Below are 140,332 nucleotides of genomic sequence, written 5' to 3'. Positions count from 1 at the left end.
GGCTAACTGAGATGCTGACTCAAATCAAAAAATGTCTTTGTGGATTACTGAGCATAAAGCTGGATTAAGAAGATGTGGATTATTAGCCATTAGCTTCAAGCATACATGAGTTTAGAGCACTAATGAGCATCGGCACTGCTGTGGAGTTTTATGGGAAAAGAAAAACACACCAACAAGACAAAGAGGAGAGAGTAGCAAGAATGAGTCTGCTGACGTGACGGGAGGATGAGGCCAGGACGAGTTCTACCTGAGTTGTGGGGCACTGAAGGTTGATGAGAATAGCAGGGTTGGCACATTTCAAGATGTTGAAGTAGAACAGAACGGACTTCTTTCTGCAACAAGAGGACAACACACTGGTCACAAAATGTTTCAGATCCCAGACATATTCATCCAAAAGCAGTGAGGTTAGCTGGCAGCTAGTTAGCATGAATCATTAGCATACCTGTGTAGCATGTGGACCAAACTGAACCTGGAGCAGCAGATTTTCTCTTTAAACAACAGAATTCTGGTTTACAGTGTGGGTTCAACCTGCACCTCCACTGGGAAAGGCTCAAATGTGTGTCTGGTGTCATGTGACATCAGGTGGGCTTCTAGCTGGTCCTGATTGATAGGTGACCGTAGCAGTGTTTCCTGTGTGAGAGGGTTTACTGGCCTTCACCTACGGAGTGTGATTCTGACTCACGCATTCAAAGTCCCCTTCTGACCACAAAACTGCCCGTAACTGTCCATGGGGTGGAGCACCTTCCTGGGGTCACCATGTAACCAGGCTGGACAGACACAGAATATTTCAGCGTGAACAACACGTATGTTCCCAGCTCCCGTTTCACAAGCTCAGCTACAAGGTCCAAGACATATTTTATACACAACTAGGGTTTCTCTCTCAAGTTGTGATGATAAATTCGTTGACATCTCTGTTAGTGAGCCCTTCCTTTGCCAGGACAGGCCCCCACCTGACAGGCGTGGCCTATCAGCAGCCTTGGACTGGTCACATGCCCCTCAGACATGTGGTGTCATTGCACAGCATGGTGATGAAGAGGTCACGAGCTTGGAACGAGCGCACACTTGCTGCAGGAGCTGTTGCCCATCAATGGAATGATCGTTTCACAACCATCAACCATCTCTGACATCACAAAAATCTGGTGGTAAACCTGCCTGGCCTCACCCCTGCAGGTCACATGGACTACAGGGTCACGTGTCTCACCAGTATAGGCTAAGATGGCGCAGCTCACAAGTAACTGAGTCTCACTGGGGAAGAGAAGTCGTTGTTGTTGAACACCTAAGGTCTAGCTGTGTGTGTGTGTGTGTGTGTGTGTGTGTGTGTGTGTGTGTGTGCGCGAGCGCAGGTGCGTGGACTCACCCACTATCCCGAGGGTGATATACAAGAGGATGACAATGGTGAAGATCAAGCAGCATAAGACATCAGTGCAGCTTCTATAGAAAAGAAAATAATGGATATGACAAAAGTAAGTTTGACAGGAGCGCCAGCAAACGTGTAACGATGACGACTGTGGTCAACGTTGGGCTTCAGAGGTGAGCGACCTCGCCATAAAGACGTGATGAGGGAGGGGACGATGAAGGAGGAAGAGACGAATGCCAGCAGACCCTTTCACAGACCTGAACAACAGATCTGGACCAGAACCCAACATGGACCGACGACGGTTTGTAATGTGCTGTATTTATGAATGCAGCTGGTTGTGTAGCGTTCTGTGTGTTTGTGTTGTGGCTGTGCTGGACCGCGTTCCACTGCTTATGAATCGCCTCTGGTTCATTTATTCTCTCAAAAGTTGCGACATTTCCAGTTTCAGCGACTCACAACTGAAGGAGTGAGAGAGAAATGAGCTGTTAAAGCTGCTGGTTGAAACCACATCACGAGAGACGAGAAGCCGTGTTCTCCAGCAGCGTCTCCAGCCCACGTGCCTCCACATGCTGACCTGAGCTCAGTGGGAGACTGACAGTGTTCAGCCTACGCAGAGCTGGACCGAGCCAAACGGGCCGGTTCAGGTGCAGCCATGCAGAACCACACTTTAATCCTACACTTGTTAAATCAAAGATCTTCTTTTTCCAACCTCTTCTTCAACTGCAAACATTCAAGGTCCGACCATGATCGCATACTGAGTGGAGCCGAGCCGCCCTGCTGGGCCACGGTGCTCAGGCCGACGGGTCGCTGCTGCTAGGTGTGATTCTGGGACAGAATTCCGAAGGATCTGAGTCCCAGCACAACGTAATTTCACCCTCAAGAGGTCAGCGAGGTCACATTTCTCATGGTGGGTCCCACTGGACAGGTGCCAGCGAGAGCAGAGCTTCCTGTGTAGCAGAGCTGGAGGCAGTTACCTCCTGGGGACTGGACCTCTGAAGGAGGGATCGAACTGATGGGGATCTCCTGCAGGAGACAAAGACAAGAAAGACTCTGTTGATGCCATCAGAAACGGATCCAGCCAGCACCTGCAGGGAGGAGATCGCTGAGGAGGAGGTGAGGATGAGGAGGTGAGGATGAGGAGGTGGTTGAGCTGATGAGGAGGTGGTTGAGCTGATGAGGAGGTGGTTGAGCTGATGAGGAGGTGAGGATGAGGAGGTGGTTGAGCTGATGAGGAGGTGAGGATGAGGAGGTGAGGATGAGGAGGTGGTTGAGCTGATGAGGAGGTGAGGATGAGGAGGTGAGGATGAGGAGGTGGTTGAGCTGATGAGGAGGTGAGGATGAGGAGGTGGTTGAGCTGATGAGGAGGTGAGGATGAGGAGGTAAGGATGAGGAGGTGGTTGAGCTGATGAGGAGGTGAGGATGAGGAGGTGAGGATGATGAGGTGGTTGAGCTGATGAGGAGGTGAGGATGAGGAAGTGGTTGAGCTGATGAGGAGGTGAGGATGAGGAAGTGGTTGAGCTGATGAGGAGGTGAGGATGAGGAGGTGGGGATGAGGAGGTGAGGATGAGGAGGTGGTTGAGCTGATGAGGAGGTGAGGATGAGGAGGTGAGGATGAGGAGGTGGTTGAGCTGATGAGGAGGTGGGGATGAGGAGCTGAGGATGAGGAGGTGGTTGAGCTGATGAGGAGGTGAGGATGAGGAAGTGGTTGAGCTGATGAGGAGGTGAGGATGAGGAGGTGGGGATGAGGAGGTGAGGATGAGGAGGTGAAGATGAGGAGGTGGTTGAGCTGATGAGGAGGTGGGGATGAGGAGCTGAGGATGAGGAGGTGGTTGAGCTGATGAGGAGGTGAGGATGAGGAGCTGAGGATGAGGAGGTGAGGATGAGGAGCTGAGGATGAGGAGGTGGTTGAGCTGATGAGGAGGTGAGGATGAGGAGCTGAGGATGAGGAGCTGAGGATGAGGAGGTGAGGATGAGGAGGTGGGGATGAGGAGGTGGGGATTATTTCACATCTTAAACCCATCAAGAAAACTTGGAGCCACAGAGATGACAAGTGATGAAATGGATTTATATACATCCCTCCCTCCATCATCCCTCCCTCCCTCCATCATCTCTCCCTCCCTCCATCATCTCTCCCTCCCTGGTGCTAAGCGCTAACAGGGTCAGTGAGCAGTCGGGGGACACAGTGGGTCTCTGGAGGGCTGACAGTCACGTAGCAGTTTCTCCTGCAGGACTCTGGTTCTGTTACACTGGAATGAGTTCATGTATGTGTGTTAGTGTGTATGTGAACATACATGAACGATGGGGTATACGTTAGTAGGTGTACATATATGTATATACAGTGTATGTTGGTATATATTTATACAATAGATATATTTTTCCTAGCTGCTTCTCTCAGGAGCGAGTTTCCTTTTCATCACTCTCTTAATTTCTCTCTCTCTCTCTCTCTCTCTCTCACACACACACACACACACACACACAGTCACAGCTTGCATGCATGTGTTTGTGGTTGGTGACATCATTGATTTAAAACTGTTACTGCCTTGTCCTTCCATATTTTGTTCTTTACTCTGAGTTTTTCTCATCAGTGCAGCTTCCCAACGTCTAACTGAGTGATCAGGGTTTCTTTCCCTCCACTCTCTCATTCCGTTCGTCTTTTCCAACTGTGCTCCGACGCCACCTCAACAGGTCCTGTCCAACCTACTGCTGCAGTTCGAACCACAGTTTCACTGACAACATTCTTCTTCTACTCCCACAAGCGGAGGTCATCAGGAGGTTTTTCCTGCATCTTTTTAAAAAGATTGTGCAGATAAGTTGCAGCAGGGTCAAAGTTGGGAGCAGCATCCACTGTGGTTCTGGACTGCTGAGCTCTGAGAAACCACACGAGGTCATAACTGAAATATTAAGGACTGGTTGTGTAATCAGACCAGGAATGGAAGCTTGCGTTCTTCAGGTGGTTGGTTTGTTGGTTCCATCCAAGACAAGAAAGAAGCTTCAGGTGTCGCAGCAGATCAGCGATGAAGACAATAAACAGGACTCCTACTGACAAGAAGTCACGACGACAGCAAGAAGAAGAGACAAGCAAAGCACAGAACACACGTAGCCACTGGCCAACCAATAAATACTGTACAAGTACCTCAAGTAGGAGTACCTCCTGAAGCAGAATAAGGAGGGCGGGGCAGACCACTACCGTGTATTTGTGACTATAATTAACCGCGTTCCAGTGACCGGCAGCAGCCATCAAGTTGGCCGTGCTGGAATTTGTCTAGGGATGACGAAGTACCAGCAAGTACAACTGGACTTCAGATACAGTCAGTAGTACTGTGTTTGGGCTCTGGCCCATACGTGACACTGCCTCCCGTACAAGAACGTCCCAGGGAACATGACCACCCTGCTTCCTGGTCCACTGTCACTGAGGTGAAGCCCAGCCTGGGACCACATTCCAGATTCAGGGTTCCAGGCTCCAGGTTGTAGAAAGATTTCCAGACCGTCACAGCAGCAGAAACGCCACCCCCCCCCCCCCCCCCCCACCGTAGGGTGCAACTGATTGCTCCACTGTTTTTGTGAAAGCTCTGTCTGCTAAACTGGATTTTTTCATATTTTCAGATTTATTTTAGTAGAAGTTAGAAAACCTGCAACCTTTACCTCCCAGTAACAGTCATGACATCACAAAATCGCTTGTGATGACATCACAAAATCGCTTGTGATGACATCACAAAATCGCTTGTGATGACATCACAAAATCGCTTGTGATGACATCACCAAATCGCTTGTGATGACATCACAAAATCGCTTGTGATGTCATTTAATCTCCATTTATAGGAATGACAGGAAACCAGGACCAGTCGGACGTCTCATCTGCTGGGTCTTTCTGAATAAGAACAGATTAGACATCTGCTGAAGAGCTGCTCCCATCTGAGCAGCCTCTGTCTGGTTTGATTGCTAATGCCTGAATAGTTGAGCCACGCCCCCTCTTCTCCAGAGCTCCAATCAGGAGCCACTTCCTGGTGATATAATAAAATAATAAAATCAAGAATAAATAGAAGATGAATACTTACAACAGAAAATAGAAAGTATCAGAATAAATTTATATCACCAATTACATAAATCTAATTTAATGAACACATTACATTTGTTAAATAGAAAAATGTTGTTTATTGCTGGGTTTCTTAGTATATTCTTAAATTTACCTTCATTTTTTTGATAACTGATCTTTGATTATTTCATTTTTACTGAGTCATTAACTGTTTAACAAGGCCGTGGTAGACAAGCAACACACACACACACAAAAACACACACACACACAGACAGACTGGTATACTTTCCTCAGACCTGCTTCCTGTGGATGGTCATGTGACCCTGGTGGCTGCCTGAATGACCTCATCTAATAGCATTAGAGAGCAGTAAGACTCTCCTGAGATTATCTCCTCCTTCTGCTGCCTGAAATAGACTCCGTCTGTCCTGTACCAGCGCTAGCACCAGCGCCAGCACCAGCACCAGTACCAGTGCCAGTACCAGCACCAGTGCCAGTACCAGCACCAGCGCCAGTACCAGCACCAGCACCAGCACCAGTACCAGTACCAGCGCCAGTACCAGTCCCAGTACCAGTGCCAGTACCAGCACTAGCGCCAATACCAGTACCAGTACCAGTACCATTACCTGTACCAGGTACAGCACCAGTACCAGTACCAGTACCTGTACCAGGAACAGCAACAGTACCAGCACCGTCCTGGTTCCACTGGCTAAGCAACCACACTGCCTCCTCCTTCCTCTACCCGGACAGACTCCTCCCACACACTCAAACTCAATGGCGCAACATCACCAAGGATCACGGCGTCCCTTTGTATTTGTACCTCGTCTATCCAAGTACTCTGTTTAGAGGGTCTTCAAATCATCATGAGGAAGAATCAAATCTTCGTCCAGCCCTGAAGAGCTGTTGATACCTGGTCATATCGTCTGTTTCTGACTACACAACTTTCACGTCAGTGTCACAAACCAAGCACAGAACTCTGACCAGGCACTGGAATCGTGTGATTGACAGCCTGGTTATTGACCATGTGACTCCTAAACAGATGGAGAAGATGGACGTTTCAGCCTGTTTGACTTTGTGGTGAGGCGATGAAGAGAAGCAGGAAACACAACTGACTCCAACGTGTCAACACAATAAAAGGAGCCACCATCAGCACAACCACACCAGCCGCGGCGTCTGAACCCTCCAGTTCTGTCTTGGTCCTGAGTCCATACACATTCACATGCTGTACGTGGATGTACAAGCTGCGGTAACATTATGGGACAGATGAAGTACTTCTGCTGGTGAAAACACGTGAATTAGTTGCCAAACTATCATCTCCAGGGAAGTTTTACCTCCAGCACTGCTGATGTGAATGCTGGTCTGAGGCCAGTTTCAGGGAACCACGCTGATACTGAGCTGTCAGCGTCCTCAGCTATTAGACCTGCTGTAACTTTCACGTATACAAAGTATGAAGTACTTCATAATTAACGCGATATTGCTGTAATGTCACTACATTGCTACTCAATCACTTTTTTCACCACAAAGGTTTGTACTGTTACTAAAGCAGTTACTTGGATGTCCACAATCACTGCCAGTGAGAACTCTCCTCTCTCTCCATCCTGGTTGTTGGAGTTTTACTGTCGTAGTCCCAGTTCTGACCTGAGATCAGTGTCCTGCATCACTCATCCATTAGAGCTGTCACTCAGCTGCCAGTGTGTCAGGCACGTGTGTGATCATGTTTTCATGTGTTTGACCTCTTTGACTTAAATCTACCAAATCAGTTAAAGTCGAGGGGCTGAAGACCTCATGATATCATCATCATCATCATCCCCCCCACTGAGGATTTCACTAGTGACAAGTGACTGACTAGTTACATGTGACTAGTTACTGTGAGTAGTTACATGTGACTAGTTACTGTGACTACTTACATGTGACTAGTTACTGTGACAGGTTACTGTGACTACTTACATGTGACTACTTACTGTGACTAGTTACTGTGACTAATTACTGTGGCTAGTTACTGTGACGAATTACTGTTACAAGTTGCATGTGACTACTTACTGTGACTAGTTACATTCGACTAGTTACATGTGAGTAGTTACTGTGACTAGTTACATGTGAGTAGTTACTGTGACTAGATACATGTGACTAGTTACAAGTGAGTAGTTACTGTGAGTAGTTACTGTGAGTAGTTATATGTGAGTAGGTACTGTGACTAGTTACATGTGACTAGTTACTGTGACTAGATACATGTGAGTAGTTACATGTGACTAGTTATATGTGAGTAGTTTCTGTGAGTAGTTACATGTGAGTAGTTACTGTGAGTACTTACATGTGAGTAATTACTGGACAAGTTACTATGAGTAGTTACATGTGACAGGTTACTGTGACTAGATACATGTGACTAGTTACTGTGACTAGTTACATGTGACTAGTTGCATGTGAGTAGTTTCTGTGAGTAGTTACATGTGAGTAGTTACTGTGAGTAGTTACTCTGACTAGATACATGTGACTAGTTACAAGTGAGTGGTTACTGTGAGTAGTTACATGTGACAGGTTACTGTGACTAGTTACTGTGACTAGTTACATGTGAGTAGTTACTATGACAAGTTACTGAGTAGTTCCATGTGAACAAGTTACTGTGACTAGTTACATGTGACTAGTTACTGTGACTAGTTCAGGTGAACATCAGTCATCAAACCAGTGACAGCTCGTGTATCAGTTCTCTGATGCAGCAACACTCAAAGGTTCGTCCCCGCGGTGCAGGTCCGGGACCGGGTTCTAATCTTCTCTTGGTGACATCAGAATAAACATGAATGCGCCTTCTACACTGACAACTTCTGAAAACCTCAGCTGCTCTCAGCCGTTAACGGCCGGGTAACTCACCGTAGAAGCGACCAGGCGGCGCCGCCCCGACGGCGGGCTCGCTCCGAACGGCGGCCGAGCTGCTCGGGATGTACCGGTTGGGGGCCATGTGGCGCGTGCTGCTACAAACAGAGAGACACGGGTCTGAGGACACGATTCATAGCTCTCTCCCTCCCTCCCTCTCTCTCGCTCCCTCTACCCCCCCCCCCCCCCCCCCCACGTCAATACTCACAAAGACTCGTGCGCTCTAAACACACGTCACGCCAAACTGGAAACTGACCAAAACCAACTGGTGCTTTCCACCAAACAGCAACAAAATCCACCTTCAGTGGAGAAGTACAACCAAAATACTTGGAATGTGTTTATTTTTTAACAAGATATTAAGAACGTGTGGACTGATGTTCAAATGAAACCTCATAATCCACTACTCACATGTTGCAGTACAACCACAACTCTTAAGTACAACCTCTCCAACCTGCTACGTCACAGTACTTAGAATGAATATTAATCTGCCCATTTGTGAATATTCTTCAGTGACGTATACCTGCTAGTAGTACTGGTACCCCTCATATGTAGAATTGTACCAGCACTATGAGCAGGGTTAGGAGAGAACCAGTGCTACTAGCAGGAATAGAATGATACCAGTACTACGAGCAGGAATAGAATGATACCAGTGCTACTCGCAGGAATAGAAAGATACCAGTAGTACTAGCAGGAATAGGATGATACCAGTACTACTAGCAGGGTCAGAGGTAAGTAGAACTACTTCGGGGTCAACCCAGGATTTTCTGTACTCACTATCACAAGGAGACCTAACTCCAGGCAGGTCAAGAGCTGAATGGTCAAAACACATACAAGCACCATTCACCCCATTCAGCGTGAACCATGGGGTCTGTCAGGGATCTGAACCATCAACACTTCTCATCCGTTTCAACTGTAAATGCTTTGGCCCCAAACCAGCAGCAGAGGGCAGCAGCGGCCCAAAATAGGGTCTCTTCACACTGCAGTACACTGACAATGAGACGAGTACTCATGTTTAGCTCTTCGACGTCATATGTTTCTTAACATAAGGTTCACCTGCATTTGGTTTGACCAAGAAACGTCATTGGTAGTATTCAGCCAAATCAGCGTTTTCTCAGAGAAAAGGCCAAAGATGCAAGAAGAAGAAGAACATGTGGAACATATGAGGTCCGTACACAGCCAGTCAGTGTCAGGCACTGGTGGTTGGCAGGAACTTTGGAGGAAGCTTCCGGCAAAACCTGTTGCTCCCTCATAACTGATCAGGTCTCAGCCTCTGTCTGCCTGGCTGGGCTGCAGGTGACAGAGGGAAGGTGTGAGCCACAGGGCTGGGAGCTTTTCAGAGCGACAGTGTGCTGTGAGAGTGTTGAATGGCTGGAATCAATAGCTCCTGAGCACAGGGGGGCTGAGTGCACCATCAGTGGACGGTTCTGATGGTATCGAGGTAGCCGGGATGGTCTTCTTGATGTGGGTCATAACAATAATCTAGGCAGGTCACAGATATCTGGGAGGAGCAGCTGATGAAGACCTGCAAACACATCGGCCAGCTCCTCTCAGCGGGCCCTGAGAGCGGCCCAGTGCCAGGACCAGCTGCCTTCTGTGGGCTTGTTCCCCTCAGAGCTGCGCACACCTCCACCCCTGAGGCCTGTGTACCCTCTTGGGTCTAAATCCCTCTGGGGATTCGTAAGGGATGAGAACTTCGAGGCAAGTGTAGACCTGGTTGAGCTCATCTGGCTGGCTGACTCTGCCGATATTCCCTGACGAGATGCAGACCTGCAGTGCAGCGGTGTGATATCCCTTCAGGCACAGCCTGTCCTGCCTCTTGGCCTCTCCAACAAATGCCTTCAAGCAAACAGGTATACATGGACTGCACTTCACCGTTGATCCAGGGATTCAGGTTCTGAAAGGCCTCATTGGATTTCTTGGGAACAACGTGCTCAATGCAGGGGCTGATAGGCCTGTCATAGCTGGACATCCTCCTCTGAGTCTACGGCTGCAGTTTTACGCAGGTCCCAGTTTGGACTATCAAAATAGTTGCCCAGCACTGCCGCCACACTAAAGGGGTTTTCTCAGTGGAGGAGCTGAGATGATAATCAATAATGAAGAAAATAAAAAATGAAGTTTCCCCCAAAATATCCAAATGTGAAGTCGGAGCCAGACAAGTCCAGTCTGACGTCTGAACAGCATCTATCGAACCTGCTAAAGTACACGGTGAGAGAACTTGGTGTGTAGGAAATGTGGCGAGACCCCCTTGCTCCTGTTATGGTGAATTTACAAGGTCCAACGATGGTAGAGAACAATCAATGAGAACGTTAAACTCATGCTGAGCCAGGAGACGATGTGCTAGAGGACCTGGACCCCTTTAGGGTTGATTCCTAAACACCAGTCAAAGGGGATGAACCACTCTAAGGATCAATGAGTCCTACTGACTTGTACCTACTGACTCATATGTCACGCGGGTCAGTAAAGTCTGTGTCAGGTTCTGATGAGAAATAGGCTGCTAGAGATTAGATTCAACTTCATTATCATCACACAGGTACAAGGACAAGAAATGCAGGTTACATCGAACCAGAAGTGCATAAACTGCTACTGAAGAATAATGTATGATATACGAATCTACAGGAGTGCAGGGCATGGAACGATGAGTAGATGTGTGTGTGCATGAGTGTCTGTCGCTGCAGGTTGGACTACAGATTGCAGTATGAAGAACTACAGTCCTAGTCTGTACCCACAGTACCTGATCAACATGGAGACAGGCTAGAGCAGAGACTGTGCATACATATGCACCTCTTGTTTGTCTTGAAAAGAGTCCAGAACAGAGAGGAAACAAAAAAATGGAATAACCCAGTTCAGGTAAAGGGAGATGAAAGGTTAGTCTTGAGTTTGCTTCTAAAAGTTAGCATGCTGGCTGCTGCCCTCAGGTCTTCAGGCCCGTCGTTCCACAGACGTGGGCTGTAGTAGTGGAGAGATTCCCTACCGTGGTTTTTCACCTGCTGGTTCTGGAGTTAGCAAACTAGTTAAAGTGTTGGCAGAGGACACGACCAGCTGAGGCATTCTGTTCAACCAGCTAGCTCATTCATGTTAGCGAAGAATCGGATAGGTGCTAGTTATTCTGCTTTGATGACAGTTTTTGTGGCTGAATGATAATTCTGGATTAAGGAAACCTGGTTCCTACAACAAAAAAGGCCTGGAGAGTCTGTTAGAGGATGTTCCTGTTGACCGGTTTATTATAATGAAATCACCGCAGAATCCTAGTTGGAGGCCTCCCAACCCTCCTCAGTCTGCTGCTTGCCTCAGGGTTATGAATGCAGCTGATTTATTTGTTTGCTCTTCCTTCTTTTTTGATTTGAACTGTATAACTCACTTGTATCTACGAGGAGGCTCAATGCTGTGCAGTTTTTGTGGGTGTGTGTTGTGTTTTCAACAGTAGTTGTGCTTAGCAACAAGTATTATATATTGTAGAGCTTTCTCACAGGGGTGAAGTTGTTTCCTGCTCTGATGCTCCTGGACTGTCCTCTCCTCTTCCCAGTAACAAATGTTCATGGCTCCAGATCACTATGGGATGATTCAGCTCGGGAAATCAGGTTGTCTTTTATCGGGGTCATCGTGGGTGTGATGGTGTGATGGTGGGATGGTGTGATGGTGGGAAGGTGTGATGGTGGGACGGTGTGATGGTGGGAAGGTGTCATGGTGTGATGGTGGGAAGGTGTCATGGTGGGATGGTGTGATAGTGGGAAGGTGGGATGGGATGGTGTCATGTTGGGATGGTGTGATGGTGGGATTGTGGGAAGGTGTGATGGGATGATGGGAAGGTAGGATGGTGGGAAGGTAGGATGGTGGGAAGGTGTGATGGTGGGATGGTGGGAAGGTAGGATGGTAAATGGTAAATGGACTCAATTTTATATAGCGCTTTTCTACCTTAGCGGTACTCAAAGCGCTTTACAGTGTCATCTCATTCACCCGTTCACACACACATTCACACACTGATGGTGGAGGCTACCATGCAAGGTGCCAACCTACTCATCAGGAGCAATTATGGGTTCAGTATCTTGCTCAAGGACACTTTGACATGGTCACCGGGGTCGGGGATCGAACCAGCGACCCTTTGGTTGCTAGACGGCCACTCTACCCCTGAGCCATGCCGCCCACATGATGGTGGGATGGTGGGATGGTGGGAAGGTGTGATGGTGGGAAGGTGGGATGGTGGGATGGTGGGATGGTGGGAAGGTGTGATGGTGGGAAGGTGTGATGGTGGGATGGTGTGATGGTGGGAAGGTGTGATGGTGGGATGGTGTGATGTGGGAAGGTGTGATGGGGGATGGTGGGAAGGTGTGATGGTGGGAAGTTGTGATGGTGGGAAGGTGTGATGGTGGGATGGTGTCATGATGGGATGGTGGGAAGGTGTGATGGTGGGATGGTGTCATGGTGGGATGTTGGGATGTTGTCATGGTGGGATGGTGGGAAGGTGTGATGGTGGGAAGTTGTGATGGTGGGAAGGTGTGATGGTGGGAAGGTGTGATGGTGTCATGGTGGGATGGTGGGAAGTTGTGATGGTGGGAAGGTGTGATGGTGGGAAGGTGTCATGGTGGGATGGTGTCATGGTGGGATGGTGGGATGGTGTGATGGTGGGAAGGTGTGATGGTGGGATGTTGGGAAGGTGTCATGGTGGGATGGTGGGATGGTGGGAAGGAAGGAGTGTGGGAAGGTGTGATGGTGGGATGGTGTGATGGGATGGTGGAAAGGTGTGATGGTGTGATGGGAAGGTAGGACGGTGGGAAGGTGTGATGGTGGGAAGGTGTGATGATGTGATGGTGTGATGGTGGGATGATGGGATGGTGTGATGGTGGGATGGTGGGATGGTGGGAAGGTGTGATGGTGTGATGGTGGGAAGGTAGGATGGTGTGATGGTGGGAAGGTAGGATGGTGGGAAGGTGGGATGGTGGGAAGGTGGGAAGGTGTGATGGTGCGAAGGTGTGATGGTGGGATGGTGGGAAGGTGTGATGGTGGGAAGGTGTGATGGTGGGAAGGTGTGATGGTGGGATGGTGGGAAGGTGTGATGGTGGGAAGGTGGGACGGTGTGATGGTGGGAAGGTGTGATGGTGGGAAGGTGTGATGGTGGGATGGTGGGAAGGTTGGAAGGTGTGATGGTGGGATGGTGGGAAGGTTGGAAGGTGTGATGGTGGGATGGTGGGAAGGTTGGAAGGTGTGATGGTGGGAAGGTGTGATGGTGTGATGGTGGGAAGGTTGGAAGGTGTGATGGTGGGATGGTGGGAAGGTTGGAAGGTGTGATGGTGGGAAGGTGTGATGGTGGGATGGTGGGAAGGTTGGAAGGTGTGATGGTGGGAAGGTTGGAAGGTGTGATGGTGGCAGCCAAGCGCAGAAATGGAACCTCCCTCACGTCATGGATGCCCCCTGGCAAATGTGTGATTGAGGTTTCCACTTAAGTATATCAAAGTAAATTTGCTGTTTTTAATAAGTTTGGGACAAAAACCATAAACCTCTGATTTAGGACCTGTGGACACGTGCACAAACCAGAAAAGTTTTTTTGTAGGATTTTGAGAAATACAATAAACATTTTTCCAGGTTTCCAAATCATTTTTTAATCATTTTCTAAAAAAAAAAAAGAAAGTTTGTTTTCACTCAGGTTTGTGGCATAATTCGTCTGGTGGGGGCCAATGACCTGGGGGCACTCAGGTCTTCTGCCACATCAGCCTTCGCTCCTGGTCCCATGGTGTTGACAGGCTGTCAGCCAGAAATGATTCAATACATTGAGAGAAAACAGACAAGAAGAGGGAAACCTCAGCATCTGCGGAAAGAGGGTTGAAGAGGTGAAAGTCCTGGAAAAAAACACGTTGAGAAAAGAAACACTGATATTTACCTGGTGAACACGGGGGGGGGGGGGGGGGGGTGATCCCAATCCCCATTCTGGGAACCACTGAAACTCAAGACTACACAGCAGTGGGACTTTTAAAAGAGCAGAAACAGAAAATGTTTTTCCAGACATGGCTTGAATTAGCACAAATATGTGTTTTTTCAGCTTCCAGTTCCCGCCCAGACACATGTTCCTCCACATATAATTCATGTAAATTAAACAGCCTCTATTATATACTACCTGCCAACGCAGAGATACACACTTTCAATCACACTCACTAACATATGGTCTCATCCATATATGGGTCACAGGCAAGTACACACACACACACACACACACACACTCCTAGAATACAAATGTCCTGTCTATGATTAACAAAAGAAAAACACGGCATCTCCCCACGCAGAGAAGCTCCATGCATCAAAGCTTGTGCTTCCTCTTCATTTCAAAACATTCAGCTCAAGGCTATGTTTTTCTCTTTAGTCCATGAAAACCATCAGCACATTGTCCTCATACCCAAATAAACACAGCTGCCAAAAGCTCTTGGAGTGCCACAGAAGACACACACATCCCAGATAAAGAGAAAACACAAGAGAAACGCTCACATGCACAACAGACCGTCTATTATACTGGTAAAGCTACTGGATACTGGGGAGCCATTCGATCAGAGCTGATGGGGAACAGATTTGTCAGGCTGGAGCCTGAGAGGAGAGTGTGTGACTGGGTGACAGAGTGTTTATGAGCAGCAACGGCAAACTAATCTTGTGAACAAGACCTTAAAAGACTCACAGCAAATGTTCATTTACTTTCTCGGCTATGGTGAACTCTTCTGTCAGGAGGAGTCTGGTTGTTCATGTCATGACATCAGCGGAGGGGGGCCGGGCCAGGCCTCCTCTCCTCAAACAACGAGAGAAAGTCTCACCATCGGCCTCTTTCTCCCTGCGTATGGACCACCCTCCACTGTTCTCCTACCGACCGCTGCTTGCAATGCCACAGCTGTGCGCCGGCTTCCACTCTCCATGAGAGCACAGCCTGAGGGAGCCTGAGAGACGGAGGGACACAGGCCAGGAGAATGGAGAGCATGACACTGAGGACACACATCTGAGGATCTTCTGTACCTGCACCCCCTGGACCACACACCGACAAACTACAGGTAAGAAGAGGACTTCCCTTTTTTTGACAAGGAAACCAATGCTACACGTCATTCCCTCCAGTGCGTTAGTGTGGTAGTGTGTTTGCTAGACCTTCAGGCTCTTGGTAAATGGTTGTGGGGGAACAGTAACATGCTGGAATTAAAGCTTTCCTGCGTTTACTTCTGCGCTTCTGATGTGAACCTCCTGATCGTGCTGTCCCCTCGCGGACAGACCTAATCAGGGGCACCGTCAGGGGCCTAATCAGGGGCCCAGTTCTAAGAATCTGCTGGCCCCACAACAAAACCACAGCACAGTTTGAGGAGGGAAAATGGGTTCTTCTGATCGCCAGGATGTTTACGCTGCATGCTGAAGTAAAGTTGGAGTGAAATTGGGGGAATCATGTAGGGGAAAGTTGCCTGGGACTCCCAGGCGCTTTGAAAATGTTACAAAATCTAGCATTCAGACGCCAGAGCGCAACAATGTGTCAGTGTCTTCCAGCTCTTCCTGCAACCACCGCCAAGTTTGACCTGTCAGCGATGACTGCATTAATATAAATTAGCCGTCTGCATCCAGTCAGCAGAGAAGAAAATACCATTTTAATAAGTCAACAAAAAGAAGGCTGCTGTGGCTGATTTGATGAAAACCAGCAGGGTGTGAATGACAGCGAGTGAGTGCCGATGAGATCCGCAGCCGTGGCGAACGAGGCTCTGCGTAAACACTGTCATCCCTGTCAGGCCCGAGCCGGTGTGAGATTCATATTGTGGGTCTGGAGACGTGCGGACGAGCCAGCAGCCGAGGCCGTGGTATTGAGGGGAGGACCTGTGATTACAGAAACACAGGAAAAGTCTCTCTGGGTAATAACAACTGACTGACAGTGCCAAGGTGTTTCTGAGCTCTGACACATGACCCACTTTACTTGAAGGGTCTGTTCCTGGGGTTCTAATTCAGGACAGAACTGACGACTACAGCACCAGCCTCAGCGAGCCTGTAAGTCCGTGTTTAATCATTCTTAACCACTTTTTTTTCTGTTAATAAGCAATTGGCACTCAAGTTTTTCCTTCGACACTGAGAAAAGAGTATTATTATTCCGCCTTAGCAGCAGTCTGAGCTTAGGTAATGATTTGGGATCGGTCCCATGAAATGTGGTCAGGACTCCTCAGCGCTCGGGAAGAGACCACAGAAATGATTCTTCTGCTGTCTCTCCTCTGGACTCATTTATTTCTTCTTCTTGGCAACTACAAAAATCCTCCGTGGATTTGTTTCTGTGAGCGCCGTCATTAAATGTGTCATATTGTGTGCCTGTCAGATGAAGGTTACTTAACCTTCTTGGCCACATCCACCAGACTGCCTTCTGGCTGGATGCGGCCCTTCAGCCAAAATCAGCTCAAAGTTGGCTCCCCATTAGCCCAGTAGCAGAGCCAAGCCCCGGCTACTGGAGAAGGTGGGAGGCGGGATCTATCACTTAGCATGCATTTTTGAACGTCACACACTCCTGCGCCTTTCGATCTGCTGTCAAACCCGATACGAACACAACACGTACTGTCCTTCCAAAAACCAACTCCAGAAAACATAACTCATCCGTCAGGAATTCCTGCTCACCCCACCGCTGCTAGAACACATCAATTTCTTTTATTGCTCACCAAAATTCGGATTTAGCATTTTGTACCGGCCAAGCAGCTTTGACAGTGAGGCTCAGTGATTGCCACCTTCTGAATTTCTTACTACTGCACTATTCTGCATATCCTGTTAATGAAATACTGCATAGAGATTTTATGCCAGCACATTAGTTCCCATCACTGAGCAGCGCAGGTGCACTGGAAGGCTGTATGGGAGGTTCATGGAGGATCTGAACCAGGAGGTCTACAGGAAAACCAGGTCCCAGATATATTGAGTGTGTGAGACTGCAGCTGCTGGGTGGCACTGTTCTCTCCACCACACTTCACCAGGGGCATCTCTGTTTGGACAACTTGACATGTGGAACCAGCTTCCCTGGTCACGTCCCTCATGAAGCAGTCCAGACCTGGGGCCTGGTTCACTGGGCCAGAGGAGTGCCAGCAAAAATAGCCTTGAGCTCAAACTAAAAGATGAATCCAGAATTAGTCTGTATCTTTTGTGTTAAAAATCAGATTAGAAATGCACTGCTAAGTCCACCAGGGAGGATCCCTGGAGACAGAATATGAACACGTGTTCACACGTTATTTTCTCACCCATCAAAAATAGGCCTCGATCATCATCTGCAGGAGCCCAGTACTCACCCCTCGAATAAAATAACCAATGAATTCAATAAATATGCTCAGATTTCCATCAAAGTTGTGTATCTAGATGATCTTAACTTCGTTTTATCATTTCACACAGACTGAAGCAATTTGACTGAAATGTATCTAGGGAGGTCTGCAGGTTGGAAAAAGTGCTGTTTAGCACCCAGTATGCCAAACGCATGAGAGTAGCAGGGGATGCGGATTCAAAACCATCAGCTCCAGGGCTTCCAGTTCTGTGCCTGACAGTTAGTGCTAACATTAGCAGGACTAGCCTAGCCCCTGGTGGCGCCAGGGCCACCTGTGCAGGGAGAGGGGTTGCATAGCAGGAGCTGGAACCACTCTTCTAAATGTTTTTACTTTCTTTTCAACAGACCTCTTGAGTGTTTGGTGATAACTCAAAAAGGAACCATGGGACCTGGAATGTGGAGCCTGTTTACTTTGTTTGGTTTGTCCCTCTGGAGCAACAGTGACGCTATTACCAAGCACCCCATCCTGTCCCGGATACGAAGGGCACCAGAGGCCAATGGAGACAACAAGAAGTGCTCCTACACCTTCCTGGTCCCTGAGCAGAAGATCACTGGTCCAATTTGTGCAGCCCGAGGTCCTGCAACCGATAAAGATCGTGTGACACGCCTTGATGTGGCTGCGGTGCGTGACCTTCTGTCAAGGCAGCGCCGGGAGATGGAGACCCTGAAGCTGGTGGTGGACGTGGACGGTAACTTGGTGAACGAGATGAAGCTGTTAAGGAAGGAGAGCAGGAACATGAACTCCAGGGTGACCCAGCTCTACATGCAGCTGCTGCATGAAATCATCAGGAAGAGGGACAACTCGCTGGAGCTGGCGCAGCTGGAAACACGCATCCTTAATGCCACCACCGAGTCGCTGCGTCTGGCATCCCGGTACAGGGAGCTGGAGGCCAAGTATGCTGCCCTCTCAGCAATGGTGAACAATCAATCAGTGGTGATCGGGGCACTGGAAGAGCGCTGCATGCAGGTGTACGAGAACAGCAGGCACGAACAGCCACCTCCACTTGGCCCTCCTCTGGTGCAGGTGGTGCCTGAAAATATTCCTGTTAACGTGCCACGTATCACCAACGAGATCCAGAGGGACAATTCCAGATTTGCCCGGGAAAGAGGCTCTCGCTCTGGGCCGTCCCCTACAAGTGGCACCCTAGAAGTCCAGAAACCTCCACAGAGAAACTTCAGTGCCGAAGGTGGGTGCAGGAGTCATGACTGAGCTACACAAACACACCGATTACCAGGACCTAAACATTTTCATTACCTTATTCACTGATGCAGCAAAATCTGAAACCCAAAAATGTAGAGCAGTCACGACTTTGCAAGTCAACCATAACAAAATAATATGCCTGGACTTTGAGTGCAGCTGCAGGTGGGCCGTGGCCTCGTTTTCAAAGGTTAAAGATCTGCGCATTCAGCTGCAGCTCTGCTCTGGGCTCCACAGAGCAGCACACGCCAGTATGGAAATAAAAATGTTGTAATGTCTGAGCTGAGGCTGGGGATTTAAGACCAAGGAAGAAAAACCTGACCAGCATGATTTCGCTCATCAACAGAAATTCCTGACACATTTCGACTGCATTCACCCAAGAATAATAAAGTGTGTAGGATTTCAGTGGCACAGTATATGAACATGATCCTTTACACGACTGTTCCACTGCACTGCAGACAAAACCCAGGCTCGCATGATTGGCTGCTGCAAACCACAGAGTAGGGCCTCTTCTGGTATACTTAATAAAGTACTTAATAAAATACTGCATAAAGAGAATAATAGTACAAGCTGGCTGAAGGTTACTCTAACTGCTGCACACGTGCTTGTCATGAAAAATCCAACATGTCCTTTAATGAGAATTACCTTGATAAAAAGCAGACCTCAGATTCCTCAACAGTGGGATAACAAGATATCTATTTTGAATTTTGCCCTCAATGAAAGCCAGTAAATATTCAGTCGAGCTGATTGAAGCCATTCTCCTCTGCTGTGCTGGGTCACCATGTGGAGACGTAGATAAATGTGTTTCCTATTTCCCCGTTGGCTTGTGTGATCTTAATTTTCCTATTTCTGCCTCTGCCAGGCATTGACTCATCATGTAAACTCATGGCTCTCAGGTTGTCAGAGCCAACAGTGGCTTAACTGCCTCATCAGTCGTTCAATATTGTGTAATAATATCTAATCTGCTCTAAATGCCACCGTCAGGCCCCAAACTCCCTTTTCAATAACTGCATAGGTCCCTGTTAAGCCACCGAGATACCTCGGCTTTTGAGGAAGAGAATAAGGACATGTTAAATTGAGAGGAGCAACAGAACACTTGGTTCATACAAACCACGCCGGTTAGCCAGCAGTCCAGCTGGTTGAACCAAGCACTGGGCAGCCTGAGCTACAGCTAATTTGGCTTTTACTGGCCAAACTCTAACATCCATCCATCCACTGTCCTCCATTCCTACATTAAGGGTCGCGGGGGGGCTGGAAACTCTCACATTTGAAAAAAACACATTTTTTTCCAACATAAGTAACGTAAATATCATCTAACTTATCCAAACAGAGAGAAAAGTAATACGACATAAACATGTAGTGCTAAAAGCTAACTAGCCAACACTAGCCTGCACAGATTTGTACAACATACTTTAAAACTGTACCTCAAACTCTTTTTAGTTTCAGTGTTTGTGTTACTCGTGTCTGCCTTCAATGCACTCTACCAGGAGCGTGTGCAGCCCCTCTTAGACGTCTTCAGGCAAAGCAGTTTCTTTTCTGATGTCACTAAAGGACCAATGTGTAAGATTTAGTGGAGTTACAGACTGGGACCCCACATCTCCGCCCTCACTGGTAGAGCCAGCAGGTGGCCAGCAGGAGCATTCACGTACGACTTCACATTTGTCACCACTTGGCTGCTCACACTTCTCACAACACGACATTGTTACCCAGCAGGATATACCAGAGATATTTTACCCTCCATGTGGGGACGCAGCTAGAAACAGTAGTGCTTCTCCGGTGTCATGCGATTGATGTCATCAGGGCTCGAGCAGAAATGTTCTGGGCTGCACAGCCTGGAGTCCGGTGGCCCTGGTAAAGCCGGTAGAAGACGTAAACTACCACAACTCTGCGGATATGTAGCATGGATGTAGCGTTAGCCCTGCGGCTATCGGCTCAATCTCTGAGCTAGAGGAACATCTGTTAAAGTTGGTAAGCTCGTCGCAGCTTTTCTTTCCACTCCAGGATTTATTTCAATCCAACAGCTCTTGATGGTCGCAGGAGAATCTTCATGTAACCATGTGAAACACATGGACCCTTCACAGACGCGTCCATCACCCTCCAGCTCATGTTGCCCTCAATAATAGAACAGAGATGTGTTTCACCTCCTGTCCATCGCTCTCTCCTCCCTCGTCTGGACTCGTGTGGGGATGTTCACAGCTGTGGTCGCCATGGCGGCTGGCCTCAGTCAAACTACCTGGTGCATTTTTCTGTAATAGTTTGTTTAGAGAGCACTTAGCTATCGTATCGTGGCATGAATCTAGAAGTTTTCATTCTGTCACAGTATTTACATGACAGTTGACCAAATTCAATTAGTCTGTTACTTTGACTAAAACTGGATAGTATCTATACCAAATATATCTAAACTCCTGATTGCATCTGAAATCTGACTTTTTGCAGTTGAACTACAAAACAGAAATGATGTGTCTGGGAATTTAATTTCTCTGGCATTTATACTCTTCAACCTACTGCAAAGCCGCCACTTACATATTTAACCTGGAATTTGAACTGAAACTACAGTGAAAGCAACACCTATCTGGACAGACCAGGGGACAAACCGTCTCTGCTTCTCTCTCAAGAGGTCTGCCTGACAAGGACACGGGTTCAGTTGGTTGAGTTCTTAACTGCACTGAACAGTTGAACTGGACAGGGATCTAACCCTCCCACCGCTCAGGATGCGGAAAGTCTCCCATCACGAATGGTTCTGCTTCATTTATACTGGGACAACACAGCAGTGCAATTAAATGACGAGCTCCAACCAGCAGCTGGACTGCAACTGTGTGCTTGTGCTTTGAGCTACTGGTGTGAGGCTTTCACAAAGAGGATTCTCTTTAAATATAAACAGCCAATGAAAACACAGCTATTCTCACTCGTGGTGACACACTGATGACAACATGACTCTTCAGCTTGAAAGACCCAGCTGTAAATCACATTCTGCTTGAGTTGTCCAAATGTATTCAGGTGCAATTAGCTTGTAACTGAGACACTGAACATACCATTCAAGACGAAGACTGAGATAGTTAGGAACATTTTGAAAATGGTGACTGTCCAGGAGGAGCTCAGCATGGAGCTGCTGCTCCTTGGCGCTGGCTGGAGCGTCTTGAGGGTGTCATCCTCCTGCAGGAGGTATTCCGGGCACAACCAGCTGCTCAGAGGCCCTGTGGTAGACCCAGAACACACTAGAGGGATTATGGGAATGCCTCAGAGTCCTTTGGAGGAGCTGCCGGGCGGAAAAAGACGTCTGGCTTTCATTCCTCGGTCTACTGTCACCGCAACCCCGGTTGCGGATAAGCAGTGGAAAACTGATGGATGTATGGATGTTAATGTGGCAGCATATAAGCTTGTAATTGCCCGAATTTAAAAAACTTTTGTTTACACATTCTAAAAATCAGTTTCTGAATGCACAAATATCCGACGGGTGATTGCAGCTCAGGAATACTTTGAAATGCTCCATCATGACTGTAGCAGAATATTCAAATGTAATACTACTGCAAGGTCTCTGCTTCGTCCAGGTCCATTCAGAGACTGTCTGGAGGCTCAGGAGGCCGGACACAGCACCAGCGGCATGTACCTGATCAAACCTGATGAGATGGAGCGGCCGCTGCAGGTCTGGTGCGAGCAGGACATGGATAACGGGGGCTGGACTGTTATCCAGAGCCGGAAAGATGGATCAGTTAACTTCTTCAGGAACTGGGAGAACTACAAGGTAACGACAGTGCCACTTGCCCTTGACCCACTCTTGCAAAGCACTCATCCAGAGAACCGTCCACAGGAACCTCTGAGGTGTTTGGGGCTTTCCCGGGTCACAGTGCTTGTGTTTTTACTTACAGTCAAATTTAATGTCCTGTCAGCAGCATTATTCATCTGAGGTCATTTAGTTTGAGATTTCCAGAATGAAACATTAGACGGCCCACTGGAAAGGTATGTTCCACAGGGTTTCTTTCCCAAACTGCTGCGGTGCCTTTCTGGATGGATGGCTGGTCGGCTTACTGCGTAGCGCCATATGGGTCCTCTCATCAAAGCTGTGTGAGAAAAGTATATCACTGCTGGCAGACTTGGCCGTGCACGGTTCCATTCAGCCGGCCAGGCTTGTGCATGTTTAAGTGGAGGCTAAATTGCTCTCCTCAGCATTGATTTGCTTCTCCTGCTCTCCCACAAAGCCACCACATGTACACACACACACACACACACACACACACACACACACACACACACACAGCACCCGGGAGGACTGAAACCCTCCATCATTCATCATCTGCTGGCTCCCTCAGCTAATCCACAATCACAGACCTCAACCTTCTCCACCAGTGAGGGTTCTGGAGGCACATGGCCAGACGGAGATTGCTTGTGGTTCCTCGGCACAGATGCCCAGGCCGGTTCCACCATTAGCCATGATCGAAGGCTTCTCTGGGGTTTCAACACTGAGCCACGCTGATGATTATTTTCCAGTATGAGTTTTACATCACGTCTCTCCAGAGGAAGTTCAATGACAGGGTGGGATTCCTTCTCACCAGGGCTGTGGCCTTTTAGTTTGTCAGAACTACAGACCATGACATCAAAAACAATGTTCACGGGTTCTGCTCCAAGTAGGTTTGATGTTCTTAAACAATTCTCATGTTTCTAAACAAGCAGAGGGCATTACTGTCTATCATCTCTCTGTGACCTTCCCTCTAATCTTCCTGTGACTCAGAATGGATTCGGCAACATCGACGGCGAGTACTGGCTGGGCCTGGAGGGCATCTACAAGCTGGGGAGGCAGGCGGACTACAAGCTGCAGGTGGAGCTGGAGGACTGGATGGGCAAGAAGGTGTATGCTCAGTACAGCAGCTTCCACCTGGAGCCGGAGAGTGAAGGCTTCCGCCTGCGGTTGGGAACCTACCGGGGTAACGCCGGGGACTCGCTCAGCAGCCACAACGCCAAGCAGTTCACCACCCTAGATCGAGACAAGGATGCCTTCACCGGTACGTGGAGCCAGAGTTCTTGTCCTCTCCAGAGGGTCTCTAAGGATGTGTTGATACTCTCCATGCAGCAACTAGTTATTGATAGAATAGTGATCACCAACTATTGCTCTGCATGCTCTATTTACCTGGTTGAGTTTATAGAGCAAATGAATCACATGGTTCTATATGCTATTAAAGTGCTTTTGAGATATTGAGGTTCAAAACTCACATCGTGATCTCAAAAACTGCAATGCACTAAAAGTTAGGATTTATACTAACAGATCATAAAAAATACCATCAAACCTGAGAGGAGGAAGTCACAGAAACTGGTAGTGTGAATTTAATCAACCAGAACTTCAGATTCTGTAGCTCAGGCGGTTTTAAAACAGAGTCTTATCTTAGCTTGTCTTACCTGAGACTAACCCTTATTGAGATTTTGTCAACTAAAACAAGATTAAAGTCAACAATAATCAAATGACTAAAACAAGAAAGTAATTCTTCACCCAAAAAGTGTTTTGTTACCTTTCAAGTACTCAGTAATAGTAGTACTCAGCTCACTAAGAGGCTGTTCCCTCCTGCATCACTTCTTCGTGACTCCAGACAGCAGGAAGAAGCAGCCACGTAGATTTAGCTTGAAGCTAACGGAGACAGACAGCTAACAGCAGCTAGACTGTCCAGAAACGTCCGTTCACCACCTCTCCAGGGGGTCTGGTGTGGTCCAGAGGTGTGATCAGTGATCCACTGACACTTTGACTGGAGATAAAGACCTGCTAACTTTAACACGTCCGGTTTGGCACCTCAGTGAACCAGTCAGTGCAACCGGGAACTCTTTTCAGTCTCCATTAGCTTCAAGCTAGGTAAGTCAAGTTGAATTCATCAATGAGGCTTGTGTTTGATGTTGCAGCGTGTGGAGCCGCGCTGCGTTGTATGCAGTAGCTACAAGAACAATAAAGCTATCTATCTAAATGGATGTGGCTGGCTCTTTCTGCATTCTGGAGCCTCTGGGAAGTAACACAGGAGGGACAAACGTATTTGTGAGCTGAAGACTTCTGTTGGTGAGCACTCGACAGGTGAAATGCACTTTTAAGAGGAGTTTCACTGTAAGGCTCAACACAGACGTCAAGGCCAGTTTTTATCGACTAAAAGTAAAATAGTCCGTGGTTTCTGACTGAAACACTCAAATTTACTGGCAACTAAAAGTGGACTAAATAAAACAAGATTATAGGGTGATAAATATGATGAAAAGAACAAGGACTTTCAACACAGGAGGACGAGAACAACATTTAAAAATGCTGCTAAATTTGAGACTATATTGAACTGAGGGAAGAGGAAGAGGAGGGGCCATCTGTCACGGCGTTGAGGGTTATTAAGTCACGTTTGCGAAGGTCGATGAAGGACGGCTGATCAGACAGTCTTTGGATCTTGTGAGTATTTGCATCAGTGGTGCCTGGATCGTTTAGTTCTGTCTTTCCAGTGGAACACGGTGTCTTTGCCTCAGTTTAAATGAGCGTTCAGCGGACTGCGGGATGCTCTTACATACCTGAATCGTCACCTCCAAGGCAAACCACACACTTCTTGTACTGAAGTGAACTGAAGTTCATTGTTTGTTTTTAACCTCACAACAGGAAACTGTGCCCACTTCCACAAGGGAGGCTGGTGGTACAACGCTTGCGGCCAAGCCAATCTCAATGGCGTGTGGTACAATGGAGGCGTCTACCGAAGCAAATTCCAGGACGGGATCTTCTGGGCGGACTACGGTGGAGGCTTCTACTCCATGAAGTCGGTCCGCATGATGATCCGACCCATCGATGGCTGAGATCCTGGGAGCCTGGCTGGTGCGGGGGTGAAGCTGGTGGCCCACGGACTTTCATCTATGACTGGTTATGTCATCAGCAACTGGTTGAGCCTACAGAAAAGAACCACAACAATGGAGAGAACCAACTGTCAGTAGTGATATGAACTGCCTCCTGTAACAGACATGGACTGGGTTGCTCTTTTCATATATGTATATCACTATAGAGGCATACTAGAGGGACTTAGGACTATTCATAAGCCTTTAACCACCAAACATATAACACGGTGGAGGAAAACTGCCAGTGCAGTTTTTTGCAGCTACTAACTTCATGCTGCCCGCGTGATTCAGAAAGTGAGTGTTTTCCTCATTACTGGGTCTGCGTTGATTTCATTCATAAGCTTTAGCGTCACATGATCCAAACACAGCTCTTCCTACCTCGCCAAGTTAAACGTCTGAGGGAGACACCCGTACATGACTTGCGCTAAAGTTGCTGGAGCTGGAAAATACATTCTGTTCTACGTAGATTTATTTAGACTTTGTATTCACCTCTGGATCTCCTTACGTGTTCCATGTACATTTGATCACGCCAAATCAATGCTGATTTTTATTGTTTTTCTGTTAATTTAAACTTCTAATGACCTTTGTACTGTATTTCAAATGACTTTGACCGAGTGCAAATGACCAGAAACCCTAATTTATATGTACAATTAAGTTATCAGAGCCGTGGAGGGTCCGGGCGTGCTGGAGGACCCTACAGAGACCAGAGCTGATCCTCCTCTGAGTGTATGGCAGTCACTCTGAGTGTGCTTGCATGTATGGAAATTGACGTTTTATGTCTCTCTCATTTGGCTCTTGGTTAAATTTCAGTATGACTGTGTGAAAAACAAGCATTGTTAGGGGAAAAATGATGGAGTTATGTTTTGTTTTTTGAGTGGTTTTTCAAGCACAAAACAATATGCCGACCAAGCGTGTTAAGAGTTATAGGCGTTGAGACAGACAACGAGAAACACATTTCTTAGAAGCCAGACAGGATGGAGAAAGAAAACGAGCAGAGGGGAGGGGGGAGGGAGGGAGGAAGGGAGGAGGGGGAAGAACTGGGATGGAATCGCTCCAGATTTCCAAGTTATTTTTTCCCCCCTTCTTCCTTTTAAATACACAGATTTACATTCTTTCCACCTAAAACTGCTCGAACTGTATGTTTTCTTAAAAATATCTTTCATTGACTGAGTTATGGGGCCCTGCACTCTGTAATCACCGCTACGAAGGAGAGAGCATCCTCTCTGGGGGAACATCAGTGTGTGTGTGTGTGTGTGTGTGGGGGGGGCTGCTTTGAACAACAGCAGTGCATCCTAGCACACATGAAAGACCCAGAGCCTTTGGTGCCTGTGATCAAAATAGACCCTTTGCCCACAATGCCCCCCCCCCCCCCCCCAACACACCCAGCTCGAGGGAACTTTTATGAAGACAAACAGAGTGGAGACGTCTGGACATGCAAGCTGTTTATGGACCTGTGAAAGACCACATGGCACCAACGAGACATTTACTCAGCAAACAAGAGAGTCCCATTAGTGAGTCCCAGTGGTGAGTCCGAGCGGTGAGTCCCAGTAGTGAATCCTAGTGGTGAGTCCCAGTAGTGAATCCTAGTGGTTACTCCCAGCGGTGAGTCCCAGTGGTGAGTCCTAGTGGTGACTCCCAGCGGTGAGTCCCAGTAGTGAATCCTAGTGGTGAGTCCCAGGAGTGAGTCCCAGTAGTGAATCCTAGTGGTGACTCCCAGCAGTGAGTCCCAGTAGTGAATCCTAGTGGTGAGTCCCAGGAGTGAGTCCCAGTAGTGAATCCTAGTGGTGAGTTCCAGTGGTGAGTCCCAGTAGTGAATCCCAGTAGTGAATCCTAGTGGTGAGTCCCAGCAATGAGTCCCAGGAGTGAATCCTAGTGGTGAGTCCCAATGGTGAGGCCAGGGAGTGAATCCTTGTGGTGAGTCCCAGGAGTGAGTCCCAATGGTGAGTCCCAGTAGTGAGTCCTAGTGGTGAGTCCCAATGGTGAGTCCCAGTAGTGAGTCCTAGTGGTGAGTCCCAGTAGTGAGTCCCAGTGCATTCAGAGATGCACAGGGGAAATTTGGGGTCCAATTAGGGTGCATTCATTTTACTAGTCCACCATGTAACCGTTCCATCATGTTACTGGTTCACGATGTTACTGGTTCACCGTGTTACTGGCTCACCATGTTACTGGTTCACCATGTTACTGCCCCACCATGTAACTGGTTCACCATGTTACTGGTCCACCATGTTACTGGTTCACCGTGTTACTGGCTCACCGTGTTACTGGTTCACCATGTTACTGCCCCACCATGTTACTGGTTATCCGTGTTACTGGTTCACCATGTTACTGCACCACCATGTTACTTCACCACCATGTTACTGCACCACCATGTTACTGGTTATCCGTGTTACTGGTTCACCATGTTACTGGTCCACCATTTTACCGGTCCACCATGTTACTGGTCCACCATTTTACCGGTCCACCATGTTACTGGTCCACCATTTTACCGGTCCACCGTGTTACTGGTTCACCATGTTACTGCCCCACCATGTTACTGGTCCACCATGTTACTGACCCACCATGTTACTGACCCACCATGTTACTGGTCCACCATTTTACTGGTCCACCATGTTACTGGTCCACCATGTTAGGCCTTGTGAAACTTTTTGTTACAATAATTTTTTTACTTTCTATTTTTGAACAAGTTATGTCTTGTAGTCATGAATTAATGAAACAAATGAACAAGTTATATCTCATGGGCTCAAAGTAACTACATTTAGTGTAACACACACACACACACACACACACACACACACACACACACACACACACACACACACTCACACACACCACTCTCATGGCCAGCACTCCAGGGCTCCATAAAACAGAAATTATGTTTTTGGTTTTTTTCATGTAGGCTACATGCAAATTCTAAGCTTATCTTGTGGATGTGAGTCCTTACAGATGATGATGATGATGATGATGATGATAATGATGATGATGATGTAATTGTTGACGTTTTTCCAGCTCATTAAAACAGATACACAAAGGAGGTGCACGACCAGTTTTTTTTTTATTCTGAGGGTTATTTGTGTGTCATGGTGTCAGGGAGAACCGGATCCTGATGTCTCGTGGGTCGGTTGCACCTTCGTCCGGGTGACAGGCGAAGGGTGAGTCATCAGTCTGACTCAACACCTGAAGCTGTATTTGTCCCAACGAATGACTCGTAGTTGGTGCTTCACTCACACGTTGACTAGTCAGTTCAGGAAATCATTTGTCTGCTGAAAACGAGACAAGAACATCAAATTCAGTGTTTGTGTTTGGATGATTGGGATGCTAACTTTTGCTTAGCATGAGTGTTGGCCTGTTTGTCCTCGTGAGCAATGAATCTGAATGGGCCACCTGTCAGTCCCGATAGAGACACACCTTTAGGCTGAATTCTGCAGCCAAAACACGCTCACTCTCTCCTTCCTTTTTAAGGTGATTGTGTGTTTTAGCTGCTACCTGATGAATCTGCTGCTTTAGCCAAGCTGGACCAATGATGTGGGTTTAATCTGGGTTTAGGGGCAGGAAGGTGTGAGACAAACAGTTCTTCGCTGTCAGTAAGCAAACCTCCAAGTTTGTAGTCTCATCACCTGCCTTCATAGGCAACTATGCACATCATGCAGCGTTGAAGATTCCCCACTAGTCATTTATTCCATGAATTCATCAGGATAATGTTGAGTTGATAACGCCAGTGCCGAGTCGTGTCATTTTCTCACAGGCTTCCGTACATCAGCTGGTTGCAGGTTTAGCTTCCCTTTTCAGACTTGGAGGCTTGGGGTGTTTTACAATTCATGTCCAAACTTCAAACCGGTCGTTCTCAAGTGTCTGACGGCTGGAGCTGTCATTCCCATCTGAACATTCAAAGCTGTAGATTGTTTCAACTGTTCATCTGCATTTCAGCTCGTTACACAACACAGTGGGTGCTCAAGGTTTTTGGTGAACAATGAGGAAGTGGTCATGGACACGTCCACAGCCCTGTTCAGCTTCTGATTGGCTGGTGCTTGGTGCCTGTGGCGTGAGAGCCAATCAGAGGAAGAGTAGGATGGTGTTTGCAGTCTCCAGGTGGAAAAACCATAAACAATGGTTTATTTTAGGTGGAGGACTTGCGAGGGTATGACAGAATTTTTTGGCTAAACCCCCAACATTACCTGGGTAACACGCACTTTTTTTTAACATAATGAGCAATAACTTTTAATTGGTGATCTTTAGAGGTGCATGTAGATGTGATGACATCGCCCCTCTGAGAGTAAAGACACACGTCATGCTCAGTGGAGAGCTGCACCCCTCCAGCTCCCACCAGACCGTTTGTTGGGGTGCGAGGTCAAGCACACTTGCACAAGCCGTGTGTGTGTGGGGCACGCACACCCCACCCTGCACCGCCGGGTCCTGAGCTGCCCAGCGGAGACCAAACAGAGACCTTATAATGTTTCTTGAGGGTGATGAAAGCACGAGTTTAATGTCAATATACCGTATGTTTTCCCATTTCCAGCCATCCGAACTGGCCTCCTTCCTGTCACAGTGCTGCTTCTCACACCAGCCCCCCCCCCCCCGCCCAACTGCCTGTGTGGGTTGCTCAGTCAGTCTTCCATAACTTCTCCTCACCACACACTGAAACTACACACTTGAAGCTGCAGTGTGGGGTTGTGCAAATGCATGATTGGCCCTCAAATCAAAATGCTAAGCAGCCAGAGGTTGGACCAGGTGACATCCTGGTGCCGCTGGCTGGACCACACTCAGCGCCGCTGCTCGCAGACTGGGGGACAGCCGTGGAGGTGTCAGAGGTGAAAGCACTCTTTGTCACCACGTGGAGCGTGGAGGTCGTACGAATCACCAAAATGGCTCCAGGCTCAGAAGATTCCCGAGAGAAGAGAGTGTCTCCCCAGCTTCCTGCTGTTTGCTTAAAGACATCTGGAGGGAAAGTGACTAATTCACCCACAAATCCTCAATTACTGTCAACCACCAAATCAGAGGACAGAGTGTTGAGATGTTTTCTCTAAAAATAAGCACCACGAGGCCCTTATGAGGCTGTTAACACCTCCCAAACTGTCCTTGTTTCCTGTGTTCTTTTGATTTAAAGCTTGAGAGTCACTTCTTCTGAAGGGTGGATGTCTGAGGGGTCTGGAAAGGCTCAGCGTGCTGAGGACTGTTCCAGTTTCCATTCTGCTTCACTCAAGTGAGTGAGAGGATGTGAAAATGAGATTTATTTTACTAGCATCTTTGTTGAAGAAGAGAATGCAGCCTAGGAACAACCAGACATCTGAGACGTGTGTGTGTGTGTGTGTGTGTGTGACTTGGTTTACAGCTGCCTGTTAACAAGCCCAGTCACTAAAATCTGCCTGTTTGTGACCAACAGTCAGATGGTTTCCATTGTTCATGTCAGGACATGCTGGTTTGTTCTAGACTCAAGCACTGACCCCCCCCCCCCCATGATCAAATGTCTTTCCTTTTAAAAACAAACCCTGTGCAGTCAGCGTTAGTCACTGAGTGGGCGGAGCTTCTTGTACGTGTGCTATAGGATTGTGATGATAGTGTGAGTCATGGAGGTCTGCGCAGGCTTCACAAACACCGAGGAGACAGAGCCAAAGGCCGATTGCCTTGATGACTCAAATGTTTTTACATCATAAACAGTGAAACACAACGCCCCCCCCCCCCAACCTGCTCAAGAGACACAAAGATCCATTAATAACAGAGGGAACCACAGAAATGTTTCACACTCAGGCCAGCGCAGAGGCAGGACATGTCTCCTCTAGGCTCGTTCCATAAATCCACACTCAGGCTGAGGCATCATGGCTTCGCTGGACGAGACAGAAAATGTGAGCGATGTCATGGAACCACAGGAGCACAAGAACTGAAACAAACTTGGAGAGAAAGGTTTTTCTTTTCAGAAATGTATTCAGGACGAGCAACACCACTTAGAGGCCTGCTGACATGAAGTAGAGACAGAGTCTGAGCCTCAGCCTTGGCTGGCCAAGATGCCAGGGGGCCGATGGAAAAGAGTTTGGAAGTTTAGAGCTCTGAAGTTACACAGAGACAAAGAAGTCGTTGCTCATTTTCTAGGTTTAAATTCACAGCAAAGGTTTGAACGTCCGCCAGGTGCTCAGCTCAGAGAACGCCGCTTTTACCTGTTTTATTGTTTTGGAGCAATAAATACCTGTCACTGTATTATAACTTCATATCAGGCCGGCGTGGCTCAGAGGTAGAGCGGCAGTCCAGCAACCGAAGGGTCGCTGGTTCAATCCCCAGATAGATAGATAGATGGATGATAGATAGAAAATAGCTTGACGGTGGGCTTTTTAAAATTTAGCCATGACGCCATCTAGTGGTGAAAACATGCTACGGCGGAATTTTCCCTTCTTAGTCACTCTTTTAACATCTTATTGTATGATTTCATGTCAGCAGTACTATAACTGTCAAGTAGATCTTAACAAACGGCTTTATAAGTTTATAAAGTCGAAGGAAAAAACGTTAACTGTCGCGTGGTGATGACGTCATTGAAGAGCGATGACCGCAATGGCGTCTCATGCTAGCGAGCTTGAAATTGCAAAGAAAAATTTAACGGATGCAATTGGAGACAACGTGAAGCAGTGAGTACTGGTCTTCAGTTAGTTTTTCCTGTTTGGATGTTGGTTTCCTGTTTTGTGTCTTGGCATATTTGTGAACTACAAAGCAATTTAGCCGTTAGCTAGCAGTGCCCACAGTCGCGGCTTGCTAGCGCCGCTAACATTTTTCCTCAGTGGCAGTTTAGTTTGGTCAATCAGGGTCTCACTCGTTATTATTTTCTCACGGAGGAGTTGGCAAAGACGTGATGATTTCCCGTGACAACATCAGACGCCTGGCTACGTCCCTTACGTGTAGAACCGTGGGATCCACCTTTAAAACTACCGAACATTCAGTGGTAGAATTACAGAAACAAGTTGTACTTATCATGAACGGGCTAGCTGCTATGATTCCACTAATCCACTTTTGATAAAATCATATGTGATGAGACTGAATCGTTCATTGGAAACGTGGAGCTAAATTACCGCCCCCAGCGACTGCAACACCCAAGCCTGCTAAACTTACAGTCCAAACGGATATATTTCTGTCTCTGGGGTTGAATTAGGCATTCATTTCGAAATGAATGTAAAAGGTCTCAATTCACTTGAGCTTTCTACTAAAAAGGTTTCTACAGGCGCTGCGGAGTAAGCGGGTATTTGTGTGGTTGTTGACGTCTCGAGCGGCGCCTCCGCTGACGGTCACGTAGGACAGGAGCCCCGAGCTTCAGCCTCAGCCTTCAGCCTGGACCGCTGCTTCAGTGCAGCAGAGCCAGGGGATGCGCTCCGTCACCCTGTCTCTGCCACTCCACATGGTGTACACTTGTACTGTACTGTGCGGATGAGGAAAAAGTACTACTGATACATTCTTGTGTTTGTGGAAGTAGAGAAATGTCCAGACATGTTGGCCGTTGACGCTGTGCCGTGTTGTGTTGTGTTGTGTTGTGTGTCTGTGCAGCTACTGGGCAAACTTGAAGTTATGGTTCAAACAGAAGATCAGCAAGGAGGAGTTTGACATCGAGGCGCGACGGCTGCTGGCACAGGAGAACGGTTTGTGAGCCGGCAGGAACGACGCTGTTGCTTTACTGCCCAGAGGGAGGGAATGTGCTTTAATGCTGTTTGTGCGTTTGTCTGCGTGTCTTCCACAGTCCATGTCCACAACGATTTCCTCCTGGCGATTCTCACACGCTGCCAGATCATTGTCTCCACACCAGGTGGGCTTGTCATCCTGAGAAATCTGAAGTTCTCTGTACTGCATAAGTGACTGTTTTTGTCAAGTATGTGTTGTATCATTGCAGTTACTTGAGCCCTAATGGGTTTAAGGTGTGTGATTCACATTTTTCTCTGTCAGTACTTTGTATTTCTATTTGTCTATGATACTGCAGTCACTGATGTGGGATTTTTTTTTTTTTTTTTCAAAACCAGGCATCAATGACAGATTTGACCTCTGGACTGCAGGAGAGTTTTAAACTCAGATATTGATTCAGTTTCCCAGTTCTGATTTGTTGTATCTTTATGACCTGCGTACAGTTGTGAGCTAAAGAAGCAGTTTTATTTTCAGACCTTTTGACATGAATAAAGGGTTACTTTTTTAGTGGTGGACTTTGAAAACTTCCCATCTGTCAAACTTGTAGCTCAGTCATCGACCGTCGGGTTTCGAAGCTGTAAAAGTCGTACAGAAACTTTGTGTCAATTATCACTTCCTGGAGAGTAAAAACAAATTGAGATTTAGAAATATTGTTTTAAATGGCGTGGATTTCTCCATGTTTCTCTGAGTCGTTGTGCGTTGTACATCCTGTTTCCTTCCCCTAGAGGGCGCAGGAACATTACAGTGGCAGGGTGGCTCCGTCTCAAAGCCTGGCAAACCGAAAGGGAAGAAGAAATGTTCCTCCAGACAGAGGTTTGATGTGAGTTGGAGGCATTTGTGACCAAAGGAAGGCTGGGTTTGCAAGTCAGTCGCTCGTCTGGCTGCCTGTGTCACGTATGTCCTCCCTCCCTCAGCATCGCTTCCAGCCTCAGAACCCTCTGAGCGCCGCCCAGCCATTCAGCCCTCGGGAGGCTGGCGGTGAAGAGGAGGAGCTGCGCCTCAGCGCCCACACGCTGCTGCTGCCCACGCGGGGACAGCTGGAGGCCCGTATGATGGTCACCGCCTTTGAGCTGGGCCTGGATAACATCACCGAAGACGCCGTCGGTACCATGATCTGTGCTGTCGAGGTTTGTCTTCCACCCGGAGAGAACGGCGAGTTTCAAACGGTCATGTGTGTGTAGATTGACACATGAGCAGGAGGTTCAGAGTTCCTCCTCTCAAAACAATGTGATAAATCCACAGTGTCTACATGGACTGTTCAGTATGACACACACTCCCTCTCTCTCTCACACACCCTCTCTCTCACACTCCCCCCCTCTCTCTCTCACACACTCCCTCTCTCTCACACACTCTCTCTCTCTCACACACACTCCCTCCCTCTCTCTCTCTCTCACACACTCCCTCTCTCTCTCACACACACTCCCTCTCTCTCTCACACACACTCCCTCTCTCTCTCACACACACTCCCTCTCTCTCTCACACACACTCCCTCTCTCTCTCACACACACTCCCTCCCTCTCTCTCTCTCACACACACTCCCTCTCTCTCTCTCACACACACTCCCTCTCTCTCTCTCACACACTCCCTCTCTCTCTCTCACACTCCCTCTCTCTCTCTCTCTCTCACACACTCCCTCTCTCTCTCTCACACACGCTCTCTCTCTCTCACACACTCCCTCTCTCTCACACACACTCCCTCTCTCTCTCTCACACACTCTCTCTCTCTCACACACTCCCTCTCTCTCTCACACACTCTCTCTCACACACTCCCTCTCACACACTCCCTCTCTCTCACACACTCTCTCTCTCTCACACACTCCCTCTCTCACACACTCTCTCTCTCTCACACACTCCCTCTCTCTCACACTCTCTCTCTCTCTCACACACTCCCTCTCTCTCACACACACTCCCTCTCTCTCTCTCACACACTCTCTCTCTCACACACTCCCTCTCTCTCTCACACACTCTCTCTCACACACTCCCTCTCTCTCTCTCACACACTCTCTCTCTCTCACACACTCCCTCTCTCTCTCTCACACACTCTCTCTCTCTCACACACTCTCTCTCTCTCACACACTCCCTCTCTCACACACACACTCCCTCTCTCTCTCTCCCTTTGAATGAATTCAAGCGTTTCATGTCGGCACCTTTAACAAAGCGTGAGTGGCAGCTTTTTGGTCCGACCCTGATGTTCATGTCTGGTTCTTTTCAGCACCATCTGAAGGACGTCCTGACTGCTCTCATCACCCGGAGGAAGGCGTACCGGTTGCGAGATGGTCATTTTCCCTATGCCTTTGGCAGTGATGTCACACCGCGGCCGTATCTGAAGAACAGCCTCGCCGCATATCACAGCGTTACTGAATGGTTGGCCGGCTCTTTCCTGTCAGCTGATGTAGATGCGGCTACACAGTCTTGTTCATTTGATCGTCTTTTCTCCTTCAGTCCCCGTTCAAGTGCTTCCCTTCCTGCTGGCCCGCCACCTCAGATGTCACTGGATGAGGCAGAGCAGCAGGCGGTTCACTTACTGGCCTGCTCTGCTGACAGCATTCCTGCGCCCCTCCCACCAGTCAGCATGTTTGATCTTCTGGAGGCTCTACAGGTAGGAGAATCTTGCTCCTGCAGCCTGTTGCACCAGCTGTCAGTGTGTTAGGGTGTGAAGTCCTCACTGGCGCTACATTGAAGCTACTTGGTTTGATAGAAAACTCTGTTGATGTTTGTTTGCACCACTCAGATGCAAGGTCCCTCTTAACTGCTCCGGCGGGATCCTCCCTCCCTCCCTCAGCATTCTTGACCATGTCTCACGCTGGGATAAGGAGGCTCTCTCTTTGCCAGACAAGTTGTTTTGGTGAAGAATGACTTGCCTGTGAATGGCCACGAATGGGCATTGATGCTTCTCCTCCACACTTTTATCCTGCTGACACTGGCACTGCTGGGGGTGCACGCAGGTCCATCCATTGTCTTCTGCTTATTCCTGTTAAGGGTCGCGGGGGGGTGGAGCCTGTCCCAGCAGCCTTCCCCCTGGACAGGTCACCAGTCCATGGCAGGGCCAACACATAGAGACAGACAACCATTGGCTCTCCCAGCCACGCCTACGGTCAATTTAGAGTCTGGATTAACCTGGTCCCTCTTGATGTCTTTGGACTGTGGAGGAAGCTGGCGTACCAGAGAGAACCCAGCAGGAACAGAGAGAACATGGAGACTCACCCAGAAAGACCCCGTGCTGCAGCCGGGGCTCCACCCACAACCTTCTTGCTGGGGGGCCACAGTGAGGACCACTGCTCCACCGGGCTGCTGTGCACGCAGGTCGTCCAGTGATTCTGATCACTCTCCACTGGCTGTCCATGCCTTGGCTTTCAGATGTAGGGCAGCTCCTCAGCTGTCAGCTCCTGCTCTCTCTGGTGGAGGGGCGAATATTTCCTCCCCACTTGGACTGGCGTCCTCTGCAGATTTGACCAGTGAGCAGTTTAACTTCAGATGGCTGCTGCAAGACACGGCTAACAGTGATTACACATGTCCAGTTTGGGCTCCACGTGAATATGGACAGGGGCCTTCAGGTAGGGGGACCGGGTCTTTGTGTCTTGAGCTTAGTCCCACAGGGGCTGACCCATTCATCAACCACAGCCTTCTCACTGGATTAGCATTGTTTTGGCCTCCTCCAGTTCTTGGCTTCAGGCTCCTGCTGGATTGAGTGCACGTCCACTGGGTGCTTTGCTCTCTCCTGGGCTCTTTTTAAAGAAGTCTCTACCCGCAAGATGCCGGGCTGGTCAACCCCCCTCATGTCTGCCAGGTTTTATAGGTTGGATATCAGGTTGCTGAGCTGTATTGGGTGTGGGGTCCTCTGAGAACCCTGAACGAGTCGACTCTGTTGCTTGACAAAGTTGCAAATCTAACAACAGCATGGGGAAAGTTAATCTCCCTGTCAGGGGTAACAGGTTTACGACAATCAGCCGATCAGCTGGTGCACCTACACAATGCCAGTGTGTGCCACTGTCTCGCGATCATCGTGGCTATGAGCAGCCAGTCCTCCGGGTACGCGGCCCGGCAAACATGAGCGAGGCTATGGCTCCCACAGTGCTTTTCACAAACACCCTTGCGGTGATAGGAAGCACCAGGTATTCATACACAGCGATATGAACCAATCACAGGGCTCCAGACTAACTCTTCCACTCGTGTTACCAAGGTTCTTAGTTTTTCCCGTCAGCACAATTTGGTCGCTCCCTTTCTTGGGTGACAGCGTGCTGTTAATAAATAACCTTGCATGCTAATGAATAGTTGTCTTCATTTACATACAGCAGTTAAGCATTAGCAATGCCTAGAAACAATATTTGCTAGCTATTTTACTTGATGACCATGTGCCCCCTGCACAGTATTAACTGTATGATGTAGGGGCGGAGCCATGGTGTATGTGCATGCACTGAGGCATCGCGTAAGAGCAGGGCCATGAGCAGCCAGAGCTGATCAGTGCCTTCCCCGTCAATGCTGCAGTTTCCACCAGAAATGGTTCAGCGCGGTTCCTCCTGGGACATTTGTGGCCAGTCCATTTTTTGGGGATGGACAGAGCAGATCAAGCCAGACAGGAAAACAGGTCTGTTTTCATCTGACATCTCCAACGCTCTTCCCATGTTACCAAAATAGGAATGATCACGCACTCGCACAAATGTGACGAGGTAAAAGTTTAACTCGCACACCCTCAAAAGGTTATGGGACCAGTTTGGTCGCCGTCCAGAGCCCTGAATGGCCTGGTTTCACTGCGCATGTCAGGGTTGAATCGGTGAGCATACGAAACGTGTGTCACCTGAGAAAGTTGTGGAGAGCAAACAAGTCCAAAATGGGATGGAAGCTGTTTCCCCTGTTCTTTGGAACCAGGAAGTATCTGGACATAACTCCAGCTAGTCAGGTCACTTTTTTGTTTAACAGCATAGAAATCTGGAAGCTGCCAGTGTCCTCCCCAAGGGCTTGGGAGGGCCTTAGACCGCTGAACTGAGGGGGCGCTCCAGCATACAAGCCTGTAGCCCCTGGCCGAGCTTCTCTACACCTGGTGTGACATGGTGCACACCTCCAGTTCTACTGTCTTACAGAGGGAGGGGAGGGGGATTCTCTCGACTCTCCACACTCTTTGTTCATCTTGGGGACATTGACTCGCACAATGCTGCCCTCTGGTGCCCATCTGTGGTTGCTGCGCCTTCTTGGCAATGTACGAGTGCATACAGGATTCTGGGCAGCAGCACCGGGGTGGATGAGGCGGGAAAAACTGTTTTGTAGATTTGTCATTTTTGTTTTTTGAGGAACCACTGCATTACACCCTCCACTGCAAGCATGGATGCATCAGGGAATGGGTCTTCATTCCCACACTGTGTGTGTGTGTGTGTGTGTGTGTTTTTCTGAGACTTGGGGGAGCCTTGAACACTCCAGTACAGATTCTCCTCTCCTTTGTGGGGATGCCTGAACTATCCAGCAGTAAGAACCACTGGCGGCCCCAGTGTGTGTGTGGAAAATCACAAAGACATCTTCTGTTCCTCCTGGCCAGCTGAGCAGGGCCTCGCTAAGGTTGCGGGTAGATTAGAAGGCTTCCTCGACCGAGCAGACTTAGTGTCAGCAGCGCCATCTGGGGCTGCAGTACCAAGAGGCGCTGAGCTGGCTCAGAATAGTGGTTTGCTGGCTGTCCAGGCAGGAGTCTGCCTCTGAGGTGGTCGGGATGCAGACGGTGGCTTCTGTCAAGGTGGTTTTCTTGGCCTTGTGCAGCTGCTGCATGGAGGTTAGGTGGAGTCACCTCGCTCTTTCCTGCATCACCAACATAGTGATGCACTTCCCCGTGACAGTGCTGAACATGCAGACATATATCCGACTGTGGTTATGTCCTCCCACACAGCAGTTGCAGGCACGTCGCCCATGTCATCAAAGAGCTGCACCTTCTTTCCACGAGACTCTGACTTCCACAGTTCCGGGAAGATAAGGACAGGATGCAGAATCTGGAGCCGCTCTGCCTCACGTCAGCGCAGGTTGTGACATCCTTGTCGTGCTCGTCCAGGCGAGGCCAAACCTTGGGAGCCTCCCGGTGGACAAGCAGGGAGAGCTGATAGGCTGGGCAGGTGGAACAAAGAGAATCTTCCTTCTCCTCCAACGGACTCGACCTCCTTGTTGTCAGAGTCTGCGTCTGAGATGCTGGCCTGCTGGGCTTGTCAGAGTCAAAGGCTCTTCGCTGTGAACTTTGTGCAGGGGTGAGGGAGCCGTGTCTTTGATCGCTCTGGGCGCGTTCCAGCGCAGAGCTCACGGAGCGGACCTGGAGTGCCTCCTTGCCTGTTATCTTGCTCTCACAGGTGCACAGTCAAGCGCCGGCGTCTCACTGCTCCGTGGTCGGAAGCAGCTTCCCAGGGCCCTGTCGGGGATTTTGGGCCCCACGAAAAGATCCCACACTGGGCCCCTGTCCCCCAACAGGCCAAGCAAACCCAGTGCAGTTACTGCAATGACAAATGTCAGTGTCAAATAAAAGCTAGTCTGGTGAGGAAATACACAGCACGTTTTTGCAATGATACTCAGCGCCACCGTTACGCCGCTGCAGGCATTGAACAGACCCTCGGCTCCAGTCAGCAAGGCTGGTTCATTTGGGGTGGTGGTGTGTGGGGATGGATGGGTGCTGCCTCTGAAATGGAACTGTTTCAGCTGCTGCAACCCTTGGCAGGGAGTCCTGTCCCGAGGGAGAACTTCGGTTCAGACGAGGCTGAGTTGGTACTAAGCTGGCGCAACTCACTGCAGATCTTTAATGAGTGAATTAAATAACAGCTGAACGATGTCACCTTTAAGACATAAACTCTCTACATGCTATGAACCCAGTATTACATTATGACTTTCGACCAAAATGTTTTCCTTTGCCGGTTTTTTAATTATTCTACATCAGTAGCCAACTAGCTGCCAGAACAGAGTACACGAGCATTCATGCATAATACTGCAGTTTTCAGACTTTTCTAAACGTGTTGTTTGGTATGAAGCGTCAGTTGGACCCTGCAGTTGCTGAGTTTATTACCATTAATCATCCTGCCCTGTTCTCATCCCGTTGATTTGGTTTAACATGTGTTTGACACAGGTTCACCATGAAGTGATGCCTTCCCACACCATGTATGCCCTGAATATGGAGCGCATCCTGTCACGGCTCTGGCACCCAAGCCACGAAGAACTAGAGCAGGACCGCGTACACCGGCAGCGCCTCGCTGTCAAAGAGGGCGTGCTCATGAGCTGAAGACTGCCGTCCAGCACGGTACAAGATGGACTGTGGATAACATTGAGACACAAGGATACTCCCTACAGGGCCAGGGTCAGAGGACGAATGGTGCAGGATAAAACTCAGCAGTTGGAAAGTGGACACAGAGTCGATTCCAGTCACCTGCCAGGAACTGGCAAGTTTCCTCTGCTTTGTTTTCCTTGGTTCCTCCAGCCATTTTGGCATCAGCCCACCATCACTTGGAACGGCAGTTCTGAAGAGGGAGTCCACTTGGGTGGCAAATGTTCAACATGTTTAGTTTTAGGATTTAACTGCAGCTTTGAGTACTGGAGAGGGGAGGACGGAGCCGTCCCAGTGAGAGTCTCTAGATGGCCGAGATGGAAATGCGCCTCGAATGTTTTCCTTAAAGGAACATGCACATTTTTTGAGAAATGCATTTGATTGCCACCCTCCCAGAGCCAGATAGATACCTTCAATCTGCTGCGAGTGCATCAGGGAGCTGAGACCCCCCGAGACTGTCGACCGCTAGTTAGCATAGCACAGTGAATGGGAGTGGATGGAAAGTGTTAGCATACCTCTGTCCAAAGGCATGAAATACAATGTTTCATAGTTGATATTAGTTTCATTGCATTGATGAGTCATCCGCTGTTCTGAGCTAGCCTACCATCAGCTTGTCTCTTGCTCTGTAATGCACACACAGAGCGGTTGGGGCACGGGAGGATGGGCAGGAGCCATAATTCCCAAAAGTTGTCTTGTTCTTTTCAAAGCCTGAAACAGAAACTGGCCCGGTCAGACGGGTGGCTGCGTCATTGACGTGACTGAGGTCACAATGTCCTGCACATTTAGAATATGAAAATATCCTCAAATTCCCTCTGTGTGTTTAAGACTGATGAGACAAAATCCATGTGGACTCAATAAAAGTGACGCTTCACCAGCTGTCAACCAGGAGCCGGTCCTGAGCGCCAGTCAGGCGGTAAGTGCGTGCAGCTGTGTGGTTTTACCAGGGGACGTGGGGTCCTGAAAGGTTCCAGCTGCATCCTGCGTCTTGTCCCCGCTGATCTTCTGTGGAGCGCAGCTGAAACATTGGTGGGCTGTCAGGACGCTGGACTCTTCAGGGTTGGTGGTCCACAGACTTGGAGTGACGCTGCAGGCTCACTCTGATGCGCCTTCAGAGCCTTGGATGCTTTTCTTCACTGGGAGTTTGTATTGTTTGGGGCGTAAATAAAACAGCAGCTTTGTACAAGTCAACACTCTGTAATGCTTGAAGGTTTATTCTAGGAGTCTGCATCGGGGGGAGGAGGGTGACCCCCCCCCACACACACACACACCAGAATGCACTGAGAAGTTCTTCCCATATTTGGCTTCCTGCTGCTCACTTCCGACACCTCACCGTCCAATGGGAACTTGAGTGAACCCCACGCTGCTGCACCAGTGACCCCCCCCCCCTTCCTCTAGTAGCAAACCCTTAATGTCTAATGCATCAAATCTCCTGATTTATTCATCAGTCAGGACCCATCACACACGTGTTCCAACATTTTATTTATGTACAATTCTGTAGTGCTCAAAAATACAGCGTAGAAATATTAAAAAGTGTTAATGTCAGGTCTAACAGGAGTTACACCCAAATATGACAAAGTTGCATCAGTAAGGGGTTAAGAAAGTAAGGCAGTTCTTTAGTCAGTAAACTAAACACACCTGAGTGCTTGGTGTGGGAGAATGTTAGTGTTCCTCTGTACAGTGCTCGACAGGTCTGGATGCATACGGTGGTTCTGGCAGGTCTGCAGGGTCAGAGGGGCTCTGCACCGGCGCTGACAGGATACAGAACCTGCTGGCCGGCCAAGTGTGGCCGCCTCCCCTGGCGTGTATTGGATGGAATATATTGGAAAAAGAAGGAGACAATTCCCCAAAGCTATGTAACATCTAGCAAGTCTCATCAAGTCTCGCTCTGTCTGCAGGAACTTCAGCCTCAGCTGCTGATTTGGTGGGAACAGCGTTTGGTCCCCAACCAACGTCCCGTGTTGCCAGTCTAAAAGGCCTGGAGCTGCTGTGTGAGGATGAGCTGGCAGCCGCTGTTAACGTGGTCCATCACCTTCTGTTTGAGCAGAGCCAGCTCGTCCCGCAGAACATTGGCAGAGGAAACCAACTCCGTATTTTGGCTCTTCAGGTTCTTGACCCGATCCTCCAGTCGAGAGATCCGCTCCAGCTTCCTTTTCCGGCATTTGGACGCGGCCACCCGGTTCCTCATGCGCTTCCGCTCCGCCTTGATGCGCTCCTGCGTCTCCATGTCGATGGGGGAGAGCGGCGGCGTCTCGCTGGACATTTCGGGGACCGTCTGGGGCTCCTCCTTCAGGGAGCGTAGCCGCGGGTGCTGCGCCGACGTAGCCAGCTCCATGTGGGGCGGCTGCGGGGCGGCTGGGTAGCACGCTGGGGGCGGAGGCCGTCTGTCGCCGGCAGGTGCAGCCGCGGAGGCCAGCGCAGCGCGGCTGAAGGTGCCCAGGTTGGTGTACTCCGGAGGCTCGGGGCGCACCGTGCAGCTGTAGGGGATCTCGCCGCTCTCGGACGCAGCAGGGCCAGATGCCGCGCCGCTGGCCGCCGCGCCGCTCTGCGCGTCGGCCGGGATCTGCTGCTGGTAATGCAGCTCCGCCAGCGCCCTCACGAAGCCCTCCGCGAAGCCCTCCTGCTCGTCCGTGATGTTCTTGGGGCAGACGAACTGGGTCGGGGTGGGGGTCGTGAGCCCGCTGCAGGACTGGATGATGAGTCTCTCCAGCTCGGGCGACGCGAGCTTCAGCAGCCCGACGTCCGGGGACGTCAGGATGTCCAGGGCCTTGGAGCCCAGCTGAGGCTTGAAGTGCTTGGGGTCGTTCAGGTTCAGGGTCATGGTCTGTTTCAGGGTTTTAGGGTTGAAGCCGAACACCCTCGCGCCGTCGTGCTGCGAGCTGGACGCGTTCACGGCTTCGTCGTAGAAAGTCGCCTCCATTTTCCTGGACATCAAGTTGTCGGAGCCTCAGGCGGAGGAAAGTAGTCCCGCGGCGGCTGTTACATGTGTTCCGCGGCTCCTCGGAACAGAGTCAGGCTATTGTCGAAGTTCAACTCACTTGACAACTTTCTGTCCCGTTAAAACTTTTCTCTAGTGTCCCGCGTGAAGCTCCGGTGGATCCCTCCGCCGCCGCGCGTCGCCTCGCCACACTCTACGGGTCCGCGTTGACTCGTTTCCTGCCTGGAACCCAGAAACGAGCCTGGTTCGGTGATACTTTCTATCACTTCCAACGTGGAGACGAACTTTATCCACCTCTAAGCTGCAGCTCGACTGAAAATAACAATGATGTCATTTCTACGGCTTCTGATTGGCTGGAGGTGGTGTGGCGGGCGGGGTTTGTCTACTGACACGCGGGTTGCTCTGACAACCAGCCATGTCCCCGCCCCCCGCGATGCTTTATGGGATTAGGTAATGCAGACAGTGGAGCAATGTACTCTGGGATTACGTAGTGTTTTTGAATATTTAGTTACCCGCTCAGTTCTGTGACAGTCCTAGCAGCGGGACCCGGATCAGGATCGCATCCTCCGGGATCAGTGATCAGTTCGAGGACCCAATCCGAGGCCCCTGTCAGGGGCGTGGCCCCGCAGACTCAATTTTGCCTTATAAGTGATGAGTCCTTGTTATTATTCACCGTTTGACCTACAAAGGAGCAGAAAGACGCCGACAATCCCAAAGTGACGTCATCTTGTGTCTTGGAATGTCCAAAGTGGGGCCCGGGGCGAAAATTTGGTCCACCCTGAGAAACTGAAATTTGAAAAAAAGGTAAATTAATAATACAGCCATGAAGACCCCTCCCAGGGTCCCTGAGGGCCATCTGTTCCTAAATCTGATCAGGTCACTCACACACACACACACGCACACACACACACTCCAGCTTCAATCAAGAGGGTGTTGATCTATGTGTGTCAGGGCCTGGAGCCTTGTGATGTCACTAACTGCTGCAGTTACCTGTCCAGGTGATGCAGTAATAACGAATCAAGACACTCAGCACTGTCACAAGCATTCAGGCGCCATGGCGATCAAATCTAGAGGCACAAGAGCTCCAACCCTGGTGTTAGGGTCTGTGTGAGTGGGCGGGGTTTGTCGATGTCTGATACCGTTGTGTGTGTGTGTGCGTTAATGTGTGTTACATGTTGTGTTAATGTGTGTGTCAATGTGTGTGTATTACATGTATGATAATGTGTGTGTTATATGTTGTGTGTTACTGTAAATGGTAAAACGGTAACTGGACTCAGTTTTATAGAGCGCTTTTCTACCTCAGCAGCACTCCAAGCTCTTTACAGTGTCGTCTCATTCACCCGTTCACACATACACTCACTCACTGATGGTAGAGCTGCCATGCAAGGCACCAACCTGCTCATCAGGAGCAATTATGGGTCCAGTATCTTGCTCAAGGACACGGTCACCGGGGTCGGGGATTGAACCAGCAACCCTTTGGTTGCTAGACGGCCGCTCTACCCCTGAGCCATGCCGCCCATGTGTGTGTTACATGGTGTGTGTAAATGTGTGTTACATTGTGTGTTACATGTTGTGTGTTAGTGTGTTACATGTTGTTTGTTATGTGTTAATGTGTGTGTTACATGTTGTGTGTCAATGTGTGTTACATGTTGTGTGTCAATGTTTGTGTTACATGTTGTGAATTGTGTGTGTTAATGTGTGTGTTACATGTTGTGCGATAATGTGTGTGAAACATGTTGTGTGTTAATGTGTGTTACATGTTGTGTGTTAATGTGTGTGTCAATGTGTGTTACATGTTGTGTGTTAGTGTGTATGTTACATGTTGTGTGTTAGTGTGTGTGTTACATGTTGTGTGTTAATGTGTGTTACATGTTGTGTGTTAATGTGTGTGTCAATGTGTGTTACATGTTCTGTGTTAGTGTGTATGTTACATGTTGTGTGTTAATGTGTGTGTTACATGTTGTGTGTTAATGTGTGTTACGTGTTGTGTTACATGGTGTGTTACGTGTTGTGTGTTAATGTGTGTGTTACTGTGTATTAATGTGTGTTAATATGTGTTACATGTTGTGTGTTACATGTGTGTGTCAATGTGTGTGTGTTACATGTGTATTAATGTGTGTTAATATGTGTGTTACATGTTGTGTGTTACATGTGTGTTAATGTGTGTGTTACATGTTGTGTGTTAATGTGCGTGTGTTACATGTAATGTGTTAATGTGTTACATTGTGTGTTATTGTGTGAGTCACTGTGTGTGTTGCATGTTGTGTGCTAGTGTGTGTTACATGTTGTTTATTATGTGTTAATGTGTGTGTTACATGTTGTGTGTTAATGTGTGTTACATGTGTGTGTTACATGTTGTGTGTTAATGTGTGTTACATGTTGTGTTACATGGTGTGTGTTACATCTTGTGTTAATGTGTGTGTTACATGTTGTGTGTTAATGTGCGTGTGTTACATGTTATGTGTTAATGTGTGTTACATTGTGTGTTAATGTGTGTCACTGTGTGTGTTACATGTTGTGTGTTTCCCATAAGCAGGCTGAAGGATGTTTTCCTCCTCTAAGCTGGTAGACCGTCTCTGTTGTGGTGTTATTAGAACATCCGCAGGGAACATGGAACCGTCCCCTCACTCGTGCCTTGCAGCTCCTCCTCCTCCACAGGCACAGTTCCTGGTTCTTCCTGTTCTTTGTTTTGGCTACATGCATGCACATGCATCTTTATTATGTTATGCGTGTTAACCTCCACTCCTATGCCGGTCTGACATGCTGTTTCCTGTTTCCTTTTTCCTGTTGTCAGAACTCTGACCTGGTGGGCGAGTGTAGCATCGGCCAAAGAGAACCGACTTCTTCCTGGAAAGGAATCCCATGGTTCTGAGTGTGAGTTCTGTTTTTGTTCAGATAAATAATGTTCCTCATTACTATAGATGATGGTGATGATGGTGATGATGATGATGATGATGGTGATGATGGTGATGATGATGATGATGATGGTGATGATGGTGGTGATGATGATGATGATGGTGGTGATGATGGTGATGGTGATGATGGTGATGATGATGATGATGATGGTGATGATGGTGGTGATGATGATGATGATGGTGGTGATGATGGTGATGATGATGATGATGGTGATGATGCTGATGATGGTGGTGATGATGATGATGATGATGGTGATGATGATGATGATGATGATGATGGTGTTGATGGTGGTGATGATGATGGTGATGTTGATGATGATGATGGTGGTGATGACGATGGTGATGATGATGGTGATGATGGTGATGGTGATGGTGATGATGGTGATGATGGTGGTGATGGTGATGATGATGATGATGGTGGTGATGGTGATGGTGATGGTGATGGTGGTGATGATGATGGTGGTGATGATATTGGTGGTGATGATGGTGGTGATGGTGATGATGATGATGATGATGTGATGGTGATGATGATGATGATGGTGGTGATGATCATGGTGTGATGGTGATGGTGGTGATGATGTGATGGTGATGATGATGGTGGTGATGATGATGATGATGATGGTGGTGATGATGATGATGATGATGATGATGGTGATGATGATGATGGTGATGATGATGATGATGATGATGACGTGGTGATGATGATGATGTGATGGTGATGATGATGATGATGATGATGGTGATGGTAATGATGATGATGGTGGTGGTGATGATGATGGTGATGATGATGATGATGATGTTGGTGATGATGTTGGTTATGATTATCATGATGATGATATGATGATGATGATGGTGGTGATGATGATGATGATGATGGTGATGATAATGATGATGGTGGTGATGATGATGATGATGATGATGATGTGATGGTGATGATGATGATGATGTGATGGTGATGGTGATGGTGATGGTGATGGTGATGATGATGGTGATGATCATGATGATGATGATAGTGATGATGGTGATGATGATGATGATGATGATGATGTGATGGTGATGATGATGATGATGGTGGTGATGATCATGGTGTGATGATGATGATGATGATGTGGTGGTGATGATGATGATGATTATGATGCTGGTGATGATGATGATGATGATGTGATGGTGATGGTGGTGATGATGATGATGGTGATGGTGGTGATGATGGAGATGATGATGATGGTGGTGATGATGGTGGTGATGATGGAGATGATGATGATGATGGTGATGATGATGGTGGTGATGATGATGGAGATGATGATGATGGTGGTGATGGTGATGATGACGGTGGTGATGATGATGGTGATGATGATGATGGTGATGTCAGCGCTTCACTCACACAACAGCAGGTCGATCATTCTTAAAATAAGTCACTCATAACAAGTCTATCTTTCTGTATGTCTGTCTGTCTGCCTGCCTGCTTGCCTGTCTGTCTTTCTGTCCCATTGCATTATTCAGCATGTCCTCCTCCAGCTGGTGGTGTTATGAATGAGTGGACACTAGGCCATGTCTCAGGGGTTGGACTTTCAACTTCCTATGAAACAACATCGTGTCCTGCTTGTTCCCAGGTGCTCCACCTGTGTCCAGGCCCACCAGGAGCGTGTTCCTACGGACCCGCGCGGCTGCGTCCCAGCTGTGCTTCCTGTTTCTCTGTCACTCTTCCCCCTCTGCTGGCCCGGCACTTAGGTATTGGCGCCCCCCCCCCCCCCCCCCCCCCGCTTGGGCCAGCTGTTTCCACTGCAGGCAGCTCTGTGATTAGGAGCTGGGCCTTGTTGACCAGACGTGGGACGGCCCACTGATGTCCCCCTCCAGAGGCTCCAACACGGACACAGACTCTATACTCATGCGTTGGTGGATCAGCGGTGGCTCCGATCACCCTCCAGGCTGGAGGAGAGGCACCAAGCCGCCAGGGAGACGGATGAGATTTCAAACAAAGTCCGTGCAGTGTTTGTTGAAGACCATCTGGCTCTTCCTGTCCTGCTGCTGGGGTTTTCTCTGTGCTCTCTCTCTACTGATGGTTAGGGTTCAAACATCGTGGTCACAGCCGGTGCCGTTCCTCCAGACAGCTGTTTTATTCCTCTAAGAGCACAGAGAACAGAATGACTGGAGGAGAACGTTTGAGACAGCAGTTCTCAGCTGGAACTGAGTCATTCTAGCAGAGACTGAAGCTGTCCTCTCCGTGTTGTGTTGACATCACCGCTGTAGTCACTGTTTATTTCACTGAGCGATGAATAATCTCGCCATGTCCCTCTGTTAATGACAATCTAAACAAGTCTGCATCAAGTCCTGGATTGGTGGTGCAGCTTTAGACCCCGCCCTCGATAGAAAGTACCTGGTAGCTGAACTGAGATCATTTGTCCCTGTCCACAGGCAGCATGAGTGCTGGCAGCCAGCAGCCTGACGTGATGGTTTCAGTCGCTGACAGTCAGTAACGCAGATGTCTCTCTGCAAGAATCTCAAAATGAATCTGAAGTGCAGCAAAAAATTTCAGTCCATTTTTGACCATTTTTTAGCAACTCAAGTTCACAAAGCCATGATGTCATCATACAACCGAAAACCACATCCATCCATCCCTCCATCATCCATCCCTCCATCATCCATCCATCATCCCTCCATCATCCATCTTCTCCCTCTTCTCCTGTTGAGGGTGGTGGGGGTGGAGCCTATCCCAGCAGCCTTCCCCCTGGACAGGTCACCAGTCCATGGCAGGGCCAACACATAGAGACAGACAACCATTGGCTCTCCCAGCCACGCCTACAGTCAATTTAGAGTCTGGATTAACCTGGTCCCCTCTTGATGTCTTTGGACTGTGGAGGAAGCTGGAGTACCAGAGAGAACCCAGCAGGAACAGGGAGAACATGGAGACTCACCCAGAAAGACCCCGTGCTCCAGCCGGGGCTCCACCCACAACCTTCTTGCTGGGGGGCCACAGTGAGGACCACTGCTCCACCGGGCCTCCCTGAAAGCCACATTCAAATCGTAAACCAGCTCAGGGCCGACCTGAGGCATCAGCAAGCTTAGCAGTTGCTTGGGGCCCCATGGCCACCAGGGGGCCCCAATCGAATGGGTTTCTTTTTTGTTGCTTTTTTTAAACATATAAAATATCTTAAAGAAGTGACAACATAATTTAATGAATGAATAATTCAATACAAGAAAATTCAACCCCCAGACCCCCCCTCTTGTTTGCACCCACTCTTGAGCAAAGGACCCCACTCTGTCCTCATGTGTCTGTGGCCCAGGTGACCAGAGGTCATCACCTATGCGTGTTAACCCTTGATAATGTCACATTATAGTGGGACATTTGTGCTTCAGGTTCGTAGTTCACCGCCCTGTTCATTACTGAGGTCGGACTCTGGTGCTGGGACTAGTTGGCTCATGTCCAGCAGGTCAGAATGAGATTCTTGTTTGAGCACAGCTGGACTCGTCGGGACCATGAACGCAACTCCCAGACACTGACCCATAAGGTGTGTGGACGCGTCCTGTTCAGTGTTTGTTAGCAGACTTTTACTTTTTTATTGTGGGCCAAATTTGGACCGCGGGCTCTACTTTTCCCACCCGGGCTGTTGTTTGAGTCACGGTTCTTCTGACTGGAACGAGGTGAGACCTGGTGACCAGAACTGTTGGCCCGAGCGTCCCGGCAGGGAAAAGCGACTTCGTCCTGTTTGTCCATTCGCGCCTCCGTCGTTAGCAGCGTCCCCAGCAGCTCAAAGTCCGCAGAACTTCGTCGACATGCTCCCGCTGTGAGACAAGGTTCTGACCCGCGGGGAAGCTGAGGGACGCGGGTACTCCCGCCCGCCGGGCTCGATGTGTCTTCTTGCGTGTTTGGACTGTTGCCACGAGCGTTCATTCATTGGTGTGACGTAACTGGACCGTCGTTGATCGTCGTCCGAATCCGTGAATCGCCGCGTCTGTTGTAGTCAGAGCCTGATAAACGTGAACGGTGCCGGCTGACCTTCTCACGCGCCTCCCCGCTGCCCCCATGGCGGGGGTCTACTACGTGGGGGTGGACGTGGGCACCGCCAGCGTGAGGGCCGCCCTGGTGACCGGGGGGGGCCTGGTGCGGACCACTGCGGAGGAGCCCATCAGCGTTTGGGAGCCCCAGGCCGACCACTACGTCCAGTCCTCATGCGAGATCTGGGAGCGGTGCTGCTCCGTGGTGAAGGTCCGGTGTTGGCGTCCAGGCGTGTGATTGTTCCCCCCAACGATGACGAAGGGTTGACTGCGTTTCTCTGTTCCAGGAAGTGGTTCGGGGTGTGGAGAGGGCTCAGGTACGAGGGATCGGTTTCGATGCCACCTGCTCCCTGGTGGTCTTGGACCAGCGCTTCCAGCCTGTACCAGTAGGCCGGGATGGTGAGACCTCACTGATGACTGCAGTTCGAGATGAGCTCCCACCTGCAGCCTGGCCAGGCCCAGGCGGCTCCAGAGGAGCTGCAAGAACCACCCTCCCTGGACGTGCACGGCGTTTAAAGATGCTGATGACGCTGCGGGGAGGCGTGTTTCTCCTTCTTTATCAGAAACGAATCGATCAATCAGGTCGGACTCTTCTGGTCAGTCCAACCGTCACTGGTGTTGGTGGACTCTGATCATTTGTTGCTGAATCACATCAAAGAAAGAACAAAGCTTTGTCTGACGACTTTGATGTTCTTCTTTCTTTGTTGTGAGGCACTTTGAGCTGCACTTTTTTGTGTGAGTACAAATAAAGCCTGAATTTCAATTGTCATTAGCATGCGTGCTAACCAGCACAGCCATGGTTGTGGTGGTGATTGCAGCACCAGGACGCCATGACCTGTTACCGATCCCAACAGAACAGTCTGGTCAGATCTTTCCAGTGGCGGGGAAGGAGTTAAATTAACCTGCGTTCAGGAACTACATCATGTAGTGTGAGGCGTGCTGAGGGGGGGCGCACCATCTCAGACTCTGTAACTCCTGATTTCATGTAAAGTCTTGACCTCAAGGTCATAGGTCAGGGTCAGCTGGAGCAATGACTCCTGGGAGGGTCATCCCTACGTGAACAACATGCTTGAGTTCATCTTCCCTTCTGTTGTTGCTAGGTGACCCACAGAGGAACGTAGTGATGTGGATGGACCATCGTGCTGCAGAGCAGGCAGCTCGGATCACGCGCTCGGGCCACAGGGTGCTGAGCAGGGTGGGAGGGGTCATGTCACCAGAGATGCAGCCCCCTAAGCTGCTCTGGCTCAAAGAGGTGAGAGGTGAGCGAGGGCACCAGCAGTCACCCCAGCTTTTATTGGCGCTTACGTTTTCCTGGATGATCAGCTCGCTGTTCTTATCAGTCTCAGGTTCTTCTGTCAGTCGTTAGAACTGTAACCTCCTCCTTCTTCTTCTTCTTCCAGAATCTAAAGGAAAGCTGCTGGAACAAAGCTGCACACTTTTTTGACCTTCCAGACTTCCTGTCATGGAAGGCAACAGGCTCTCTGACAAGGTGAACCCTGAGGGGTCATGGTGGGGGTGCCTGTCCTGCTGCAGTTGGTTCCTCACTGATCAGAGAGTTTACACACTGAGAAACGGATCATTTTGGAGTACCAGATTGTTCAACTGTCATGCAGACACGGTTGTCCGATCAAATCCAAGTCCCATGAACAGCCTTTTTTGCGCTAACCGTTAGCTTGTTGTGCTGCTTGTGTACAGGCTAATCTGAGTTGGTCCAAGCTTATTTTCAGCAGTGTGTGTTCCAAACTGCTGCCTCTTCCACCTCCTAGACGGGACGGTGTGCAGGGGGCCAAGAAGACAAAGACCCTTCTGAGATCTGCTGACTGCTAGTTAGCTTAGCACAATGAATGGTGGCGGGTGGGAAGCAATAGCATTCTTCAAAGATACTTTAGATAAGTAACTTCGGCAGCCCCTCATTCTTCTCAAAGAAACTTTATCAAGTATTTTTCTGGATTGGGCTTCACCAGAAGTCTTGAACAGACTTGCTGCTGCTTGACAGAGCTGAGAGAAAAGTCGGGAATGTTCTCGTTGTCTGGTGCTTGAGAGGAACTTTTCCCTGTCCACCTCCAACCGCTAAATCATGACAACGTCAGATACCGTGATGAGAGTGCATTTAATTCATGTTATCCCCAGTTATCCCATTGTTGTGTGCATGTAAACACACTGTTGTGTTTGAGCTAACAGGGAAACTCTCGGATGTGTGTGTGTCCATGTGTGTGCATGTGTCATGGTTTCTTCAACTGCCGTCTGGGATGATGTGTTCAAGTCCTGCGCTGCTGTGTTGTTAACAGATCTTTGTGTACTCTGGTGTGTAAATGGACGTACTGTCCTCCGGAGGGTTGGGATGTCAGCTTCTGGACTGCAGTCGGACTGGAGGACCTGCTGGAAAACAACTTTTCCAAAATAGGTGAATGAGGACTGTCCGGTAACGTCTGATAACATCTTATGGATCCTCAGACACCAGCCCCACGTCATTCTGTCAATGTTGACATCTTTTCTCAGGCAGCCAGACTTCTCCTCCAGGGAGCCCGCTTGGGGACGGCCTCACCCAGGAGGCAGCTGCAGATCTGGGTTTGGACCCAGGAACCGCCGTTGGTGCCTCACTCATCGACGCTCACGCTGGAGGCCTCGGTACTACATTCACCCTGTCACTTCCACAGCAACGCTGTGTAATGGTTGGTGAGCAGCAGCAACAGCGGCATCTGCTACCACGAGTGGTAATAACAGGAGAGTGTCACACCTGTGGAGTAGTGAAGGCTACGCTAGCCGCTAACAGAACAGAGTTCACACAAGCATTTGTTCTTACCTTGGTACAGTAGCATGCTAAAATGACATATCCGCTAACACCTGCCGTTACGTGAATATTAATGCCTGCTGATGCTTAAAAAGAACTTCTTGTCAAATAAATTATCCTCAAAAAACTTGTATTCCTGAAATGAAGCAAACTGGTGTAGCATGCTAGCGATCAAAGTGAGCCAGCTACCGACACCACAGTCGCTGTACCAGTGTCTGGGTGTGTCATCTAGCAGTTTTATTGACGTCACATCAACACGTCTAGCCTGTGTCCATCTCTCAAAACCGGGCTGGCTTATGAAGATTGTACACGCTTTCACCCCACTTAAGTGAGTGCAGGAAGAGTGGGGACTGAGAGAGAGGCAGTTCTCAAGGTGCATGTGTAGAAGGTTCCCAGATCCTGCCTCGGTAGGTGGGGTAACTTTGCAGCTTGTGCGTCACCATGAGAGAGAGGTTTTGCATTTTAGTAGGAGAGCTCAGAGAGGGACCCTCCTCTCCTCTTGACACACAAATTGGCTGACTTGTAGTTAGCTTAGCACAATGAATGGTTGTAGATGGGCAGGTTAGCATACCACCATCTGGCCCGCTCAGTATCTAACACTTGTGGTTCAGGATGTTGGTGTGTCCAGCAGTAAGCCGCCTCGTCCTCGCTGTCCAAGTCAGCTAAGATGAGTAGCAGCAGTCTTGGTTTGGTTTGGTTGGCCAAAGTTCCAATGGAGGCTTTGAGGTGCTGCGTCAGGTCCCTGCACTCAGGCAAAAGTTCCAACTTTGTCTGGTTCTAAAATCACAGCACACCATTTGGGACAAAAAGGTATTTGATATGCTAACACTTTCCGACCACTACCAGTCATTGTGCTAAGCTAACTAGCATTGAGGCTAACCCTAACGCTCTTGTCTGCCTCTCGGGAGGAAGACAAATATGAGTCATCCAAGTTGGGTGTGTTCTTCTCACCTTCTGTATTTTTTAGATCATCACAGCCTTTGCTGCCAAGCTGACAACAATCAGCTTGGCAGCAAAGGTGCCTGCCTGCGCCTGAGTGGCAGGGGTTCCATTGAGCACGTCAGCTGGGATATTTTGCCTACTAGAAAGGTTCCAGCTCAAGCGGCTGAGAGTAAGAGCAGTGTTAGCAGCCCTGGATCAGACCGTCCTCACATCTGGTTTGTGAACTCTGCACGTGACCTTTCGCAGTGACCTCGGTCAATGTCAGCATCAGTCAGAGGTTAAAACACTATTAAAACACCGACGCTGTCAGCTGAGTGCGCGTCAGTGTGATGTGCACCCCTGAACCTTTCACCTCAAACTGAAACCAGCTTGACAAACATTATTCCAGCAGTTGGTTTCACTGGGGAATTCTGCGTCAACGTGACTCCAGCGGGCCTATTTGTTCCTGACTGGGCGCCAACGGACATTTTCTAAATTGCATCAAGTAACGCCAACATTTCCTCCTGAACAATAACAGATGAAATCAATAAATGCAGCCTATGTTTTGGTTCGTTCCAGGTGTGATAGGTGCCGACGTAAGAGGTCATCACCTGCCCTGTGAGGGTCAGCCAGTCTCCTCGCGCATGGCCGTGATCTGCGGGACGTCCTCCTGTCACATGGCGGTGAGCGGTTCACAGCTGCTGGAGGACCAGCGTACTTTTCAAACAGGGAGAAAATCCCGCCACAGGTTTAGGATCATTTAGAAGAACTGCAACCTCTTGTGTTGGTACCAGAGTTTCGCTGAGTCACTTCAGTTTATTCATTCAGTCCTGCTTTGAAGTGAGTCACCCAGAACTCATTGGTAATATTTGTAGGGTTCATTCCTCAGTAACCCTAAGACTGTTTCCCCCTCACATCAGGTCAGTGAGCGGCCTCTGTTTGTGCCAGGGGTGTGGGGACCCTACCTGTCAGCCATGGTTCCTGGCTTGTGGCTCAACGAGGGAGGCCAGAGTGCGACAGGGAGGCTGGTCAGTCTGCTGACCATCGGCTCAGCTCTTCATCTTCACGTCATCTTATCTATTTATACATTGAAGACTCTCCGTTGTTGTAAGAGAGGTTCGTGGGACGACCTCCGGTCGGACCAAGATGTTGAGCTGATCTGTGCGATGACCTGTGACTGAAGTATGCTAACACGCCCCACCCACTAGCCGCTGTGCCAAGCCGACCAGCAGTCACCGCTCAGAGCTCCCTGAGGCAACGTGGGGAGCGCGGGGTCCACCTTCTTTGCCTCGGGGGGGTAACAAATAACCCTTTCACAAAACCACAACACATCTGGACACATTACTCACAAGCAGCTCCCCTCCTCATCAGTTGGTATTGCTCAAAATGCAGCACAGCTGAGTTCACACACCAGCTGAAGTGAATTTTTGGATTCTTTCCTTGTGGGTTTGATCGTTATTATCAGTCGAGGCGGTCAAACCAATCAGACGTGAAAGATTTGCCAAAGACGCCTGGTGCTTCCAGCCCAGCGCTGCTCCAAATCTCTAGCCAGACTCTTCTCTTCTGTTGTTCCCCAATGGTGGAACGAACTACAGAACTCTGTGTGTTCTGCTGAGTCCCTTTCTACTTTTAAGAGACAATTGAAGACTCAATCGTTCAGAGAGCACCGAGGCACTGAACCTGACTCTTCTCCTCTTTGTCCTGTGGGGTAGAATCAGTCAGAGGGTCCAAGACCCAGCACTTAGTGATTATGTAGCACTAACTGTGTTGTGTCATGTTGTATGTTTGTCAAAAAAAAAAAAGGGAGGGGGGGGGGGACACTTCTTCTGCCACTAGATGGCAGTACCTGTGACCAAATCACAACTGAAGCACTTTTGCGCTACTATGGGTTTTTCCTTCAGTCTGAATTCTTGCTTGTGTTGTACGTCGCTTTGGACAAGAGCATCTGCTAAAGGAAATTGTAGAATTGTAGAATTGCAGATGTGTTTCATTACGCTCACGACCTTCCTTGACGTCTGCGGGCCACTCTCTCCCCTCTCAGATTGACCACATGGTGAAGGGCCACGCCGCCTACAGCCGGCTCCAGGAGCAGGCCCAGCAGAGGTAGGCTGATGCACTCATGGCTGGACTCTCCAAACCGTCTTAGTCCCTTGGGTCATTTGTCAGAGGCATCATTGTATCCAGAGGTCAGCTCAAGTTTAGCTCCAGCGAACATACGACCATACCTCCAACCCTAGACGGGCTGTGCAGGCACTCTTTATACTTCCAAAGGCACGATCTCGTGCGGTGCCACTCATAGCCACGTGCAGAGCGCTGAAAGAGATGAATCGTCTCCCATCACAGCGCATACAAGCAAATACCAGCAAATGTGTTTTCAGAAAGAAATTAAAGGAATGTTTCACTCAGCAGTCATCACTTTTGACCGTGTCGGTCACGTTGGCTGTATTGGCAGTGACAATGATGTGTGTGAGGGAGCCGATGCAATCGTCCTTTAAATTGAGATGGATTATTGTTGGAATTATTACTACTAGCTCCTTGGGGTTTTTACAGTTGGGTGTATTTTAACTGACTTAACTTAACTTTTCTTATTTTTTGTTACCTCTTACACTCACACAGGGGAACATCTGTGGTGTAAACTGGGCTTTTCTTATTTTTACACGTAGAAAATCCGTGCCCTACATAGGTTTTCACCATGCTGGCCCTAATTCAGCTTTTTCGGTTTGTAATTTTCTTTCTGTGCCTTTCCAGATCTCCCTTTACCGGTGAAAACGTCTACAGCTACCTGAACAACCACCTGAGTTTAATGGCGAGCTCCTGCTCTGCTGTTGATCTGCTGGGCTCCAGTCTTCACGTGTGGCCAGACTTCCACGGGAACAGGTCGCCCCTGGCTGACCCCACCTTGAAGGGCATGGTGAGGGGACACGAGTCGAGGTTTGACGTGACTTACGATGTAAAACGATCCACAGACTCGCAGCCACAAAGGGTCAGTACTCTTTGTTTAGCGACACTAAACGGCTTAGCATGCTAACCTCAGTTGATGCTTTTTATTGAGTTGAGGAAATATCTTCAACAGACATTTACAGTGTTATTTCCTAACACCCTGCTAGTTGTAGTACATTTTTAGAACTTGGAACTGTGTACATATGTAGAAGGCAGAAATCGTACGCCCGCAGAGCAGCACAGGAATTCATGTCCCGAACTCCTGCAAGTTAGCATCGTTGAATGCCTGGTTCCATCTTGTTGAAGTCAAAGAGCTTTTCAAATGAGGTTTGGGTTCAACAACTGAAATTAGGTCTGTGGCTTGGACTGGATTACCACTATGAGAATGTGTGACAGCAAATAACACACTTGAAATCTGAAGCTTTTAAGTGTCTTAAAAACGCTAACAAGTGGCTAAATGAGACTGCAGAAGATGCTGAGGACCTTAAATCCTGCTGAGGTGTGGAAGATGAACGGACAGCTTGGACTCACGTGTCTGTAGTTCGTCTACAGACTCCTGGCTTCTTACTTGTAGTGGTTCCTTCCCAAAACACTGTTAAGTCAGTGATTAGCCTAGCTAGGGACACAGCAGGCTGAGCTCCTCCCTCATCAAGTGATTGATTCTCATGACAGGGTTTTGGTTTGAAAGTCTCACGACGCTGACAACAAACAACCACTGAAAGCATTTTGAACACTTTATTGTTGGACGTCGTCTTTGTCGTATTAATTCCAGGAAGCAGGAAACTGGTGCGCTGGAGAATATTGTTCCCCCTGAAGCACTGAAGGTGTGGGGGGTGGAGCTTGGCATTTGCTGTTCAGTTTTTCTAACGCCAGTCGGAGTCCTCTGAACCGGTGTCTTCCAGTACCGAGTCTGATACCCACAGCAGTGCAGGTACTTTATGCAGCGGTTGCTCTTGTGCAGGTGATCGGACTGCCTCTGTCCCAGACCCTGGAGGACTTGGCTCTGCTCTATCTGGCCACCGTGCAGGCCCTCGCCGTGAGTGTTTCATGTTTCTGATGACTTCCTCTCAGCCTCCGTCCCTCCATCCGAGGAAGGAAGGTCTGTGTTTGTTTTCTTGTAACCCTATTCCTCCTGCACCCTCCTCTGCTTTCAGCTCGGTACGCTGCATATTCTGGAGGCCCTGCGAGAAGCAGGACATGATGTCAGAACCCTCTTCTTGTGTGGGGGGTTGAGCAAAAACTCCCTGTTTGTACAGATTCACGCCAATGCTACAGGTATGAAACACCAGCTCTCCGTGTGAGGGAAGACCAGCTGTCATGGCTGAATGTTGAAGAATCTGCGTGCAGGGTTTTAGTGAAGCTCCCTCTGTGGCAGGGCTGCCCGTGGTGCTGCCGGACCAGCTGGAGGCTGTGTTGGTGGGAGCCGCAGTTCTGGGTGCCTGCGCCTCCCAGGACCACAGCAGCCTACAGGTGCAGTGTTCTGAGCGTGCGTGCAGTCCCACAGGTCACATGTCACGTTAGTCACACTGAGTTTGTTAATGATTTCTAGATTTGAATACGAATTCAGCAAACACAGCTGCTGTTCAAGTGATGTCATATGTGTCACATTATTTATGCACATGCATGTGTGTGATGGATCCGCCAGTCCTGCACCCGTCCACCAGGTCGATGACATCAGGCGAGGCAGGCAAACGGCCTTGCTAATGGAAATTCAGTTCATTTCCTCTTATTGGTGTAAACTTTGACATCGCGACCAGTTTGTGACCTTGCATTGAATGCAATCTGTGTTGGTGTTAAACCGGATTGCAGTATTTTATGGTACTCTTTTGCAGTAAGTTTCGCAAAGAAACACTGATCTCATTCTTACAATCATTACATGCTGAAGTTGATTTTGTAAAACAATAAAATTTCCAGAGAAAATATAAAGTCCAGTAGATGCAGGACTGATGATCTGCCAGCAGAAAAACGACGCAGTGGAGACACAGAGCCTCCCAATGGTGGACATGACTGCTTCATCGTAGCGGCCATGAAGCTCCATGTGAGCGGGCAGGAGGAGACCAGCGGGCAGGAGGAGACCAGCGGGTAGGAGACCAGTGGGTAGGAGGAGAGCAGTGGGTAGGAGGAGAGCAGCGGGTAGGAGGAGAGCAGTGGGTAGAAGCCAGTGGGTAGGAGGAGAGCAGCGGGTAGGAGGAGAGCAGTGGGTAGAAGCCAGTGGGTAGGAGGAGAGCAGCGGGTAGGAGGAGAGCAGTGGGTAGGAGGAGAGGAGACCAGCGGGTAGGAGGAGAGGAGACCAGCGGGTAGGAGGAGACCAGCGGGTAGGAGGAGACCAGCGGGTAGGAGGAGACCAGCGGGTAGGAGACCAGTGGGTAGGAGACCAGTGGGTAGGAGGAGACCAGCGGGTAGGAGGAGAGGAGACCAGCGGGTAGGAGGAGAGGAGACCAGGGGGCAGGAGGAGACCAGCGGGTAGGAGGAGACCAGCGGGTAGGAGGAGAGGAGACCAGGGGGCAGGAGGAGACCAGCGGGTAGGAGGAGACCAGCGGGTAGGAGGAGACCAGCGGGCAGGAGGAGACCAGTGGGTAGGAGGAGACCAGCGGGTAGGAGGAGAGGAGACCAGGGGGCAGGAGGAGACCAGCGGGTAGGAGGAGAGGAGACCAGGGGGCAGGAGGAGACCAGCGGGTAGGAGACCAGTGGGTAGGAGGAGAGCAGTGGGTAGGAGGAGAGCAGTGGGTAGGAGGAGAGCAGTGGGTAGAAGGAGAGCAGTGGGTAGGAGGAGAGGAGACCAGCGGGTAGGAGGAGAGCAGTGGGTAGAAGCCAGTGGGTAGGAGGAGAGCAGCGGGTAGGAGGAGAGCAGTGGGTAGAAGCCAGTGGGTAGGAGGAGAGCAGCGGGTAGGAGGAGAGCAGTGGGTAGGAGGAGAGGAGACCAGCGGGTAGGAGGAGAGGAGACCAGCGGGTAGGAGGAGACCAGCGGGTAGGAGGAGACCAGCGGGTAGGAGACCAGTGGGTAGGAGGAGACCAGCGGGTAGGAGGAGAGGAGACCAGGGGGCAGGAGGAGACCAGCGGGTAGGAGGAGACCAGCGGGTAGGAGGAGAGGAGACCAGGGGGCAGGAGGAGACCAGCGGGTAGGAGGAGACCAGCGGGTAGGAGGAGACCAGCGGGCAGGAGGAGACCAGCGGGTAGGAGGAGACCAGCGGGTAGGAGGAGAGGAGACCAGGGGGCAGGAGGAGACCAGCGGGTAGGAGGAGACCAGCGGGTAGGAGGAGACCAGCGGGCAGGAGGAGACCAGAGGGTAGGAGGAGACCAGCGGGTAGGAGGAGAGGAGACCAGGGGGCAGGAGGAGACCAGCGGGTAGGAGGAGAGGAGACCAGGGGGCAGGAGGAGACCAGCGGGTAGGAGAGCAGTGGGTAGGAGGAGAGCAGTGGGTAGAAGGAGAGCAGTGGGTAGGAGGAGAGGAGACCAGCGGGTAGGAGGAGAGCAGTGGGTAGAAGCCAGTGGGTAGGAGGAGAGCAGCGGGTAGGAGGAGAGCAGTGGGTAGAAGCCAGTGGGTAGGAGGAGAGCAGCGGGTAGGAGGAGAGCAGTGGGTAGGAGGAGAGGAGACCAGCGGGTAGGAGGAGAGGAGACCAGCGGGTAGGAGGAGACCAGCGGGTAGGAGGAGACCAGCGGGTAGGAGGAGACCAGCGGGTAGGAGACCAGTGGGTAGGAGACCAGTGGGTAGGAGGAGACCAGCGGGTAGGAGGAGAGGAGACCAGGGGGCAGGAGGAGACCAGCGGGTAGGAGGAGAGGAGACCAGGGGGCAGGAGGAGACCAGCGGGTAGGAGGAGACCAGCGGGTAGGAGGAGACCAGCGGGCAGGAGGAGACCAGTGGGTAGGAGGAGAGCAGTGGGTAGGAGGAGACCAGCGGGTAGGAGGACAGGAGACCAGCGGGTAGGAGGACAGGAGACCAGTGGGTAGGAGGACAGGAGACCAGGGGGTAGGAGGAGAGGAGACCAGGGGGCAGGAGGAGAGGAGACCAGCGGGTAGGAGGAGAGGAGACCGGGGGTAGCAGGAGAGGAGACCAGGGGGTAGGAGGAGAGGAGACCAGGGGGTAGCAGGAGAGGAGACCAGGGGGTAGGAGGAGAGGAGACCAGGGGGTAGGAGCTGGCACCGTCCTGCTCTCAGCCCACCAACACTTCAGCAAGTCGGGTTCAAGATGTCTCCTCAGAGAACCGTTACATAACTCTGACTCAGAAACTATGTGAAGAAGGCGTGTGTGTGTTAGTCCTCGTGTGTGTTAGTGTGTGTTGGTCTTCGTGTGTGCATGTGTTAGTGTGTGTGTTGGTCTTCGTGTGTGCATGTGTTAGTGTGTGTGTTGGTCTTTGTGTGTGCATGTGTTAGTGTGTGTTAGTCCTTGTGTGTGTGTGTGGCCTTTATAAGAGAAGTTGTTTTGTCAGTACCTTGAGGTGAGATCAGTTCACCTGTGATATTCACGTGCTAACAAAGCTCGTTATCACCTGAGATAATTACCTCCAACCAACCGTCCGTCATGTTACTATGAGATAACAAGCTGGATCATTCAAGCGTTCATTTTTCTCGTTAACCCAACATAACTAAGATCCTGTCCTGTAGCAAGATCCAAAAAGGGGGTTGCAAGTGCAGCGATCACTCACGGCCCTCAACACTCAGGACCTTCAGCTGCTGTTTCTGGTCGTGTGCTCCAGATGTTGCAGGCTTGTGAGTCAAAAACCATGAGGCTGATGAGTGAATCACTCGCTCACTGCTGCCTTCTGCTGGCTTGGATGGGAAATGCTAGTGAAATCATTGCTGCTGCTGCTTGGCCAGCCAGATTTGTAGCACCAAGTGTTGAAGGGTAAAGGTGCTCACGGGTCAGATTAGCCTCCGTGCTGGTCTCAGTAGCTCATAGCCTTTAAGCTGGATCTGCTAAAAATAAGAGGTTATTGTTTGGACTGGCCGCACCTGTCCAGCCGCCTCCGTGCGAAACTGCAGCCTGGACGTGTGTCTGATCCCCTGAGCTGCGCACGTCCAGCCGCGGGGATTTGGTCGGTTTAGACAGCAGAGAGGCCGCTGCACCGTACGAGTCACAGCAGAACCACTGCAGGCTGCATCTCACAACAACTGGGTCGTGGCCGGCCTGAAACTCAGCAGGCAAGACATGATTTATTGAGAGGTAATTTCACTGCTGTTGATGTTCCAGGAGGCGATGGGGAGGATGGCGAAAGTGGGGAAAGTTGTTCAGCCTGATCAGGAAGTCCAGAGGTGAGGCGGTTTCTCTTTATCACTTTTCAAGTATAAAGTGGAAGTAATTTCTGATTAATTGCCCCACAGTAAAAGGATTTATTTGGGTAGCAAGTATTCCTGATTGTCGTCTCCTCCCTCACGACGCAGGAGGAGACTCTGCTGCTGTGTGAGTTATTGCGATGTTACAACCTTGACTTGATGCCAGTGAACATGGATTCATGATGACAATGCAAATACAGCTGTTTTATGCCCTGTGACATCTGCGATCTTGCTTTTATCAAATCTAACATTTGCAAGCGCTCATCTCCGTCCTCACGCGCGCGCTGGAGCTTATTTGTTATGAATGTCCCTCAGACGAAATGATTCTGCACCGCGGCGGTCAGGCTTGCTGACCAACATTCAGTAGAAGAGCTGTTTTCTGAAACCTGGTCTTATTATCTAGCAGCTCCATCAAGGCACTTGCGTACTCAGGTAGTGGGGAAGTGCGTCTGGAAGATGGTGCTGCATTTGACTTGTGACTTTTACCACCTTCCAGCTTCTATCAGAGGAAGTACAAAGTGTTCCTGCGTCTGATGGCCCACCAGAGGGAGTACCAGGCCCTCATGAACCCGAGGTGAAGCTCGCTGGGATCCAGGACACATCTCTGCCCTGCTGCTTTTGGGATGTCACGACCTGTTTTTACATGGTTTCTGAGAAACCTGTCATGTGACATACGTGCATCAACTCAAGCGTCCAGTCGGCAGCTGAAGGATGTGATGTCTGGCGCCTCCCGCCTCAACATGGAGACGACTGCAGAAATGCCAGCAGCTCCTTGGTTCAAAGGCAAATAATGTCATCCCCAATAAATAATGGAAATTAAAGACTGTGCTCCTGCTTTCCTCCACCATGTACAATTCAGAGTGGTTTGACTCATTTTGTTCTCCTACGGCTTCATTTGACGCGCCTGGGTAGGGGGTGGGGATCCTGGGATCCTGGTTACTGAGCTCTCTGTCACCAAACCCTGCACAGCTGAGTTAAGTGATCATAGAGGGCACAGTGGGCGCCGCCAGCGCTCTAGGAAGCGACGAAATGTAGGTCATCAGACCTCACCTCCGCATCAAACACAGCTTCGAGAAGCTTGAGGAGGATCGTCAGACGGGAGACCAGAGGACTTGAGACAGGCTGCTGAGCAGCCATCCCTCACCTGAAAGCTCAAGATTCTGTTTAAAACAAGACACGAGCAACAGGGATGCAGGACACCGGGTTTTCTCTCTGTCTGGTATATTTTGACAAAGATCTGTCCTTTTTTCTTTTTATTTGCCAATAAAGCAATGGCTGATATTTACAGGTAGTTTCTGTATAAAAGGCTGAGCCTGGTACCAGGTGATAACATCAGAACCAGCGGGAAAACATGACCAACACCAGCAGGCACTGATATCAAATCGCTGTGCGTCCCATATATAAACGCATCCAACTCTGCCCCTGGTGATAGCCTTAGCAACAACTAGCATGGCCCCACTACTGGAGACGGACCTACGAGCTTCCTGCCCCTGCAGCTGAGTTCACACAGTGGTTCTAAAAGCGCTCAGACATGTTCAGTTGCAGTGGGTGCCCTGGGGACCTCTGGAGGAGCAGGTCTGACAGGTAGACCCTTCTCACAGCTGCCATGTTGTCACAGCAGGATGTCACAGGTGCAACAGCTGCTCCAACTAGCTACCATGGACACCAGCAGGACCCTGACCCACCTGACTGGACCAGGAAGTTAAGCACCTGTGATTTCCTGCTGTGAAAAGGGACCCTGAGCTCAGCCTCCCTGCTGGGGAGGTAGCACAGGTCTCTGCCTAAGGGCAGGTCTTTGGTGTAATCACCAGCTGGGAATAAGATGGCAGCCTCCTCCTCTGAGATGCTTCACAGCCTCCAGGCTGCTGGAGGCAAATTACCTCTGGTTATTCCACATGGTTCCACTCCCTTTGAAATCAAACAACTTGCTAAAGAACCCACAGGTGGGACCTGAAGCACCTGAGCTGAACACATTCTCCAGGTTCTGATACCTGCGTTATGAGCGCCAGTGACGTCAGAATGCTGCGACTGTGGCTGTCTCATTTTGGTCCAGCCACAGCGGTCCTCCACGCCGTCGCTGGACAGGGCGATGAGTTTGACGCCTGACCTCGGTGCTCATCCTGGCAGCTCGACCCAGCTCTGGGGCGCACACGGGGGTGAAGTCCCTGGGGTGGGAGACCAGGATTCCCCATCAACGGAGGAGATGGACCTTTTGAGGTCACATGATTGGGCCAAATCTACGTGCTTGAGAGGTTCAAGCTTTTCTTCTAAGCCCCCAGAGAAAAAGATCTGCTCCGGTGCACCTGATTCACCGGACCTCCGCATGGATCCAGGCGCCCGCCAGGAGTGTGACTCAGCACCAACCAGGTCCAACACAGGAACCAGGACCCAGGAACCAGGAACGGCAGCATGTTCATGTCCTCTCCGTGTCAGAGGAGACCTTCAACACACTGGACAGAAATTGATTTGTAGCCACAAACTTGTTCAAAAATATAAATTGATGGGACAAAGATAAATCTCTTGAACATGAATGAAGTTCTATCTTGTGACCTCAAAATGAAAATGTTTCCTCCATGCCCTCAGTTTATCTCCATATTTAACTAAAATCCTTCAGTAACCTTTCCAGGCCCACCAGGAGCGCCGTCAGACGTGGCATTGCATTCATGGAGGTCTGAGTATATCAATGAGCCTGTAATACGTATTTAAGATGCATTTAATGTGACATTAAATGTGAGCATTTCTAATTTCACAAAATGTGACAAAAACTGAAATCAGCCTTTTCATGTGCTGGGGGGTTTACTCATCTTTTGCTTCCAGTCCTCCCAGTGGCAGCAGATACTTCAACGGCAGGGACTGCGACGCTGCTGCGCTCAGCAGAATTAGTTCATCCTGTAAGGCTGGAGACATCCATACAGTACTACTGCACATACAGTCGTACTGCACATACAGTCGTACTGCACATACAGTCGTACTGCATATACAGTAGTACTGCATATACAGTAGCGCAGTACAACGCACTTGCTTTAATCTGATCTAAACCTGCATTCAATTAGTAACAAGGTGCAATTGTAACATTCAACATTAATAATAACAACTATAATGCTAATGATGTAGCAGTGCTATCAGTTAACTTACACAGAGACCTCAAGTGACCTTATCTGACTGCTTCAGAGGGCGGTGCAGATGGAGACCAGATGTTTCTTCTCCAGCAGCTGGGGGCTTCTGCAGATGTTTCCTGAGTGCACTGGACAGTGAGAGTAGATACGAGCCTCATACAAGTACCAACATGGAGCTGCAGAGTAGAACAAACAGCCACTGCGTCCTGCTGCACCGGCAGTGTTGAAGCTGAAATTAGTTCTACTTTAGTTGTGATTCATGAATTTCAAAGCTTGCACCACTGAGATAACAACATAACTCTGAGTAACAACTAAGCAGCTACACACATGCTGCTGGGCAGGTGTCAATCATAAAATCTCACAGAACTCAGTAATAAGAAAACATTCCTGCCTCACAGCATCATTTTCTCTTGAGCCTGACTGCTGCTAATTTGCAACCCAGTATTCCAGTGTAGACCTGATTTATTGATGTGTTTCGATATCAGTCTAGCTTACAACAATGAGCTACGATGCCAAGTGGCGCTCACATCTCTGGTGCCGGCCAGTGAGTGCAGAAATCTCTTGTTGTGGATAAGTTCGTGTCAGCCATTAGCACTGGTACTGTGAAACTTCAGCACAGGAAGGAGCAGTTGTCCAGGTGGCGAGCCACTGGCTTGCCCTTCAGCCTCACACCCTTCAATCTGAACGTTATCCGAGTCCAGCAGCTACAGTAGCATTATTATGTATATACCACCTGATGACATCTGCTCCTGGCCTAAAGCTACAGCTACCTGAGAACTACAGCCAGGAAGCACCCCACAGTGCTGAAGATCTCTCTGCACCTGAGCTGCCCCAGCACCAGAGACCAGCCCATGTGAACCCCCCTCCAACCATCCCAATCCAGATGGCAAGGAGAGAGAGGATTAAATGGCCAAAAATGGCAGACAACAATGCTTGGATGCAGCTGGATGACGACCTTGATGGCATCCTGGAAGCAACTGCATCAGGCTCAGCACATAGGAAGATCGATGCACTGACAGCCATAGTGTTCAACCTCGCCAAGGAACGTTTCGGCACTATGGAGCAGAAAGGCCAGTGTCAACCGCAGCAGTAGCCAAACAGGAGGGAGAGGGAGAGGGAGATTCGTCGCCTGAGAAGTGAGATAAAGGCCCTTAATAAACGATTTAAGACCAGCTCACCGACCGAGAAGGAAGGTATTAAAGATCAAACAAGTAAGCTGCAGGAACAACTGTGCAGGGTCAGGAGAGCAGAGCACCTCCGGAAGCAGCGTCTGAAAAAAGAGAAGAGGAGAGCTCAGTTTGTAAAAGACCCATACAGCTTCACAAAGTCTCTTCTTGGCCAACAAAAATCTGGCTCACTCTCCTGCTCCAAGGCGGAGGTTGAAGAGTTCCTTGTGGAAGCTCACAGCGACCCTAACAGGAGTCAGGGTCTAGGGGCCAACCGCAACATCTCTAGGCCTGAGAAGCCATCAACCGAGTCTCCAAGATCCTTGAGAAGGTTGTCCTGGAGCAGGAACATCTGCACAGCAACGATCTCTTTGAAGCCTTCCAGTCTGGATTCAGGGAGCACCATAGCACTGAAACAGCACTGGTCAGAGTCTCTGCTGATCTTCTCATAGCTTCAGACAGAGGTCTCGTCTCTGTCCTTTTGGACCTCAGTGCTGCATTTGACACCATCGACCACAGCATCCTGCTACAGAGACTACACCATGAAACTGGGATTAAAGGACCTGCCCTAAAATGGTTGAAGTCCTACTTATCTGACAGGTTTCAGTTTGTTAATGTTAATAATGACCATTCAGAGTATAGCAGAGTTACATATGGTGGACCACAGGGTTCAGTTTTAGGACCGATTCTCTTCACTCTTTACATGCTCCCATTAGGTGACATAATCCAGAAGCACTCGATCAACTTCCACTGTTATGCAGATGACACACAACTTTACTGGTCGATGGAGCCAGACGACACAAACCAGTTTACTAATCTGCAAGACTGCCTAAAAGACATTAAATCCTGGATGTCTTCTAACTTCTTACTGCTAAATTCAGGTCAAACTGAGGTCATCATGTTTGGACCTGAACACCTCAGGGACACCTCTGGGACACCTCTCTAACCAGATCACTACTCTAGATGGCATCATCCTGACCCAGAGGACAACTGCAAGGAACCTTGGAGTCATTTTTGACCAGGACCTTTCCTTCAGCTCCCACATAAAGCATGTGACCAGGACCGCCTTCTTCCACCTGCAGTATCACTAAGATCAGGAATATCCTTTCCCAGAGTGATGCTGAGAAACTGGTGCATGCATTTATCACTTCTAGGCTGGACCACTGCAACTCTCTCCTGTCAGGATGTCCCAACAACTCTCTAAAGAGTCTCCAGCTGGTCCAGAACGCTGCAGCGAGGGTTTTGACAGGAGTTAGAAGAGAGAACACATCTCTCCACTTTAGCTTCTCTCCTTCCTGTAGGATCTAGAATCGACTTCAAAATCCTTCTGCTGACTCATTAGGCCCTCAATGATGAAGCTCCATCCTCTCTGAAGAACTCATTAGTCCCTCCTGTCCTACCAGAGCACTCCGCTCCCAGAATGCAGGTCTGTTAGTGACTCCCAGTACAGGTGTAGTGTACAGGTACAGGTGCGGGGTACAGGGGCAGGGTACAGGTGTGGGTTACAGGTGTGGGGTACAGGTGTAGTGTGCAGGTGCGGGGTACAGGGGCAGGGTACAGGTGCGGGTGCGGGGTACAGGTGTAGTGTACAGGTGCAGGCGTGGGGTACAGGGGCAGGGTACAGTTGTGGGGTACAGGTACAGGTGCGGGGTACAGGGGCAGGGTACAGGTGCGGGGTACAGGTGCAGGGTGCAGGGTACAGGTGTAGGGTACAGGTGCAGGGTGCAGGGTACAGGTGTAGGGTACAGGTGCAGGTGTAGGGTAAAGGTGCAGTTGTAGGGTACAGGTGTGGGGTAAAGGTTCAGGCGTGGGGTACAGGTGCAGTTGTAGGGTACAGGTGTGGGGTACCTGAAGGCTTGCACCTTTTCATTTTATGAAATGCAGTAAAACGTAAATATCTGCCTATCATGACCAAAACGCAGACTCAGGCTGTCAAGGATGTGATTCAAACGGTAGGGTACAGGTGTGGGGTACAGATGCAGGGTACAGGTGTAGGGTACAGGTGCAGCGGCAGGGTACAGGTGCGGGGTATAGGTGCAGGTGCGGGGTACAGGTGTAGTGTACAGGTGCAGGTGCAGTTGTAGGCTAAGGCGTAGGTGCCACATTGTCAGAAACAATGGGGGGGGGGCAGAGAAATATAAATGAAAAAAATAATTGTTGAAGACTCAATCGTTCAGAGAGCACCGAGGCACTGAACCTGACTCTTCTCCTCTTTGTCCTGTGGGGTAGAATCAGTCAGAGGGTCCAAGACCCAGCACTTGGTGATTATGTAGCACTAACTGTGTTGTGTGATGTTGTATGTTTGTCAAAAAAAAAAAAAAGGGAGGGGGGGGCGACGCTTCTTCTGCCACTAGATGGCAGTACCTGTGACCAAATCACAACTGAAGCACTTTTGCGCTACAAGGGGTTTTTCCTTCAGTCTGAATTCTTGCTTGTGTTGTACGTCGCTTTGGACAAAAGCGTCTGCTAAAGGAAATTGTAGAATTGTAGAATTGTAGAGTTGTAGAATTGTAGAATTGTAGGTTACAGGTACAGGTGTGGGGTACAGGTTTAGGGTACAGGTGCAGATACAGGTGCAAAGTTTCTTTCTTTCTTTCATGCTTGCTTTCTCTCTTTTTCTGTATTTGTTCATTTGTGATCTCAGGAATGACTAGGATGGGGCGCCCATTGGCAGGTTTTTATTATTTTTTCATTTACATTTCTCTGCCACCCCCCCCCCCCCCCCGCCCCCACCGCCACAACCAGTCCCATCCTGCGGGCCAGAGCTAGATGGGACCGGCTCTGAAATGAATGACAGTCGAGGAAAAAAAGATTAATCATAACTATGACGAAAAATGAAGCAAAAATGTCAGAATACCACGAAGCATCAGATGACCACAGCCATGACGTCACATCCGTATCAGTCAGCTTGCATCTACTAGTGTCCCAGATCGCTTTGTTGCAGATGAATGATTTTTTTTTCTCTTTTTATTCCATGATGCTGGATCTGGACGAGTTTGGGCCCCAGTGAGCCTCAGAGTTCAAACCAACATGAAGTTGATTTTAAACTCGACAGTTGAACGTTGACGATGCTGCGGGCCAACTTTCTGGTCACGTGACCGGAGCAGTCCGGTTCGGCGTGTGTGCAGTGGGCCTCCCGGAGCCTCGACTGACCACAGCTGGTCGACACAGACAGGCGGCGGGAGCAAAATGTCCTCCCCGGTGTCCAGACGCAGCAGCTATCGAGGAGCTCCAAGCGGGAGCCGGCCGTCGAACGAGGTCCACGCGCGCCGCCGCGGCTCCAGCTGTTCCGCCCCCGGGGCGCAGACCGGCGAGTTGTCCGCGAGTCTAAGCCAGCCGATCTTCGCCGTCGCGCTCCGCTTCCTGCTAGCCGTGGACCTGTGGCTATCCAAGCGGCTCGGGGTGTGCGCCTGCGAGGAGGCTCCGTGGGGGAGCCTCCGGCCCCTGGTGCGCCTGGTGGAGCTCTCCGGACACGCGCTCCCGTGGCTCGCGGGCTCCATGTACTCGCTGCTGCGCGGAGGAACAGCGGCGGAGAAGGAGGTCATGTTGAACCTGGTCCTGGGTGAGAGGACGTAGACAGTACCGCTTCTGGGGAATAGTACAAATACACCTGGCTAGGAAGTAGTACTGTTTACCGCTGTGTGTTTTTCAGCCATGAAATACAAACCCTTCTTCACTGTGAGGCTGAACTAACGTGACATGCTGAGTGATAGAGAAGAACCCGCAGGGAGTCAGGGTGGGTCCCTGTGGTTCCTCTCCCCGGACCCACCTGGTCCTCTCCCTGGTCCCAGGTGGGTCCGGGGAGAGGAACCAGTGGACCTCGGAGCAGAACCAGTGAGACCCTGAGCTGAGAGGATTGATGCGAGTCACTGACACCTGCAGCATCAAGCTAGGAGAACATGGTTCCGTGGAGGATGTTGGTGCTGTGTGATTCAAACATTGTCATTGAACAGAGGAGAACGTGAGACACCCCCCCCCCCCCCCCATTTTCCATAGCACCTACAGATGGAGGCCTAAGAATAGGAGGTGCATGTATGGGCATCAGGCATCAGTGTGATGTATAAATACGAGTCGGCTTGACCTGCCACAGACGTCAGCTGCTGCCACTGTTGATCACACCGACCCTCAGGAGGCCTGTCCCGGTGTCATGTGACCAACTATCTAGTAAAATGTGTGTATGAAGCTGTGACTACGCTGGTGCAGTTTGATGAGGTATAAGTACTTGATACTGCGTCTCCTGGCGTCTGAGAGTCAAACATTGTTCTTTCTACTCCGCTACACCACCTCCTGGTAGTTGTCACAGTTTAGGCTTCTGCTGGTGTGTGTGTGTGTGTGTGTGTGTGTGTGTGTGTGTGTGTGTGTGTGTGTGTGTGTGTCCGTGTCCAGTAAGACCCAACAATGACCTGAAGACATTTGGTGGTCAAAGGTCAAGGTCTCCTCACACCAGTGTCTCAGGACACCTTTAACATTTGCTCCTCTAACAGAGTACCAACATCCACTGTTACTCACCTGAACACATTTTGGGGTCCAAGGTCACTGTGACTTTCACACATCGTGGAGGCAGCAACCATGTTGTGTTGTTCTAAAATGACACTGCCATACCTGTAGCTGCTCCCCACCCCAAAGATGGCGAGGACGGAGGTGCAGAGTAAAACCCTGGCAGACTTCTTTAGAATCTCTCAGACGAACAGGCGGCGCATTCAAGAGAGCAGCTCTGGGATCAGTTTCCGTCTCTAACTTTGTGTTGCTCTTCCTCGCAGCTCTGCTCCTGGATCTGCTGCTGGTCCGGCTTCTCAAGACTCTGGTCCGACGTCGAAGGCCCGCCCAGAACCGCACAGACATCCTCGCAGCCTTCTTTCTAGAGCGCTACTCCTTCCCCTCAGGGCACGCCACACGGGCCGCCATGTGTGCCCGCTTCCTCCTGACCCAGCTGGTGGCGGCAGACCCCATGCGGGTGCTAGTGCTGGGATGGGCCGGCCTGGTGAGCCTGTCCCGGCTGCTGCTCGCCCGACACTACGTGACAGACGTGGGCTTTGGTTTGGCGATGGGCTACTGCCAGTACGCGCTGGTGGAGCGGCTGTGGGTGACCTGGGACGGCCTGCAGGACCTGCTGCTCATGACCTGCTGCCTCCGAGAGCGACTCAGCGGTGTTTACGGTCGACTCTGGATGCTGGAGTGGAAACACTAGGATGTGTGTGTGTGTGTGTGTGTGTGTGTGTGTGTATGTGTGTGTGTGTGTCTGCCGGGGTGTGTGATTTGATCAGTTCAAGGTTGGTTGGACCGTCTGAAAGGTTCTAATTATAATTTGGTGATTTTATTGCAAGAGAAGCTCGTGCGTCCACGTGCGCCTGCAGCTTGATGGCTGCTGGTCTGGAGTCTGTGACACTGGTCGTCTCCCGCCTGCTGCGGTGTCAAACACTGGTGGGCGGGGGGTGAGTCAACTCACACTCACCCAACTGTCCATTAGTTGCTGCTGACCCCCCCTGTCTACCTCCATCTTTGCCACCTGCTGTGGGTCTCCATCCTCCATCTGTGAGGTGCAGGTGCAGAGACTCATCCACAGGGGGCAGCAGAGTACAAGAATAGGGGTTTGTGTCTCCCGTGGAGGGGAGAGCGAGAATATGCCCCAGCATCCCCACCGACCTTGAGTGCTGAGCAGGATTCTTCTTTTACCATGAATATTTTTCGTCTGCGTTTTCTCTCAACTCACGAACACACAACAAAAACGCTTGTGTCCCTGCAGGGGCTGAGGTTCAGACCAGCTCTTCAATTAATATGGCTGACAGAAAAATGTTGCTGTTTTATTTTACTAAAGTTTAACTCTTGCATACGTATAACCACATATTCAAGTCATTGTCGTGGGATTCATCTCATCATCTGGCGTGCCAGCAGCTGGTGAGTGTGAGCAGACTGACCTTGAACCTCCTTTATTCTCTGTACTCTTGTGTTCTGATATGTACTCTGCTCTTCTCATTGGAGATGTTAATAAATACAAATGTGGACTTGTTGACAGGAGACTCCTTTGCCCCCCCCCCCCCCCCCCCCACTGGCTCCAGGTTAATCCCAGTTGGACTGAGATTAGCAGTGCTGGGCCTGAGATGTGTAAGAACAAGGCTGGGTTACACAGGGCTCTGTCCGTCCCTGCTGCCTGGCTTAAATCCCAGGAGATAAAACTGTCGCGAGCAACAGGCAAAAGATAACGGACAGGACGTCAGTCCAGGTTCCCACACAGTCCAGGACTGAATGAGGAGCGAAGGGAGCCCTGCAGTGTGTCAGTTCATGTGCTGCTCACACACTTTGGATCAGGACGACTCGACTCCCCGAGTCCCCAAATTAACTCGTTTGATTTTCCACTCGTCGGGATCCCATTTCAACCTGCACAGCTGCTGTGGAGAGACCTGGTTCATGTGTCAGCCCCCAGAGAACCGTTAGTCATGAACACGGAGGGACCAAACACCAACACCTCAACAAACACACACACACACACACACACACACACACACACTGTTTGTTTTATATTTGCCCAGGACCCAACAGCGCCCCCATGTGGCCACTCAAGTCGTGTCTGTTAGGATCACATATTCCTCCTCTGACATGAGACTTCCTGCAGGTGGAGGAAAGATGGAGCAGCTACGACTCAGTGCATCCCTCACCTTCTTTATTGATCATTGAAACACCAACATTTGTCAGTCTGAGCTTCTGGCGGTCAATCCTCACAACTTTTATGTCATAAAGCATCTTATGTACAATGGTTATAGAAAAAATAGATTCTGGTAATGACAAACAGAGGGAGTTACTGACGTGCATCAGCGGAGGCAGCGATGAAACACTCAGCTACCAGAACCTGCTGGACCACTTTGACAGACCAGGTCAGTAAACAGCCCCCCCACCCATTCGTGTCCGTTCTAGCTGCTCTGGCCCGCCCTCTTCAATCTGAGGTCATAGGTGACCATGTGGAAGTTGTCCCAGGCGAACACCTTCCTCTGGGCGTGGTTGTAGTCCACCATGCTGTTGTAGCGGTACTTGTTCTTGAAGGGCACTGCGACAGCTCGGCCCTCGCCGCTTGCCGTGTCAAACATGTAGTTGATGGTGGTGTTGGCTGCGGTGTAGCTGGCCACCGTGTACAGACGTCCACACACCATGAAGGCGTTGGCCACTGTGTTCTTCCTGATGTTGGTCTCCCAGCTCTTCTTCACCTCCAGGCTCTCCGGGTCCAGCTGGGAAATCACAATGGCGCCTTTAGTGTTGCTGGTACTATAGATGGCCCACAGACCTTGTTCATCCACCGCCAGGTCAATGTCAGTGTAGCCCCCCCAGGAGTAAGGGAACTGGCCATGGAAGCCAGCGTCAGGGAGGTCCAAGCGTGACACCAGGGTCTCGGAGGCGAGGTCAAAGCGGATCAGACTGTGACTGCGTTTGCGTTGGTAGTAGAGGGAACCGCGGTACATGGTTGCCCCTGTGCTCTCCATAGGTTCAGGCAGGACCAGCACCTTCATGGGGAAGCCACGGGAGAACTGCTTCATATCCTCATACGCGTAGAGCTGGCGGACATCTTTACCCACCGTGTTGATGCGCCACACGGTCTTGCTGGGGTACTGGGAGTGCCGTGGCTCCGGGTCCTGCAGCCAGACACCGTACTTCCCTGTGATCCCATCAGCCTTGCTGTGCAGCACAGGATCCCCCACCGACAGCAGCTCCCCACAGCCTACAGCAATGAGACAGAACCTTTTAGAACAAGACTCTCCAGCTCCGCAGACCAACAGCAGCAGAAAACCTGACCTGTGAGGTTGTGACCGGCGTCGGGGAGGAGGCGGGAGGCTGGCACCTCCGTGACCTCGGCCTTCATCTCCTGGTAGGATCCATGGCTGAGGTCGTACCCCGGATCTGTGATCAAAGACAAACACTCACTCCTCTCAAGATACACACAACTGTCGATGGTACACCAACGGATACAAATACTGCAGTATAACAGAATCATACCGCAGGTCTCTTTCTGATCTTTCCGAGGACGTTTGGTGTCATTTCAACCCGTGCAGACTATTAATAATAATAATAATAATAATCATCATCATCATCATCATCATCATCATCATCATCATCATCATCGCCATGAGAAGCTGACAATAGACATGATGTTTCTTGGCTTTTATTCCCTTTTATTTATCTGTTCAGGGGGATGTTGATAATTTTATGACGTGAGAAAGAAAGAGAGAGGGGGAGAGGAGAGAAAGAGGAATTATTTTGAGGCCATGAAATACAACTTGTTCCCTCAGTTTAGTTGCTTTGGGCTTCCATAATGTCACTCCAGGGCTCTGTCTTTTTTATGGTGTCTAAATAAAGTTATAAAGAAATGTTCTTTATGTGTGGGAGGGGAAACTATAATTAATTTCTGACAACAAATGAAAACTTGTGTCCTCAAGTTAGTCGTGGTAGAAGTGCTCGCCTGGCCGGCATCCTCGGGCGTGGCGCCCGCCACCTCTCCAGGGTCCAGGCTGTGTTACACGTTACGCTTGTACTCTACTGCATTTCTTTAATCTGAGGTACCTAAGAAGGTGCGTTTGGTTTACAGTCCAACCTCTCAGGCCCCCTCCCCCCTCAGGACCCAGCAGGGTACCCTCTGACCTGACCGCTGCTCTCCTGAAAATCATCATGTGAACATAAACCCACAAGCATGAGTCACAAAGCCATAAATGACAAGCGCGTGTTGTAAATACCGATCGTCTTACTGAGCCGGGAGACCTCCACCACTCGACCCCATGACCCCGGGAGTCAACCGCACCATCATAGAAACAAAACAGCATCAGGACCCACTTGAGTCCTGCTCATGTACACACCATTTGCAGGTCTGTTGCGGTCCAGCCGAGCCCCTGCTGAGGTGTTGGTCGGTTGGCAGGGGGTCCGCCTGAGGTTCTCCGCCTCCTGGCTCAGCTCGGCCCCTCTCCTCTGGAGGTCCTGAATCTGCCTGTTCAGTCGCTCCTTGTCCTTCTGCAGCTGGTTCCTTTCTGCCATCACCTGGGCATAGACTTCCTGGAGACCCTCCTCAACGTCAGTCCTGACCTCACCCCTGGCGTCTGTGTCCCCTCCTGCGATCAGGCGGCTGACCAGAGCCTCCAGCAGGGTGACCCGGGACAACAGTCCGTCCAGCTCCTGATCCCTGCTGCCCCTGGGGCAGCTGGACTCTTCTGGACTGGCTACAGTGAAAGTGTAGTGACACCGTCCAGCGTGGTCATCAGAGCGCTGCAGAGATGCTTGGTCTAAAGCCTGGATCCTGCTGGTCAGGGTCCAGAAGGACAGACACAGGAGAGACACCTGGGTCCACATTTTGGAGGGTCAGGTTGAGTCTTGGTCTTGTAGAGTGAGAGAGTGTTTGCTCTTCGGTCTTAGCTGGTCTCCCCCCTCAGAGTGTATCTGGTCAGTGCAGGTCAGTGTCTGAATCCCAGCTATGCTGAGGGAAGGATATTTATACAGTGAGCTGTCACGAAGTGGGAGGAGCCAGGAATGTCAGGGAGTGAGAAAGCTGGAGCAGCGAGGTGTGTGAGGAGTGTGTGAGGACCAGAGGAACACGTGCTCCGTCTTTAGGGGTGTGTGATACATCCTGGACAGGATGGGGGGGGGGGTTCGGCTCGCCGCTCTGTTGAAGCCTCCTGTGTCCTTCTGCAGGTGTCTGCTGCTGGTTCGACTGGCAGCATCTTTTTATGCTGTTGACTCCCTCCCTGACTGGGAGTTTACCAGTAAACCACCACGTGATCTACTGTAAACCCAGTTTATGACCCAGGCATGTGTTCGAGGGCACGTGTTGAGGAATCTGGGAGTCTGCAGACACCACATCCTGAGGACACACTGTGACACTCCCATTGGCACAGGCATTGGCTACGTATGATGTCACAGGAGGAGAGACAGGGCGCTGGGTTTGTTTTGATTTCCTCCTGCACTGGAGACGTCGACGTCTGTCTGTCTGTCTGTCTGTCTGTCTGTCTGTCCGGCGAGAAGAATCTTGCCTCTGTGACTCTCCCTGAGGCTTTTGACTCTGTCCTCTTGATAAAATGTTCCTGAGGAGGATTTCTTCTCCCGCTGCCGGAAGGTCTGCACAAAGAGGAAGTTGCATTTTGTTAAAAATTGTGATTTATGATTTTGGGCTTTATAAATAAAATCTGACTGATTGATTGAATGATTTTTTTGTATGGACTTGACACGCCACAGTGGCGCATTCTGGAAGATACTGGTCCCTCTGCAAGACCGCCCCAGCCTGATCCACATCACTGCCGGTTTGCGTGGCAACTGCACATCTTGAGCAGCAACTGCTGAGTGTGTGCTAACACAAGGTGCTAACACGCCCACAATGTCCTGCTAATCATGGCTGCAGTCTCAGCCTTGTGGCTAATTAGCACCGGCTGTACTCACAGTTGAGACTGGTGAGTTTGAAACTGGCTTTGCAAGCTTTTACTCATGAAACAAAGGAACATTTTGTTCTCTCCCCTCAGTTTTTCTCAGCTGCTGAACATGACCAGTTTCCTCTTGTCCATGCCGTTGTGGACGTTGCCGCACCCCCGTAGATGACGACACACTTCCAGCGGTGTAGTTGAGAACAGATTTCCTCTGATGGACGGCCGTCGCTCGCATGGAGGCGCACAGTCACATTCAGGTACAGACAGACTCCATGGTGGTGCCTGGTGAACAAGAGTCATCTGAGGATCCCTGCTTTGGTACCATGAGTGTGTGTGTGTGTGTGTGTGTGTGTGTGTGTGTGTGTGTGTGTGTGTGTGTGTGTGTGTGTGTGTGTGTGGTTCATGTCACACTAGAATTATAAAATAGCTGTGATTTCTCCACACTGACACATTCAGCTCATCTGTTTGGATCTATAGTGGCTGCTCTGGCAGGGCAGCACTTCCTCTCAGTTTGTCCACTCTTTCCTTTGATGTTTGTGTGTGTGTGTATGTTTGTGTGTGTGTGTATGTTTCTGTGTGTATGTATGTTTGTGTGTGTATTTGTGTGTGTATGTTTGTGTGTGTGTATTTGTGTGTGTGTATGTTTGTGTGTGTATTTGTGTGTGTATGTTTTGTGTGTGTGTATTTGTGTGTGTATGTTTGTGTTTGTGTATTTGTGTGTGTATGTTTGTGTGTGTGTATTGTGTGTATGTTTGTTTGTGTGTGTATGTTTGTGTGTGCATATTTGTATGTGTATGTTTGTGTGTGTATTTGTGTGTGTATGTTTGTGTGTGTATGTATGTTTGTGTGTATGTATTTGTGTATGTGTATGTTAGTGTGTGCGTGTGTGTATGTATGTTTGTGTGTGTATGTCTGTGTGTGTATGTATGTGTGTGTATGTATGTTTGTGTGTGTATGTCTGTGTGTATGTATGTTTGTATGTGTATGTCTGTGTGTATGTTTGTGTGTGTATGTATGTGTGTGTATGTATGTTTGTGTGTGTATTTGTGTGTGTATGTGTGTATGTTTGTGTGTGTGTATTTGCGTGTGGGTGTATGTGTGTGTGTGTGGTGTGTGAGAGAGAGACAGTTACAACAGTGTTACATTAATACCACCACACACATCTGTGTTGCTTCCACGTGACCCTCCTGCTGCCTTGCTAAACTGTCCATGGAAAGTCGCAGTGTTCCTCAATGTTTCCACCACTGAGGCGCCTTTCTCTTATGTAACATTACGACCACTGTGAGCGACGCCCCTGGCCCACGACAGCAGCTGTGCTGGAGCAGAACCCAACAGGTGCCTGCTGAAATGCTCACCATCATCACCATCATCACCATCATCATCATCATCATCATCACCATCATCATCATCATCATCATCATCATCACCATCATCACCACCATCATCATCATCACCATCATCACCACCATCACCATCATCATCATCACATCATCATCATCATCATCATCACCATCATCATCACCATCATCATCATCATCATCACTATCACCACCATCATCATCATCATCATCACCATCATCATCATCATCATCATCATCATCATCATCATCACCATCATCATCATCATCACCACCATCACCATCATCATCATCATCATCATCATCATCATCATCATCATCATCATCATCACCATCATCATCATCATCATCATCATCATCATCACCATCATCATCATCATCACCACCATCACTATCATCATCATCATCATCATCACCATCATCATCATCATCATCATCACCATCACTATCACTATCATCATCACCATCATCATCATCATCACCATCACTATCATCATCATCACTATCATCATCACCATCATCATCATCATCACCATCATCATCACCATCACTATCATCATCATCATCATCATCATCATCATCATCATCATCACCATCATCATCATCATCATCACCATCACCACCATCATCATCACCATCATCATCATCATCACCATCACCACCATCATCATCACCATCATCATCATCATCATCATCACCATCATCATCATGGTCATTGTAGCAGCTGTTACAGATGTGGGAGCCCTGTCCCTCCTGCTCTTGAAGGTCCTGGGCGCCGTCCCTCTTGAGTTCTTTCCCAACATGCTGTTTCTTCCAGTTCCCTTTTTATTTGCGTCATTCCGAGCCCTGCTGGTTTCTGTTGGTTCCAGCTCTTTATCCAAACCAGATGAGGTCCAAGCTCAGTCACAGAAGAACTGAGATTTCATCTCATTTCATGTTTTGAACATGTGACATCACTTCAAATTAAAAAGTAGGTTTGCTTCAGCAGTTGATACTAATAAAAACCTGCTGTTCAGATTATATGAGGTTCAACTCAATGCTAGAGTTGTGCTGCCCTTCATCATGGAGCCTCTTTAGAATGAACGCTGCAGCTTCAGTCTGTCTGATTCACCCGACGATTTCTGAAAGCCCCTTAAAGGGTGAAGGTATCTGATGTTGGCAAAGAAAAGGCAGGTTGTGTGATGTTTGTATTTATTTTGGAATCTTAGATGTCACTCCATCCTGATCTGGTTTCATCCCGCGGAACAAACGGAATATCTGAAGTCATGGCAGACAGCTGCTCCTCCTCAGCTGCTCCTGGTTGGTGACTGATGTGAAATCCCCATCAGTCTGCTTGGATGTTTTCTGGGTATCTAGAGAGGTGAGCTGCTACCTGCTCTCCAGGTACACCTCTGCTCCCTGCTCTTTCGGGGTGCTGCCTCGTGCCGGGCTGGGTGGTGCCCAGACAGGTAGCTGTGTCATGACCTCTTCTAATAAATGAACTGGTAGTGCTTCTCTTATGAAGATGAGGAAATTGATGGACAAAACAGGAAAACAAGCAGCCATCGTATTTTTTTTGGCAGTTATTTCAAAAGGCTTCTAGCCCCCGGCTCAGTCCCAGGATACTTGGAACTTTAGGATTTCCACTGTTTAATTCTGGAGGGTTATTTTACTGCCACATTATGCAACAGGAAACTAAAAAGGTGTGTGTGGTGGGTGGGGGGGGGGGCTGTGGACAGAGGAAAAACAAAACAAATGAGAGAAACAGAGCGGTCGCTGACTCAGGAAGGACGTGGAAAATGAAATGTTTCCATTGGAACGTCTTGTGGAGTATTCAGCTCGATTCAGCGTCTTCACCATCAGGCAGGTCAGACGTTGGTGGTGACGACGTTCTGCAGGCCCATGGAGAACCAAGCAGAAAGCTCGCCCGACATCCATTTACAGGTGTGAAGAGTTACGTAAGCTGCCAGTCTGGCTCGTTCGTGCTCAGCACAGCACAGACGTGAGTCGCAGGGCCAGTGTTGACTCCCCCCCACCCCCCACCCCCCCCCCACCCCGGCACACAACACCTCCATATGGATTTACGTTCAAGGAGCAGAGACAGAGACAGTGGTGATGATTTACACATGTCAGGATGGAAGATGAGTCAGAGTGAGTCGCCCAGGGGGAGATAGTGTGTGTGTGTGTGTGTGTGTGTGTGTGTGTGTGTGTGTGTGTGTGTGTGTGTGTGTGTCTGTGAGAGGGAGAGAGAGAGAGAGAAAGAGAGGGAGAGAGACTATGCTACAACTACTGCTGTGACTATTAGGGTATAATCACAGTGATTTACACACACAACACACACACACACACACACACACACACACACACACACACACACACACACACACACGCCGCAATTAACTTTTAAAGAGCAGCTGCCTGTGATACAGCTTGGGAATTTCGTACCTGGGCTTTGCCCCTCAGGTTACATACAGGGTGCCTTATTCTTGGAGCTGATACTTAGTTGCCCCCACCAAGCTTTTATAATTTTATAAGCCCTTTTATAATTTACATCCTTTTAAACTACAAATTTCTTGTGTCCCACCACAGGTTCTCATTACTCCCAGTGCACTCATGCACTCAGAGAGGACAAACACAGCTGTCATCAGGGCCTCGGTGTTCAAACCTTTGTTCTGTCGTTGGTTTAAACTCTGGGTGACAAAGTTAGCAGGTCCTGAAATATTTGGCGTTTCTTCATCCAGGGAGGCTCAGTGGAGATGGAGAAGGAGCATCAAACCGTTCACACTTGTTCTTGCCAACACACTAAAGTCCCAAAGCCAGACAATGATCAAGATGATTCCTGGAACTGAAACATTCATCCCTCGCTATTTCATGTGGAGAAGCCATCGATTCGATGTCCCAGACCAACAAAGGCTTTGACTGTAGCAGACCTGAAGACGGTGAAGAGCCAGAGTGTATCGCACTTCACGTGTCTAAAATATCCCATCATGACACCAAGATTCAGGAAATTAAACATCCTTTTTTGTTTTAAGATATAAACACAAGTGAGTTTTGTAGCTTTACATCTGCAGAAGGTTCAGAGCAGGAAATGAAATGACAATAAAAGTGATGACTTGGTAAGCCTGTCAAAACACCCAGGGCTTAGCACCATGTTAAATATGAATGATGGCAAATATTATTGACTCTTAGTGGACAGATCTTTAGCTCCTGAGTGTAATTCAAGACTGAATTCGGTTGTGCCATGAAGTCATCTAAGTACAGAGTAGAAGTCATTTCTGCTCACGAGCGTTCCTGGAAATTCTCGTCACAGGAATCTTAATGAGCAGGTTTACATTCAGTAAACTCTTCGTTTCCTATGACATAAACTGTTTAATCACCTATGTGACTGGGCTGTAAAGGTGTGTGTTATATAACCAGCACACACACACACACACACACACACACACACACACACACACACACACACACACACACACACACACACACACCTTCTCCTTCATATCACATTTAGCAGCAAAGAAACTCTGCCTGAAACTGCATCACTTGACCTGATGGTGCTTAAACAGGACACAGTGAGGTCACACGTGGGCTTATCAACATCATGTGAGCCTTCGCTGCAGTGTATTATGGGTAACTGATGATTCAGTTGGGAGGAGGACGAGATGTGCTGGGACCAAAATGTTGCTATGTTCTGGTTCTCTGGTTGACCTGAGGCCAATGATCTGGTCTCCCTCAAAACACCCCCACAGTGACAGGAGAGGAGGTCAGCCGGGGCCGCAGCCGGAGAACTTTGGTCGTCTCAGTCATAGCAGACATGAGGCGGGTCACTGGTCCCAGCTCCCCCTGACACTGTGATGCAGAGGGCACCTGCCTCACACCCAGCACACACCTGCCTCACACCCAGCACACTCCTGCCTCACACCCAGCTCACACCCAGCACACCCCTGCCTCACACCCAGCACACACCTGCCTCACACCCAGCACACACCTGCCTCACACCCAGCTCACACCCAGCACACACCTGCCTCACACCCAGCACACACCTGCCTCACACCCAGCACACACCTGCCTCACACCCAGCTCACACCCAGCACACACCTGCCTCACACCCAGCACACACCTGCCTCACACCCAGCTCACACCTGCCTCACACCCAGCTCACACCCAGCACACACCTGCCTCACACCCAGCACACACCTGCCTCACACCCAGCTCACACCTGCCTCACACCCAGCTCACACCTGCCTCACACCCAGCTCACACCCAGTACACACCTGCCTCACACCCAGCTCACACCTGCCTCACACCCAGCACACACCTGCCTCACACCCAGCTCACACCTGCCTCACACCCAGCTCACACCCAGTACACACCTGCCTCACACCCAGCACACTCCTGCCTCACACCCAGCTCACACCTGCCTCACACCCAGCACACACCTGCCTCACACCCAGCTCACACCTGCCTTGCACCCAGCTCACACCTGCCTCGCACCCAGTACACACCTGAATCACACCCGCCGCAACTGCACTTCAAACTGGCCTAAAAAGCACCACACACCTACCTCACACACGCCTCACACCAGCCTCACCCTTACCACAAACGCGCCTCAAACCCACTTAACACCCATCTCACAACTGCCTAAAACCCGCCTCAAATGCACCTCACATATGCCTGACACACACTTCTAACACACTCAGACCTGCCTCAAACGCGCCTCACACCCCACTCACACCCGCCTCACACCTGCCTCACACCCACCTCAAATGTGCTCAGACCTGCCTCAAACGCTTCACACGTCATACACCCGCCTTACACACACCTCACCACTGCCTCGTCTCAGTCGTAGCAGACATGAGGCGGGTCACTGGTCCCAGCTCCCCCTGACACTGTGATGCAGAGGGCACCTGCCTCACACCCAGCACACACCTGCCTCACACCCAGCACACTCCTGCCTCACACCCAGCACACCCAGCTCACACCCAGCACACTCCTGCCTCACACCCAGCACACACCTGCCTCACACCCAGCACACACCTGCCTCACACCCAGCTCACACCCAGCACACACCTGCCTCACACCCAGCACACACCTGCCTCACACCCAGCTCACACCTGCCTCACACCCAGCACAGACCTGCCTCACACCCAGCTCACACCTGCCTCACACCCAGCTCACACCCAGCACACACCTGCCTCACACCCAGCACACACCTGCCTCACACCCAGCTCACACCTGCCTCACACCCAGCACACACCTGCCTCACACCCAGCTCACACCTGCCTCACACCCAGTACACACCTGCCTCACACCCAGCACACTCCTTCCTCACACCCAGCACACACCTGCCTCACACCCAGCTCACACCTGCCTCACACCCAGCTCACACCTGCCTCGCATCCAGCTCACACCTGCCTCACACCCAGCTCACACCCAGCACACACCTGCCTCACACCCAGCTCACACCTGCCTTGCACCCAGCTCACACCTGCCTCGCACCCAGTACACACCTGAATCACACCCGCCGCAACTGCACTTCAAACTGGCCTAAAAAGCACCACACACCTACCTCACACACGCCTCACACCAGCCTCACACTTACCACAAACGCGCCTCAAACCCACTTAACACCCATCTCACAACTGCCTAAAACCCACCTCAAATGCACCTCACATATGCCTGACACACACTTCTAACACACTCAGACCTGCCTCAAACGCACCTCACACCCCACTCACACCCGCCTCACACCTGCCTCACACCCACCTCAAATGTGCTCAGACCTGCCTCAAACGCTTCACACGTCATACACCCGCCTTACACACACCTCACCACTGCCTCAAACTTACCACAAACACGCCTCAAACCCACTTCACACCCACCTCATGCCCACATCAGACCTGCCTAAAACAAATGCGCCTCACACCCGCCTCTAACGCGCTCACATCACCGAATACCTGCTTTACATGCGCTTCACACAAGCCTAACACATGCTTCTGACACACTCACACCCGCCTCAAATGCTCCTCGCACTTGCCACAAACACACCTAAAACCCAAATCACACCCACCTCCCACCCGCCTCAAACACACCTCACGCCCCCCTCAACATGCTCACACCCACCTCTCACCTGTCTCACATCCAACTCACACCCACCTCACATCCCCCTCACACCCAATTCAAATGTGCCTCACACCCACCTCACATATGCCTCACACCAGCTTCACACCAACCTCAAATCCACCTCACACCCACTTCACACCTGCCTCACACACGCCTCACCCTGCCTCGCATTTAACACAAACGTGCCTAAAACCCACTTCACACCCACCTCAATCTCACCTCACACCCGCCTCAAATGTGCCTCAGACTCATGTGCCTCACACTTGCCTCATACCTGCTTTACATGCGCCTCACACATGCCTGACACACGCTTCTAACACACACACCTGCCTCAAACACGCCTCACACGCACTCACAGCTGCATTACACATGCCTCACACCCACCACACACCTGCTTCACATCCACCTCAAATGTGCTCACACCCACTTCACACCTGCTAAAATGTGCCTTGTATCTGTCTCACACCCAACTCACACCCACCTCACATCTGCCTCACACCAGCTTCGTACCAACCTCCTACGCACTCACACCTGCCTCACACATGCCTCAAACCCACCTCACACGCGTTCACACCTGCCTCACATATGCCTTACACACACCTCAAATGTGCTTAGACCTACCTCACACGCCGCACACCCACCTCACACCCACCACACACCTGCCCCACACTCAACTCAAACACGCTCACACCCACTTCACACCTGCCTCACATCCACCACACACCTGCCTCACACCCACCTCAAATGCGCTCACACCCACCTAACACCCATCTCAAACACGCCTAACACCCCTCACACCTCACTCACACAAACCTTAAACACGCCTCATATCCATCTCACACCCACCTCACACCCGCCTCACATGCGCCTCACAGTGTGATGTAGCACACATGGTGATGCTGATGTCATGATGGGTGCATCCCCATGACATCATCACTGGGTATCACGTCTACCTCAGTGCAATGCATTTCATGGTCAAATAGAAGATTTGAGTAGATTTAAGATGAGAGGAGAGATGAGAGGAGAGAGAAGAGGAGAGGCGATACTATTATTCTTCTAGAAGCCCCTCTGAAAACAGCTCATGAGCCCAACTGGTGTGTGTATGTGTGTATATGTGTGTGTGTTTGTGTGGTGTGTGTATGTATATGTATGTATGTGTGTGTGTGTGTGTGTGTGGGGGGGGGGGGTATTTTGAGTCTCCGCACTGACCTGGATACTCACTGTCTCCAGATGCCTCATGAAACAGTATCTTTGGCAGGAAAGCTGAGATGATGATGTCACAGATATGCTCGCACACTTCCTTTCTCTCCATGAGGTCAGAGGTCAGGTCTGGCCTCAGATAAATCTCCAAAGCCCTGGATGGGTTGTAGAAAAATACATATATTTACAACTTGTTCTTGAATGAAATTATGTTGAGGCCACATGGTTTTTTTACTTGTTCCCTCTTATTAATTTGTGGCCATGAGAAAGAGTCGTTCCCTCACCGTAGCTGCTTCTGTAAATATGCAGATGTGTGTGGTTCTGGCGTCTCCAGGGCTCCCAGACAGCCAGATGTTATAAAGCCTCACAACAGACCAGAGCTCTTTAATGTCTTTGATGTAGATGATCCTGCTTTGATGGCTGGAGAACCTTCTCCTATAACGTCCTGTTTTTTTTGTGGTGCTGCTGCTCAGGGCGCCACCGCCACCTGGTGGTGTCCGAGCTCACCACAAGGTGGTGCGCTCACAGCAGAGCGAGCGCCAGGACAAAGTAATTGATCAGATTGATGGGGGGGGGGGGGTGATGGTTGTGTGGATGTCGGAACCTTCATTCAGCGTCTGTGCGTCACGTGCTCCAGAACGCCAGGGTCCGTCCTGCCCGATCGGCTTGGTTGCGCGCGCAGGTTCAGCGTCCTCTATCCCCGCGTGCACTGGTCACGTGCCCGGAGCTGGACGCCGTCATGTGACAGCGGGCCCGCGAGACACTTCACGACAGCTGCCTCTACTGCGGCGCGTCCGCCTCCTCCGTTGCGGCGATGCGCAGCCGTGCCGCATGACTCACGACAGCAGACATGGCGGGGATGTAAACAGGGGGCGGGGTCAGGGGCGGGCTCAGATGCCGAACCTGCCCCCAGCAGCCAATGGCGCGCCGCGCTCCTCCGCCGCGGCTCCGAACGCTCGCCTCTCATTGGGCCTCCGCGGCGTCGGTGTGAGGAGAGGAGGGGAGAGGCGAGGAGGAGGGAGGAGGGGGGAGGAGAGGAGGGGACGTGATTAATCTGTCAGCGGTGCGTCTGTGCTGGATGCGGACGCGCAGCCAAACGCAGCCGCCGGTGGTCGCTCGGGTCCATCAGCAGCCGCTCCGCCGCTCGACGCTCCTCCTCGCTGCCGCAGCAGCGTCGTTTCAGCACCGGACAGCGACACCGGTACAGTCGGACACCGCGGAGATCCTGAGGCGGGGTAGGAACCGCCTGCACCCCCACACCGACTCTGCTCGATGTGACGTCGCATGATGACGAAGCTTTGTGTTTGTTCTGCTTGTGCGCGACTCGATCGAGATCATGTCAGCTAATGTCCTTGAAACTGGAGGCTTCGTGCGGCTGGTGTGTGTGCGTGTGTGTATGTGTGTATGTGTGTGTATGTGTGTGCGTGTATGTGTGTATGCGTGTGTATGTGGGAGAGAGGGGGTGGGGGAGTGCTAGGGGAGAGAGGGAGAGGTTACGGTTGTGGTAGAAAGCAACTGCGCAATTGTCTGTCCCTGTCCGTTCACATCTCTCTCTCTCTCTCTCTCTCTCTCTCTCTCTGTCTCTCTCTCTCTCTCTCTCTCTCTCTCTCCCCCTTTAGTCGGTCCGACCCTGGCTTGGCTCGGGGCGATGCGCGGCTAGATGACTTCACTACATCAACAGCGGCATCCTGGACTAATATAGCAGCCCCCCCACCCCCCTCTTTCTCTCTCCATTCGCTGATCCCCTCCGTCTAGAGGCACCATGGGAAACCGCGGCATGGAGGAGCTGATCCCGCTGGTCAACAGGCTCCAGGACGCCTTCAGCTCCATCGGCCAGGCCTGCAACCTCGACCTGCCGCAGATCGCGGTGGTCGGCGGGCAGAGCGCGGGGAAAAGCTCCGTGCTGGAGAACTTCGTCGGCAGGTAAATGGACCACCGGAAATAGTATAATCCCTCACCTTGAGGATGACATAAGAAGCCTAGGGGCCCAGCGCTGAGTTCAAACCAGCTCTCAGCTTTAACCTTCAGCTCACTTCTATAAACACACCACCGTCTGGTGGCAGCAGGGGGATTCAGGTTGACCCCTGGGGGGTCTGGGCCCAACTCAAGCTGCTCCCCATGAAAGTTTCTGTGGCTGTGAAGCTTCTCAGCATCTCCCTGACACTGCATTTGACCCTCTGTGACCCAGGATCCCGACCATCGCAGGTGCATGGCGGCCTCCATGTTTCAGTGTTACAGCTCAGAGACTCGTTTCCTTAATGGCAAAAATGCTTCTAGAGACCCTGCTAGGTTTTATTGGAGCGTTTGTGGCGTGATGTCTGTGGCGTGATGTCTGTGGCGTGATGTCTGTGGCGTGATGTCTGTGGCCTGATGTCTGTGGCGTGATGTCTGTGGCCTGATGTCTGTGGCCTGATGTCTGAGGCGTGATGTCTGTGGCGGTTAATACAGCCAGAGTCCAAACGCCTGCTCGTCCATATCAGGACAGTGCAGCAAACTGATAATCCAGCTGTGAGAAGGACATCCAACCCAAACGGTGGTACGGTTCCGTCAGGGGTCAAAGCACTGTTGTCGACAGATGCTGCTGTTGCATCCTGGGAAGTGTAGGATCCAGTGTCTTGGGGACACTGTACCAGCAAAGTGGCTTAATATCTGCAACTCTGCTGGTTCGTTCCAGTCCGGCTCTTGCGACGGCTCCGTGAACACTGGTTACCGTGTTCGCTGTCACACACCATCAGCTCGATTCTCTTGTCTAGTGCAGATTTGACATGCCAGCACCAGATGGACGCATCGATCTGGTTCCTCATTGAGAGTCGTGATGCTGAGTAATGGTCCATCTGTCCAGAACCTCCCTCCGCAAGGCGCTGAGTGGACAAAAAGTCTTACTTTAAACTTGTGCTTCTTGTTTCCAGGTCGATATACATTAATAAGGTTTCTTGGATTCTATGTTTTGCGTAGGAGGTAGGAGTTGTCCAGGCTGTCAGGTGTGGGGGGTAATTGCTGGCGTCAGGGGTAATTGCAGGTGCGTGCCCAGAGGAGGAGGCGAGGTCATCGCTCCTTGCTTTGACCTGTTGTTTATTGAGTCAGATTATCCTGATGGTTGCAGCAGCAGGAGGGTTATGAACAGCCTCAAATGTCCCTTTGTCCCCCCTGCTATGCCCCCCACCCCCCCGGGTCTCCCTATTGAGTCTTCATGTTGTCTGTCCTCAGAGACTTCCTGCCCCGTGGATCTGGCATCGTCACCCGCAGGCCTCTGGTTCTGCAGCTTATCAGTGCCAATGCAGGTGGGTGCCCACATATTCACATGCCCACACACACTGGCACACACACACACAGACACACACACACACACACACACACACACACACACACACACACACACACACACACACACACACACACACACACACACACACAAAGTCACAATGCCAGCTCCTTCCAGTTTTCATGGGGCTGTTTTCCTCAATTATCTCTCTCTCTGTTCTTCACCTCCATCTAGAATGGGCTGAGTTCCTCCACTGCAAAGGCAAGAAGTTCACAGAGTTCGACGAGGTCCGCCAGGAGATCGAGGCGGAGACGGACCGGGTCACTGGCGCCAACAAAGGCATATCTCCCGTCCCCATCAACCTGCGCGTTTACTCGCCAAATGGTGCGGAATAAGTTTCTTTATTAAAAATCAAGTATCAAAATATAGTTGACTCCGAATAGATTGTGATGAGCGGTGAGTCATCACGCTGTTGCTCTCTGTATGAGCACCTGGCTTCACTTTTCCACAGAACTGGGACGTGTGAAACTCTCAGTGTGACAGACTCTTAAGTGTCTATGAGTGAGGAATCTTTGACGGGTCAACTATTACAGCAATGCAGGCTCCGGCCCAGGGCGCTGATGCGATGAGAACCTTAAACGCTCCATTAGCTAAAATCTGCAGGAAGAACGAATCTGGTCATGTGAACCATCATCATGAGCTCCCATGTTTTAGTTAACAGTCCCCCTATGGATGCTGCTCTGGAGCATCAGTCAGTTCCAGTCCCATGCAGCCACATGACGCTGCTGCTGAGGTGCTGAGTCTTTGCTCGCCATCACTTGTACAGGATGAAACAATGCAATAAAATATTTGATTGAGAGCCTATCTGCAAAGAGCATGTCCTTTTCAAAATTCACAAGTACTTCCTTGTATTTTACAGTATGTATAAAGTTTAAATATCATAAAGACTTGTCTTTGTACAAATAATATTGGGATTGGTAAATTTGCTAAACCAGATATAAAGAGATCAGCACACCAGGTACTTGCAAAAACTCGAGCTCGTACATCCCAAATATGATGTTGATATGAGGCTAATATGAGGCTAATGTGAGACTAATATGATGCTAATATGAAGCCAATGTGAGGCTAACATGAGGCTAATATAATGCTAATATGAGGCTAATGTGATGCTAATATGAAGCTAATGTGAGGCTAACATAAGGCTAATATAATGCTAATTTGAGGCAAATGTGATGCTAATATGAGGCTAATATGAAGTTAATATGAGGCTAATATGATGCTAATATGAGGCTAATATGATGCTACTATGAGGCTAATATGATGCTAATATGAGGCTAATACAGTGCTAGTTTGGCAAAATAAATGACCGTCTATGAGATCAAATACTACAACAACAACTCTTTACATTTATCACCCAAAAACAAAACCTCAGGAAACCTATGGCTCTTTTTACCATCTCCCCTGACCGTAGGCTGTAATATCAGCAATTTTACATAATAAACTGTCATGGAAGGCTGCCTCACTCGGAATTGGGACAGCAATAGAAAATGGCGAGCTCACTTATGGTGGACTGTCTAGGGTGGCTCGTATTTTAACAGTGCGACCTAGTTTAGTGCAGTTGGAGGGCAGCAGGAAGTCAGGCGACTAAGAAGTTAGGGTTCTGCTGCTTCAGCGACTGGTTAAGCCACACCTTCCCAGCGCCACAATGTCATGTGACATACCGTGTTTTCAGGCTGCAGGCTACGTGTGTGCAGTCCTGTGAAGAGATGCGGCTGGGGTTCTTTCAAAACAGCGGCGGTTAGCATAGATGCTACCACAGCAGCTCGATGGCAGCTGGAGAGCCTTTATTCATCTTTTAAGCAGAGCAAAGAGCGTCACTCAAGACTTTTCTCTCCGTTGAAGGTGTTTTCACTCCTCTGCTCCTCAGTTTCAGGATCAGTTTACTGATCTGATTGGCTGAAGTTAGCCTGTGATAGACAGATGGTTCAGCCAATCACGTCTCAGGTCAGTTTGTGCAGACGTCCATGTTGAAATCTTCTCTTCTGTGATATGAGGGTTATTAACATGGTCGGACTCTTCAGTTCCCCACCCAGCAGAACAAAGGAGATTCGTCTTCTTGACTGCAGCAATGTCTGCCAGCTGTGGCGAGTTCTCATCGTGTCCTCTTCTGACTGCGTAGTGCTGAACCTGACTCTCATCGACCTGCCTGGGATCACCAAGGTGCCGGTGGGAGACCAGCCTGCAGACATCGAGCAGCAGATCCGGGACATGATCATGCAGTTCATCACCAGAGAGAGTTGCTTGATCTTGGCCGTCACTCCGGCCAACACTGACCTCGCCAATTCAGACGCCCTGAAACTGGCAAAGGATGTGGATCCTCAGGGTAAGGCCAGTGTAGATGCTTCGGGAGGGATGTTAAAGGTGGAGAGGAAGGAAATGAAGCTGGAAAAAATGTCCTTGTGGTAAGCAACATTAACCTAACAGCTGTAGGGGGGGGCGCTCTGTGTCTGACCTTGTGCTTTGACCTCTCCGAATGTGCAGAGTTTCTCCACAGGGATCGATTAAGTTTCACTTTGTTATTATCAATGAATTGGCTAAGAAAGAGTCAGAAGATAAAAGACAAGTAACAGGAAGAGACGGGCAGATAAAAGAAGACTTGAGCAGCTAAGGAGGAAGACGGGGGGCTTAAGAAAGAAGAAAATAATCTAATTCTCAAAGTGTTTTGACCTTCAGACAGAAAAGACAGTAACACAGAGGAGGACACATGAACTAAAAGGGACACAGGAGGAGGACGAAGGATGCTGAGGGAGTGACGAATCAAAGAAGTGGAGGTGAAGGAGGACAGGAGGAGAGAGTTAGCTACCGAGAGATGCTAACAGCCAAAACACACAGTAAAGCCAACTTGTAAGGAATGATCTTTATGCATTGTTGTGGCTGACAAGTGGACTCCACTTTGGAAGCTCTGGCTGGTTTCTGAGCCGCAGGATAGCCTGTTGCCGTGATGTGTTCTGATTATCGTGGGTGTGAAGCGGTGCAGGAGTGAGTCCTGATAGCTGGAGGTATGTTAGCATTGTTGACGCCTGCTTCCTGGCCGTGGCTCAATGCAAGAAATGCAGGAGAAAAGAAAGAGAGGATGAAATATTCTGTTGAGGGAAAACTGTGTGACTCCACCCAGAAAGACCCCGTGCTCCAGCCGGGGCTCCACCCACAACCTTCTTGCTGGGGGGCCACAGTGAGGACCACTGCTCCACCCTGCTGCCCATAATAAATATCTGGATAATATACGTAGATGCATGTTTTCCCATGCAAAAGTAAAGCAAGCAAAGCCCCAGAAAACCTCCCTCATCTCTCTGTGACCTGTTGTGCAGGTCTGAGGACCATCGGCGTGATCACCAAGTTGGATCTGATGGACGAGGGCACGGACGCCCGGGATGTCCTGGAGAACAAGCTGCTGCCTCTGCGAAGAGGTGCGTTGCCCTTTGTCCACTTTGTGCTTGCAGAATCTCTCTGGTTCTCTGTGTCCTCTTCAGTATTGCTCTCCATTTGTCTCCTGGTTTATTCATTCCCAGGTTATATTGGAGTGGTGAATCGCAGCCAGAAGGACATTGATGGGAAGAAAGATATCAAGGCAGCCTTGGAGGCTGAGAGGAAGTTCTTCTTCTCGCACCCATCCTACAGGCACATAGCTGATAAAATGGGAACCCCACGCCTGCAGAAAGTGCTCAACCAGGTGATCGCAGATTTACTCTCCCTGCACTTTACATAATTGATAAGAGGGTGGCCTAGTTTTCTAGTTTTTCTCTTTCATTGTGCGGCCTGTCGGTGTGGGTGACTGTCAGTAGGTGGAACTATTTCTGGTTCAGCTCCTGATAGTTTAGCATTCCACTCATGTATTCATACGATTAGTGGGACTGCTGTTTTTTTATGCACTGAAATGTTGCGTGCTTCTGATCTTGAGTGTTGACAGTAATCTGCTTTTGGGTCATCCATCCCTTTGCTGCATTTTTTATCTCCATAGCAACTGACCAACCACATCCGGGACACCCTGCCAGCTTTCCGCAGCAAGCTGCAGTCCCAGCTGTTGGCTCTGGACAAGGAGGCTGAGGAATACCGGGGATACCGACCAGATGACCCGTCCCGGAAAACCAAGCAGCTGCTGCAGTCAGTTCCCCAGTTTCACTGGGCTGCATTTAGTTTGGAAAATGTTTCTCTGCCACTGAATTCTTCTGCTGTCCCCTTGAATTTGTGATGTCAAAGGTCATGGTTAGTTTGATTCCGGCAGGATGGTGCAGCAGTTCTCTGTGGATTTTGAAAAGAGGATCGAGGGTTCAGGAGACCAGGTGGACACGGTGGAGCTGTCTGGTGGAGCCAAGATCAACCGCATCTTCCATGAGCGTTTCCCCTTTGAGCTGGTCAAGGTGAGAAACATTCAGTTTCTACAGATGGCGTTAAGATACAAACTCAGAGTCCTATCCGAGGGCTTCCTCCCTCCCTTTAAAAAATCTCCCTCACTGGACGTGAGTAGAGGGCTCTCTCCATGTCTGCTGAACAGATATTCAACACTGTCGTGACCACATGTGCTTGCGCTGGAACTTCAATCCCCCAAATTTTATTTAGCAAGAAGATCTTCTGCCCACTTCTGGTTTACGATCCAGAAACAGATACAGATGAGCAACAGATAATGATGTCTCATCACACCCCTTATCAATACCCGCCGTCTTGCCTCTGGACAACTCTAGCGCCCCCTCCTGTCCAGCCTGCAACTCTTACAAAATGCTCTGGTCATGCTGTTGACGAATAGCATCCCCCATCGCACCCACCCTTGCATCCCTCCACCTCATGTTCAGAATTGCCTCTGAACAGTTACTGGTCTCCTGTGAGGCTGCTCAAGGTCCTGCCCTCCACCTCTGGACCACTCAGACACCATCATGACCTCCTCTACGTTCCCTGCACCCTTGGCCAGACTCAGGGGACCTTTGCTTCCTCTTCCCTCCCGCTGTTCCATCAGCAGAAGCTGACAGACAGTGTCTGGCTGCCTTGGCAACAGGGGCCTCATTTAAATGTATTTGTGATACTTTATGGGTGCTGTTTGTTAATTGTGGTCAATCGGGTTTGACTGACTACTCTTCTGGAAACAGGGTGGTAAAAATTCTCTTGTTTATCTTATAAACTTTCCTCTGGTAACTTGTGCACCTCATCACGCTCTTCCCGTTAAGATGCTCCCCAGCCTGCTATTCAAACGCCACCTGAGACCAGACACAGAGAAAGTGACATTTCTCTATCATGTTCTAGAATTTACTTTTTCACGTACGTGATACATTCTGTCTTCATGGCGTCTCTCTGCATCTCTCTTCTGTTTCATCTTCGTCTCCGCTCAGATGGAGTGTGATGAGAAGGAGATGCGTCGTGAGATCAGTTACGCCATCAAGAACATCCACGGCATCAGGTACAAGTGTTGGTTCCAGCCGGTTGTCAGTCGAAATTCGTGTCGACATGGCTTAAGGGTCATGTACACTCGGACAGACACGCATTTCCTGCAGACAGTTTTGGTAAACTTGATGCTGCAACTCTTTCTGTTTTACAGTATTTTAGAAGTACAAATACATCTATTTTTAGCCTATACCCACAGTAGAGAGCCAAATAAATTCATGTTGAATTGGCAGGCATCACCATGGATTAAAAAAAAGACCCACAAAAAACAAAGAAAAACAGATTTGGTTGGCCAACAGCTTAAAATATATGGTTTGAGATTTTACGAACAAGGGAGGAGCCGTTCTTTCCTTTCACATCGGCCTCTCTGAGTGTTTCTATACTGATTCAGCGGCGGTTTTTCACCACAACCAAAAAAATTGCCACCCAAGCAAGAGAGAAATGTGTCATTTATAGATGCGTCACATTTCAACCTGAATTCTCTCCAAAAACTGCAACAGGCTGAATATCCAGAGTGATTTTATCACATCAATCAGACATTTTAGTGTTGGAGTATTTAGTTTGAACCAGAGACTGCAGGCACTAAAGTATGTGCCAAAGGCAGGTACACGGACGTAACTAACTAGTAATCTGAATACATGACTTGAGTATGTCAGAGAATCTATTTTGACTGGATTGCACCTTCTTCCTCCTCCCCTTGCTGGCTGTAGAACCGGGCTTTTCACTCCTGATATGGCGTTTGAAGCCATCGTGAAGAAGCAGGTGATCAAGCTTAAGGAGCCGTGTGTCAAGTGTGTGGACATGGTCATCCAGGAACTGATCAACACGGTGCGCCAGTGCTCCAACAAGGTAACTCCATCGTAGTGGACTACAATTACAAGGTGTTTACAGGAGTAATTGTTTATTTTGTTCATGTATTTATTCATTATTATCCATTATTTCTTTGTTTCTCGCTTAAACCTAAATGATGTAAATGTTTAGATAATGGACTTTTGGGTACAAGGGTGTGTGCATATGTGTTTGTATGTACGTATGAGGGGATATGTTAGATACTGAGCCCCGGCTGCAGCACGGGGTCTTTCTGGGTGAGTCTCCATGTTCTCTCTGTTCCTGTGTGGGTTCTCTCTGGTACTCCAGCTTCCTCCACAGTCCAAAGACATCAAGAGGACGGATGGATGGATAGATGGAGGATGGATGGATGAATGGATGGATGGATGGATGAATGGATGGATGAATGAATGGATGGATGGATGGATGGATGAATGGATGGATGGATGAATGGATGAATGGATGGATGGATGGATGAATGGATGGAGGATGGATGGATGAATGGATGGATGGATGGATGATGAATGGATGGATGATGGATGGATGAATGGATGGATGGATGGATGATGAATGGATGGATGATGGATGGATGAATGGATGGATGGATGGATGATGGATGAATGGATGGATGGGTGGATGGATGATGAATGGATGATGAATGGATGGATGGATGGGTGGATGGATGATGAATGGATGATGGATGGATGGATGGATGGATGGATGATGGATGGATGGATGGATGGATGGATGGATGGATGATGAATGGATGATGGATGGATGGATGGATGATGGATGGATGGATGGATGATGAATGGATGGATGGATGGATGGATTAATGGATGATGAATGGATGGATGGGTGGATGGATGATGAATGGATGATGGATGGATGGATGGATGGATGATGGATGGATGGATGACGGATGGATGGATGAATGGATGGATGGATGGATGACGGATGGATGGATGAATGGATGGATGAATGGATGATGGATGGATGGATGGATGGATGATGGATGGATGGATGAATGGATGGATGGATGGATGAATGGATGGATGATGGATGGATGGATGGATGAATGGATGGATGATGGATGGATGGATGAATGGATGGATGGGTGGATGGATGATGAATGGATGATGGATGGATGGATGGATGGATGATGGATGGATGGATGACGGATGGATGGATGAATGGATGGATGACGGATGGATGATGAATGGATGGATGGATGGATGGATGGATGGATGATGGATGGATGGATGGATGATGGATGGATGGATGGATGAATGGATGGATGGCTTTAAGAGCCTGTTGAATATGAAAGGTGGGGTCATGGGATTTTTAGGATTTATGAGTCCACATTGATTGAAATCCCTGTTGGGATCTGTGTGGTGCGTTTGCAGCTGGAATGTTTCCCCCGACTGCGGGAGGAAACCGAGAGGATTGTGACGGCTCATATTCGTGACAGAGAGAGTCGGGCCAAGGACCAGGTAACACTCGCTAGTCTGAACTCGTGTTCACTACACAATGAGGTGCATGACCTTTGAACTCTCTCCTGTAACTCAACCCTATTCGCCCTATTAGGAAGTGTATTTCCAAAAGTGCCGGACTGCTGGCTGAAGGCTGCGTGACACTGTCTTCATGAGAAATGTCATGTGTGTACTTTTCCAGGTTCTGCTGCTGATTGACGTTCAGCTCTCTTACATCAACACCAACCACGAGGACTTCATTGGCTTTGCGAAGTAAACTCTCCCGTCTCGTAGCCTTGCATCGTCTCGATCACTGAGGGAGTCAGTGAGTAGAAAGGTTCAGATCTCTGTGTTGACGTCCCGGTTGTTGTTTCTCCTCCACAGTGCACAGCAGAGGAGCAGTCAGACTAATAAGAGCCAGAGTTCAGCAACCAATCAGGTGAGCATTTGTCACGTCTTGCGTGTCACACACAAACGGCGGCGCACGAGGTGAAACGAGTACTGAGCACAGCAGCGAGACGGCGGCTGCAGAGATGAGACAGAGATGCTAAAATGGAAGAGATATCATCTGACATATTCTTTTCCATTTCAGCGAGTCACAGCCATCTGGTATTCTTCTTCTTTTTAGCTGATTATTTTCTGTTTTAGTCCTGCATGCTGTATTCTATTGAATTGGTTGTGTCCTGTGGTTTGTTTGCTTCTTTGGGTTTATGATTTGAAAGATTCTCACTGGGTTCTGTTACTTTATGCCACCGTCATCACTGGTGTTGTTGAGACGTGTCCCTTTGTTTGAACCCCTCCTGTGTCATCAAGGTGCCACTTTGCATTTCATCCCCATCCCTTAGTGAGAATCTCAGCTGCCCTCTTATGGGTGTCTGTTGGTGAGTATTGCTCATTGTGGGTTATGGTTTGCTATGTCATTTGTGCCTGCAGTAATACTTCCGCCCATTGTGTGGTGCTCTCCAGCACTTCGCAGGAACCTGTCATGCCCTCTTTTTGTGGAGCGAGGAGCACAAACGAGCTTTCCACTCTGACAGATCGAATTGGCTGTGCAGGCTTTTGTCGCAATGAGACATTTGTTCTTGCAAAGTTGCCTTCTAGTTTTCGTGCTTCAGGGTGTCTTAATGCCCCGCCTTCCTTCCTGTTGCAGGCCTCCTCTCCTCCCGCATCAGGCCTGATTGTAAGAGTTTACTCTCTAACTCCCTAACACCCCCACCCACCAAGGCCCACAGACTACAAGGGGGTGCCAGCTAGGCAATTAGGAGTGACAAATTTTCAGGCTTTGGCGGTAAAAAATATCATATCCGAGACTCTAAGAGTCAAAAAGATCACTTCTTTCAGAGCCCTGTCATGGATGAACCAGAAACAGCTCCCTCTCATTGGTGTCCACGACAGAACGGCTTGGTAATGATTTGGTAACCTCCTTAGTGAGTCTTAGGTGGTGCAAGACTGACAGTAATCTAACTAATCATCACTTGGCACCCTGCCCTGCAGGCTTGTTTGTGGAGGGCTTGTGGGTTAATACAACTAACACAGTGCACACACACTTGCTTTATGTGTGCTTGAAGCACTTAACACAATGGTCACTTAACAAGCTAACACAGGCGTGGTGAACACAGTCCCTGGAATGAGACTGCACTGAGACACACACACACACACACACACACACGCACGCACGCAGACATGCACACACACACACACACACACACACACACACACGCACGCAGACATGCACGCACACACACACGCACGCAGACATGCACACAAACACACACACGCACGCACACACGCACACACACACACACACACACACGCACACACAGCCACATGCTAGGCTCCGACTGAGTCACAAATCTAACCTGACCTTCACACACATCTCAGCTCCTGCACTGATGGCTTCCACAGATGTCCTGTATCATGGTGTAGCCACAATATCTGGAGCAAGTAGAACTGTGGATGAAGTTCTCCTCTTGTTGACTTATTTTATCGCTACATTTGGATTGTACTTCTCTGACTTGTAATCCTTCCTTCAGGTCATCCGCAAAGGCTGGCTGACCATCAACAACATCAGTATCATGAAGGGAGGAGCCAAGGAGTACTGGTTTGTGCTGACAGCTGAGAGCCTCTCCTGGTTCAAGGACGACGAGGTCAGTTGAAAGTGGCTCAAGAAGGCTTCTACGTTTTTGTAATTAGCTGGAAGCTCATGGTGAATCATCCGTGGCGGCGCAAACTTGAGGGTTACAGCTCAAATCAAAGTATTTGCATGCAACTGAGCACACAGCTGAGAAAGAGGAGGTGGAGTTTGTGACAGTTGTGGAGAGTATCTAGCGTCTCGCAGCCTCTCTGGGAGCTTCAAGCTTGATCCACCTGTCTGGCTCCTTGAATTCTAGAGTCACAAAAATAATGCAGGCAAGAAAAACACCCTCATTATCTCCAGACACCTATTTGTAAGTACTTGAAAAGCAAAATACACATTTTGGGTGACCCTTGACCTCCCACTATCTAGAAAACCACAACGTCCAGATGCAACAGACAACAAGACTCTTGGATCTTTCTAGAAAATCAGGTTTATTATTGCCAGCATTTGTGTGTAATCACATCAGAGAGCAAGCAGGCGGTCCTCAGTTCTCCTGCAGCCGCAGCTCGGCAGCATGCAGGATGGGGTCGGTCCTGCTGGCTAATTTGGCGGGCTGATGCCTATCTGCCTGTCTGTGCCTGCTGTACAGGTTGCAGGATATTCTGCACAGCAGGTGTAGATAGGCAGACACACTGCAACTCCCTCAGCGCCGTTGCTTGGCCACCAGGTCCGAGAGACGCACACAACGAGACAACTTCAAAGAGACAATATTCTCAACAGGGATGAACATTTTGATGTGACGTTTATTTGCTGTGGTGTCTGAATCACAGCTGCTCAACCGCGCCGGGGTCGTAGGCGAAAGGTCACTTCATTACTTGGGACTGTCCAGTGTTCAAGTGCAGGTCTTTTACTTGATGAGTAGTGAAGTTTTCTCTCTCCTGCCTGCCCACCTCCTTCTACTGGGAGCGAAGGCATTTCTGTCTTCTTTGCAAATTTGGAACCTTCCCAATCTCGACGAGTGTTCCCTCACGACACCCAGAAGTACAGGAACGCACACTCAGACAGCACATGGGCCGCGCCGGCGTTGCCTGGTTGGGTGTACAGATTGTTATTTGATACGTTAGTGTGGTAATGCTGGAAATTATAGACTCTGCTGGCTTCGCCTTGTATATTTCTGTTTTACTCTGCGTGAACTTTCTATAGTCGCATGCACGTGCGCGCGCGCACACACACACACACACACACACACTTGGACGCCCTCCTTCCCCCCTCGATGTGGTTGGCAGTTACTTTGGAACTGCTTGCATTCTTGGCAGGAAAATCATCACTTTTTAATCCAAACATGAGCCTTTAATGTTTTCTGTGGAGAGAAAACCCTCTATTAAATATCAATACCCCCCACCCTTCTCTTTCTGACCTGCACCTCTTCAGGAACAAACCAGATACATCAAAGTACACGATACATGTCCACCGGGCCTCTTGACCGCACAAACCACCAACACAAAAGCCCAAGTAGATGAGTTACGACCAGTGTGAACTTTATTCTTTGTACAAGTCATCTTTTCTTTGACTTTTGAGAAATTAACTGGTGTTTTTGTGCACCCTGGCCACCAATGACATCACCCATGGAGGTATCTGACTGTTTATTCAAATGCTGCTTGATTGATAGGCCCTAGTCCCTCTGGACTCGGTTTGATGCTTTGTAGACCAACCCCCCCCCCCCCCCCCCCCCCGTGGACCACATCTTCATCAGAGTGCTAGGCTAGCAGCCTGCACACTTACTCATTCAGTTCCACTTGAAATCCTCCTTCTTTTTAACTTAAAATCTTTAAGATTTTTACACCTTCACAATTTGGTAGTGTTGCAAAAATGTGTGACAAATGTTTATTGCCAAAAAGAAAAAAAGGAAAATCGAAAAGTTAGAAGGGAGTGTTAGAATGTACTTAAATGAATTCATCTTCAGCACACACTGACTTCAAAACCTATGGAAAAAACGACTGAAAATACCAGAAGATGAAAGGTACATGAAAACACACAACTTTAGGAGTTTGGAGGCACACACACACACACACACACACAGACACACACACACACACACACACACACACACACACACACACACACACACACACACACACACAGAAGAGGGTCCATGCCCAGTCTAACCAATGTGCAGACTACTGTACACCAGTATGACAATGAACAGGTAGTCTGAACACTGGGTGGACGGAGCCGGAGATACGAGCCAGGCCTGCTGCTGGTTCCTGCCGTTCCCGATGCTCGTCGTCTCTGCCCTCCCTTTTGCCCTCTCCATTTTGGCACCAAGGATCCCGTCTATGGAAAGCTCTCAAAACTGTGATTCGCCCCATCCAGCGTTGTCACTTCTCCAGCTTTTAGATGTGCGTCTCTTGGCGTGTTTGCTTGTTTAGCCAGAGGTTTGCGCTCGCGGTCCCCTCACGGTCCATTTTGGTCATGCCGGCCATGAAGAGTATCCAGCCTTGACGTGGCATATTCGCTCAGACGACTGGGACAGACTGGCTGCACGTTCAGGGAGGGGATATTACAAAAAAGAGGGAAAGAGAGAGACGGGGGGTGGGGTGGGGAGGGGGGGTGAGTGAGTGAGAAAGGGAGAGGAAGCAAGAGGAAGAGGGGGGTGGGGAGGGGTGTGACCATATATGGACTGCAGTGACCCCTGGGGAATCCAACACAGAAGGGTCCGCAGAGTTTCTTGTCCCTCACATCTTCTCGTTCCCTTTCATTCTTACCTGCCACCATCTCCCACCTCTCCCAGGACCATCAGCAAATCTTTCTGCAAATCCACTTTTGTGTTTCTTCCTCTCAGCCTCTCCTCCTTCTCCCGCCCGCCGTCTCTTTAACTTCTCCCTCCTTCTCTGCTTCTCTGTGTGCCGCTAAGCATTACCAGATGTTGAGTTTTAACGCCAGGCTGTCATTTAATCTCTCTCTCTCTCGCTCTCTCTCCCTCCTTAAAAAAATCAGGCAGGAAGTGGGCCCCTCTGGAATGGAAAGAAAAAATATTGAAAAAATATAGAGGGGGAGGGATAAAAGAAGAAAAAAAGCAGAGAATTAAGAAAGATGGAGGCTGGGATGGAGAGTAAAATGAAGCATCTGTCACAGCTTGGCTTGAGCCTGAACCCTAAAAGATGAGGATTGTGTTGCAGCAGTGAATTATCAGGACCTCCGGCGCGTTTAACGATTCGCCGACTCCATGGCAGGAGAGTCGCGCGCAGCTACCAGCTCTCACTCGCCGGCAAAACTCACCGTGAAGAACGACTGTGTCTTGACCCACACTGTAATGACTTCCACATGTGCTTTCCCTCCCTCTCTTTCTTTCCCTGTTTCTTTCTTCCCTACACCTCCCCCCTCCTACAAGTTACCTCCCACCCTCATTCTCCCCCATTCCTCCTCCCTTCCGTCACCCCTTTCCTTTCTGCCCCCCTCCCCCTTTTAAAACCTGATTTCACCTTTCTCGCACCATCTATTGTTTGCATCAGTAAAATTCCACATGTAACAAGTAAACAGTATTCGTGCTGAACATGTGTCCCTCCCCCATGTTCACAGGAGAAGGAGAAGAAGTACATGCTGCCCCTGGACAACCTGAAGGTCCGCGACGTGGAGAAGAGCTTCATGTCCAGCAAGCACATATTCTGCATCTTTAACACAGAGTCAAGGTCAGAGTCAAGAGCGTCCAGAAACGAATTTTCCTCGTCGTTCGCAGCACCGAGACTCCCGATGGTGATAGGAAAGGCCGCGTGCCTGTGGAAATATGTTTTAGATTAGAGTCCATGTTCAGATGTATGCAGGCATGAACACGGACTGGAAACAGTCCCAGTTTGCAGACGCACTCACGTTCATTCCAGCTTTTTGAATCTTTTTTGGATCTCGTTATGTCAGGAATCCTGGACTGCTCGTATTAATGGTCATAAATCATTTATGTATTAGTGTACCTTTATCCACCCTTTGACCGTGTCCGTGTGGTGGCGTGTAGGAATGTGTACAAGGACAATCGCACCCTGGAGTTGGCCTGTGACTCCCAAGATGACGTGGACAGCTGGAAGTCTTCTCTCCTACGTGCTGGGGTCTATCCTGAGAAGACCATCACGGTGAGCACGCCTGCTCTATCCGTTGCAGCTCCTCTGTTGCGTTTTTATTTTGTGGTATTTAATGATATTTCTCATCACTCAAACATCCACATATTTGTGGGGCTGTGACGGTTTCCTATCCCAGGTGTCTTCAAACCTCAGCCCACCTGAGGTCACGCTGCATTCCCTTTCCTTTCATGAAATACTGCGTGGTTCTTGCCCCCCAGGTTGAGAGTGAGACCACCACCACCTCAGATAACTTCTCCATGGACCCTCAGCTGGAGCGTAAAGTGGAAACCATTCGTAACCTGGTGGACTCCTACATGGCGATAGTCAACAAGTGCATCCGGGATCTCATGCCCAAGACCATCATGCATCTCATGATCAACAACGTGAGAGAAGGCTGTTGAGTTCTGCTGATGATTCAGGGAGGTCAAGTGTTGCTCCGTCCTCACGCTGCCGCTGCACTCCCTCTGTCCACCACCAGGTGAAGGACTTCATCAATGCAGAGCTGCTGGCCCAGCTGTACTCCGCAGGGGACCAGAACGCCCTGATGGACGAGTCCCAGGAGCAGGCCCAGAGGAGGGATGAGGTTCTGAGGACCCACCAGGCCCTGAAGGAGGCCCTGGCCATCATTGGGGATATCTCAACCTCCACCATCTCCGTCCCCCTGCCTCCCCCTGTTGACAACTCCTGGGTTGGAGGGACCAGTGGTGGTCGCAGGTACGCTGGGATCAAAGTCCTCACACATTCACCCCCCAACCCTCAGAGCAAAGAGCCTCCCATGTAGGAGCTGAACTCCTCTGTGCTCACTTCTTTCACAAACACTATTCCCTGCCAGGTCTCCACCACCCAGCCCCACAGCCCCCCGGAGGATGTCCTCAGGCCAGCGCCCGGCTCCCCGAGGGGCCCCACCACCACCGAACCGCCCAGGGCCCCTGGGACCCTTCAATAACAGTGCTGACAGCCCCCAGGCTCCAAGCCGCCCCAACAGGGCCCCTCCTAGCATCCCCAGGTGAGTCCAACCTCCCCATACGGATCAAAAGCAATGACAGCAGTTGCCTCCCCACCCCAGAGAACCTGTGTGTCTTCAGTCTTGACTTCCTTCAGCTGTTGGAATCTTCTCCCCCTGGACTCTGTCCAGCTCGCTCCCTCAGCTTCAGCCTCTGCTTCCACGCCACTTTCCTTCCTGTCTTTCCTTTGACAAACTGAGAGTAACAAATGTCGCTGATCCTGAGTCTGGACTCAGTAGTACAGAGTACTCAGAAGTACTCGTTTTTTGGGTTCTGATGGTGTGACTTTAAAAGGAAACCCCACCGCAACCCAATTAGGGTTGGTAACTCCGTGTTGAGTCAAGGTAGTTAGTAACTACAGAAATATGACTGAAATTCTTTAGCTGCAAACGACATCACCACAATTCAGCCTAAAGTCATCTATTCCTGTCCTGGTGGGACATTTGTAATGAGCTCCTTCCAACTCTGCAGATGAGGCCACTGCGATTGTAAACACCAATCTAGAGGAGGTGGAGCTAATGAGAGCCTGTCACTGAGGCGCCGACAGCGTCACACATCCTCGTTTGTCTGCTTAGTCGCTCCACCGACAGGTGGCCTCAATATCTACTCATGAATCTGTCATCACCTGGAATCAAGCTCACCTCTCCCATCAGAGTAAATGGACTCCAGACCTGACGGTGGTCTCTGACAGGGGCTGGGCAATGGTGCAAACCATGTGACCCCGATATAGGAAACGACTCTTCTTCTCTCCTTCAGACAGAAGGGTGATTTACACTCTCAGTGGATCCGCCAGTGACGCTTCGTTCCTTGATCTGATGATAATTAGAAGATTTGTAAGGTTTTCACTGAAGCAGGGGTGTTTTATTAGAAACTTAATTTGTAGCATCAATAAAAGTTGAATAAACACTGGGACTAACTTCTCTTCTCTTCCCTTCTCTTCCTTTCTCTTCCCTTCTCTTACCTTCTCTCCTCTTCTCTTCTCTCCTCTTCTCTTCCCTTCTCTTCTCTCCTCTTCTTTCCTCTTCTCTTCCCTTCTCTTCCCTTCTCTTCTCTCCTCTTCTCTCTTCTTCTCTTCCCTTCTCTTCCCTTCTCTTCTCTCCTCTTCTCTTCCCTTCTCTTCCCTTCTCTTCCCCTTCTCTTCTCTCCTCTTCTCTCCTCTTCTCTTCCCTTCTCTTCTCTCCTCTTCTCTTCCCTTCTCTTCTCTTCCTGTCTCTTCCCTTCTCTTCTCCTCCTCTCATCTTCTCTTCTCTTCCCTTCTCTTCTCTCCTCTCATCTTCTCTTCTCTTCTCTTCTCAAGTCGGCGGCCCCCTCCATCACCTACAAGACAAGCCCCACCATAATGCTCTGAAGGGGTTGCCTCCTCCTCCCATCGTCATCCTGCCCTCCACCCCTCTCCTCTTAGCCACGGCTCTGCTACCCCCTCTCCTTAGTGACCCCCATCATTTCCCGCCAGGTGACGATGTCCATATATCTATGTACAGTAGCGTATTTGTCTTGTGGTGTATGTTTATGTGCGCTTGTTGCTCGCCTGTGGTCCAGGTTTGCTTCGCAGATCCACTACCCAGTATCGGTCCCTGGAAACCCCCCACCAGCCAGCACCCCCCCCTCCCTGCTTGCTTCTACATGACAATACGTTCAGCAGTTGTACTGCCCAGTTCATTCCAAAACGCAGCATGGCAGACAAGCTGCTTTTATTGCATGGGATGTATGTATGTAGTGTGTGTGTGTGTGTGCGTGTGTGTGTGTGTGTGCGCGTGTGTGTGTGTGAGTGTATGGGGGAGGGAATATTTTGCCTATATGTAGGCTAAGTTTGATTTAATATTCATTTATTGTATAATGCCCCATAAGTGTTAACTATCAGCTTCATGTTCTCTAAGAACACAAGTTGTATCATGTGTGTGTGTGTGTGTGTGTGTGTGTGTGTGTATGTGTGTGTGTGTGTCTATATATGCGTTGGTGTGCAGGTAACACTGTGTGTGTGTGTGTGTGTGTGTGTGTGTGTGTATGTGTGTGTGTGTATGAGAGGACATGTGTGCATGTGCTGTCTGTCTGCACGTTTGTTGGCGTTTCAGTTGTGTTTGTTTTCATGGTCCAAGATGTTGATGATGACTCATACACCCTCGGGGTACATTTACTATTGGATTAGTGAGTTGTTTGTGTGTTTGTAGTAGCAGCCATACACACATAGCAAGGCTGAGGAGCACCTTCAGTACTCTCTATAAGGAAACAGCCTCAATAATACATTAACCTCGTCATAGGTGTCCACCTGTGCTGTATCAGTGGTCCACCTGTGACCCCCGTTGCCTTAAGCTCTGATTCAGATGCTGACTGCCAGGATGGATTGGACTGGAACTTGCCACTTGAGAACGAAAACTAGCAAAACTCAAGTTCCCCTGTGAATGAACATGCTTTTACATGTTTCCATGCAGCCTTTTCCTCAGGTTAGAAACATGCAACTACATGACAAACTCTTTTCTTCTTTGCTTTGCTCTCACAATCATGAAGCCAGTCAGCGTCTGCGTTGGATCTTAAGCTGGTATTGTCGATGTTCAAGTGCTTCTCTGTCACTCTGTTATTGTGTATATGGGCCTAAACTGTGTTCTGATGTATATAGGTAATGATAAGGAGATACTGTACCTGTGGACTATAAAGACCTCGTCAAGGCTCCCCGCGCTTTAATGGTTCTCTGTGTCTCTATTCACTAAGTACTCTCTTCTCTCTAATTTAGACTGCCTTACCGGCATGAATTACAATTCTGTATTGCCAAAGCTAAATGTAGAAAGAGAATTGTAAAGTATACAAAAAACAAAATCAGCTGAAGACCAACAGTGAGGTGGTGTTGTTAGCAGAGGACATCATGTTTAACTGGGGGATTGCATCAGTTGTTATTTTCTGTGTCTCTGTATCGCTCCTCAATAAAGATGTCTTACTTGGTCAACGGAGCGGTCGCCGGACCGCTGGGATCGGCTCCTTTGTCTCTGCACAGAAATGCTTCCCTGTGTCTTAGTGCCAAAGCTGCTCACAGACTCAAGGTAAAACTCTCCCTGCTGACAAGAAGCGGAACAGAAACTTTACAACAAATGACGGAATCGCGTGTCTCTGCAAATACGACCACAGCGGTTCACAGGGTTGTACACATTATGCAATAATGCAGGATACGGATCCGCCATGTTGGATTTTTTTTGCCGTTATCTGATTTCCTGGTATTTTACAACTGATTTGGCTGATATGTATTCATGTCCATGTTAGATGTATTGAACCAAGTTTCCATGATATTTACATCCGTGTAATTGGCTTGATAAGATGACGTGTAACCAATATCTGCCGATACCGATGGCGTGCTGATATCATCATGTGACCCTCCAGCACAAAGAACCTGCGGCGGGTCTAAGCAGGAAGTGCTACAGTACCTTGTTATTGTATTGTATTTCCTACTTTGTAGAATGCTGTTGTGGTCAGTAGATGGTACTAGTACTACTACTACTACTACTACTACTACTACTATTAATACTTAGATAACTTTTATGACAAATTAGAAAGACATTTGTTTCACATCAGTCTGTCTAAACATTTTAATGACAACATAACCAAGTGTTCCATGTACTGAAGTGTACGTGTACTTTGTTTGAAACTACCACAGTATTTGCTGTACCATACCATAGCTTGTATGTATATAAATATTCCTCTTATAACCTTGAAGTTGCTGTAGACCAAAAAATCCCTGAGTCAGACAATTCTGAAACAGTCACGTTATTTCACTGGCAGCCACGTGGTGGCGACAGAGGGCTAAAACCCCCTGATAGCACAGCCACGGTCGTGAGCTGGTCAGGGAGGACGCTGGAGGACTTGATGAATCCACACTGGGGGTCCGAGGTCCACCAAAGTTCTCTTAAATGTTATGCTGTGCAGTAACACGCTTTTGTGGTCTGATACGAGTGATGAGTCCCTCTCAAGAGTAACCCTTTAAACAGCTCCACCACAGCGCCACCAGGGGGTGGACGGACCCTGAAGACCTCCAGCGAGGAGCAGATCCGCTGCTGAAGTTTTCTTCTACAGTGTCACATTTAGCTGACGAGGGGCGTTTCTTCCTAACGCTCACCTGGTGCGCGCCTGGGGTGATGGCGCCCTCTAGCGACCACAGCAGAGAACTGGTAGAAGCGACAGAATGGCCACCGGTTTTAAACTTGCTCCCGAACAGGATTTGAATTCTCGGAGAGAACGTAGTCGATTATCCGGAGGTTTTGATCACCCTAAAACACCTGTAACTCACGAGCCTCCCTCCACCTCACTCTGAACGTCACCACGTCGATCGCATTGTGGGAATATTTCTGCCAGGTGTTTGATCCTCATGTCAGTCCGAGTCCGGGCGAGAATGACTCGGACCGACCCTCCATTGCCCCCCAAGGAGACAAGTTTTCTTAATCTGAATCTGGATGACTGAAAGCTGGGGTGATGGAGGGAAATGTTCCATGAAAGTAAATAAATCTCTGTGTTTGAAGTCTGGGGGTCTAGGAGGTCTGAGGGGTCCAGAAGGTCTGAGGAGGTCTGAGGGGGTCCAGGAGATCTGAGGGTCCAGGATCTGATAATGACAGACTGAGAGGAGAGTCAGGACCCGGCCCGGAAAGCTTTAATGCTCTGTAAAATAATCAGAGGGTCTCTCATCAAACATCACAGCAAAAACTATGAGACCACAGTCAGAAACTCCAAGATCAGAGGGTGAGCTCAGAGATCAAAAGAAAGTCCAAAGTCAGCTAGTTGCCTGTCTCCTCCAGGTCCAAGAAACGAGTAACTCCTCTTCTCTAAGACACGTACCTTCAGGGCAGGGTGACGTCACCAGGGGAGCTACAAGTCACGATCTCACTGACACATCGACCTGATTGCTTCTTGGTTCGTTATGACGAAGTTCCTTTGGTTCCGGGAATGGGTATACGTCTCCGTGCTTGTTTAGTCAGAAGTCATATCCAGCAGGGTAAATAAATTAATTCCCAGTAGAAGGAACCCACCCACGCGGGCGACCGTTGGCCCAGAAACGAGCGCTCCCCCAGCAGAGCTGCGCAGCCGCGTCCTCGCTCGTTCATTGGCCGGATGAGTCGCGCTGACTGTCGGCGTAAGGTTGTGTTTCCTCCCTCCGGCTGTCAGGCGGCTAACTGTCAGGGTTGGAGCTGGTAGAGGTCCGCCGCACAAGGCTGAGGAAGGCACAGCCAGCTGGACCCGTCTAGCGCATTTCGCGAGCACGGCGACGATGTGTGCCCCGGCCGGAGCGGGATGAAGATGACGCCTCTGTCATGGCGGCTGGTGTCACTCTTGTGTGTTGTTCTCGTCTGTCGGTAAGTCCGCTCCTTCTCTTCCCTGTGTGTCGTGATCATTCCCGCAGTGGAACATCAAAACAACTAGTTAGCAGTAACTGTTTACTTGTTTTCCTGGATGTTATTCCGGGTTGAAGCAGGTGCAGCGCGGAAGCTAGCGCTAGCTACCTAGCTGTGATGTGGCACCTGGCTAACTTCTCCGGTGTTGACACCGTTACCAGTTAGCACGAGTTGCTGGCCCAGAATTGGCTCGGTTTAACCCGGTTATCTCAACACTACCGGGTAAATGGAGTTTCTGCTCACGATATTCGGCTGCTGTTGTTTCTGTCGGGTTTATTTGAAACGTTCTAAATCGCAGTTGTTTGACAACCCCGTTGAACCGACAGTTTGACGAAATAAGACACCTGGTGGAGCGAATGACAGGTAGCAGGTGCTCACCGTCGCTCTCTCCGATTAACCGGGATTAGAGCCCCGTCACGTCAATCGTGGAGAAAGCTGGACGGTTGTTGACTGAACACAGCAAAACCGGCAGTTACAGGGATTATGCGGGATTATTTTATGATCTATAATCCCGGTGGTAGTAAGCAACAAACACAACATGACTGGCTGTGTGCTGGGGGGCGGGGCTGGTGCTGGTGCTGGAGGGCTGGTACGGGTGTTGAAGAGCTAGTGCTACTGCTGGTACTGGTGCTGGTCTCCACGTTCTCCAGCAGCACCTGAACCCTGACTTTCCACTGAAGCCTGAGTTCATTTTGACCTTTAATGTTGGCATCGTGCCTCTGATCAAGGCACTGGCTCAGGCCTGGAGCAGCTGATTCATGGTCCAGTATGTTGAGACGCGTCACGTCAGGAGAGCACAGGTGTCATTTACTGCCGCGATGGCTAATTTAGCTGATTACACCTGCATGTCCTATCAAGCAGCTGCTGTTGCTATGGCACGTTAGCAGAGGAACGAAGAACCAAACGGACCCCTGAGTCAGCAGGGCTGGTTGACCAGTTCATTTGTGTCACACTCGTGAGAGTGAAGTTTGCCTGCTTTCGTTTTTAAAAATGTCAAATTACTATTATTTTGTACAAAAAATACAATGTAATAAACGGAATCATTGTTTCATACTTCCACACAAATTACTGATGGTTCTGAAATGTGTATTTATATACATCGTAATTCTTAAGTATCACTTCAATCATACAAACTTAGTCAAATAAAAAGAGAACGTGTGTGTATGTATGTATGTGTATGTATATGTGTATGTATGTATGTGTATGTATATACAGTATGTATATGTATGTATACAGTATGTGTATGTATATACAGTATGTATATGTATGTATACAGTATGTGTATGTATGTATATATATGTGTATATGTGTGTGTATATATACACACATATACACATATATATGTGTGCATATGTAAAGATGTATGTGTGTGTGTACATTTATTTATTTATAGAGTTGAAAATTTCGGCAGAAAAGCCAACATCCCTCGTATACATGTGTATGGATGTGTTTATATGTGTATGGATGTGTTTATATGTGTATGGGTGTGTGTGTGTGTGTGTGTGTATAAGGACTGGGCGATATGGACTAAAAATAAAATCTCTGATTTTTTCACAAACATTTCAATGCACAATTTTTTTCCTTTTTTTTTGTTAAGAAAACAAGAAGTACAAAGGACAGAGAAGTCAAAACAAGCTCTGTTTCATTTGATCAAAAACTGTAACCACTGTATAAATGGGGACCGAATCTTTAGCGCCGTGCAGAGCGACCGCTTCAGTGATGGCTCTCCATGGCGCCTCTCTTATCATAGTGGTCCCGTGAGTGAATGGTTCCACCACGGGGAGCCGTTCTTTAGTAAGAGTTTGTGGGTTCTAGCGGTCTCGTTCATCCTCCCGCTCTGCTGGATGCCTCTGTTTTAGAAGCTGAAACGAGTTTGTTGTGCTGCTGCCTTTTGTTGTGATGAGCTTCAGACAAACTTGGCAGCTGCAGTCACCTGTTCAGTGTCGGTCGCTGCAAACCCAAACCAGTTCCACACAACTGACGCTGCTACTGCTACTGCTACTGCTACTGCTGCTACTGCTACTGCTGCTACTGCTACTGCTACTACTGCTACTGCTAGTACTACTACTACTGCTACTACTGCTGCTGCTACTGCTACCACTACTACTACTAGTACTACTACTACTGCTACTGCTACTCCCTGAGAAACAAGTCATCGTTCTCATGTTTGGCTCATGGCAGGCTGTTTGGAGCAGCTTCTTTTCCCGTAGGCTTGTGCAGGATTTGGATTCAAACTCTTAAGGAATGTGTATGTGGGTGTTAAAATCACTTTTGAATTGCATTTCTAGTATTAGTGAAGTATTTCATTCAGTTGGTTTGTATTTTTTCATATCGGCATTAAACATGCAGCCCATGACATTTTGCATCATTGATAAGAGAAAGATTGACTTTCCTCACAGTCCTAAACCATGTGACCTGGAGTGATGAGATGGGACTGATGTGGTCACATCCTGGAGGTCACACACTGATCAGCTGGGTTAAATACATACATTAGGTACAGTAGCCTGAACAACATAAATGGATAAATCTTTTTGTTGCTTCCAGGGAGGGTGGGGTCTTGTTGTGGAGGGGGGGCACCCCCTCAATTCAGTGGTGGCATGTGGGGAAGTATAATATCCCGACAGAGTCAGAGCTTGTTAGAGAGACACTGGGTTGGATCAGGTCTCTGTATCTGCTGACTGGCAAGTTTAGGTGGCAGAATCAGTACTGGGAAGGAAAGTCTTAGTGTTGGGACGTTGATATGTAGCAGGCAGCCTGTGGTCTCGCGCTCCGCCATGCTGGTGTTCTCCAAGAGTGCCTCGGTCACAGACACCAGCAGTCTGGGTGCTGCTGGCCTGTAAACAGCTAGTTAATTATTCAGAGTGCTGGGCCTTAACACCACTTGTTTGGCTGCTTTTGCAGCAACATTGTGGCTGCTGGCTTTCAATTAGAAAACAAGTGCTGTGTTGTTCAGTGAGAAGTCTCGCCTCGCAAATCACATCAACAAAGGAGTTGGGCACGCCAGCACAGTGGCCAAGAAACACGCTCGACCTGGAATCCTGAACAAAATCCAAATAATGGCCTGGATTGTTGACAAGGTGCAGCTGCTGTCAGGGGCGGTCTTTGAGACTTGAGCCCTGGAGCAAGAGGAACTTTCCCCCTGATAGGAGTGTGACATCATTATTACTGTCATTTCCAGTGTTGTTACTGCCAGTTAGTGCTGTTAACCTGCCAGCGGTTAAGATACCATCCCTGTCCTTGTTCTCCAGCGCAGTTTTACACAAAACAACAGTGTTTGATGGATTAAACTACCCTTAGAACACTTGAAAATAGCTACTTACAAGTACTGAGGTGATGTCGCTGAAAGAAAATAAACCATTATTTTCATTATTTTTCATTTATATTTTTTCTGTAAAAGTTTTTTTTATTTTATTTTTTTTACCAAAAATGTGCCAGGCAACAGCATGAGCTTGACAACAGTCCCTGAGTCGGGATACAGATAAGATATCTGCTGGCATTGGGGTCCAGGACATTTAGGCCTTCTCAGAGTGTCGATAACCCACAGCAGTCAAACAAATGCTCCAGAGTTTTTTAGTCGCCTTCAGCTTAAACCGTCTCTCAGTTGCCAGGTCATTTTGACTTAATACATTATTTGTGGATCCTTCTTCATACAAACTGCTTCTGTGTCCTATGATGCTAATTGCTGCCTCTTTGTCTGCTAGGTCCCCTAGTTGTTATGTTGGTTGTACAGAGTCGCACCAGGAGACCCAACGGCCCGTGTCCTCCTCACAGGACGTCAGTGTGGAGGAAGAATCAAGAGAGTCTCATCAACACAAGGTAGCTGTATGAGAGACACCTGTGGGACCATGCACATCATTGATGAATGCACAATATTGGATTCTTTCACTGGTATGGAACTGACGGGACTGATATCGGTTATCGGACCAACCCCAGTGTCTGCTGATATGATTGTGCCTCCCTTACTTCATGACATTTGAGTTAATGAGACAACCACATATCGTGGAGGAAATAATGATTCACAAACAAAAGATTTAGATTATTTTGTAATTTATTGAGTGAAATAAGTATTTGATCCCCCATCAAAACATTACTGAGTACTTGGTTGGCAAGTTGTGAGGTCAGACGTTTCTTGTAGTTGAATACTAGGTTTCCACGCATCTCAGGAGGAATGTGAACCGCTCCTTTGTGAAGATCCTCTCCAAACCCTTAAGGTTTTGTAGCTGTTGCTTGTAGGGCTGTAGCGGTACACTAATCTCGCGGTACGATATGATATATATATATATATCACGATCGTCGGCTCATGATACGATATATAGAGATATATATCACGATAGTCGTCTCACAATACTATATATATATCACGGTACGATATATCGCGATATTCGTCTCACGATACGATATATATATCACGATAGTCGTCTCACGATACGATTCGCTACACTTACATGCTTTTCTGGAAGGTTTTCAAGGACAAAGTGATTTTGGTGACATCTTGTGAGTTCCGTTGACTTGGATTGAATGAACTGAACTGAAAGCATCAAGTACACAACATGAGGCTCTGACTGGCAGCTCACAAATGCTGGACAAAATGAATCAAAGATGTGGTGAGAAAATTAGTGTCATTTTTTAAAACTGAGTGCAAATTGTAGCTTTCAAGCTTTAGAAAAGTGAACATTGAGAGTTAAAGTGCAGCCAGTGGCCTTCTTAGGTAGCGTTTTAGCTTGATACTGAACATAGGAGGGAGCTGCTAGCCAGTCCAGCCACCAGCTTCACCAGAAATAAACCATGGCAGCCAGTAATTCAATTGGCAGGTGACAGTAGCATAGCGGGGCTCCATCGCGTTCACCAGGCGCCTAAAGCCGGTGTTTGCCACCACCCAATAAGCTCTCAAATCCTGACTGATAAAGCAGCATTGGACTCCGTCATTTTCTGCGACCTCGGTGAAGACGATGGGAACTTGTGGCAACAACCGCCGTCACTGTCCAGCGTGGTTTGTGTGGGGTCGCGCCTCAGCTTTGTGGGCTCAGTCTCAGTTAGCATTTCCTTGTCCGGGTGGTGACGTTTTAGGAGGGCTCGCAGGTTGGTGGTACTTCCAGGGTGCTTAACGTTTGTGTGACTCAGCTCACAAACCGCCACACTTTTGTCTAAATCGTAACTGTCCTTTTTGTCCTAGAACCAAAATGCTCCCACACATCTGCGTTTAAGCCTGCAGGCGCTGGCTTTATACTCGCCGCCATTCTCCTGAATGTCTCAGCTCTCACCAGATGAGAAAGGCGTCGTCGTCTGGGTAACTAGAAATGCTCTACAGCGACACCAGTGGCTGGCAGATAGTACTGCTCTTCCTGCAAAGAGTGGGACACGAGGGATTGGAATGGGGCTCAATGTGATGATACTCACGGCTGAAAAATCTATACTCTGAGGAAACTATCGATAAATGTCACAGGATCAATAAAACTGCTCAGCCCTTGTCGCTTGGCAACCTGAAGCTTGAACTCCCTCCTCAGATCTTCTGTAGGATTTTTGTCCAGAGATTGGCGAGGCAACTCCACGACCTGAATATGCTTCATTATGAGCCTCGCCTTTGTCGCCTTGGCTGTATGTTTCAGGTCATTGTCGCGCTGGAAGACCCATCCACAACCCATTTTAAGTTTTCAGGCTGGGAGAAGGAGGTTGTCACCCAGGGTGTCACGGTACAAAGCCCCATCCATCGATCCCTCGATGCGGTGAAGTTGACCTGTCCCCTTAGCAGAGAAACCCCCCAAAGCATAATGCCTCCACCTCCATGCTTGATGGTGGGGATGGTGTTTTTGGGGTCATTGTCTGAATTCCTCTTCCTCCAAACATGACGAGTGGAATTTATTCCCAAAAAGCTTGATTTTGGACTCACCTGACCACATCACCTTCTCCCAATCATTCAGGTGTTCATTGGCAAACTTCAGACAGGCCTGGACGTGTGCCCTCTGGAGCAGGGGGACCTTACAGGCGCTGCAAGATTTTAATCCACGGCGTTGTGTGTTACCAGTGGTCTTCTAGGTGGCTGTGGTCCCAGCTGCCTTGAGATCATTAACAAGCTCCCCTGCGTGTTCTGGGCTGATCCCTCACCTTTCTCATCATCATTGATACCCACAAGCTGAAATCTTGTGTGGAGCCCCAGACGAGGAGATTGACATTCATTTTGTGTTTCTTCCATTTTCTAATTATTGCACCAACAGTCGTCTCCTTCTCACCGAGCTTCTTGCCTGTGGTCTTGTAACCCATTCTGGCCTTGTGCAGGTCTACAGTCTTGTCCCTGATGTCCTTGGACAGTTCTTTGGTCTTGCCCATGAAGGACAGCTTAGTGTCTGATAGTACTTTCTTAGAGCAAGAGTCTGTGGGAGCCAGAATTCTTTATGGTTGGTAGGGGATCAAATACTTATGTAACTCAATGAAATGCAAGTACATTTTTTTCTTTTTTGTATTATGATTGTCTGGATTTTCTTTTTGATATTCTCTCTCTCTCACTTTTTGAAATAAACCTACCATTAAAAGTAGGGTTAGACCGATCTGGAGTTTTTAGGGCAGATACTGATTCTGATTTTTTTCCATCGCCCTTCGCCGATGGCCGATTGTGGACTGCCGAATTTGCTTGAGCTGATTTTCTTGAGCCAAGACTGCTTTTGCCCCCTCGATTTACATTACAAAAACGACACAATGATAATAAATATTACAGGTCAAGAAACATTGATTGAGTGCAGTTTAAACTAAATACAAATGGTTAAACATAAATGAGATAAAACAAATGTTTAAACATAAATAGAATAACTGTATCACAGCAAGCCTTCCCTGAAGGGGCTCGCTGAACTGTTGCCACTCTGGGTTTCGTTCAGCAACCATCTGAATGTAGAATGAATAGAAACACAGGTTGGTGTCAGTCCTTTAGCATCATCTCCCAGTCATACCACCCAGGGTCATCACCCTTTCATCAGCATCTGCAGCACAGCCTTGATGGAGCGTTGCTGTCATAGGGCAGATAAAATCTACTCATCGCAAAATGTCCTTTGTCACACATTGAAATAATTCAAGAGAAAACTAGGAACTTGAAAACAAGCGCTTGACCTGAAGTGCTTGATTTGTAACTTAACACTCCCATGCTTTCAATTTCTCTGCACTGAGACAAAGAATCCAATCCCGATTCAAGAAAAAAATTCTATCCTTCATTGAAAGGATAGAAAGTTTATTTCTTTGGCAGTGGGCAAACTTACAAAATCAGTGAGGGATCAAATAATTATTTCCTCCATTGAATGTGACCTGCTGCCAGGCTGAAACCCTGGAGGAATGAGCTGCACAACAGCACCTGAATGCTGTGTGGGCTGAGAACATCGATTCTCTGATGCAGCCACCCCCCCTGATGGTGGCATGAATGTGGGTGTGTGTGCGGTTCCTCCAGGTGGAGGAGAGCTTGGCCTTACCGACCCCGTCATTGTCTGAACATGAGCTGTTGCCAGAGGATGAGCCGCAAAAACAAGAGCATACAACACCAGAGGAGGACAAAAAACATCACTATTCAGAGGTGAAGGTATGATTTCAGTGGAGCTTGATGAAATTAAACAGTGTATTTTGTCGCTCGTGATGTGTTCCATTAGTTTATCTGTCAGTGAGGAGGTCCCTCAAACTAAACACGATCACTGCGAGGACCGTTGTCTCTGCTGTCTGGTGTTGTGAGCTGGGGGACTAATGTTTGGACGTCAGAAGTTTTTCGCGGTGGAACCATAAACAAAGCGAAAGGTGAGGGGGGGAAATAATTTTTGGACATCGGGTGACTCGCGCCCCCCGGGACGACTCCGCACCCCCCCAGGGGGGCCACACACTTTGAGAAACGCTGCTGTAACGAGAGGGGACATTTCCACTCCCCCGTTCATGAGTGAGCTGCAGCTGAGAGACAAGTGACACGTGAACTGTTGTGCTCTCATGGCGCTGCAGCCTCGCTCATCATATATCTGGATGTGTTTTCTGCACTTGCTCGCTCACTGTATGTGTGCTGCTGTCTGTATGTCAAAGCTGTGTGGGCACGCTAGATCACCACGGGAGGCAAACTGGGGTACTTGAGGTCTTCATTCATGTGTCAAACTGCTTTAGGCGATCTGATGGTCTTCGAGGAGTCAATCAGTCTTCATCCCTTCAGTCGCTGATTTATGATCTGATGGCCAGTTGGCACAAGAACGGCAGAGGTGTTCAACTGTTTCCTGCTCAGATATCTTCTGTCTCTCAGGCCTTTCAGCTGGATGAGTCTTCTGTCGATCTGGAGACAGACGTGGGAATTTCACACCCTGATCCAGAACCTGATCAAGGCTCAGAAATTCCAGATCTGGAAGTGTCTGTCACTCAAGACCAAGAATCAGCCCCCTTGACTGCACCCTCTGACCTCATCTCCAGTTTTGCTGCTGAGGAGGACATCGATAGTCCCAGCACCCTTCAGGACAACATCCCACACAGGCAAGCTTTTCATAGGTCACCTTTGTTATGATGAGTTTTTTCCAGCCAACCCAAAATATGACATGGACTTTTGCTTGATGGTAGAGTTTCACATGATGCAGCTGACGTAGCTCCTCATGTGGTGGTTGATTCTGACCTGCCTACAGACGAATGTGAAGAGGACACAAATCCATATGACGATGAGAGGTGGGTTCTGCTGCTTATGAACACAGCACCTCTTTGGTGTTGTTGTCATGGTAGTATTACTAGCAACCTGGGCTCGTGGTGTTGTACTGTTCCTTGCAGGAGTCTTCCCATAGTTCTGGAGAACACATCCAATGCTCACGCCTCAGGAACTAAAACTCTCAGTGACCCTTCTGTGAGTTCCCCTGCTGGTCAGTATCTGGAGCCCAATGCGTCACACATGCTGAAGGATCAAGTAAGGAACACAGATACAGATGCGTGCTACTTTCCTCTCTGACTACGTGAGGAGTTGTCCCAGCTCTCCTGTTCTCATTATCTTTGACAGGACCTGAGCTCCCCTGCTGCCACAGACACAGATTCCAGCGTGAGCAGCAAAGACCCTGAGGACATCCCCACATTTGATGAGTGGAAGCGCAAGATGATGGAGGTGGAGAAAGAGAAAAGTTAAGATTGTTGCTTGACCTCAAAGTTAAATGTGAGAAATGAATCTTCAACTCTTCAGTTCACTCTTTTCTTTTTCTCAATTCATAGCTCTGTCTACTCACACCTCTAACAACGGGGCTCCTCATGTAGTGAAGAAGGTGCAGAAGAACTTCAATAACTATGCCTCAGTGGAGTGTGGAGCTAAGATTCTTGGTGCTAACCCAGAGGCAAAGGTGTGTATGGTAGTGCTGGCTGTCCTGTCGGTGTTGGACAAATTAACATCATGTCCTGATGTGTTCCACACAGAGCACCTCCTCTATACTGAAGGAAAACATGGACTTGTACATGCTGAACCCCTGCAGCAATAAAATCTGGTATGTCGTATTGGACGTGAATGTGAGTTTGTGGACACGTTTCTTCTGGCCTCCCTGTGAAGCAGGCGTTTGTTGCTGTCTCTCTGCCAGGTTCATTATTGAGCTCTGTGAGCCCATCCAGGTCAAACAGTTGGACATCGCTAACTTTGAGCTCTTCTCTTCTACGCCCAAAGACTTTCTCGTCTCCATCAGCGATCGGTATGCATCCCTTTTACACGGTTCAAAGTTCCTAATTTCTATTTTAAGAGGGCTCGGTTTGGTCTATCCCATCTCGTATCACCTTTGACCTCTCACCTGTACTTGAAAGAGTGCAGTTTGTGTCAGTGTAGTGCAGAGCAGCACTCTGAGTTCCCTCTGCATCTCTGTGCTTGTCACGCCGTCTCTGAACATTACAGGCACACAGGAAGTGAAAGCTCCAGGAAGCAGTTTCAGCTGGCATGTGCTTGCACTTCCTGTCTCCCGGGCTCCCCTCTAAATTAAATGCGCATCCATATAAAAAAAAGTCATACTTCAGTGAGAACATGGTTGTTATCATCATGACTGACCAAATCTCCTGCAGATATCCAACCAATAAGTGGCTGAAGCTGGGGACCTTCCATGCCCGGGATGAACGCACAGTCCAGAGCTTCCCACTGGATGAACATCTTTATGCTAAATATGTGAAGGTGAGCACGCAGTGTTGTTGTTTTCCTCCGTGTCACAAGGCTGCCGTTTGTTAGCCTTTACCATGACAATATCGCACCCTGGGAACCGCTGTAACCTTTTAATGCAGGGGAACAGTGTCCAAAACTACCACCCGCTAAGTTGTAAATGCTGGTAGATTTTAGATTTGAGGGGTTAATTTCAGAGGACAATCTGCTCACTGGCAGGTAAAAGTTTGTAATATAATATTTGTCATGATCATATCTGAGGTGCTTGAGCTGAAGGAGCTCCAGCCACAAACCATCTCCAGGGTTGTTCTATTTTAGGAGCTGCACCCCGCGGCCTCACAATACACTCCCATAGGGACGCAGACGCACCTGCACCAGCAAAGAGCTTTACCTGCACCGCGCATCCCACCATCTACACTTGAGATGTCCAGTTGCTCTGTTTCCACTTAATCAAGCACTGGATCATGCATCAACAAGGACACGCCTAAAATCTGTCATGTGAGACTTCACGGCATGTTTAGCTGCACCACATAAACCTGGCAACCTAAAGACACCAGGATGGCAGGTTTTATATTTAAAGGAAAATTTAAACTTCAGATCTATGAATTAATCGATCCTAGACATCTGTCATCACTTTGGACCCTGCAGGTGAATGTTTAGGAATGATCTCAAGTGTTTCTCAAGCTACTTGAATGGAAGTTTCACTTGTGTTCTTTTCCCTCTTTTAGGAGTCAAAATGCCTTTCTATTGTCTCTTGTATGAATACGGCAGGTGTTGGCAACTCTCACCTCTGGAAATGAGCAAATGCTCATCGAAATGTAAAATGTGACAAGGAGATTTTGAAAAGCATTTGACCTCCTTGATAGGTAGTGACTACATTCTCTCTTTGTCTTGTTATTGAGTGCATGTGTACATCTCTTTAACTTTTTCTCTTTTCTTCTGTTTCTCTTGCCTCAGATGTTCATCAAGTACATAAAGGTTAGCCTGTGTTTCTTACAGAGGTCTGGGGATTGAGTCAATGCAATAGAAAACATGGAATGTGTGGTGCTCCTGTGTGCTAATCAACTTGGAACAGAAGCTAATCTAACTGCTGCTAAAGTACTTATTTTGACCACCTGCAGTACTCTGTTAGTACATGAATATCACAGCTAAAGAGTATTTAAACAACACCTGCTGCCTCTCAAATAATCAAGCCTATTATGCGAGCAGTGATTTAGTCACTCATTTGCGCTCAGGTTGTCGATTAGACAACAAAAAAGGCTTTTCTGTGTGTGAATAACACAATCACTGCTGAGACTCTGGTGGAGCATAATAAAACCACACATTTAATTAAGAATGAATCTGCATGTGTTTCAGGTGGAGCTGGTCTCTCACTTTGGCTCCGAACACTTCTGTCCCCTCAGTCTCATAAGGTACGTCATCTTCCTGCGAGTCAGCGTTCATAACTCGACCCTGAAGTATAAAACATGATGTCAGGAGAAAATAGGACCACCTGCTGGCTTTTACCCTTTTAAGCTCTACAGAGACACATGAACGTAAGAGCAGAATATAGCTGATGCCTGTCAACGCTACTTTCCTTACTACAGCTGTATTTGGTTTTTAGCATTCTTTTCTGTTTTACATGGTGGACTTTGATTCTGACATCAGAATTACAGAGTTCATCTTCATGTGGTCATGACAAATCTGGAAAAGTCGCAGGATTGTAGCAATGGCTGTTCCAAGCCTGGAGGAATAAATGAATCAGGGAAGTCTTGGAAAGGTCATGGAAATTTGCTCCACAAGTCCCTGGAGATGATGGTGATTCAGCTGAGAGCGACAAAATCTTTTGGTTCATAATCAATTACTTTTGATTAACTTCTGACTTGCATCTCTTGGAGAATTTATCACAGGTGAAAGAATGTTTCAGAAATGTGCATTTGTGAACATTTGACTGGAGGCAAGAGTCCTGAAACTGCTAGTATAAATGAGTTTGATGCCTGAACCTCAGCCGCGGAGTTGACGCCATGAAGGACCTGATATGAAATGTCCCCCTTCTAAATCTGGCCAGGAGGACCTGTCGTAGCCCAGAAATAGACCACTGGAGGGGACAGATTAAATTCTACTGGAGCGTGGTAATAGAATGACTTTGATTCTCTTTCCCTGCCAGAGTGTTTGGCACAAGTATGGTGGAAGAGTACGAGGAAATATCAGATCCCTCTGAGAGACCAGATGAGCAGGAAGACGACCTCGGTGAGACTGTTAGATGAACTCATTCAGCTCTTCAGGGCAGTTACAGTTGACCAGCTTGACTTGCCTTGATAATTCGAGCATCAGTTAGTCGTTGTTTCAAAGTTCCAGTGGTTATTGGGCACCTGTATCCATGTCCTTTTGTGTGTGATTAACATGGTTTATCGCGTGGTATGTGTGGGCTGCTGTCCTTCAGATGATCTTCCTGGATACACACCTGGGGAAGCCAAGTATCCCAAAAACCTGATAGGCTCAGCCAAGGGTGAGTACAGCAGGCACGGATGGACGTAGCCCCAACGAGCCGGATCAAGCTGCTAACGTGTTGCTCTGCTGTCTGGATGCTCTCCTCAGATGTCATTTTGAACATGGTCAATAACATTGCTGTTAATGTACTTGGTGGAGGCCCCGAGATGCAAGGTACGGCACACACATACACCAGACAGCTCTGTGTCTTACGAAGGAGGTGCAGTCACTGATCTGTTATGCAAATGTTCAAAATATGACTATCATAGTCATGATATGATAAAATGGCACTGTTGTTTTTTTGCTCACGGATTTTTATTTACTTGTGTGGTTATTTGATGGAGAAGTCCCACTTGAATGAAGATCAGCATAAAAGAAATAGAAACTGTAATTGCACGGGAGATGCAAAGAATACTAATATACTTCCATAGTTTCTAGACTGGTAATAAGAATCCAAAAAAATATAACCAGTATACAAAACTACACAAAATACACACAATAAATAGCAAATATCACAAGTCTGGTTAACAGTGGTCTTTTTTTTATGAGTCCTGCATGTAGAATCAGAGACTTTTCTCTTATTCGTGGACTTCCTGTCACTGACTGCACAGAGCAGTGCACCCCCATGGCAACATACAGCCCCCTCTAGTGGTGGCCTTCCTACCTTTAGCTCTTCTTTAAAAGTCATTTCAAGGAGCAGGGTATTATACATAAAACAAGCATAATTTCACTTTATAGAGTTGTCTAATATGATCAAAAGAGTTTTATGCTGGACAGTGTATGTGACGGTTCAAGTGCTGGTGCACCTCAGAGAGACCACATGTGTAAAACCATCTTGAAGGAATCTTAAAGGTCACTAAAGGATCCAGCGTGACTCCAGCTTAGTTGAACTCATTGACAGTGTGGAGCTCCTGTGTCCTGGGATCGGGTGCTGCCCGTCACCTGTAATCCTTCTCATTTCTGTCTAGAAGGCAACATTTCATCCCAGGTAGTGAACACGACTGAGCCTTCACCTCAGCATGAAACACCTCCTCAGACCACCAGGACTGATCCTCCGCCAGTGTGAGTCCTGCTCAGCTGTCATTGTGGCAAATTAACTGTATCTTGGTTGTCAAGTTGATGAAACAAACCCACAAGCTACGATTATCGACCAAATATCTGATCTGTGTTAATGGAACGTGATTCAAAACTGTTCATTTGTAGTTAATTTCGATTTTTCTTTCAAAAATTCAAACCCACAAGAGTCAGTGGTATAATCACCTGAAGAACCTTCCACCTCATGCTAGCTTCTTCAGTATTTGAAAATGTGCCCGTCTTTGTAGTCCAGACTCAGACGAGGCGAGGAGAGAGATTCCAGAGGATGTGGACATCCCTGAGCCTGGGGCGCCATCTTCAGAGGCTGTTGTCCCCGAGGCGCCTCCCCCTGGTACCGTTGAGCAAGAGCCTCCCTCAGCAGAGGACAACATCATTATTCCTTTGGAGAATGATGAGGAAGAACCTATTGGCTCCACAATCATCCTTTTGGATCGAGAGGAAGAGCTGGAGGAAGAAAAAAAGGATTCTGATGAGCAACAAGAAGCAAAGCTGGACTACTGTGCACTACATCCTTCATTTTCCTCCTCTTGCTGCACAGCTTCCCTGCAGGAGTACATCCAGCGGCAGTCTTCAGTTCTGCTGTTCAAACAAAGGAAATCCCAAATTAAAAACAGAAAGCAGATGATTCCCTCCATCCAAACCCCCGCTTGGCACCTACCCCTGCCCCCCTCCGCATGCCCTGAACCCAGGCTGCACCACAGCGAGGTTCATCAGCCCCATGAAAAAGAACAAGCTTCTGAACCGGAGCCAGTGAGTGGAGCCAGCCCATCAGTGGCGCAGCAGCCTCCAGCTCCCACCATAGAATCCCATGAAGAGTCCATGTCTGAACCTCCGCTGCTGGAGCCCAGTCAAACCTCCAACCTCCCCAAGCCCAGCGCCACTGATTCATCCCCTGCCAACCCCTCCCCTGTTGTAGAGACGCCTCAGCTTTCTTCGGAGGAGCCAGTGAAGCCACTGTGGCCAGAACAGAGCCAGGATGTGTTGGATCGAGAGCAGCACATGGAAGCAGCAGTGCCTCTCAGCAGCAGTGCCGTTGATGTTAAACCCAGCAGCACGATGGAGGACGCCACTGTGGCGCCAACAGAAAAACACGCAGATGCTTCTCAGTCAGAGATAAACACTTTTGTCCAAAATCCTGAAACCACAGATCGGCCCCACATCCTGCATTCTTCTGCTGCGCCTCAGCTAGAACAACCCCCTTCAGCTGCCCTTGAAAGTGTCACCACTGCCACTGAGCCCCCCAAGCCCACAGAGCCAGAGCCATCTGGGGGTCAAACCATCCTTACAGAAACCAAGATGGAGGATCTGTCTGAGGATGTGGCTGCATCATTAGGAGGCAGTAGCCAGCTCCCACGCCCCTCGACTCCCGGCCCCCCTTCCCTGCTCTCGTCACCGTCCCTGTCAGACATCTATGCAGAGGCCCCAAATGGCACAGAGCAGAACGGCAACATGGTTCACGGCTCCAGCCAGAAGGAGTCTGTGTTCATGCGGCTCAACAATCGCATCAAGGCCCTGGAAATGAACATGTCGCTCAGCGGGCGCTACCTGGAGCAGCTCAGCCAGAGGTGAGCCGGCATGCAGCCGCCAGCGCAATAACTCTGGGATATTGTGAAGTACAGTGTTTGTTTCCCTCTGAAATTCAAGGTATCGTAAGCAGATGGAGGAGATGCAGAAGGCTTTCAACATCACCGTCATTAAACTCCAGAACACCTCCAGAATCGCAGAGGAGCAGGTGAGCAGAGGGAACATCCCGTGATTATATTTATTCCTGTATGTCTTCTTCTTTCTTCTTTTCTTCCTTTCTTCTTTGTGGTCTGTGTTCCCATGAACATGGGAAAATGAACCAGAGTTTTCACAGAGGCCCAGTCAGTTGGTTTGTGGCCCAATCATTAGGGCTGTAGCGATACACTAATCTCGCAATACGACACGCTACACGATAGTCGTCTCACAATACGATATATATATATATCACAATATTCGTCTCACGATGCGATATATACTGTATATCACTATAGTCGTCTCACGATGCGATATATACTGTATATCACTATAGTCGTCTCACGATGCGATATATACTGTATATCACTATAGTCGTCTCACGATACGATTCGCTACACTTACATGCTTTTCTGGAAGGTTTTCAAGGACAAAGTGATTTTGGTGACATCTTGTGAGTTCCGTTGACTTGGATTGAATGAACTGAACTGAAAGCATCAAGTACACAACATGAGGCTCTGACTGGCAGCTCACAAATGCTGGACAAAATGAATCAAAGATGTGGTGAGAAAATTAGTGTCATTTTTTAAAACTGAGTGCAAATTGTAGCTTTCAAGCTTTAGAAAAGTGAACATTGAGAGTTAAAGTGCAGCCAGTGGCCTTCTTAGGCAGCGTTTTAGCTTGATACTGAACATAGGAGGGAGCTGCTAGCCAGTCCAGCCACCAGCTTCACCAGAAATAAACGATGGCAGCCAATAATTCAATTGGCAGGTGACAGTAGCATAGCGGGGCTCCATCGCGTTCACCAGGCGCCTAAAGCCGGTGTTTGCCACCACCCAATAAGCTCTCAAATCCTGACTAATAAAGCAGCATTGGACTCCGTCATTTTCTACGACCTCGGTGAAGACGATGGGAACTTGTGGCAACAACCGCCGTCACTGTCCAGCGTGGTTTGTGTGGGGTCGCGCCTCAGCTTTGTGGGCTCAGTCTCAGTTAGCATTTCCTTGTCCGGGTGGTGACGTTTTAGGAGGGCTCGCAGGTTGGTGGTACTTCCAGGGTACTTAACGTTTGTGTGACTCAGCTCACAAACCGCCACACTTTTGTCTAAATCGGAACTGTCCTTTTTGTCCTAGAACCAAAATGCTCCCACACATCTGCGTTTAAGCCTGCAGGCGCTGGATTTATACTCGCCGCCATTCTCCTGAATGTCTCAGCTCTCACCGGATGAGAAAGGCGTAGTCGTCTGGTAAACTGGAAATGTTCTACAGCGACACCAGTGGCTGGCAGATAGAACTGCTCTTCCTGCAAAGTGCAGAACACGGAGGATTGGAATGGGGCTCAATGTATCGATACTCACGGCTGAAAAATCAATTCTCTCTGGGGAAACTATCGATTAATATCACAGGATCAATAAAACTGCTCAGCACTACCAACTATCCAGATGGTGGCGCTACAACCATCTCATATTCAAAACTTTATGAGCCATAAATGCTACAACTCTGCAACTTGTATCCAAACGGAGCCGAGAGCTGGTAGCTGTTTCCTCTGGATCTGAGCTGGCAGCAGAAGTGCAGCTGTCACTGCATTTGTCAAAAACTTTGGAACGTATTAAACTGATCTCCTCCAACATTCGTCGCTCAATGGACTTCAAATGTGCTTGTCTGCATCTTGAGACTGGCCTCTGAAAAATAAAGAGGGATTTCTGATTCATCCAAAATTGTCCTCATCAAAATGCCAAGTTGTGTCGATGTGCATTCCTGGCCTCTTTAATTATGATGTTTATTGTGAATGCAATTGAAGGCTGAATTCACAATGTCCAAACATGTCAGCCATTAAAAGTGCTATGTGTGTGGTTGAATGCCAAGTTGACTGTGTTTCCCCTGGTTACAGGACCAGCGTCAGACTGATTCCATTCAGCTGCTCCAGGGTCAACTGGAGAACGTGACCCAGCTGGTTCTCAACCTGTCAGTCCGAGTCAGCCAGCTGGAGAGTGAGGTAGACTCGTGCCTTCAGATGCCGCCTTCCCGGCGACTGAGATTCAGATGACCAAGTGTTGTGGGATCTAACCAGGTCATCGTTTGTGTGTTTCAGGTGTCAGACAGGCACAACTACCTGCTGCTCTCCCTCATGCTGTGTGTGTGTTTCGTTGTGTTGCTCTTTGTCAACCGCTGCCGCATCTCTATTATGCCTCCAAATGCAGGGTCTGAGCCCCCCGTGCCCAAGAGCTACACCTACTGCTGCCCCGAAAGGTACCCAGCAGGTCTCACTGTCACCTGCATAACCAGTGCATCGGGTACATTTATGTAACCGGTATACCGCCTACGATGCCTACGACTGTGTAACCGGTATACCGCCTACGACTGTGTAACCGGTATACCGCCTATGACTGTGTAACCGGTATACCGCCTACGACTGTGTAACCGGTATACCGCCTACGACTGTGTAACCGGTATACCGCCTACGACTGTGTAACCGATATACCGCCTACGACTGTGTAACCGGTATACCGCCTACGACTGTGTAACCGATATACCGCCTACGACTGTGTAACCGGTATACCGCCTACGACTGTGTAACCGGTATACCGCCTACGACTGTGTAACCGGTATACCGCCTACGACTGTGTAACCGGTATACCGCCTACGACTGTGTAACCGGTATACCGCCTACGACTGTGTAACCAGTATACCGCCTACGACTGTGTAACCAGTATACCGCCTACGACTGTGTAACCAGTATACCGCCTACGACTGTGTAACCAGTATACCGCCTACGACTGTGTAACCGGTATACCGCCTACGACTATATCCCCGCTACACCAGTTTCACGTTTCCCACTGGTCCCCTGCCTGGATTCACGCAGTGATAAAGTGTCTGTTTCTCGCCATGATCGTTTCCTTCACAGGCGCTCTTCTTCCTGTGATGACGCCGGCCTGAAGAGGAGTGCTTCCTATCCGCTCATCCACTCCGAGTCATTCCAGTTAGTCGCCACTAAAGGTGTCGGCATCTCTCTTCTTTCATGCGTTGGCTTTTTTTTGAAGAAGCTGGTTGTTAAAGAGGAACTTCCTTCTTTGTACCACAGACCCAGAAATTCTCCATGCTGAAGAGACACAGAGTCTTTGTCCAGCTAACAGAAAGGTGCGTAAAGAGGCTGGAGACATCGTTCTAGTGACCAGAACTCCAGGTTAATAGCTGCTTTCTTCTCCACTTCTCTCCCCACACAGAAGAGACGGCGGAAGATGAAACCGTTTGAGAACGTGACGGCGCTGCCACCTTCCTGTCATGCTGCTCCACAACTGTGTAATGGCGCTGTTCTGTGTAACGGCGCGCCTGTCACTGCTAAGCCTGCTGGCCTTTCTAAGAGGCTGCTTCAGCCCACCTGCAGAGACTCGCCGTCAGAGGGCAGCTCAGAGTGCTCGTCCCATTCGGATGACCCCTCCTTCTGTGGCATCACCACCGCGTGCTCTCGGATCTGCGATGGGTTCCCTCCACCCAGGACCCGGGTAGACAAGCGGGTGTTAAGACGCAGGCGTCCCAAACCTGTTTGTGCAGCGGTGGACTTTCTGCAGGCCCCGCGGAGAGACCAGAGTGAATCGTTGCCGATCTCGACTATAGAAGACATCATGAACAGGAAAACGGAGCCGAGCTCTGAGACTTTTGGGCTAAATGTCCCCCTCTCAGGTCCTGTCTGACACAAGACTCCTCCCTCTGGTGAGGAGTCAGCAGCTTTGAGCTGCAGCTTGAGACTGTCTCATCACTCGTTATATTTATGTCTTCCCAGCTTACAGTTGAAGCATCTCCCTGTTGATTGCATCACTTAGTGTGATTTCAAATGACCAGTGTGAGGGCATCTAATGATGAGGTCACGGATCAAGACTGCCCTCTCCAAACATGTAGGAAACCTGCCCCCGTGTGGCCCGTCCTCTGGGAGAACCTGTTGCAGCAATATCTGCATGTTGAAGCTCATGTTTTAATGTTCGACATGTTGGGGAGCGTTTGTCCCCTCTGGGCTTCTGTAACAGGTTGGGTTCCGTGGAGGAGGGCTGCTGCCACATGACGGCTTCTGTCCTCTTCATCCTGCACACTGGTCCTGTTGAAGAAAATGTCCATCGAAAGGAAATTCCTGATTTGAAGCATTTCACATTTCTATTGTATTCTATGTTCATTAAATCTGCTGAGGAGTTTAATCACTTTCGCCTTCAAAATAAAAGCACAGGAATTTAATCAAGTGAGGATTTATATTTGAGTAAAACACCCCAGTCAGATTAGAAAACGGCTACAAATGAGATCATTAGGGTTGCACTGTTGATCCCCTTTGAACTCATGAGCATGACAAGAATTGGTAAAGCAGGAAAAGTGCCACAAACCAAACCTTCCAGAAACACACCAACTCTTTGGGAAACACTTATTAGTCATGGTCATGGTCCCCAGAGCCCAACCAGGAGATGCACACTCTTCTTCCTTCCGTGCTGCGTAAGGGAGCCGAGACCTACACAAACCAGCTGACCGCTGAATAGCTGAGCACAGTGGATGCTAGTGGGAAGGGTTAGCATGTGGTACCTCTGACAGAAGACATCGAGTACATAAGGGTCCTCACAAAGTTGTCAGGTATGTTTTATCTGTCTTTTCAGATGAAGTTACTTTGATTTCAAAGTCCAGCTAGAAAATACAGTCGTCAGTCAAGGTGCTTGGTGCAGGATCCACCGGCTAGCTAACCCTTGGACAGAAGAAGGAAGACAACAGAACGGCATTCTTATGAAAAGTAAGTACCACAGTCAGTACCCAGAGGGACGCCGTCAGTGTATGACAGCAGCGCATGAACCAGGTGACCTACAAGGCTGGGTTAGCGCCGGCAGCAACCTCCGAGAGCCGCGCCGCAGCTCAGAGGAGGGAGAGCAGCCCTCGTTTGGGTTCCAGAGGTTGACCTCCTGACCCTGCTGGAGTGGCTCTGCTCCTGCTGAGCAGCTCAGCCGTGGGCTGGGGAGCTACTTTCCCTCACTCTTGTTTTGTTGCTTGTTTGCAGATAAAATATTACGAAGTTGCTCACACAGATGTGTGTTTTAGTTTCCAGTGACCACATGACACGCATGTCATCCATGAAAGCAGGAGTGTGGGAGCCGGTGCTGGGGGGCCAGTCCTGGTCCGGCCCATCATGGCTTCTGAAACGGCAGAGGTCTCTTATCACCTGAGTCACCTGCTCTCTCCTGCTTCAAACATCCAGTACTGGTCGACCAGGGACACGCAGGAGCTGCTCAAGGTTGCGTGACAACATGTTCCTGCTAGGAATGAGCGTCTTAATCACCAGTGGGGTCACATGATGAAGGTGCTGCGTCATGTTAAAACGGCTCTTCAGCTCATGGGAGCTTCTTCTGAAGCTTCTCCTAATTCTGCATCACACTGGTGACTCATCACGGCGCCACTCGGTCCAGTTCTTCACTGAGGAGCAGATCAACCAGCTCCTCTTCCTCCTCCTTATTTGTTGAAGCTCAAACACTATCAGGGAAAATGATGCGCTGGACTGGATTCCAGTTCAGACGCTGCAAAGATCCTTTTAACTGACGTAGCCCGAGAAGGTCAGCGGTCTCACACCCCTCCACTCAGAAACTGACCCCAGGCCAGCAGGAGAGGGTTTCTGAGCTGCTTCAGTCAAAGTGTTGGCAGCTTTGTTAAACAGACCTGTGCATCAGGTCACATCCACCGGGTTAGCGGTCGCATTTCATTCTTCACATCCTGCCTTTTAATTGGATTAATGATTAAAAGCTCCCTTTATTTTTTCCTTTCCTTGAAATGATTTCTTTTACAGATCCTGTCAAAGATTGGAATACTCCAGAAAAAGAAGAGTGGATACACACACACACACACACACACACACACACACACTCGCTCGCAGGCAGCTGAGTTTAAGATGAGTGTCTTCATTCTGCCTGGCAGGAAGTGAATTCGACGATGCAGCCTGGAGTTTCCAACAGAATAAAGAGCCTGAAGCTTGAGAGGACAGGGCAGAGACAACGCCGAACTCGGTGAAAACATCCATCCAGCCATCGTCATCTTCCGCTTATTCCTTACTAGTAAGGGTCGGGGGGGGGGGGGGGTGTCTATCCCTGCGTCAACGGGCGAGAGGCGGGGTTCACCCTGGACAGGTCACCAGTCCATCGCAGGGCCAACATAGAGAGACGAACAACCATTCACACTCACAGTCACACCTACAGTCAATTTAGAGTATCAATCAGCCTCGTCCCCAAATTGATGTCTTTGGACTGTGGGAGGAAGCTGGAGTACCAGAGAGAACCCACACAGGAACAGGGAGAACATGGAGACTCCACACAGAAAGATCCCGCGCCCGAGCCGGGACTCGAACCCGTAACCTTCTTGCTGTGAGGCCACAGTGCTGACCACTGCTCCACCGTGCAGCCCCCTTTGTGAAAACATGACTCAGAAAAATATCACGCAAACAGCCCGCACTTGTATCCCTCACGCTGAGAAGCACCGTTTACTGTCAGTGAATGGCAGTGAATGGCTGCAGCTGGGGGGGGGCGCGTCACCAGCGGCCTCCAGCAGAGGGCGCTACTGCATAGCGGCAGGAGGACTCCGCTCTCCTCCACATCAGCCTCCTCGTGATGAGTCATGACTGGAGAACACTCGTTCAGGGCAGCATTCCTTCATCATTCTGGCTCGTCGCTGCCACCGTGTCTACATGTCGTCCTTGTCCTTCCTGTATATGGACTTTCCAGGCTCTCCTACAATAAACTGACAACTGCTGTTTTGAAGTATTTCAGGGACACAGAGTAGTACTGTAAATAGACAGGATGTTCTGCATGCTTGTGATGCTCCCAGCTGTGTTTTTCAGGTCGAAACACAGGTTTTATCCCATCACACACACACACACACACACACACACACACATGCACGCACACACACACACGCACATACATGCACACTCATACACACACGCACACACACGCACATACATGCACGCACACAGATACATACACACACACACGCACACGCACACACACACGCAGTCTCCTGCTCTCAGTGGTCATGCCCAGTCAGAGCAGTGGTGGATGGGAAAAATTAGGTTAAAACCTCTTTATTCATCTGACCCGGCTGGGCGGCAGGAGTCTTTCAGAGATAAGCGCCGCTGATGCTCTTTTTCCCTTCATTTTGTTAACAGAATTCCTCGGTTTCTCTTTGCCCTCCCTCGTCCCAAAGATTATCTGTAAATGCAGGACTGCAATCCTCTTTCCGCCTGCACCCTGGCCTCCCCGACGTTCGCCGTGCACTGATATTCTCTGTGAGCTCTTGCATCTTTCATGTGGCGGTCCAGGTGTCTGTTGGGGTGGCTCCTCGCTCTCCTTGGCTCTACAACAGGGACTTCCTGACGCGTTTGGAAACAGTTCTGACAAACAAAGGTCAGTTTTGTCAGGAACAAAAGGCTTTGTTGTCTGAAGGTGAAGACAAACACCCTCCCTCATCGCTACTTTTTTATGCAAATCCCTAAAATCATAAAACCCCAAGTTCAGCAAACGCTCAAGTTCATTTTCTTTGTTTGATTTTAAAATCTGAATATCAGAACATCTTTGATGCTGAACGTTTAAAACAGTCTCCTTGATGCAGGCTCATAGACTGGATGAAGAATGGACCGCATGGCCACGAAGCCAAGTGATGCATTCTGGCCCATGGCCAGCAGGGGCCGGATCAAACTTCTCTTAAAGAGTTTCACTCTGTAGTCATGATGGCCCCTTTGACCGGCTAAGCACAGAGGCCTGTCTGTACCTCAGTGAGACCCCCCACCACCATCTTTAGGTCCGCCCTCTTGTCCAAATATGGATGAGACAAAAATATAAACTTGGCAAAAATAACAGAGCCAGACTTTAGGCTTCAGAATGGGAGTAAGCAAACCAGTTGATGATGTCATGGTGGCATACATGACCTCTGTTCATTTATGCCCCCCCACCAAGAGTATTATTGGGATGGGTATGATTGGGGGGTCATGGAAGCATTTACATGGTGGATCTGAAGAAACAGATGATTTAACAGTTCAGATCAGCAGGGGGCAGCACAGGGCCAGAGCGGTGAGGCCACCCGCTCCCTGTAGGAGACAACACATGCTAACTTCGCTAGCCTGAGCCGAGGGTACGAGAAAGAATCAGAAATGATGTGTCGACTGCCGCTGCCTCGCGCGGGGGGGGGGGGGGGGGGGGAGTGCTAGTGGGGGGCGCACCACAACTTGTGTATCATTCCAGTTCTCAGGCTGCTCTGAAAAGACGCCAGCCATTAGCGGGTCTTTGGTTCGCCACAGCCGCGCCGCTCTGCGTGGCCTATTGAGGTATAAAGTGGTGTGAGGCAGGCGCTAGCTCGCTCAGGCTAAAATGAAATCGCTACATTCCAAGCCTTCAAAGTAAAAAGTCTTTTTTAATCATTTTTTGTAATTGAATCAGCCATCAAGAAACCCCCCACCCACCCGAGTGTGTGGGTGCAGATCCTTCCTCGCCACCTCGCTCCATTCATGCATCCTTTCCTCCATATAAACGGACATCTTTTTATTGATGAAACCTTTAATTATATATAAATCCTCCTCCCTCGGACGCCTCTCCTCCGTTCCTCTCTCCTCACACACTTCCCTGCGAGCGGGAGGCAGCGAGCGGGGGGGGGGGGGTTCCTGTCAGTGGGAGCATATTCGATTGGAGTAATCCTTTGAGTGCTTTGCTTTCTTAGATTTTAGTGTGAGAGGAGCTGGGGGGGGGGGGGGGTTCTTTGATGTTCTGCGGATACCATTTGAGACTGCAGCATTAAATACGGATTTACAGTCTCTGTCATAGATCCTGCCCCCCCCCCCACATGAGTCTTTCTGCTCATTTCCATCCTTCTCTCTAAATTAAACACTCCTTCCGTATCTGTGGTCCAGACGCTTGAGCCTCCAGTGTCAGATGTCATAATAAACATCTGATCTCAGGGCAGGTAAATCTTCTCCATGCTTGGGTCACAATGGCGCTTTGACAGGTGCGTCGGGGGGGGGGGGGGGCCTTAGCAAGAGGCCGATAAGATGCTGGCAGCCACTTGAAATCAATTGGGCCATGCCTCACCCTTACTGAGCCCAGTGTTGCAGGGTCCCATTCTCAGGGCTTGTGATTAGGGCTGAAGTAGCCATTCAAAGAGCTGCAGCAGAAACGCCGCTTTCATGAGCGCGTGGTCGCATGCGAGCGTGTGTGAACAGCAGGCTCCTCCAGGGACGCTGCTGCTGCTGCTGAATGTTTCATGGACGTGTTTCCTCTGTGCCTCGCTGTCAGCTGAGATTTGCTACTGTCTGATTCGACACAGAGAAGCACGAGGTGCTCCCTGTGATACTGGCTCGTCTGACACAGACTCCTGAGATGTGTGTGTGTGTGGGTGTGGGTGTGGGTGTGGGTGTGTGTGGGTGCAATAATGGATATTCTTTCACTTACACACTCGTGTCTATCCTGCATTCAGAGCATGCAGACGCACAATATTGAGTCCAAATTCACTGGGTCAGTCACACTGTGTTCTCACGCAAAGCTCACGTGGTGGAGACGCAGCTGAGACACACACACACACACACACACACACACACACACACACACACACACACACACACACAAGATGTGACATGCAGGATAGGATGCACAGCATTCAGCCTGCAGTAAAGAATGATCATGCGTGATGCGCGCTGTCATACAAGCATGTGCCCAACCTCTCCCCTGCCGATGAATGAGTCAAAGCCCAAATGCCAAAGGTGGGGGGTGCTTGCCTCTTGACTGGAGCCAAACACTGGCCTCTGAGACGCTTCTGCAGACATTTTTAAGCCACGTTTCATAGCGTTCTTTATCGTTCATAATTCGTTCGGAAGCTTATTTGGGTGTTTTATGTGGAGGGTTGAAATCTCACGTTCTCCAGATGTCAGAGTGGGATAATGTCTGTCTGTCTGTCTGTCTGTCTGTCTGTCTGTCTGCAGCCTGGGGTAGGACCACCAGGGTGAAACACTCTCCAGGTCCTGGGAGCACCAAGTAGCTGGCTGTCAGTTTTGGCCCTCAAAAATGTCAGTCAACAGGTAAGTGGGAGATCATGAGTCGTTCCCGGTAACGACAGAACCAGCCAGCACACAGCCAGCTTTCTGTTTTACCTTTACATTTTTAGATTGACATGACGTGACCTTGGATGAACCACAGTGGCGCCGTCCTACGGTTCCACACTCGGGGGGGGGGGGGGGGGTCTCGGCTTTGTATCATGAAGTAAAGCCAGTTTGCATTCACTCTGAGAAATAGAGGTTAGAAAGAAAGTTCTTCTTTTTCTGAGGTTCTTCCAGAACCATTTACTCATGAAAACACCTTTTTGAAGAAAGGGATCTTCTAGGCACAAAATCACACGGAGAACCCTTCACAGCCACAGAACTTCAGGAGGAAAGCGGGCGGATGTCACATGGAGGCAGAACACAAGTTGCATTTGTTGTGAATAAAAATGGAATCAGCCATAAATTTCATCTTTATTTTTATCACGCATCTGATTTTTTCTTTCAGAAGCAATCAAGACTGGTGACCTGTCCAGGGGGAAGGCTGCTGGGATAGGCTCCACCCCCACCACCCTCAACAGGAGAAGAGGGAGAACATGGAGGGATGGATGGGTGGATGAATGGATGATGGATGGATGGACGGATGGATGATGGAGGGATGAATGGATGATGGATGGGTGGGTGGATGAATGGATGAATGGAGGGATGATGGATGGATGATGGATGGATGGAGGGATGATGGAAGATGGATGGATGATGGATGGATGGACGGATGGATGATGGAGGGATGAATGGATGATGGATGGGTGGGTGGATGAATGGGTGAATGGAGGGATGATGGATGGATGATGGATGGATGGACAGATGGATGGAGGGATGATGGAAGATGGATGGATGATGGATGGATGGACGGATGGATGATGGAGGGATGAATGGATGATGGATGGGTGGGTGGATGGAGGGATGGATGGAGGGATGAATGGAGGGATGAATGGATGATGGATGGATGGGTGGGTGGATGGAAGCAATCAATAACTCATTTGCAAAGGAAGTGACCTCACTTGGCTTGAATTGGTCGGTAAGTGGAGACGTCAGGCGAGACGTTCTGATGCTTTGGGGTGGAACAATGAACCAAAACAAACAAACAAAGACAAACAACAACAGCTGACTTTGATGGCTACATGTCGCTCTCCTACGCTCAGAGTTGCTGCTGCCTGGTGACCACCACTTGACTATCAAGTGACTACCAGGCAACAGCCAGGTGACGACCATGGGACCACCAGGAGACTACAGGTGACTACCAGGTGACGAACATGGGACCACCAGGTGACTATAGGTGACTACCAGGTGACTACCACAGGTCCACCTGGTGACTACAGGTGACTACCATGTGACTACCACGGGACCACCAGGTGACTACAGGTGACTACCATGTGACTACCACGGGACCACCAGATGACTACAGGTGACTACCATGTGACTACAGGTGTTCACATGGACCCAGTGGTCTGAATACTGTATCCTAGCCCTTTGGTCGTGAGGTCAAATACAATGTGGCGCCAGGATGTGCTGCAGGTCATACTGAGCTACACAGTAGAGTTACATCATCATCCTGACCAGGCTCAGAAGTCACGACCGTTCCCTGGCATCAATCATAAATGCTGATGGAGTGAGAGGGAGGGAACTAGCTTAGCTTAGCTAGCCTAGCTAAGCTGGTGTACCTGTGAACACACCTGGGCTGCATGTTCCCCAGTTTGAGGGTCTTCTAGTCACTAAGTATCATAAGCTCAGATAGTATAAGTTAGACGCCATGACACTTCTCCCAGCCCTCTGTCCACCAGTGGTGATGGGACCCTCCTGGCCTCCGTGTCATGACAGTCTGACTATAGTCCATTATTGGTGACCCTGCTGGCAGGTGGTAATTTTCTTTTTTTATTTTGCTGACACAGGGTTTTTTTTTGCTGCCAGCCATAAAATATTACCAATTTATTGTCAGACATCAAGAATATTGGAAAGATAAAAGAGTGATCCTGAGCTTGTTCAAGCTCTGAAGTCAATCTGCTGAACTCTTCGGCTGCTGGCGACTCATTCAGTGCTTCAGTATTCACCCTGGAGGTTGGGTTGTTACCAACATGCTGACACGCTTGCAACAATGACAGCGTGATCTGTGTCATGTGCTCATGAGCATTGAAATTAATGTTACAGTCGTCTGTGGCCTGTAACAAACAGTGTGATGAGATGGGACTCCTGGTGCAGGGGACAAGTCATGACTCCACGGTCCAACCTGCTCTACATCCACCTGCCAGGATCTGTTTGAAATCAGCAGAGATACTACCGGTTATATATACCATCTGTGTGTATATATATCTATATCTATATCTATATCTATATCTATATCTATCTATATCTATCAATCTATCTATCTATCTATCTATCTATCTATCATCTATCATCTATCTATCTATCTATCTATCTATCTATCTATATATATATATACACATACATACATACACTGTATATTATAAATATATACGGTATATATGGATATAAATATATACTGTATATATATACTGTATATTATATATATACAGTATATATGGATATAAATATATACTGCATATATATGTATATATACTGTATATATATATACATACATACATACATACATACATACATACATATATACAGTATAATTATACAGTATATATATATACATACATGTATACTGTATATATATATACAGTATATATACACACACACACATAGTCAGCCAGCTGTCGGAGGGTAGAAACACCTCACAATATGTTCAAGGTGCTAGAAGGTTTCCTGTCTTATCAAATCCTTGCTGCAAAGTAGTTTTTCTCACACAGAAATGTAGTCTGAAGGCCACTGCTCTGACCCCGACACTGCACAAGCCTCCAGGGCTCGTGCCTCCCCCCCGCCCTCTTGGTCTGATTGTCGCTATGGTTACACACAATGGGTGGGGTCCTGCAGATGAAGATGTGTTGATTATAATGATGATGGTGTTGCTTGTCATAGCTCCCCCCCAGGGTTTATTCTGCTTCTGCACCAGGTCCACCATCCTGCACCCATGACCTCTGTCACCTTCCCTGGGGAGACACTTGCCAGGTGAGAAAAGCACGCAACAGGAATGAGGAGGCCCAGGTCGGTTGAGTGTCCTCCCTCCAGCAAGGTTGCTCTGCTGCTTTAGCTGCCTCCCCTGCTCTTTTCATGAACCCTGGGACGTTGTTTCCTCCAGCACAAACCACCGAGAGTGAATAAGCACAGGCTTTTATTGAGACTTCATTGCCCTGAAAGACAACAAACAGTGTCACGACATGCTAAGTTAGCCCTTATAACACAAACAAACAAACAAAAAAATGAACAAACACCAAGAATATCCTGGTATTGACATGTTCCCACTCACAGTGCCAGCGCTTGTCGAAGGCTGCGGGGTGACAATGGCTGCTGTATTTGAAGGGTTTCTATTTGAATGTGCACTGGGCAGCTTGAGTCACTGCATTAAAATACTGGATCTGAATACAATCATTTCAGTTGAATGTACTCTTTGGAACCATGTTGCTAGAATTTGACACTGAATTAAATTTTCTGAAAGTGACTTTATTTGCTTTGAAATTGCATTTTGTCCTTCTGAACATTCCCTTCTCTGCATATTTATAAATTCTGTGTTGAATTCAGTTTCACGTTTATTGCAACCCTCTCCCAAAGAATGCCTTTATTTCCGTCTGAACCACGCTAATCAAACCCAGTTGTTAAGGCAACGACTCAAGCAGTTCAGCTCAAATTCAAATGAAAATCCTCCAAGTTCAGTTTCTAGCGGCCCGTTTTCCAGCTGTGGGAGGTGAACGGAGGGGATCGATCCCACAGTAACAGTTTTGATACTTTCAGCTTCCTGTGGTTCCTGTGTGGATTCCAGGGTAAATAAAACTAAAGTCCATCTACGTCTCTTCTTCTAGTGCAGCTTGGAACAGTGCTCTTTTCATGGAAGACTTGTCTTAATGGTTCACCAGTAAAGAAGCGACCTACAATCTCAAACATGGTTCAAGGACCATGCTGTTTTTCTGGGAGCGACCCTTCGACCTCCTCCAGCGTGAGACCAGGAGAGACGAGCTTCTCTCCTCGGTGCTGAGACCCAGCTGATTGCTCACCGGCTTGTTTTTCTTTTTTTTCAGCTAACACTTAAAAAACAAAACAAAAAATGAATGGAAGTGGATGGGAGGGTTAGCAGAGCTCAGTCGAACCCTGATGCTGATGGCGTATCCATTTGCTTCCAGCTGTTGGGTTGTAACTGATGATCACGACTGTTTTACCACCACACTTTTATTTACACTGCAGTGAAAGCTGTCTGTTCATGCCGATTCTGTCTGTGCAAAGATAATCTGTACTCACTGGATCAGCAAAGCATCCAAACTGAATCGAGTGTCCCTGTCAGGGTTATGAGACAGAGCGTGATATCAAAGCCCGACAGCAGGGAGCTCCTTCCTCTCTCTGTCTAGTTTGGGGGGGGTTGCAGGAAGATGTAACTCAGCTTGTATTGGATCACGTCGCCGCCACGTCCACCGTCAGCTCACACGTGTGCCGTGGAGGACGAGGTGGTGGAGAGGAGGGAGTCCCTGCGGGGGCTCTCATGGGCAAACCCGTACAACCACACAGACTACGACCTGCGTGTGCTTTGGTTGTTTCTGCCAACATCAGCCAGGTTTGAGGCGTTCCTGCACAGGCTTGCACGGGCATGAAGACAGGAGATTGTCGAACGTGCCCCTGCCACAATGTTCCATTCAATCTGCAGCCTCGCTCATAATTTGGTGAGAGTCAGAAAGAAGGCCGGTGACTCAAGTGGTTTGACTTCGGAGCTCAGTTGGACTAATTGCAGCTCACTGAGTGATCATTGATGCTGGAGGTGTCCTGACGGCTGGGTCTCGTGGAGAGAAAAGCTCGTTACACTGACTCATAAGGTCCTAGAGAATGGAGAAGGCAGACATGAGAAACAAAAAAACCTCCTGACAATTGCTGTGGTGCATCATGGGTAGCTTTGGCTCAGGCGGAGCGATTGCACAGCCATCAGCACAAGTGGGTCGCTCCGCACTGAAGCAACAAGCTGACTCCTCAGGCTTGCTTTGTGACAGACCCCATAAGCAATTTCCTTCCTCCAGAGTTACTTTGTACTCTCCTGTCCTACCCACTTGAGAGCCTTGACATCGTTAATCCATTAAACTTTAAATTCCAGAGGACTTTTTAGCCCTCCTGCTCCCAGATTAGCAGTTCAGTGCGTTTCTGTGTCAGTTCACTGGGTTGAAATTAATTTCTCGACTAATTTAGTAATTGCATGCCAAAGCTTTTTATCTGTGTGGAGGATAAGCTGCATGGTGCTGTACTGCAGGCAGGTTGGATGCTTAGAACAACACTGAGAAACACAGGCTTATTAGTAGACTTTTGACATCAGCACACACACCTGATGCACGGGCAAGTAAGTGTAAGTGAGCAGAAAATAGGCATTTTCTCTGTAATCTGTGAAAAGGCATGCTGTGACCTGTCATTGCAAGAAAGCCTGCATCAAGACGCGAGCTGAAACATGACAATTTGCACAAGCTTTTAAGCACTTCCTCTGAATGTCGGCTCTCACCGTGAGGACTGTATCACACAGGACGGCTGCTCTGATAAGTACTTGATTCACTGCAGCAGCCTGTTTGGCCCATTATGGATAAGCTCCTCTGATACACTGATGGAGAAGCTACTTCTTTCATATGCTGCTGCTGCTGGTGTGTGTGTGTGCGTGTGT

At 49.1% G+C, this 140,332-nt stretch overlaps 9 protein-coding genes across 24 annotated transcripts in view; 6 read left to right on the top strand and 3 right to left on the bottom strand.

Annotated features, from left to right (window-relative positions):
- The window catches only part of LOC147261153 (choline transporter-like protein 5-A), a 20,178-nt gene extending 11,786 nt beyond the window's left edge, over window positions 1-8,392 (bottom strand). For 2 of the 4 annotated variants that reach the window (XM_086203072.1, XM_086203074.1), the window contains exons 1-5: window positions 8,253-8,392; window positions 2,332-2,380; window positions 1,358-1,431; window positions 683-767; window positions 248-332 (exon numbers count right to left, since the gene is read on the bottom strand). In XM_086203072.1, coding sequence (XP_086059198.1) covers window positions 248-332; window positions 683-767; window positions 1,358-1,431; window positions 2,332-2,380; window positions 8,253-8,340 — 381 coding nt within the window. In that variant the 5' untranslated portion in view covers window positions 8,341-8,392. The other 2 variants (XM_086203075.1, XM_086203073.1) reach the window with 2 other exon arrangements.
- Window positions 8,393-14,798: 6,406 nt separating this feature from the next.
- Window positions 14,799-26,564, top strand: angptl1b (angiopoietin-like 1b). 3 transcript variants are annotated; one of them, XM_086204844.1, is made up of 7 exons: window positions 14,799-15,274; window positions 15,989-16,108; window positions 16,177-16,241; window positions 17,884-18,725; window positions 22,285-22,478; window positions 23,463-23,733; window positions 25,338-26,564. In XM_086204844.1, the coding sequence occupies exons 4-7, from the start codon at window positions 17,921-17,923 to the stop codon at window positions 25,526-25,528; spliced, it is 1,461 nt and encodes a 486-aa protein (XP_086060970.1). In that variant the 5' UTR covers window positions 14,799-15,274; window positions 15,989-16,108; window positions 16,177-16,241; window positions 17,884-17,920; the 3' UTR covers window positions 25,529-26,564. The 3 variants fall into 3 exon arrangements, with proteins under 3 accessions (XP_086060970.1, XP_086060971.1, XP_086060969.1); XM_086204845.1 differs by lacking the exon at window positions 15,989-16,108; XM_086204843.1 differs by lacking the exons at window positions 15,989-16,108; window positions 16,177-16,241 and having other exon boundaries at window positions 14,800-15,274.
- A 5,383-nt stretch (window positions 26,565-31,947) lies between these two features.
- Window positions 31,948-41,664, top strand: tada1 (transcriptional adaptor 1). The gene is made up of 8 exons (XM_086203064.1): window positions 31,948-32,172; window positions 33,080-33,171; window positions 33,270-33,335; window positions 33,934-34,028; window positions 34,123-34,335; window positions 35,420-35,571; window positions 35,650-35,806; window positions 40,289-41,664. Exons 1-8 carry the CDS (start codon window positions 32,090-32,092, stop codon window positions 40,439-40,441), a joined length of 1,011 nt encoding a protein of 336 aa, XP_086059190.1. The 5' UTR covers window positions 31,948-32,089; the 3' UTR covers window positions 40,442-41,664.
- A 279-nt stretch (window positions 41,665-41,943) lies between these two features.
- LOC147261150 (transcription factor Jun-like) lies at window positions 41,944-43,739 on the bottom strand. Its single transcript, XM_086203065.1, has one exon. It carries the CDS (start codon window positions 43,410-43,412, stop codon window positions 42,450-42,452), a length of 963 nt encoding a protein of 320 aa, XP_086059191.1. The 5' UTR covers window positions 43,413-43,739; the 3' UTR covers window positions 41,944-42,449.
- Window positions 43,740-48,144: 4,405 nt separating this feature from the next.
- Window positions 48,145-63,570, top strand: fggy (FGGY carbohydrate kinase domain containing). Of its 8 annotated transcripts, none has more exons than XM_086203056.1 (15): window positions 48,160-50,537; window positions 50,614-50,725; window positions 51,427-51,578; window positions 51,727-51,815; window positions 52,615-52,730; window positions 52,826-53,002; window positions 54,618-54,721; window positions 54,959-55,066; window positions 56,080-56,141; window positions 56,787-57,021; window positions 57,940-58,014; window positions 58,133-58,253; window positions 58,354-58,448; window positions 62,167-62,228; window positions 62,746-63,567. In XM_086203056.1, exons 1-15 carry the CDS (start codon window positions 50,355-50,357, stop codon window positions 62,825-62,827), a joined length of 1,773 nt encoding a protein of 590 aa, XP_086059182.1. In that variant the 5' UTR covers window positions 48,160-50,354; the 3' UTR covers window positions 62,828-63,567. The 8 variants fall into 8 exon arrangements, with proteins under 8 accessions (XP_086059189.1, XP_086059185.1, XP_086059188.1 ...); XM_086203058.1 differs by having other exon boundaries at window positions 49,592-50,537; window positions 56,787-56,949; window positions 62,746-63,563; XM_086203057.1 differs by having other exon boundaries at window positions 49,593-50,537; window positions 52,826-52,954; window positions 62,746-63,562.
- A 5,854-nt stretch (window positions 63,571-69,424) lies between these two features.
- LOC147261148 (polyisoprenoid diphosphate/phosphate phosphohydrolase PLPP6-like) lies at window positions 69,425-72,490 on the top strand. The gene is made up of 2 exons (XM_086204842.1): window positions 69,425-70,093; window positions 71,292-72,490. Exons 1-2 carry the CDS (start codon window positions 69,721-69,723, stop codon window positions 71,717-71,719), a joined length of 801 nt encoding a protein of 266 aa, XP_086060968.1. The 5' UTR covers window positions 69,425-69,720; the 3' UTR covers window positions 71,720-72,490.
- Window positions 72,491-73,179: 689 nt separating this feature from the next.
- On the bottom strand, window positions 73,180-86,121 carry LOC147261147 (myocilin-like). The gene is made up of 5 exons (XM_086203055.1): window positions 85,861-86,121; window positions 85,586-85,731; window positions 75,366-76,614; window positions 74,311-74,415; window positions 73,180-74,236 (listed from the first exon to the last, which is right to left on the bottom strand). The coding sequence occupies exons 3-5, from the start codon at window positions 75,850-75,852 to the stop codon at window positions 73,437-73,439; spliced, it is 1,392 nt and encodes a 463-aa protein (XP_086059181.1). The 5' UTR covers window positions 75,853-76,614; window positions 85,586-85,731; window positions 85,861-86,121; the 3' UTR covers window positions 73,180-73,436.
- Window positions 86,122-86,593: 472 nt separating this feature from the next.
- dnm3b (dynamin 3b) lies at window positions 86,594-106,724 on the top strand. 2 transcript variants are annotated; one of them, XM_086203053.1, is made up of 21 exons: window positions 86,594-86,811; window positions 87,196-87,499; window positions 88,784-88,857; window positions 89,073-89,222; window positions 91,018-91,221; window positions 92,207-92,305; window positions 92,408-92,568; window positions 92,857-92,999; window positions 93,121-93,256; window positions 94,217-94,284; window positions 94,979-95,117; window positions 96,503-96,589; window positions 96,771-96,841; window positions 96,953-97,007; window positions 98,602-98,715; window positions 102,225-102,334; window positions 102,652-102,766; window positions 102,973-103,137; window positions 103,233-103,468; window positions 103,587-103,760; window positions 105,056-106,724. In XM_086203053.1, the coding sequence occupies exons 2-21, from the start codon at window positions 87,339-87,341 to the stop codon at window positions 105,096-105,098; spliced, it is 2,505 nt and encodes an 834-aa protein (XP_086059179.1). In that variant the 5' UTR covers window positions 86,594-86,811; window positions 87,196-87,338; the 3' UTR covers window positions 105,099-106,724. The 2 variants fall into 2 exon arrangements, with proteins under 2 accessions (XP_086059179.1, XP_086059180.1); XM_086203054.1 differs by lacking the exon at window positions 86,594-86,811 and adding an exon at window positions 86,856-86,954.
- Window positions 106,725-108,659: 1,935 nt separating this feature from the next.
- LOC147261145 (SUN domain-containing ossification factor) lies at window positions 108,660-128,752 on the top strand. Of its 3 annotated transcripts, none has more exons than XM_086203051.1 (24): window positions 108,660-109,085; window positions 112,826-112,940; window positions 116,551-116,679; window positions 117,373-117,596; window positions 117,681-117,782; window positions 117,882-118,014; window positions 118,105-118,222; window positions 118,311-118,435; window positions 118,509-118,576; window positions 118,667-118,774; window positions 119,136-119,241; window positions 120,184-120,204; window positions 120,583-120,638; window positions 121,373-121,455; window positions 121,649-121,714; window positions 121,804-121,869; window positions 122,667-122,757; window positions 123,018-124,355; window positions 124,435-124,522; window positions 126,397-126,501; window positions 126,598-126,755; window positions 127,411-127,502; window positions 127,588-127,643; window positions 127,730-128,752. In XM_086203051.1, exons 1-24 carry the CDS (start codon window positions 109,024-109,026, stop codon window positions 128,195-128,197), a joined length of 3,978 nt encoding a protein of 1,325 aa, XP_086059177.1. In that variant the 5' UTR covers window positions 108,660-109,023; the 3' UTR covers window positions 128,198-128,752. The 3 variants fall into 3 exon arrangements, with proteins under 3 accessions (XP_086059177.1, XP_086059176.1, XP_086059178.1); XM_086203050.1 differs by having other exon boundaries at window positions 108,661-109,085; window positions 122,664-122,757; window positions 127,730-128,751; XM_086203052.1 differs by lacking the exon at window positions 120,184-120,204 and having other exon boundaries at window positions 108,661-109,085; window positions 122,664-122,757; window positions 127,730-128,751.
- Window positions 128,753-140,332: the final 11,580 nt, after the last annotated feature.

Source organism: Aulostomus chinensis, chromosome 5 (genome assembly GCF_037954235.1).
Source record: "Aulostomus chinensis isolate RoL2024-O1b breed Wild chromosome 5, RoL_Achi_v1.0, whole genome shotgun sequence".
Classification (NCBI taxonomy): domain Eukaryota; kingdom Metazoa; phylum Chordata; class Actinopteri; order Syngnathiformes; family Aulostomidae; genus Aulostomus; species Aulostomus chinensis.
Note: the sequence above shows the minus strand (reverse complement) of the source record. Positions and strands in the feature narration are given on the sequence as shown.

Bases quoted from the DNA above. Each gene is read 5' to 3' on its own strand.
- LOC147261148 (XM_086204842.1), top strand. From the start codon at position 69,721: ATGTCCTCCCCGGTGTCCAGACGCAGCAGCTATCGAGGAGCTCCAAGC. The intron at 70,094-71,291 runs GTGAGAGGACGT...TCTTCCTCGCAG, and splicing joins CATGTTGAACCTGGTCCTGG to CTCTGCTCCTGGATCTGCTG.
- LOC147261150 (XM_086203065.1), bottom strand. From the start codon at position 43,412: ATGTCCAGGAAAATGGAGGCGACTTTCTACGACGAAGCCGTGAACGCG.
- LOC147261145 (XM_086203050.1), top strand. From the start codon at position 109,024: ATGAAGATGACGCCTCTGTCATGGCGGCTGGTGTCACTCTTGTGTGTT. The intron at 122,758-123,017 runs GTGAGTCCTGCT...CCGTCTTTGTAG, and splicing joins AGGACTGATCCTCCGCCAGT to TCCAGACTCAGACGAGGCGA. The intron at 124,523-126,396 runs GTGAGCAGAGGG...CCCTGGTTACAG, and splicing joins CCAGAATCGCAGAGGAGCAG to GACCAGCGTCAGACTGATTC.
- LOC147261147 (XM_086203055.1), bottom strand. From the start codon at position 75,852: ATGTGGACCCAGGTGTCTCTCCTGTGTCTGTCCTTCTGGACCCTGACC. The intron at 74,416-75,365 runs GTGTGTACATGA...CTTTGATCACAG, and splicing joins CCGCAACAGACCTGCAAATG to ATCCGGGGTACGACCTCAGC. The intron at 74,237-74,310 runs GTCAGGTTTTCT...TCATTGCTGTAG, and splicing joins CGCCGGTCACAACCTCACAG to GCTGTGGGGAGCTGCTGTCG.
- tada1 (XM_086203064.1), top strand. From the start codon at position 32,090: ATGACCGCAATGGCGTCTCATGCTAGCGAGCTTGAAATTGCAAAGAAA. The intron at 33,336-33,933 runs GTGGGCTTGTCA...TCCTTCCCCTAG, and splicing joins GATCATTGTCTCCACACCAG to AGGGCGCAGGAACATTACAG. The intron at 34,029-34,122 runs GTGAGTTGGAGG...TCCCTCCCTCAG, and splicing joins CCTCCAGACAGAGGTTTGAT to CATCGCTTCCAGCCTCAGAA.
- dnm3b (XM_086203053.1), top strand. From the start codon at position 87,339: ATGGGAAACCGCGGCATGGAGGAGCTGATCCCGCTGGTCAACAGGCTC. The intron at 96,842-96,952 runs GTAAACTCTCCC...TCTCCTCCACAG, and splicing joins GACTTCATTGGCTTTGCGAA to TGCACAGCAGAGGAGCAGTC. The intron at 103,138-103,232 runs GTGAGAGAAGGC...GTCCACCACCAG, and splicing joins TGCATCTCATGATCAACAAC to GTGAAGGACTTCATCAATGC.
- angptl1b (XM_086204845.1), top strand. From the start codon at position 17,921: ATGGGACCTGGAATGTGGAGCCTGTTTACTTTGTTTGGTTTGTCCCTC. The intron at 22,479-23,462 runs GTAACGACAGTG...CCTGTGACTCAG, and splicing joins GGAACTGGGAGAACTACAAG to AATGGATTCGGCAACATCGA. The intron at 23,734-25,337 runs GTACGTGGAGCC...ACCTCACAACAG, and splicing joins AGACAAGGATGCCTTCACCG to GAAACTGTGCCCACTTCCAC.
- fggy (XM_086203056.1), top strand. From the start codon at position 50,355: ATGGCGGGGGTCTACTACGTGGGGGTGGACGTGGGCACCGCCAGCGTG. The intron at 51,579-51,726 runs GTGAGAGGTGAG...TTCTTCTTCCAG, and splicing joins AGCTGCTCTGGCTCAAAGAG to AATCTAAAGGAAAGCTGCTG. The intron at 57,022-57,939 runs GTCAGTACTCTT...GCTCTTGTGCAG, and splicing joins CAGACTCGCAGCCACAAAGG to GTGATCGGACTGCCTCTGTC.